General features: G+C 42.8%; 2 protein-coding genes across 4 annotated transcripts; both read left to right on the top strand.

The window, feature by feature from the left end:
• Positions 1–357: 357 nt before the first annotated feature.
• On the top strand, positions 358–97,273 carry sema4c (sema domain, immunoglobulin domain (Ig), transmembrane domain (TM) and short cytoplasmic domain, (semaphorin) 4C). Its single transcript, XM_084360630.1, has 17 exons — positions 358–938; positions 31,155–31,280; positions 49,527–49,735; positions 66,250–66,404; positions 71,557–71,619; positions 74,555–74,653; positions 74,991–75,087; positions 75,618–75,737; positions 77,682–77,833; positions 79,779–79,954; positions 84,050–84,194; positions 84,777–84,990; positions 89,190–89,305; positions 91,055–91,212; positions 92,117–92,208; positions 92,437–94,983; positions 96,572–97,273. The coding sequence occupies exons 3-16, from the start codon at positions 49,612–49,614 to the stop codon at positions 93,330–93,332; spliced, it is 2,607 nt and encodes an 868-aa protein (XP_084216756.1). The 5' UTR covers positions 358–938; positions 31,155–31,280; positions 49,527–49,611; the 3' UTR covers positions 93,333–94,983; positions 96,572–97,273.
• A 2,988-nt stretch (positions 97,274–100,261) lies between these two features.
• On the top strand, positions 100,262–114,971 carry cdca2 (cell division cycle associated 2). 3 transcript variants are annotated; one of them, XM_084361110.1, is made up of 15 exons: positions 100,262–100,561; positions 101,099–101,291; positions 101,439–101,575; positions 106,349–106,514; positions 106,878–107,029; positions 107,444–107,590; positions 108,580–108,712; positions 109,211–109,542; positions 109,752–109,803; positions 109,915–109,989; positions 110,406–110,524; positions 110,647–110,712; positions 110,954–111,025; positions 112,958–113,123; positions 113,293–114,971. In XM_084361110.1, the coding sequence occupies exons 1-15, from the start codon at positions 100,559–100,561 to the stop codon at positions 114,189–114,191; spliced, it is 2,712 nt and encodes a 903-aa protein (XP_084217236.1). In that variant the 5' UTR covers positions 100,262–100,558; the 3' UTR covers positions 114,192–114,971. The 3 variants fall into 3 exon arrangements, with proteins under 3 accessions (XP_084217236.1, XP_084217238.1, XP_084217237.1); XM_084361112.1 differs by having other exon boundaries at positions 110,957–111,025; XM_084361111.1 differs by having other exon boundaries at positions 100,263–100,561; positions 108,583–108,712.
• Positions 114,972–131,795: the final 16,824 nt, after the last annotated feature.

Here is a 131,795-nt window from a genome sequence, read left to right on the forward strand (position 1 = left end):
AGACCCTCCGGTCTAACAATGCTCTCTTTAACAGCCGGGGCCACCCTGCTCCACAGCCCCCCGCTATAAAGGGACCTCAGGTCAGACCCCAGGTTGGGAAGCACTTTGCAGAAACAAGGCTTCACTTTCCTCACAATGAAAACCGTCTTCATCAAGCAGCGTCTGGGCAGCTGGGGGGCCCCTCTGTGTCGGGGCCCTTGTTCGGAGAGGCTAATGGGCGGAGACCTGTTAGTTAGTGTGCCTTTTTTTTTTTTTTTTTTTTTTTCTTAAACCCTCCCAGGTCCCTGCTGTGATGCGTACTGCAGAAGTAGGCTGGGGGCGCACACACGCCGCAGCGCCACGCACCGCACACGCACACACACACATCATTTCCAGTGGAGACTGGCACAGAGACGCAGCGCCACGACCGCTCCGGTATGTCTGCTGGGTACGGACTGCTCAAACTTCTGCGCAGGGAGAGAGGCGGATAGATCCACCCGGCTCGTCCCAGATAGCGGATTAAATTCACGCTCTCTTCTGTTTCTTTCCTTTTTTTCCCCCCCTTCTGTTTTTTCTCCTCCTCCTCCTCCTCCTCCTCCTCTGGTTTCGTGTTACAAAGCCTTGGGAGGGAGTTGCGCGGAGAGCCAGTTCCTCTGTGTAGAAACTGAATGACAGGATCATATGGCTTGATTTCGCCTCACAGTCCAAACATTTTTTATTTAAAAAAAAAAATAAAAAATCGAGGCTGTAGGAAAAAGAGGGGAGAGGAACCGCGGGGCGAATTCATCCGAAACTGATGAGGATGTGGAATAATTTATAACTCCAATTCAACAACAAACCCGAGATAACGGAGAGAGAGAAGGAGAGAGGAGAGGGGGAGAAACGGATACTGGATCTGTCGTCAGACGGAGAGGAAAGCGCAGGACTGGGATCATCAGCACCATCAGCGGAATCGCAAGGTAAGTTTGGAGCCGTTATTTGTCGTGATGGTTGGCGGTGTGGACGCAAAGTAGACCGAGGGGGGAAGCAGGAGGTGGAGGTATAGATCCCGATCCCGAGGCTCCGGATCTCCAACTGTTGCCACGGAGCCCTCTTTTTCCTCGGAAATAGGACGCCTTCACACAATGCGCTGTCTAAACGGACCACTGAGGGGCTGTCGGGTTGTTTTCGGGGCTCAGTGTGCTGCAACTTTATCTCCATTTCGCGCAGCGTAAACACAGCGCACTGCGGTCAGGAGCAGTTGGAAGGGGATCAACTCCCCGGGTTTACCTACTGTATGGTGTGTGTGTGTGTGCGTGTGTGTGTGTGTGTGTGTGTGTGTGTGTGTGTGTGCGTGCGTGTGTGTGTGTGTGTACAGTATGCACCGCTGCACGATTCAAACTATACCCTGATGTATCATCCTCATCATATACCGTGTGTGTGCTGCTGTCATGCCAGTCATTACCACGCACCTCCTCTGAGGGCAAACATGCTCCTGATATCTTATTCTCCTGTCAGTCTGGAGGGTCTGTGCAGCTCTCAAATGAACTTTTAGGAGCCTTTTCTTCTTCCTCGGCGTTTTGTGTCATCTCTGGCATTAATATAATCCCCCTGTGATATTCCTAACTTAGTTTGTGACTTCCGAGCAGAGAGTTTCACAGCTCGCAGTGATGTGGTGGCACTCACATGCTGAAGATGCACATTTTCAGACCTCTGCTGTAGCATATACAGGGATTTTAAAGGCTCATCTCCACACAGCAGTTATAGGTGTCATATATGACAGACCTCAATGCCATAAAAGCAAAGAGTCCATTCAGTCGCTGCCTGTATTTCCCGCTTGCTCAGCTGACACTCAAAAAATTAAGCTCTTCTGGTGACAATAATCCACCGACTTGAGATATTACTTTGGAGTGCTTTCCCCCCATATTCCCCTTCCAGATTTTTTTTCCCCCCTTAATGAAGTAAGTATTAGCTCCAGTTGAGTGATTATTGTAATTACTGAGGGGGGCAGGCGTCCACGCCGGACAGTGAGCAAGGATTTGTGTAAAAAACGGTGGTGGTTTAGGAAGAGGGGAAGGAGGAGGAGGAGGAGGAGGAGAAGAAGAAGTGGGGGGTCTGCCTGGTTTTCTTGTCTTCTTCTTCTTCTTTTTTTTACAAGCTGCATGGTGCCACTGCCAGTTAACTAACAGACAGTACGAGGGGGGTGGAAGTGTGGCCCTTCAAAATAAAGACGGTGTAAGGTTTGCGGGGGAAGTTGGGAAGTAGAGTCGTGTTATTGCCTCGAGGGATGGAGGAGGAAGACTTTATATGAGCGTTATAGTGCTTGAGGTTAGTGAGATGATTTCTTTTTCATAAGGGGAGGTGATGTGTGTGTTTGCGTAACATTTACAAAGATTAATGGAAGTAATATACAGGTAAGGCTCGACGCTGGCATTGAGCCCCAAGTTGACATTTGCTGTGTAGAGATGCAGCGGAGGATAATCCCGCCAAAATACACTTTACTCACCTTTTAATTTGTGGAATCAGGTTCGCAGAGCTTTAAGAGTGAATATAATCCTGCACGTGAATGCACAGAGTAGATTAGACAAGACTGGAGCAGGCTATAAGGAGATGTGTCTGAAAACCGGTTCGGTCGCTGAGGCTTTTCCTCCAGACATCTGCATTATTCCCTCAAAAAGAGAGCTTTGAAAATCCAGTTTTATCCAGGGCAGTTGCAACAAAGACTCACACACACACACACACACACACACACACACACACACACACACACACACACACATGTATGCACACACACTGCAGCCCTCTGGCCCCAGATGTTAATGCCTCCATTGAGAGAGCCACAGGACTCCTGCCGACTTGATCTCTTCATTGTCGGACAGACAATGGACGCCACATCCTGACCGCCAGCCTCCTTCCCATCTTCCCCTCACACACTCCTTATGCTACCCACACACACACACACACACATGCAATTAAACAGCACGCAGTCATGCAGACAAAGGACCGCATGCATCACGCATATATACAGACAGGCATGCTTTTACAGTCAGGATGTGTTTTTTTGTTTGTTTTTTTATATATATTCTATTGTGGTGTTGAGTTGTTATCCACAGCATGTGTGTGTTAAGTGTCCTCTCTGGGTGATGTGTTGTACACTCGTCCCTGCTGTGCGTCCACTTCACAGAGAAAACAGAGCAGCAACTAATCATTACTTTCATGACATATTCATCTGCCATTGATCGATCCAAGAGTTTTGCTGTCAGAAAATAAAGAAAAGATACCCGTCAAAGTTTCCAAGAGCCAAACACGACGTCTTCAGATGTTTTGTTTCGTCCGACGCACACCCTCACACCCAGAGGTGTTCAGTGTGATCATATAAACACAGAAAAGCTGCAAATTCTTATATTTAAGAAGCAGGATAATGCTTTTTTTCTTTTGTTTTTTTTGTTTTTTTGCTATTTTGGTTTTGTTCCAGTCATCAAAATCACTGTTGATCCATTTTCCCATCAGTCACTTGACCCATAACTTTAGCTGCACTTGCGTATGCGCACATGTGACGTTTGTTTTGACACCAGCGGGCCGATGCATTGCATCATAGCCGTTACATCGTCACTGCGCCAGATGCCTCCTGTCTGCTGTGTGTGTTTGTGTGTGTTGAATTGTCATCTCTGTGTCACGTGCGTCACGTCAGTGCAAAGGATCCTGATGCCCACATGGTGAGCAGCTGAATGCACAGTAACCTCCCGTGATAACAGGATGATTTTATTTTCAAATAACAGAACACACGCGCGGATCATTCAGTCTGTTGTCATGCTGCTCATTCTAAGCTGCCGTGAGAGCGTATGGATCTGAATTCACTGACGATAATTGTATTTTCAATGGTGGTGGAGATCTTTTTTTCACATCCTCTGCTAAGCAACAGTTGATGCGCCAGCTTCCCACAGGAGGTTTTTCATTCCACCAACAATTTAAATCCTGTCTTTCTGGTCTTTTAAAACTCTGTTTCAGAGGCTGATTTGCTTTTGTTTCGTCTTTTTCAAACTGCTCCGTGTTTCCTGCTGAGCTAAAGGGAGTTTACATCTCCGGCCATGCCCTCAGTGCTCTGATGCTGCAAGAACGGAATCGGCCTGATTCATTTTTTGATGCCTCACGGTGTGTGTGTGCATGTGTGTGTGTTTGTCTTGAACAGAGATATGGTTCATGGGAGGCCAGATGCAAGGTCTGGAGAGGAGAAGCAGATGGGTCGTGTATATGTGTGTGTGTGTGTGTGTGTGTGTGTGTTGTAGGAGAACAACACACACACATGCGGGAGGCGGGGCCGGGCTGGACAGGCTGATGTTTAGAGAAGAAGGAAGGGAAGGGGCTTGTTTACAAGACCATGATGGTAAATGGGCTTTTGCAGGGTGCAGGGTCAAAGTGATACAAACCTTATGTTTTCATGCTTTCCCTGCATATGTGCCTGCTTTATTAACGCAATTAGTTCATTATAATGGACCCTATTAGCTATGGAGACATGGTAAAGTGTGTGTGCATGTGTGTGTGTTGAGAGGAGGTGTAATATGTGCACAGCTGTGGACCAAAAGTGACACAGTCACACCAGAACACAAGTCAGGCTCACAAAATCCCACTCACACACACTGACATGAAGGATTCTTACACACTGACATGATGAGACAACTCGTGGCGTCATTTCTGTTTTTAGTTCGTTATAATTCAGACCATTAAATTTGTTGCTTCTTCTAACGAGGATGTTGCTTCTTCTCCTTCCTCCCTGACGTCCTGCCATGTGTCCTTATTTCTCTTCGCCTTTCCTGACGAGGACGAATGTGAGGCTCTCTCTTTTTTATTTTTTTTTTTTGTTTTTCCACTGACCTTTCTCCCCTTCCACCATCTGCCATTTTGAAAAAAGTTTTATCGCTACTAGAGGAACAGTAGCCTGTAATTCTTTCTGTGCCCTAAAGCAATATTTCTTTGTGCTGTAAAAATCAAACAGGGAGGAAATCTGCGATGGCTCGGACAGATCAACACGCTGCGACAGAAGAAGTGGACAGAGCACCAGCAAACAGACACTTTGCACTGTGCACCTGCAATTAAGCAGTTTGATTTTGAAACTGTTGAGGCCGTGAGTTATTTAAATGAAGAAAAACCTGTATTTGGATGTAATCATGAACATAATGGGTCAAGAACATACATTAGAATATAAAAGTTAAGTGCAACCAGTGTTAAAAATCAGTCCAACCCTGAGCGGATACTTCTGTATCTTTTGGCCGATGGCGGCAGGGCTCTGCGTGGAATCGTCCCAATCATGACTCCGTCCTACATGTGGCTGCAGACAACATGTACTATACTGTCTGAGTGCACTGGCTGGACACTGGGTACAAGAGAACAACATAATACATTTATTCACAGGAAATAATACACATCATAGAGAGGGTTGAAATGTCACTGCTTTTTAAATCTCACATAGAGAAATAAAACTGTTTTTCTGCAGCTCCTGGAGCTGTCTCACCAACTTCGGCAATTTATTTTATTTTTCTGCAGCTGTGAGTAACGCCTCTACTGTTTTTTTGTTCTGTGGAACAATAGTGCACATCAACAGCTCACTCAGAAATCAAGTGTTTTCACGCACACGTAACATACTTTATAGATGTTCCTTAATGCTACGTGTGCATTCTGAAATGCGTGGCTGTGGGTTACCCATTCTCCTGTCTGTGTTATATTTAAGTGCAGCATTATTTTAAAGTCCCATATGTGCAGTGATGGTGTTTCCTCATTCGCTCGTGTGCCGAGCTCTTCCGGCTCTTCCTGACTCATTTGTTTACGAAAATGTTTCCAATGTCTTAAATGTCGTGCGGCCATAATTCATTGTTGTTAAAATCCTACAGAAGGCACGATTAATATAGAACACAAGCAGCGCATAAGCGGAAGCGCGCACACATTCTGCACAACCTCCGGCCCCCTCTCAGTGGCTTTAAGGCCTGTTGAGAAGTTTCCATCAGGCAGTGAAGATGGATCCAGAGGGTTTTGGCAGCGTCTGTGATTGCAGTCGTTCCGAGACGAGGAGCTTTTGCTCTTCTGCAACTTGGCCCTTCCCTTTGAGCTCTCTCTCTCTCTCTCTTTCTCTCTCTCTCTCTCTCTCGTCCTCTGTCTCTCGCCCAGTTACACTCGTGTATTTTTTTCTCCTCTTCCTCTTCCCTCTCACTCGTTTCGGGCTCAATTCGAGTAGCATAATGAGGTCAATTTCTGCATTGCCAAAGTGTAAGCACTTAACACTTACATAGCTCAACTTTAATTGAACAGACAAGTGCATATTCAGCCTATTGTGAATGAAAACTGTGCTTGCATAGAGGAAAGTACTATAATCCTATTGGTGGCTCTAATAGTAGTGCCAGCACTCTGAATGCTGCCATTATGGATCTGTCTCTCTTTTCCCTCAAATCATTTGAGTCAGATTGAATGAAGTCTTATTGGCATTGTTGTCAAAAATTTACATTATTACCAAAAAATGCAATACCCTCAGAATATAGAACGCGAGGCAGTAATAAATATTTGTCACTCTCTATGAATGATGCAGCTCCCCTTTGGGCCAATCAATAAATAAATAAGCCCTGGGGGAGGAAAAGTGTTTCCAGGAAAAGTCAGACTGGTGGAAAATTCAATATGGTGCATACTGACGCTCCTGGAGGCGAATCTGTCGAGCCGGTGTAGCTGGATGCACCAAATGCTTTAGCTCTCGCAGCGTGGATGTTTTGTTTATCGAAGCCTTTCATTCTGACCTGTAATTTCCCCCCTGTCGTCCTGATAAATGTAATTTTAAAGATGTCAGAATGTGGCGGTGAGAGGCATCGCCCAAATCTAATCAGCGTTGTCTGAAACAAACGAACAAACAGATGGAGAGTAATCCATAGCTCCCCGCCATGGCATAAATGTTTGTGTGCTTTTAGTTTTCTCTGCGCAACACACTATCTATCGGCTGCCTTTATATGTGATGTGCTCGGAGAGTTACTGGAGGCCTTTAGAAGAAGCTTGGTGGAGCTGCTCTGGGCGGCTCGGGTCGTCTGCATTATTTATCAGCGGTAGAATGGAGGTGGAGGAGAGCCCTGACCTGCTTGTTTGTTACCAGCTGACCACTATTGGCCATCTGCTGCCCGCCAGCTTCTCTCTCTCTCCCTCTCTCTCTCTCTCTCTCTCTCTCTCTCTCTGTCTATCATTACCCCTCTCTCTCTCACGATCTATCTCTATGATGCTCTGCTCTCTGTGTTTGCATCTGACTTTCTATCAATAACTGGGTTTCCATCCAAGTTTTTATGGAAAACAGGACACATAGAGTCAGAGAGGTTAAATGGATTTTTTGCTTACTTGTGATTGAGGAGGGTTCAGCGAAATCGGTGTCAGAAAAATTGATGACTAGGCAGTTTTTCAATAGGCTTTTAAGCACGCAGGCAATTGACATACAGTGGGTTTGATAGTGAGTAACTGAGAGGGTGCTAGCTTATGTCTTACTGCTGTCAATATTATATTTTGTTTTTTGTTTTTTTTAAAAAACAAAGAAATATAACATGAATAGAGCTTTGAAGGTGCTGGGAGGCCGACTTTGTTTCCCTGTCTTTTTCCTCCAGCTTGAAGACATTCTGCTAAGCTAAGCTAACGGGCGTTAAAAATGGGAGCGTTATTGATTTTTCCCTCCATCTCCTGGCACAAAAGCAAATAAGCGAATTGCGCAGAATGTCCAACTTGTGCTTTAATGAGCTGTCTGCAGCAACATGCTCTCTTCCTGCTGAATCATTAAAGCTCATGTCTACATGTATACAGCAGCATCCATCCATTTGAAGTAAGCTATCGCTGGCCATGCAGTATGTTGTTTTCATCTCCTAAACGAGTCAAAGACAAGAGAGAGAAATCTTCATCATATTTGATACGCGTCCAGTAATTTCCTCTTCAGATAGCAGCTGGACTGATCTCTCCTGCTTCATCCTATTTCCTGGGTCTGCCCGTCCTTGGCTGCCGTTGAAATTCTAAAGCTGGATCCGGGAGAGATAGTAATATATGCTCGGCCAAAAACCTTGTCAGCAAGCCAACTGTGTTTCGGGGGCACCGTGTAAGGTATTAAATATGTTTTCTGAGGCCCCCGACGAGCCTGTTCGTCGTCTGCTCGTTGTTTTGTTTGTTCCGACTCAGCAGATGTTTTCTGGCTCAGTTGTCCGCACTGTGTTCTGCGTACAGGGGACCGCCGGAATTGTTCTCTTTTTTGTTATTCTGGTTTTGGTGACACGTCAAAGCTGTTTGGAGCCAGTGTGAATGCGGAGGTTCCCATTGTTTACTGTCAGTCACAGCATTGCTGTGTGTGTGTGTACTTGTATGCATATTCAGCTCCTGCGTCTTATTGTTTTTATGCATTGATTCCTGCGCAGTGTATGCAAATGTGTGTGAGCTAGCAGGAAAAGATAAGAGTAAAAAAATACAGGCTCATGGAGTGGATGTCTGAGATTGTGTGTGTGTGAATAATGATGCAGATGAAGTGGGCAGTAAGAGGAAAGTAGGCCCCTGCCCTCCTCTTTCCCGTGTTAACCAGAGCATGGTGGTTTGTTTTTATGACAGCCTTTTTTTTGGCATTGTTCTGGTCCGATAGAGCTCGCCCTCCCTACCGTGGGACTGGCCGTTAGTGGGCAGGAAGTGCCGGGAGCGCGCAGCGTGAGAGCACACACACTCACACACATGCATACATGCATACTGTAATGCAGACTCCAGCCCCTCCCAAGCTATCGCCCCACACTCACACATAAAGTTTTGAGAGGACAATAAAAAGTTGCCCCGCGGCTCGCAGGCTGGTAAGCTGCAGCTTATCCAGGAAGGCGCTGCAGCCAGGCTAATGGCCTCTCTCCAGGGTAGGCACTACAGAGGGGCCCATCCAGGCTTATCAGCGGCAGGAGGGCCCCTACACGGTTGCTCTTTGAGAGCTGTGAGAGTAGCTTAGCATTCGTAGAGAGCTACCTCTGCTTATTTCCTGTTGTGCTTGTCTAATGTTATCTTGGCTGTACAGGAAAATCAAAGTTAGTCGTGACAGACTCCAAATGAAAACATAGATGTTTACCCAGTGTAGCACCTCCAATTGGAAATCAAAGTTAACTTGCAACTTTTAATGGAAGTCCAGGTCTTACCCGGGAGTCAATGCTAGTCTTTATTGTTTAAAAATCAATGTGAGAACAGTGTGGCTTTTACTTCTTTCTGGTACCACGGGGCCCTTTTGGCAAGTGCGCAGAGGATGGTGGACAAATGCTGTTTAAATATCTCCACAGCAGAGGTGCATTTTTTTCTTCTTTCATTGAGTAAAGTCAAAGTAAAGAGCCAGCATGATTCACAGGATATGACTGAAAGTGAGATAAGTGACTGACTAATCAGATTTGGCCTCATGGATGTTAGCATGACGGCTCCAGCATGACTGAGCCCGAGTCGCTGCTCCTTCTCCTTATCCGTAGAGGAGCAGGAAGTGGAAGAGTTTACACAGCAGCTGCAGACTCCACTGCAGCGAGGTAACCTGTGACTGCTGCTGTCGCTTCTTGTGAAGGATTTGCAAAACACAACCCTTTTTTGGCTGGATGGTAAAGTGATAAAGGCGGTACAGTACCGTGCCTAAATATCTTGAACATGTTTGTTTCTGTTGACGGTGCCACCTCCCCACCTACTCCTCTGCTTTGCATATTGCCCATGATAGACGAGATGAGATCCAACAAGAACAACACATACACTTCATAATCAATGTAATTGATCGACTTATACTGAAGGTGGATATACAGTATGATCCTGATATGAAGAGCAGCTTTGTACCAGGTGGAACCATGCTCTAATGGAGCCGTCTACTGGTGGCCATTGAGCAGATCCACTGGACGAGACGGGAGTTTACCCTTTAATCCCCATTTATCTTTTTAGTGTTTGCTTAATCTTGAGCAAATTATATATTTTTGATTATTGGACATGAGCTCAGGGGATGGTGTTAGAGTTAGAGGAGGGAATGCTGCTAAGCCAGTGACCACAGTTCAAGACTGTGTTTCAACATTTGCAAGTTTCCAGCTGAGTTTGTTGTGGAAAAAAATAAATATTTTTGCTGAGAAGTCAGAAGATCTCCAGCCGCGTTCATGGTGACCAAAGCAGGCATTTTAAGCAAAAACACGATCATATCTTGTGTTGTTTGTGCCTAAACCTCACCAGACCATAAGCACAGCATTGTCACAGCATTAAATAGAAAATTGAACCTGCAGAAACGTTAAGTTGCGACATGAAAAAGTGTCAACATTTATCCCGGCAATGGGCTGAAATATTACATCTTCCTGTATCATGGCGATACCATCAGTCCGTGCTGGATTTATAGTTGCGCTTTAAGTAGTGGTTTCTCCAACCAGAACTGATGCCAGTGGAGATTGTTGATCATGACAACATATAGACTAGCCATCTTTTCTTTTTCAGTAACAAAAAGCACCAAGACATCTCGATGGCAAACCTTCTCACCCTGATCAAATCAAACACAGCAGTTGAGCAGCAGTGATCTCTGATTCTGTAATGCGACAAGATGAAAAAGAAGTCCCGTGGATGTAACAACACTATAAGTATGTGCATAGAAGTAGATCAAATAATGGAAAGACGTTTATTCCTGTGGTGTATATAATTAAAGCATGGTACAGCTTGATCATGTATGATATTTCCCTGGTGTCAGGTCGGTGATATCAACCAGTGGAATCCAACACGGAACAATAACCATCTGTGGTATCTGCAGTGGGAATCCTGTTAATCCCCTGGATCAAGTATAAATATAGATTTATGGATTCATTTTCTCTGGGTCTGCTCCCACAGGCTTATTGAAACATCACTGTTGGCTTGGCAGTATTGGTTATTAGTGCTAGCTCTGGTTAGCACATTATTAGCCTCACCTCGAGTCTAGCATCTCCTTTGAGCACAGCTGTATCAGCAGCTGCAGCTATAATAGTCCTGTTGTTGAGGTGTTGGTCTGGCTTGTGTGCCGAGGAGGGGGTGAAAGAGAGAGACAGAGGCTGTGTTTGCCCCCTCACCCGCCCCTATCCTGCTGCAGACTCACCTTTGACCCCCGGCTGGCTGAACCCCCTCCCGTCCCATCCCGCTGCTCTTTTCCAGTCCACTGCTCTCTGCATGATGTCTGACTGTCTGAAGGGAGGGAGGGATGGAAAGAGAAGAAAAGAAAGAAATATGCTCAGTGGGATGAGGCAACAAAAATATAAAAGAAACGAGATAAAGGAGGAGAAAGAACACATATTGGGAGGAGTACAAGGGCTGTGGAGAGGGAAAAAATAGAGAAAAGTAAATGGGTTGCCAGGTTTGGTCCAGTCCTGGAGAGAGACAGAGATTTGAAAGCGAGAAAGAAGCCAGCTCGCGCAGACAACAGCCCTGAGAAACCAAGATAAGAGCCGACCAGCAGTCAACAATTACACCATCAATTTCCAGACTGGCTTTCACCTCCTTCTCTCACTGGCTCTTTCAATCTTTCTCATCTTTTGCTTCTTGGTCCTCGCTCTTATTCTGTTTCCTCCCCTTTATTCCCCACTGCTGTGCTCCCGATGTGTTTTTGTAATAGAGCTCTCCACGTGCAGCCTGTTACACGCACACACACACTGTATTGTGCTCTGACACATACACGCATGCACACAGTGGGGCCTTCCAGGAATGAAAAAAAAAAATACTCACCACTGCACTTTAAGTTTACTTGGTGATACCAGTTAATACTTGTAGTTATTCTTTTGCACCCTCTTCTGACGGGGTGGTCGCTAACGCTTTTAGCTTAGCTGCTACAGTGAAGATTTTGGCTTTAAATTATAAAAAAGGACATGCATCTGCAAGTACTGTTACTTTTCTAGCATTTTACACAACTGTCTTGTGAAAACCCTGAATCTTCAACATGTCCTGTTCCCACAGCCCTGCTTCCAGCTCTGTGACGGTGCACTTTCCATACAAAGTGCTTTTAAATTGTTTATGCTAGGGTTTTCCAGAATACCATATTTTGGGCTCGGTACTGCAGCTTCAGTAAGAATTTCCTGTGGATAAGAGCTTCGACGGAGGATGGGGACACACTATACTTTCCCCAAACTTGCAGTTAGTATTATTCACTCGTACTCTTTGTTATTACTGTAATTATGAGTCTAATGACAGATGTGGACAGAAGGGTAAGACGTCAGCCTCGTCTGTTACGTCCAGCAAAAGCGCTGTCTCCTTCCTCTTAAAAAAAAAGAAAATCAAAAATCCTGAGGTGGTTGAATACAGATTTGGACATTGATTACCATGGCAACAGTTGGAGCTTTTAAGCATTCAGGTCAACCCTAGTTTGTGCAATGAAATAATGAGAGAAAATTGTAAAGATTTGGGACAAAATCCTTAGTTCTGTGGAAAAAGCATTCAAGCTCAGGTGAAGCTTTTAAGCGTCAGAAGACCGACTTAGCCAAACAGATTTTCTCTTCGTTTCCTGCTGAGCTGAGCTGGAGGGATACATCCAGAGCAAATATACCATGTTGATTTGGCTAAACTCTGCCCGCTGAAGCCTCACATTAGCTTCAGCTGAAATCAAGAGCACTTTTTGGAAAAATGAGAGGAGCTGTTATAGCGACCAAGTGTGTTCTTTAAAGAGGAAACAGGAAGACAAATCAGTCTTTTAACGCAAATTCAGTTTATCGCAAAAATCCAAGATCACCACATTAGAAGACACATCGTTTGTCAAGGAGCAGAGACAGGTGTGGAAGGCCACGTGCATTTTCTCACACGCTCTCACCTATAGTAGCACATTCACACATGCACGCATTTGCACACCTTCGTATGCACACACACACACTTCTATCCTTTCTCGCTCTCACACACACAGGCCCGTGGCATATGGAACAGTTTATCTCGCAGTGTTATTTTTTTTTTTTTCTTACCTATTAGGGAGTCTTTTTTAGGAACACCAGGGAGGAGAGAAAGGCAAACTCTTTATTATGATTTTTTCGCCTGAGGTTAGACCAGCCGTGGAGAACAAACACACACACGCACGCACACACACACACACACACAGAGGCACATACACACACACAGAAAACTCTGAGCCACCCTCTGCCTCTACGCGTCAAAAAATCAATAACACGTCTCTTTAAAAAAGCCTGAAACCTAATGGAAAGAGACAGTGAGAGAGTGAGAGGGGGATGCTGATCAACCCCACCAACACACACACACACACACACACACACACACACACCCTACTCTCTTTCAGTCTTACTCACTTTCTCTGCTGATTGTGCTTTTTCTTCTCCTCTGTCTGTAGACAGATAGATAGATAGATAGATAGATAGATAGATAGATAGATAGATAGATAGATAGATAGACGGACAGACAGATGTGTTACAGTAAGGTAGGGAAAGCAAGAGTCGTGTCAAATTGAAGCGACTGAGTTAAATCGCTCTCCCTATTTAAAATTCATTGACCGTCCATCCTCCATCCCTCCGTCCCTCCATCCATCCCGTCCTCTCATATCTCTGCGGCTGAACAGCTCTGATTTGTGTACCAGGATTAAATTCCTCAAATTTGTCTTTCACTCCCTGTGGGAGAGGACCGTGCTTTTTAATTAATTGATTTTGAAATGAAGTTAGCTGCCGCGCGTGTGCGTGGGTGTGCGTCTGCGTGGTTAGCTGGGTGTGTGTGTGGTTGCGGCGGAGTGTGTCCTTCTCTCTTTCCCCGACGCTTAGCCGGGTGGCTGAGGGGTGTGGATGTGTGTTTTGCTGAGTGTGTGCCTGTGTTCCTATCTGTGCCTTTGTAATTATCTACAGTCGGAGGAGCTGAAGGAATGGATGTGGACGCTAAATCTACAAAATCTACAGTAAATCTGGAGTGTTAAAAAATGACAATATATGGTTAAAGAGGGGTTATGTGCCTTATGTGTTTAGTACAAGTTTAACAAAAGAGATATAAAATGTTAATTAGTGTGCTTTGGAGATTCTGCTGGGCGGGCTTTGTTGCATCAGCGCAGAGCCAGGCTAGCTGTTTGCCCGTGTTTCCAGTCTTTATGCGAAGCTAAGCTAATCAACCATTGGCTGTAGCCTTTTATTTAACATGCTGTTATGAGAGTACTATCGATCCATTCTTCTCACTGCCAGCAAGGAAGCAAATAGGTATATGTGCCAAAATGTCAAACTACTCATTTAAGAAACCTGAGAAGATGTGCAGGCCGACTGTATTTGCAAACTGTTCTGACTCCACTTGACAGCTCATAACTGATCCATTTATATTAACGTGTGTATCGTATAGTAGTAGTAAGAAGCTTAGTGTTGAAGTTATGCGACCGTGATGTAGTCCGTTTAATGTTAGCTTCTCACTTCTGGCGGTTTTAATTTACGCTTCAGAGATCATAAAAGTGATGTTCAAACGTGAGAATTAACTTGCTGAACAAAACGTGTAAGTATCATAAGCTTGTGTTTGTCACAGAGATTATTTCCTGCTATAATCCAAAATCCAATTGAAAAATACTTCATCCCTTGCAGCACTCTATATCACACATTTAAGTGTTGGCTAATGATGATTGTTACAAGTGTTGTGTTGTTCGCGAGCGCTTCGTTAAACATAAGTCGGGGTGAAAAAAACTGAAGTGAATCACTTCCTGAAACGATCCGTTCATCAGTCGGTTCAGTTGAGGGACACGCTCACTCACTGATTCATGTCATTTGTTCGCAGGAGGTGTGTTCAACATTAAACACTGGTCTTTGACCACAGTCCTGATCGATGACATTATGTAGACTAACACTGTATGTATAGGCTGACATTTAATAGTACTGTGCGTAGTGCTGCGTGCATGCAATATTAAACACACGCACATAATGTAGCTGTAAAGATCACTGACACTCATTTAACGGGGTGTTGTAGGCCATACAGACAAGCACTTCACCTGTTGTTCCACTCAGCTACATTTAAATATACAGTATGTAATGTATATAAATACAGATAAATGGCAGGTTTTAGGAAGTTACTTGAACTTCCTACCTGAGGACAGATCATTGCTTTCCACAAACCTGGACTTCTTCTGCAGTTGAGATCGGCCTTTATATTATTATTCATCGTATGAGTGAAATACGAGTAAGCTAAAGGGAGGCTGTCACCTAACAATGCATCAGCCTCATCTTGACAGACGCACCACACCCGGTTTTTATCTCAAACATGCAACAGTTGCAGGTTGTGCTGTAGGATTACTGATGAACAGATACAGACTTGACAAACAGAGCTGAGCCGCTGTGATAAATGGTAATCAGAGCCGACATGAAAAAGGCTTCCCTCGGCATAATTACATGCTTCTTCATCTTTTCACCAAACCACCTCACCTGTGCGACTCTTTTTTTCCCCCCCTGATCAAAACCGACCTGCTAAATAATGTAGAGTTTTTAACTGTGGCTGCTGTTGCTCATAAAAAGTCGTGTCAGTCTTCATTTGCTAGACCGCTCTCCTTTATCAAGTTTTAAACCTGCAGGAAAAGTGCATCCCGGCTGTGCATTTTGCGACGAGAAGTGCAGAAAATGTCTGAAACTGTAAAAGCGAGCACGTTAGCTAACTGTGAAAGTCGTCGTCAACACCTTGGTTTCACGGTACGACCTACCACTGCCTTCACATTGCGATGCATTTGTTCAAGGTGGAGCAAAGTATCAGGTGTGACTTTAAACATGTGAAATAACCATGAGCCTCAAAATGTAGACAGTGGAACAGATGACTGTAATTGCAATGTAATGTGGATCAGGAACCCCAACAACTGTTTTAGGAAGAAGCTATCATTAACCAAAGTGATTTAACATACCGGGTCAGGTGTGCTTGTTAGATGAAAGTGGGCTGGGGCTTATTTAGTGAGAAGACAGTTAGCAGCTGGATGATTCTCTCCGTCCCCAGCCTCTTCTGATTAAAATCCTCTCATAAAAAAATTATAGGTGGCCAAGTTGTAGCCACTTAATGTGAGGGATGGGTCAGGTAACTCTCTGTGTGTGTTCTCACTCCTTCATAATTATCAACCAGTGTCTCTGAGTGAGGGCGTGAGCGCTCTGCTGTGCTGTGCTCTCTTTGTTCATGTGTGAGCGCGTGTGTGGGATTTCTCTCTCTTTTTGCAGCTGCACGGACACTCGCTTTGTTCCACAGAGCTGCTGCGTCGTTGAACGTCTAACGTATTATGTGGCGCACAATGCCGTCCTCTCTGGAGCTGCGTTCAGCCACCGCAGCATGCTGCCTCAGCGCTCGTAGCCTGCGAGGAACGTGTCGCTCGTCAGCAGGCCGCGGTGTGCCTCGCAGCGCTGGTGGTGGATCTGCTGCATGCTGTCAGACTCACGCCGTCTGTCGCAGTTTGTGTGTGTGTGTGTGTGTGTGTGTGTGTGTGTGTGTGTGCGTGTGTTTCTTTGTGTCTGTGTGTGAGCCTTTTGCCTTTGTTTCTCTGAGTAGTCTGTGTGGCTGTTTTCTTTGTGTCTGCATGTTGTGAGTGCGTGCTAACCTTGTGCATCTTCATCTCTTTGTGTCTGAACGCGAGTGTGTAGTATGTGTGTATTTGTACCTGTGTGTGTGTTATTATCAGGTTGCGTCCTTGACTGTGTGTGTGTGTGTGTGTGTGTGTGAGGGTGTGCCTTTGTCTAAGTGCTTTGTGTCTGCATCTACTTTAGTCTTATTAATTATATATATATCTCCAAATTGCGCCTGAGTGTGTGCATGTGTGTGTGTTACCACCGTTGTATGACAGAGCTCCCGCTAGACTTTATTAACAACATTTACTAGAAACTCTGCTGGGTTTGTCTAGGAGATTAAGATGTGCGCGCACACACACACACGCACACGCCGACAAGACTGACTCACACAGGCACCAAGGGTTTGAGGGAAGAGGGAGTGTGTGTGTGTGTGTGTTTGTGTGTCTGCATGTGTGTATATGTGTGTGTGGGGGCGAGCTTTGCAAAATCAACAAAAACATGCGCCGCAGCGTTCCAACACATTCATACACACTTTGTTCTCACATATTCCTGTTCTGTCATACATACTGCGTCACATCTCCCACTCAAAACACCAAAAACACACACACACAGGCAGTTTGTGATTAGGATGAAGGCATCAGATGCTTGTAGTTATGATTTATGCATGTGTGTCTTCTCACCTGGGCTGCAGCACTCAGTATGATATCTTACACTTGCACACACACACACACACACACACACGCACACCAATCCCCAGGCACCTGAGAAAGTGCGCTAGTTTGCCAGGACATCAATGTGTATATCTGTCATTGTGTGTGGTGTGGTGTGTGTGTGTGTGTGTGTGTGTGCGTGTGTGCGTGTGTGTGTGTGTGTGTGTGTGTGTGTGTGTGTGTGTGTGTTTGTATGCTCAGTGGAGCAGTAGCAGCAGTTGGAGTGGGCCCATCGACTTATTGGAACGTGGGATTGGTCAATTCCTCATTATTCATTTAAATGGAGGGACTGCACAAGTACAAGCTTTTTAGACCTGAGAGGGAAAAAGAGGCAGAGAGAAACCTGAAAAGTTAATGCAATAGTGGTGGAAAAAAGGGACATCAGAAGATTGATATCATTTTTATTTTTATGCATTAAGTAAAGAGCTGTAGACTGGACACGGTTAGCCTAGCATTAAGCACAAAGACTAAGCATGGGACACAGCTAGCTTGGCTCTGTCCAAAGTAAAAAAACACCTTCCTATCTCTAAAGCTCAATAGTAAAAATATTGGATCTTATTTGTTAGAACAACCACAATGTACCAACATCAGTTTGTAGTTTTTTCAGGGAATTGCATTCTGGGGAATCAAACCATATCTGACCTGGACATGTGCAGATATAAAATAGCCAGATTAGCTGTTATCCTCTGCTTTTAGTCTTCATGCTAAGCTAGTCCGAAACATCCCGGCTCCAGCAGTGCACTTCAAACACTACACTTTCAAATCTCTATTCACTCTGAAAAAAAGGAAGCAAATAAGCATTACTTTCAACATATTAACTTTAATTTGTGATTACTTCCTGGTGTCTGGTCGAGCTGAAGGTCACTGCTCCCGGCTGTTTTTTTAATAGTTTGATAAAACATCGTACCTTAAGACAGAGTCAGGCTAGCTGTATCTGACAGCTTTCAGTCTTTGTGCTAAGCTAGGCTAAAAACATCCTGGCTCCAGCCGTGCACGTCAAACACTACACTTACAAACTTCTGTATTCACTCTGAGAAAGAAAGCTAATTGGCGTGTTTGTCCAACAATTTAACCTCTCCTTTATATGAATACTTTGAAATGTTGTTAAAAAACTGTGAAGTCTCAGCCCCGGGCTGTTTTTTTTTTAAATTCAAACTTAAGCGAGAGTCGGGCAAGTTGTTTCTGCCTGCTTTCACTCTTTATGCTAAACTATGCTTACTGTCTTTCAAGTTGTTGCTTCATATTCAGTGTACAATCATGACAGTGGTGTCAATCTTTTCATCAAAGTCTTTAAAAGAAAAGCTAAAAACTCCGTTTCCCAAAATGTAATTTTATTCCTTCACAGAAAAGTGACTGAATATAGAGTAGACAGTGTGAGGCAACTAAGTAGGCTGAAAATGAGAAGAAACAAGGAGCCGGAGAGAGACAGTCCAATAGACACAAAAAAAAAGTCAGAAAGTGCCAGACAGAGCTGAGGAAAAGAGAAAATGGAGTCTGAAATAAATGGAGAAAAACTCATATAGAGAGAATGGGAGCCGGAGAAGTGTCTGAGATGATGAAAGAGAATCAAAAGAAGTGAGATGGAGTGATGCAGACAAGAATAGGAAAGCGGCAAATACTGCAGATAAAAACGACAGAAGCAGAGTGTGTGATTGTTGTCGTCAGGAGCTCTCTGACTCCTGCTCGGTGACCACAGGCCTCCTCTGCACACAATTTATTGTCAGTCTTTATTTGATTTCTTTGTACTGCTGTCATTTTCCCCCTCCCAGTTTGCCACCCAGACACCCTGGCACTTTTGTTTTTCCATTGCAGTAACTAAATGGCCTACTTCTTTCCTCTAACCTTGACTTACTTAGTCTTTTGCACAGTTGTTGAGTAGTTTCTCAACAACTGTTGATCACGGCGCTGTGGTAGTTTGCAAAGATTGTACCTTTTACTATTTATCTCTGCGACCTTCACTTTTTTAAATTAGCCGACTTTGGAGCCAGTTTTCTTTTGAATGTCTCAGTGTGTGCCCTAATTGTCATATCATGCGATTAGAAAGGAATGATAGACATCTCTTTAATTTGGCACATCCTGCTTCAAGACCACTGTGTATTTGTATCTGCTCCTGGACGCCTAATAAGTCGGCCCACCGCTGCTTTTGGTTGTGTGCAGATGTGGCTTCAATCTAGCAGACTGAGGACATTTTTCCATCTCCAATTGACTGCTGTGCTTTTGATTCAAGGGCTGACAGCGTGTGTCAGCCACCAGTGAGCTTCGCATTTATTCAGAGGCAGGTTTGTTTATGTTGATATTATTCAAAATGGTCTGCAATTAGTGACGGTTGATGGAAAGTTGAGAAAGCTTCCCAGCGACAAAGCTGCGTGCCATGACAGTTTGTATGAATAAATTACGGGTTCTAAAAGCTGATCTTTATGTATTGGTTAGAATGATATCAAGCTGATTTTATTGAGGCTCCATCTGTGATTATGATGAAGGTGTAATGACTTTTCTCTGGAGCTTCTGGACCGTCAGCATGTAAAACCCTGCAGAAAACGAAACTGGTAACCCACCACAAAGAACTTGATTGTCCAGAGATTTCTTTCCAACAGTCACATTTCTAAATTCTGAGTATGTAGCCAAGGTGCAGACAATCTGACTCCATCTTCCATCAGTAGCCTCTCGCTTTCCCACTCCTACTGGAAAGAGCGAATTTATCCTCACTACATTACAATGCAAGCATTCTGCTCGCATCGAACGGCCTGCAACTGCATTTAACAGGTAGCATTACACTTTAACACGGTTTCTCACCGTCCATTACTGCACCATTGATTCCAGTTAGGCTCTCATTGGAGATTGATAAAGTGTAAGTGAGCCGAGGGTTTGAGTGGAGAGTTTCATCTCGTCTCCGCTCGCACTGACAGTTTAAAGCACATCGTGCAATTGGCTCCAGGCCCGCTGTGATCTCATGACGAGGTGATATAATCCGTGTTGGTCATGGTGTCTGGGCTGCCAGTTGTTTACCATTTAGCGAGCTGCAGAGCAGTGAGACGAATGTAAATGCCAAGCGTCTCCTCACTTCTATTTTTGAAGAATCATTGAATTTGCATCTATATAAACGCAGGAATATGCACAAGCGTAAGGTACAAGGGTAAATACAGTCTCCCTCAAGAGGACACTTCAGTTCTGTTCTCATGTGAGGATACAGCAGAAAAATGGGCCCTCGGTGTAGAAATAGTGTGCTGGGATGTCCCAGTGCTTCAGAGGTCTAAGCTTATAACTCATCCCAACAAAACAGTGAGCTCAAACCCAGCTGGCAACGTTTGTGTTTGTACCCTCACTGTCTTCGCCATCTCTCCGCTGCGTGGCATCCAAAAGGAGCACAAATACCATAAAACAGCTTCGCTGAGGTGGAAAAAGAAATTGCCTTTTAACCAAATGTTAAATGCAGCCTAACCAGAGCGAATGGTGAGATTCACCAGCTGTTCTGCATTTACTGAGCAAGAGGATCTGCTGAGGTCGTGTCACATGCTCCGTTCCTGACGGTGGCATGACTTGTAATTGTTCTTGTCACAGTATGTACTTCATGTAATATAACTCACTGCCTTTAACAGAAAAAACCTTGTCTCGTGGTGGGATTCATTAATGTGTTGATCATTCACACCCTTTGCTTCTCCCGCTATGGCAAAATGATACAACACACTAGTTATTAAACATACATTCACTTCATAAAGCTTTTATTTGTTTGTTCTACTGGAGCACTGCTGTAGTAAACACTCAGTGTTATGTAACTCATTCCCATGAAGAATGCTCTGGAACAAGCAGCATCATGGGAAGTAATGTGTCTTGTATTTTGGCAGCAGCTACAGCAGTTTGTTTGGAATAACTAGCAGAAGATGCCTCCTGTTTAGCATTATAATGACAGCCGCTGAGGCTTGTAAAGGAAAAGAGTGCCACCTACAGAAACACAAACTTTATCAGCAGAGCTTCCAAGTGAAGAAATATCATGTCGGCCAGTGATTAAACTAAACAGGATCCAACCAAGGGAGGGTTCAGACCTGCCTCCTCATTCCTCCCCGTCTCCTTTGAATGAGAACAGTGCATTGGCTCAGCAGGGGCCTGCAAAAAAAGATGAAGGCTTCAGACTAAAGAGGGATATTAACTTGAAGGAGGCACTCTTGATGTAAAGGTCGATTTTTGTTCAAAGACTTCACCTTTGCTCGGGAGTTTGAAAGCACGAGATCGGACGTGTTTTAATCAAGTCACAGACCCTCGCCGACAGGGACAGGTGACAAAATTTGCATCACATGGAAGCTCAGGTCCACGGGGAGGCGGAAAGTGTCATTTTGACTGCAGGGACAGGGTGTGGTGAAGGAATATATGGATATTATATTGTGATATAAGACTGTATATCGTGATATAGCATAACTGTTGTCTTTTCCTGGTTTTAAAGGCTGCATTACAGTAACGTGATGTCATTTTCTGAACTTAGTAGACTGCTTTACTTGTTGTCATACCTGCCTTTACACTCTTTGTCATTATATTTACATTATTGACAATTATTTCTCAAAAATACAAGTTGTCAGCCGGACAGTATTGTCACAGTATCACATGGATGCGGGAACAAGGGGCGCTGAGGGGGCTGTAGCATCCCCCTTTTAAGCCATATTGTCCAGCTCTAGAGTGAAGCTCGGACCAGCCGAAAGAGCACGGGACCACTGCCCCTTCAGATTTAAAGGATAAGGATGAGATAGTTCGAGCAGCTGATTAGGATGCTTCCTGGTCGCCTCCATCTGGAGGTGTCCTGGGCACGTCCAACTGTTGAGCCCACAGGGCAAACACAGAACACACTGAAGGGATTATTTATCCCATATGGCTTCACTTCAGGATCCTCCAGCAAGAACTGGACATAGCTAGGGAGAAGGACACCAGGGTTACCTTGCCTGGCCTGCTGCCATCATAATCTGGACCTGGAGAAGCAGTGGGGAGTGAAGTGATGGATGAATGGAAGCAATGCGCTGCGTGAGGATTGTAAAATCTCGTCTCAAAGTATTAGAAATGGTCGTGCTGTGTTTTGAGGTTTGATCAAACCTTCCTTGATCATATTTCATCCTTTCACCAGCACCTGTGGCGGAACACAAACAAACAAACCCCTGTATTGTTTCAACAGAGCCGGCGTCCCGCCTGCAAACAGTTGAAAATACACCTGTCCCGATGCTGTCACTCACAGTCCCTTGCTCAAGGGCACTTCAGCATGCCTAATGTTTGTTTTGCTGCAGTGATCCCAGGTCAGGCTAATGTTCCAGCATAAGCCCTGCAGAGCGCAGCTGCAGTCCCATCGCACAGAGCATCACACACACAAACATTAAGAGGCAATCATAAAGTGAATAAATCAAGTCCAACACACACACACACACACATGCAAACTAGCACATAAGCAGACGTGTTCTTAGCTTTTGAAATTTTAGCTTCCTTCCTCTACTTTTGTTCCTCCGACTTCCTCTCACACACACTCTCGCACACACACACACTCAGCACACACACCTTTCCTCCTCCCTCAGGCACGTCTTGTGCAGAGCCATCCCTCTCCTCTCCTGTCAGTGAGAACAAATGAGCCGGGGCATGTTTCTTAGTGTGTGTCTGTACGTGTGCGCAGGGCAAACTTCCTGTCTGTCCAGAGTTCCTCTCTTCTGCTTCCCCCCAAAAACACACAAACACACACACACACACACACACACACACCTGTTCTGCACTGTTACCCTCTGACAGATCACTGACATGCTGTCTCTAGGCCATGCTGCACTATGTGTGTGTGCGTGTGTGTGTATGTGTGTGGTTACAGACAACCCCCCTACTGTGTCTGTCTGGCAATTGCCATTTCTCAAGGAGCTAAAGAAGGGAGGGAGTGTGGAGTGAGGATGGAGGGAGTGCGAAGGCCTTGATGTGAGTGTGTTTGTTGTCAGAGGGTTTATTAATAAAGATGACCTCAGCCAGAGCTGCTCAGGGTGTGTGTGAGGTTTTTTTTTCTCTTTTTTCTCTCCCTTTGTGACTCCTCGATCAAGTCAAATTAATATTATTTTGAGAAGAAGAATTCCACCTTTATGTATCCACACATACATTTTAATGCCTTCTCCCGTCTTCTCTCTTTCTCCTTTGTCATTTTGTGGCAACAGTCTGAGGTTGTTGCACTATAATGCGTCTTTGCGTGCATGCAGACTCATCTGTGTGTGGGTGTGCGGGTGGGTGCAACAGGGATAATCCTTCTTGATATAACTCCTTTGTGTCTCAGCATCCGTGGATGTGATTATGTGCTTCATTATGTCGGTCTAAACAGGTTGAGTCCACCGCGTGCATGCGTGTGTGCAGACGTCAGTCACCTGCTGTGTGCGCTAGGCAGAACAGATGTCGTCACAAGAATAGAAAGATGAGTAATTTACTTCAAAGCGCCGGGCGTTTCTGCCCGCCGTCAGTCCGGCTCTCTGTTTTACTGCCACAACAAAGCACACAGTTGGCTCTATCTTGTGACCAGTAACATATTGAAAAGGACGTCACACCCGAGCACAAGTTTGCAAAAGAAAGTGAATGTTTGCTCACAAATAATACCAAAATTAACCAAAACTATGGGTGTCTGGAGACCTGGCCATAGGACTTTCTAAACCTCCCTAAACTAAGAAAAGGCTACATAACTAAACTAACAAAGAGAGCCCCGAAAACAGGACTAATTTCTAATTTAATAAGTTTGAGCAGTGCAAGCTTTTTCTGATGGCTCCCATGATATTCTGTATATAGTCCCATAGTTTTGTTGCTGTGTTGAGCTGTTGTGGCAGGACATCTTGGACAGCTTCTCCTGCATGAACTCGAGTTCAAACGTAGTTTTCTGTACTGTACTCCTTTGGAAGAGCAGACAGTATATGTTTGTAATTTAGGTGAACTGACCCTTTAAAGGCAGCGTCAGGATAAGCAAAGTCAGGTGAGGTTGATAAACTGTTTGTGGAGTCAGGTTGGGTTCAGGTAGACGTGGTCAGTAGCGGGAGGTGATCTCATTTGTTTAGCTGTCGAGCTCCCCTCTGTACCCGTCCCACGGGGTTGGAGCCTGAGCCTGAGTGGGACAGCCAGCCAAGCAATGGGCCCCCAGGGGTCTGGCAGTTACCATGGAGGGGGAGGGCGGCCCTCACTTTGCCCTCTGTCTGCCTCAGCACGATGAGCACAGAGGCCATTAGGGACAGGGTCCTCCTGCTGCCTGGGAGAGCCACATAATGAGATAATGCATGGAGCTCACGCTGTTACTGTCACCTACACACACACATGCACATGCAGGGGCAGATGCAAGTGTGCACATGTGCACAAGTGAAGCTCCACAAACACACAACACCCAATGGAAATGTGTCTGTGGTGCGCGTACGAACACACGCACTCACTCACAGGAGTAGGTGCATGAATTGATCCCCGCTCACACATATTACTCTTTAACCTTCCTCTCTATCAATAATCCTCCTCTCATGTAGGGTTCCCTGCCTGTTTGCTATTTCAGCTGCGGCTACGACCCTCAGCCAGTTACATTTTGTTGGACAGACGGCAGCAGCAGTGAGAGGAAAGCTAATGAAACAGGATATCCCTGCCTCTGGTTATTCCACAGGAGAGGAAGAAGAAAAATCACACTCCTGACCTTGAATGAGTCTTTTAAATCAGAGCATATGCAGAGAACGGCTGTATGTTTATTCGGTTTTTCTTTATTCGCTGGCTGGTGTCATTGTTCTACGGGGCCCACGCAAGACCTGAAATGCTGCGCACTCCCCCGTAATGGTTCAGGGTCTCCTTCAGGGAGAGAGTGAGTCATGCCAGTCAGTCTTCTCTGAAAAGTCCAATCATATATAAAGTCAAGACCGACGCTGTGAAATTATGAATAGAAAAATCAACCTTTTCAAGAACAAGTAATCAAGTAATAGATGCTTCTTTTTCTCATTGGCACTCAGGCATCTATGAAAATGAAGAGGTTTTTTTTCTAACAGTCCCGAAGGTCATCAAACACGAGTCAACCTTCATCTGAATACACAAAGAAACGTCTCTGTGTTTGTGTAGGTATTTCTTCACGGCAGACAATATAAGAAACTGAGATGGAGGCTAAAAGTGAAAGCAAAGATAAATGAGACTATGCTTTTATCCAACTCCAACAAGTGCATATCAGGATTCACACAGCCGCTCTCCAATATGCCGCAATTTATTCTCCATGTGTTTTGATCTCTGACAACCTTACATCCAACTTTTCTAAATATCTTTTGCAAAATACAATATAACAAAAGAGTACACACAACAACTACTGCAGGCTGACCCTAAAACAAGTGTTTTATATACAGGAAACTGCATCTCAGACTCTATTTACTGTATTCTATAGCAGTAATCATCACACAGCACTGATATACTGTATTACCGAGCATCCTTTGTGATAATATGTCAAGAAGTTATGTTGAACTCGCACTTGACTTTACGCATTTACATATTCCGCAGACACGGAGCAACATCAGCATTCATTTGACGAGACATGTTTTTGTCCACCCAACAAATGTAAATCTGTCCATCAAGAAAGATATTTCCTCTGAAAAATATCTGGCTCATAAGCTGCTAAATGCTGACTTGCTGTTTGGTAGTGTGCTGTGGATTAATCGAGAGTTTTTTGCTGAAAACTGCCAACTGAAAAAGGAGTTGATGAGACCTGTAAGAGTGAGGAAAACCTTACCCAATCAGCAGAATAAATGTTGGCAATGTACGCAGACCACTGATATGTTGACTTCACATTTCTTTGGTGCGTCTCTTTAGGTTCAATTATCAATTTTATGTTGCGATGACTTTATGGTCTTGTTAGTTTTAGGCACAAAAGCCACTTTGGATAAGATTTTGCGTTGTGTTGTGGATATATTGACAAATGTAAGCGTTTTCCTTCCTCAGTTTAGTTCACACACCAGGTGCTGCACAGTATTTCGTGTCCACCGAGGTGCCTGTGTGTTCTGGCACCGTGGGAATAATAATCACAGCTCCTCAGCTCAAACCAATATCTGTTGCCAAAAGCACCCAATGCAGGCTCCCCGCCTCACACAGGAAATGAGTGGATGATAGTGGAAAGGCCCCACTTCACTGAAAAAAATCCAAATCACAATCGCTTTATCTGTCGACACCAACAAATGCAGAGGGTTTTTTGTCACGGCACAGAGACAATAGGGCTTCAAACCTGCTTGTTCACGCTGCCAAAAACTTGGCCCATGTGTTCAGACCGACTGAAGCGCCGGAGGCTTTGATAGCATCTGTGCCGTGGGCCTCGGTAACAAAGTTCAGAGCTGGCAGTGCAGGTATTTTCCTCTGGTACTGGTAATGTTACCCACCTCAACAATAGTTGCAACCATTCTCTTTTTTTCTGACAAAGAGCTGTAGAGAAATGAAAGTCTTCGAAGGTCAATAAGCAACTCAGCAGCAAGTCTTTGTTCCCTTTTTGTAATTTTTGTCTTCTGAGAGTTGTAGAGCCCCAGTGTCTCTGTTTGAGAGGATGCTACATCCTTACAAGAGAAGCAATCTGCAGAAATGTGCATTTTTCACACTTTCCAACAAGGCACCTGTTATAGAGGTTTTATGAGATATAACGGCTTCATCGATGTTTAGTTAATAATTTACAAAAGCTTCATAGATCATTTCTAAGCCATTATTAATAGAGCACTCCAGCAATTAAAGGTGCAAAAATTGATTGGAAGGTACGGTATAAACTTATCAGACTCACAATGGACAGTTTGAAAAAAAGTTCGAAGTGGATACAGTAGAACGAGATACCTTAGACAGATACCTTATTTTTAATTTCATGCTTGTGCAACTCTTCTGTCGACTGGTCAGAGATTGGGCTGTGTTTTGCCAGTCGCCGCCAACGTAGCCTTAAGCTGTTAGCCTCATGCAGTGCTGAGGGGTGAGCTACAGAGCTTCTTTCCTCCATACACCCCTGATCTTTGACATTTTACAACATATCAGACTTCACACAGCTTCCTATGGAGACGCAAATGCTTGATACAACTTTTTTTCATATAGTACTACCACCAACAGCTGTAAACTTTGATTTGTGTATTTTGCTGGATCTGGATTTTTAGTGGTCCACACCACATTGTTATTATTCATAGATACCATCCACCTAAATATGCCTGATTGTCTCTATCAAAGTGATCTCTTAGTGTTGAAGACAGTGAGAAAAAATCATCCCAAGAGTTAATGGGGTCTGTTCTGGCCCGAGACCTTTCCTCAGATGTGTGGAAATCCGTTCACAGTAGTTTTTATGTTATCCTGCCGACAAACCAACCACCCAGCGGATGAAAACATACCCGCCTTGGCGGCGGTAATAAGTGTACAGAATAACGTTTTGTTAAAATGTCAACATTCATCTTCAAAGCCACATCTCTCACACCCCATAACAGCGATAGTAACAGTACAGACAGAATATTTCACATAAAGGGTGAAGCAAGAAGAAGACAAATGCTAAACCGGGTGCTGTGTATATCAGTCATTTCTATGTTACACTGAATAATCGATCCCTCAACTGAATATGGATTGACGACTCTCATGAGGGATCTCGGTGGGAATTGACTTTGTTTCGCCTCGGCTCTGATAATGGCCCCAGCAAATGGCAGCCACCTCTAATTTCACCTTGTAAATCAGAACTGTGATGGGCTGCACTTAGAGGGGTCAGAGTTCAAAACTAAATCACTCTGGACGACAAACACTGTACAGTCAGGCATTGCAGTTTAATGATTTTTTCTCCAACTCTTTTTGAACGGGGTGCGAGTGGTGTTGGGGGTGTGGCTGGAGTGCTGAGGGGGTTGGAAGTTGGCATTCATCTCTCAGATGGAGCTCTGACCTTGGCCAGATGTCCACCAAGATGGAGCGTGTGCCCGTTTATACGTGTGTCGTCAGCCAGGTTTTTCCGAGTGTGCTCGGCTCTAATAGGGACTGGCAGGCATTTTGTTGGGCTTTATTGCCACATGCCTCTTCCAATCCTGCTGCTGATTAGAGCTGCCATTACTGGCACACACACACACACACACACAGACATGTACGTGCACTCTTACAAGGCAGACCCACACACTTTGGCACGCGCTCAAAGCTCGGGCCCCTTGCATGTGATTAGCATCCCATTGCGTTTGTCTTGTGCAGCGATCAAACGGAGCACAAAGTTGTGCTCTTGTCGAGGCGCACTGGAGGAAGGGACGGGTTCATCGTCACTCCACTTTTATTCTGCTCATCAGGGTGCTGTCAGCTCAGACAATGTCAAATTTGGTGCAAAGCAATTAAAGGCCTGGGCTGTCACAATTGGGCCTGATAGGGACGGCTCAGGAGAGCACATCAGCACACACTCACGTGGGTATGCGACGCATCCACCCACATGCACGCACACACATACATTGACAATAAGCATGCAAGCGATTAGCTCAGAAAGTGCAGGTTTAAAGTGTTAGTCATTGCTGATTCACAAGCGGCTGGCTGGCTTCCACACAGCTACACACTGTGCTGCCTGTCAGACACACAGGCAGGCAGCAGCTGGAGGTGTGTGCGTGTGTGTTTGTGTGCGTGTGTGTGTATCTGTGTGTATGCAGGTGTTCCTGAAACCCTGCTTTTTAACCAGAGCCCTTTACGCCCCATCCACTCTGCTCCTCTTTGGCCTTGCGTGCGTATGTGTGTCAGTATTGTGGAAGCATACGTGTGTGTGGTTTGTGCATGCATATTCATGTGTGTGTGTGTGGAGCCTTGTAGGGTTTTGGCTGCAGGGTTCTCCTGGATGAAGCCAATGGAAAGCTGAGGTCTGGATGACTTACTTATTTAAGAAAAATCCACCAGAGATGGCCAGTATGCTGCTGTGCTGTCACATACTCGTGTGTGTGTGTGTGTATATGTGTGTGCGTGTGTGCGTCTGAGTTCATCCAGCCTCGTAGGTAACCCAGCCAGTGGCCTCAGTAGCAGCAGTGTATTTCATTTCGCGGAGATTTCTTTCCCTAACAGCCTTTAAAGTTATTCTGCTGCTGTTAAAGCTTCAGCAGACACGCCGTCGGTTCAGTCCCAGGTGGAGACACTCACCGAAGGGTTAAACGCTCTACCAGAAGCAGCGAACACACACATACACACTCACCCGGCTCTCATATGGTGAGTTACTCCTCATAGCCGTGAGGTTCCTCATTAAGTCCATATTCACTTTCCAGCACATTTAATTAAACTAACTGGATTTCAGAGGACCTGCCGTCAAATAGAGTTTCAGACTTTTACGTAACCCGCTTTTTATTTTCTCGCGACCATCAGAAGATGTTTCATCCCGTCTTGAGGTTTTTTTCCTTCCTAGAGGATAGCAAGTCAATAGCGGGTTTCATATTGTCACTGCCTGGTGGAAACCATGAGGATCAAATGCTCTTTCATGCATTGAGAAAAATGTGTCTTCTTCCTTTGGATAAATAAGCCATTTAAAAACCTATTGGGTTGTTTGAAAAATGTCTCAAAGAATAAAAAGAAAAAAAAATGGCTGTTTTTCACGGCTCATGAAAATAAACATTTTGGAGCTGCATGGTTTTCACTGGACTTTTTAAATACATACTTTATAAGAAGAATTTAAGTTAAACGGCATCATATTGTTTATATAAATTAACCAAAAGTCTGAGTTACAGAGATTTTTTTTGATAACTGTGTCAAGGTTCTGCACACAATGTGTTTTTTGTGTGTGTGTGTGTGTGTGTGTGTGTGTGTGTGTGTGTGTGTGTGTGTGTGTGTGTGTGTGTGTGTGTGTGTGTGTGTGTGTGTGCTCGATCAATAAAGTCTGATGAACATCGCAGCTTTGCAGTCAATATAGTGCAGTACAGTCTGCACGGAGTGTAGCTAAGTTTCCAGTGTCTGGTTTATTGACAGCCCTGAATGAACTATGATGGTGTCAGAGGTTTTGTAGCTGCCTTTGTATGCTCCCTCTGTGTAACACAAGCCAACCCATACGTTACTGACAACATCTGCCTGGCCCTCAGCGCTCTCACTGTGATTAGTGAGCTATTGATGTTGACATGAATCTTAGCCTCTATACACACACACACACACACACACACACACACTGGCTGAGACTTGGCAGTTCGTTATTTGATCTGCAGTGTGAACCCTGGGATCCAGTGAACGTGAGCCGTAAGGGTTCAGGTGTGTGTGGCTTTGCATGTCAGAGTGTGCGTTTCATGTATATGTACTAAGACACGGTCAGAACGGTGATCGAAAAGGTGAAAGTCAAGTTAATCCATGCACATTGTACACATGAATTCATGGCCCTGACCAATAACGAGCTGTCCCTCCTTATACAGTAGGACACGGAAAGCCAGTCAATCCAAAATGGAGGACACAAACATGCTTCATTTTTTTCAAACAGATGGATGAAAGAAACTTTGACAGAAACACTGAATATGAAGAGAAAAAAGAACGTAGTTTTTTTGAATGGCTACTTACAAATGTATTGTTGTTGTTTTGTTTGAGTGGGTTTGGTTTCATGTTTGTTTACCAGGTGCTCTCACGAGGCAACAGCAATTTATTAGCGGTCAAAAAAACTACATCTCCCATGAGTATAGCAAATTCCTGGCTGGCTTGCATGTCAGTAGTTAGCACGCTAGCTATAGTAGCTCACCAACTAGCTGTGTGAGCATAGTCCATAAGTTTCTTGAACTACATACTTCTGGTAGACCACATATGACTTTCACTGGTTTCCCTTCCTCTCTCTCTTTCTGTGTGTGTGTGTGTGTGTGTGTGTGTGTGTGTGTGTGTGTGTGGGTGTGTGTGTTTGTGTGTCTGTGTACATCTGAGTAGCACAGCTGTTTGTTTGTGTGTTTATGAGTACTTATGAGTGTGTGCTGAGTGCCAGGGTTTTCTCAGAGAGAGCCATGAAAGCGATTAAAGCAGCCAGTCTCACATGGACGTACATGCGCGCACACACACACAAACACACAAACTTCCAGCCCCCTCACTCATTACCCTCTCTTCTTCCTCTTCTCTTTGTCTCGTTTAGGCCAATGTGACCTTCATCGGAGTCGAGCGTCTCTATTCAACATTCACGAGGAAGCACGCAGAAAAACTGAAGGAGATTAAGAAGGGAGCGCACGGACGCACGAGGGAGGAGAAGAAAAGCAAGCAAGTAAGAAAGTAAAAACAGGACAAAGGCTGGAGAAGAAAAACACAGCGGCATCTTTTCTACCTCCTCTGGAACCTTTCCTCGGTAAACAGGACGACTGGCAGAGTAAATGAGGGAGGAAAACAGAGGAAAGAAAGCAGGAGGAACGGGGAGGGCTGGGGCATGTGAAATGAGCGAAAGCAAAAGAAATAAGAAAGTGAATATGAGGAGGAAGAGGAGAGCCACGCAGGGGGGAGGAGGGGGGAGGGGGGCAGTTGTCAGAAAAAAAGACGTGGAAATTACAGGTATTTTCAGGTGCTCCCAGAGAGAAATTATTCTGAAGCGAGACAAAGAGAAGAGGGCTGAGAGATAAGAAAAGAGCAAACAGAAGGGAAAAGGAAAAAAGAATGAAAAAGTTGGGCAGAATATTGGATTTCCGAGCATTTTTGTTAAGAAAGATGCTGAAGGTTGTGTGTGTGTGTGTGTGTGTGCAGGATGCTGACACCTTGTACTGACCGTGTGTGTGTGTGTGTGTGTGTGTGTGTGTGAGTGAAAGTGAGGAGTTCTGATTTCACTGCCAGGAAAAAGTGAATTTGACGGACCATGCACAAAATTAAAGGTTCAGGTGTGCCGAGGCTGTGTTTTGTGGTTTGTGTTTAATGCACTTGTTCATCATTTCCATTCTAATCAAGAGTTTTAGTGTAAATGCAGGTACAGGCCTGTGATTTAGACTAGTTTTAGTCTGTTTTGCTCGCTATCCAGCTGCCTAAAGATGACAGAAGCTGATAAAAATGTTGCTTTCAATAATTGTTGTGCGCTCATAATAAGCTTTGTAAGTAACAGTGAGTGTTTGACATCCTTCTTGCCTTGACTTTTGTCTGTCAGGCTGCATACAGGCAGTCAGGACTGCTAGGTGGACGCTTGACAGAGCTAAGTAGGCAACAGCAGCTACTGTACAGTTAGCAGCAGTTAGTGGCTACTCTGGTGATATGTTGCCCCCCTATTTGTTTGGAGTATGAACTAGACTGGCAAGTTCTTACATATTGCACCTTTAAGGTCCTTAAATACTTGTTTTTAGAAACTAAGAAACTAATTAAACAATTTAAATTAGTATTTCTGAACATTCAAGGCTGAGACACTGAGCTTTGACGTGCTAGAGTTAAGGGTTATAGTTCATAGCCGACGCTCCATTGTTGCTCCCTTTCCACTCCAACTAAACCCGTGCCCCTGCGATAGCATGACGCTGGATATCACCGTGTGCGATGTGTATGCATGAGAGTGTGTAGGTTAGTAGGTGGCCATCTCTTGTTTCAAGTGTGTGATGAAGAGCCCTCTCATTTACGGTCAGTTGTCTGTTTGATCGAGCGACTGGGAGCTCCGGCTGACTTTTGTAAATTGCCTCGGCTAAAAAAAATTTGTACCTAACTTCTTCTAAAGGATATAGCGACGCATGGGCAGAAGAGGGATGCACTTAAAAATACACACACACACACACACGCGTGCACGCATACCGTGACGACAACAAAGCCGCACGCTCACACACATAAACACATGAGGCGTGAAAAAACAGCCCCGGGCAACATTTCTCTATTCCTCAATCCATATTTCCTCCTCAAGTGTGTGTGTTCCTCTCTCACTGTCACAATGCACTTATCCCTCGTTCCCTCTAATAATTCAGGATTTCTCTCTCTCTCTCTCCCTCTCACACTCTCTCTCACAGTGTGTGTTTGTCTATGTGAGGATATTGGTTGCCGATCATAAATAGCTCTCTCTGACAGGGTGCCATCGCAGCCTCGGAGAGCCTGGGGAGCCAAAGGGGGGAGGAGAGGGGAGGCGACGGGGAAGGGGGAGGGGGTGCATGACAGTGAGAGGTGAGAGATGGAGAGATGTGATGGAGGGAGAAAGAGGAAGGAGAAGGAGAGAAAAATGCAAGAATGATTGAGGTGAAGGTCATGTACATCAAAGCAGCTTGACAGGTGTCAGGTATGAAGATATAAATGTGCTGCACTTATACGCACGCCTCCGTACGCAACCCATTGCAATGCAAGAAGTGTTGTGTTTATGCTCACTGAAGAAAACCTGCACATACAAGTAATACAAAACAAGCTACAGGCATGAATGCTGAAACAGCCGAGAAGACGACAGATAGGCCTTTATCACAAGTAACACAGCTCCCTGTCTTCTGCTCTACCACTGTTTTAATTTGCTATTTAATGCAAACTCAACATTTCCTCCGTGTTTCCCTGTTGTCCTGATAAATTCACCACTGTGTTCATTCACTTTTTTTTTTTTTTACAGTCGCTTCAATGATGTTTCACACATTGGCTGTATAAAATGTGGACGGAGCTTCCGGGTCGCCTAAAGCTCCTTAAACCTGCAGTCTTTCCAATAGCTAGCAGGTGGTTTCAAAAAGAAGACAGATTGTGTGTAAGCTTATGAGAATATGACCCTGCTTCTCACTTTATTCGTTGCCTCGGTAAACAGTTTCCTCATGAGTTTGTGGTGTCAGTGGCTAGTTCCAAGTCTTCTTCAACACCGCATGATATTCGTTTTGTAAATTATGGTCCCGTTTGGAGTTGACAAGTGGCCAGCGCGGCGAGTTGAGCGCCCTCGAGTAGAGATCTGGTCACGTGATTCGCAGAGACTTTCAGATAGTTCCAGAAAATCCTAAGCAGGCAATTAAAATCCATGAGTACAGAGAGACGGAAGTAAAATGTTTGGCAGTTTGTAGTTAATGCAATATTTATGGATTGATTGATTTACAGTACTGATGACACAACTCTCTACTCAAGGGTTCCGATTGGGTTATCAGTCAGATCCAATCAGGATATCCTCCCCAGCTCCACCCTCTCCTCCAAACAGGGTCACTTCTGGCTCCCAAAAAACCAAGACAGCGACAGATGTAATGCCAAACTCAAGGCTTCAAAACCAGTGGGTGATGTCACAGTGGGTTACACAATCCTTACAGTACCTCAGAGGGCATACAGGAAGTGTTTCCTGTGGGCTTCTAATGTTCTGCAGGAAGTGTTGAGTTTCACTGAGGAAGTCACTGCACCCAACCTAGAAATCGGTTCAGCACACAACTCTTTGTAAGAAAAAAACAGAGATTTAATACAAACAAAGAGGTGTTAGTATGAAAAACTGGTGCTAGTGTTTCACAGTGTTGACTTTCACTGACACTAGAATCGTTCTGAACAACAAAAAAAAAACTGCAAAGAGGAGTTTGAAATTGTTTTGTGAACGAGAACAACACTTCTGATTGCTGATTGCCGTAGACTGATGAGTATGGCACAACGTTGTACTGATGGAATTAGTGCGGTGCAGCATGTTGAAACGCTTTCAGGATTGCTTATCACACCAGCCGTTCTTTGAGTAATAGCTTTCCTTTGAGAACTACAATATGTTACCTTTGTGGCAGTGAACATGCAAGAGGCCTCTGCTGCCAGTTGGAGGTATATTGACACACAAGCAGGAGATGATGGTCGCCTGAGTGCCCTGGCACACACACACACACACACACACACACACACAGGTTCTGGTTTGATGAGGTGAGCGAGTGTGAACCTGCTGCATCTTGCATTCCTCCGTCCTCTCTCTCCTCGCAGCAGCACTCCTTGTCTCTCTATCGATCCCAGCTTATCTTCCCGTAAACCTGGACCTCTTTTCTCTCCTCCTCGCCCCGGCGCCTCCTCCCCTCCTCTCCTCCCTCCTCATTGCTATCGATCAGTCCGTGTGTTCAACAAAGTATAGAGCAGGCAGTGGTTAATGTAGAGCCGGGCTGGAGGAGCTCTGCTCGCGGTTTGCGTATCGCCTTTCCCTCCTAATGGGCCCAATCAGGCTCTAATAGACCCTGAGTTAGAGCTTGGAGGCCCACCACTCTCTCCTCACTCCTCTCACCTTTCACTCCTCCTCTCTTCTCCTCCACACATATCTGTCTGCGCTGTACGTCTGCCAGGTGCATTACTAGCTGATGACCGTTGATTCCCGCTAACTGATCCGATAGCTGTCGTTTGCAGATATTTTTTATACATTTATTCATCCGGGGAAGGATTTGCTTCTGCTGAGTATGCACACGCTTCTTCAGAAATGTCATGCTGTGCATTTTTTTACAGCAATGCACATTCATTCCTGGGAGCTGCCCAGTGCGACCACAGTCTGCTAATTTTGGCCACTGGGAAAAGCCCTAGAACCAAAAAGTCAAGTCTTTCATGTCTCCAGACTTTCTCTCAGTCACTGAACACATTGAAACTAGCAGGGTTAAGTGCCTTGCTCAAAGGCATTTTCATTGTTAGTAGTTGTTGAGTCAGGGGAAAGTGTCTCCGGCTGTTTTCCTTTACAGCTATTGCTTGCCTTCCAGATATTTGAAGGGCTTATGAATGATAAGTGAAGCACCAAAGGAGAAGAAAAAAAGTGCATAAACGCCAAAGGCAGCAGGGTCACTTCTCCGCCAATATATCAAAAATGACATATTTTATCCCCCTGTACTGTAACGACCAAAGAAAAAAAGAAAAAGAAAGCTGATGTTGTCCCCTCAATTTACAGTATTAAACCAACTACAAAACACTCTGAACTCCTCCTGCTTCCAGCACATCAGCGCTCAGTGGTCTTTAGCTTCAATATATGGTGCTGACCTCCTCCTCTGGCGTCAGTTTTGCACGTGAAAAGCTCCACGGTCAAGTTAGCACTAATACATTTTATGCAACATCTGGATAGACTTCCAAAATAGAGGCTCCGTGGTCAAGTTAGCTAAAATATGTAATATATAACATCCAGTTGCAGTTTCAAAATAAAGCGTGCAGACAAACGGCTCGTATTGTGTGACGCATTATGACTTTTGGAATGTTATCCACGTTGTCAAACTGTTGGCGAAAAATGAATAAATAAAAATGAGGGGGTTTGAAAAAACCCTTTTATTTAGACTGTTCTGTTTGTCATTTTATTGCAACATCATGGATCATTTTGCCTGTCTTGGTTACAAAAAACAGAAGAAGTCTCTTCTTGGTCTAACTTGACACAACCAGTAAACACATAAAGCAGCATAATAAATAGATACCAATAGTTTTAAGTGGTCACAAGCTAAAAGTTGGGAAACAATCATCTAAACTACTTCATTTGGAGACAAATCCAAAGGAGAACTCATCCAAATTGTCCGTGATAACTCCTCATCATCAGGAAACGCACACAACAACAGCTGTTGCATTTGGTCAAAGCTGAAGCAGGAAGTCTGTAATGCGTGTTTAGCCCATGTGTGTACTTAAGCTGTCACGCACATGCAAACTGTTTGCCTGTGTTCTTTCCTACCAAAAAGTTTGGTGAACCAACAGTTTGTTTACAAGATGTCTGATTGTCTGATTGCTGTTTCTTGCCTCATCAGACTTTTTATTAACAATAGGAACCAGGATAATCAGAGAGCAGCTCACGTCTAGTCTTTACTTCAACAACGATGCACATTTTATTTTGGGGAAGTGTCTCTGCTCGTGTAGTGCTCGGAGAAGATCTGAGCAAGCTTGACACGGACTGATCCCAAACTCACAAATCCCCCCGCAGAGCCGGAGATGTACAACATCTGATGAACATGAGCACATATTGAGAGAACCGTTCTAAATTCAGCTAAATCTAAATGCTAATACAGGAGGCGGCTGGGGAGGTTTGGAAGGAGCTAAATGTGCTGAGAGCAGGTAGTGGTGTAGCAGCAAGATTGCAGAGCTCAGTGTTAATGCATGCAGAGTTGATGTTTGTATGGGGCGTCTAGTGTTAGAGATAGGCTGTGGCCATATGTGTCTGGACGTTACGTGGAGGGATGTGACTCCGAAACACCTTGTAGCTACTGCAAGGCTCCACGGAAAGCTATAAAACGAGCCCACAGAGTCACTTTAACCCTCAAAATTTACACTACAGTCGCTCGTGTCTCTTTCACTCCAGTTTTTTTCTATCGACTGTCATTCTATTCATCCCGCCCGCCCTCCTCCCTCACCTGTCTGCCGCTGATGTGTGTAGGCTGTTTCTATAGGAGTCCAGCTAGGTGTAACCTTTCTGCCCTGTGGCACCTCACTGAGATCCAGAGCTCTGGGCTCTGCGTGAACTCCTGAACTCTTTACTCAAAGAAGACCGGAGCTCGGGAGAGGGGAGAGGACAGAGCGAGTGGGAGGGAAAGCGAAGGAGCGCTACCGGACAATTAGCCCCCCTAGGAGCATAGTGGGCGGCCTCCCCAAGACAGAATATACACTGCGAGTGTTTCAGAGACTGGCAGCCAGACGGAGAAACCAAAGCGAGAGGGAGATAGTGTGAGCGTGGGTGTGTGTGTACGTGTGTGTACGTGTGTGTGTGTGTCATAGCGTTTTGCATTCACACGCCCAGTGGTTGTTGTTCCGAAATGAGACAGTACGTCGGCTGCCCGCAGGCGTCAATACGATCATTTCTATTATTCAGAGCTGATTACAGCGCTAAATCGTACAGCAGTGAATACTTTTTAATGAGCTTTGAAATACAACAGAGAAAGTTTGTCAGCCTTTTTGTTTGTCTGAATCTGGCTGGCGGGTGAAAAGAGCATATTTGCCGGAGTGATTTTATTAGTGCGCTGGTGTGTGAGGAGCAGGTTGCAAGGAGTGTACGTGCATCTGTGCATGTGGCATCGCTTTTATGTTTTGTCTGCGGTGCATTCGCTTGGATGGTCCACATGAACGTATGGGTGTGCGATATTATTATCAGTATCCAAATGTGCCACAAAAAACAGTGTTAGTGTAAATGAGTTTGTGTTTGTCAGGCTTCTGTTCATTAGCAAGTCCATCGCCTTGAGCGGAGCTGATCGACCGGTGACTACATGGCGATCATGGGCTAGCACACTCTTATGTATGCGCATTGATGACAGGTCAGAGCGCTATCCCAGCATCCCCCCCTCCAGGCTTGCGCACGGGGGCAGCCAGGTCGAGGCAGGGCAGAGTGCACGTGGGTTTTACCATTTCTCCCTGCACTCATGCGTGCTCATCAGAAACAACATACGCCGCGCTGACAGCACAAGGTCAGCCGGAGAAAAAACAGAGAGGGAGCGCTGGATGGAGTGACGGAGAGAGGAGAACACAGATGGCGCGTCTGCTCGCACATCACTAACCTGGTTATTGTCGGCTTTGGGAAGAGATCTTGTTTCTTAAATCTCAAGTAACAATAAAACAGGTTTAAGCAATCAGGTTAGAGGCCTAAGAGGAAACAGGTTAACATGGCTTAGTTGTACATTTCTGACAGATACTACTGGTTGTTTTACTTTTATTTACTGGAGTGGTTTGGGGGTTATTTCTATAGGGGGGTGAGGGGAGGACGTCACAAAAAATAACTGATAAAAATGGAAGTGATGGAAATGCATTTGAATCAAAAAACGGGTTGATAAATTATTTTTAAATTATTATTTAGTGACGTCACAACTTTTTTAAATCAATGTATCACTTGATAAGTTATTTATCCATTTTTCAATTCATGTGCATTTCCATCATCTCCACCCCTCTTATAATGTGTCCTAACCCGTCAGGAGAGACTGACACATCATCTAATGATATGCAATCTTGTCAGTGTCATGTTCAGTTGACAAGGAAACTAGAAACAGGAAACGTTTTCTTTCTGTACGATAATTTCACATCACCCCGTCAAAAGGTCGATCTTATCCGTGCTTGTCTCCATCTGTGGTTCAGTAAGATGACATCTTCTTCATCCAACATACCAAACTTTGATTGACTCAGTTGTTTTTACCTTAACACTATGTTTATAAAGACGTTTCATCATAATATCATGATCAAAATAATATTTAATTTAATATTTTATGAGGGTGGACATGCACATGACCATGTCTGTTCATTTTATTGATGAGCAGAGGCTAATGCACTGAGTGGAATCAGATGCTGCAGTTATTGGGCCAACAAAATAAAAAAATATAATATGAATCTCACAAAAAATAAAAAATAAATGCTCACTAAATACACCAGATGTTAAATTCTTAATGATTTTGTATAACCTGAGAACACCTGGCAGAATGACGTCATTCTGTCAACACATGGGATCCTTGTACTACGGAAGCCCTCAGGGACAAAGGAAAAACACTGTATTATTTTTCACCTGTTCTTGAGTCATGAACAGGTGAGAAAACAACATAGATCAGACATAGAAAACAAATCAACACATTTTTGTTTTTGACTTGCCCTCAGGGCTCCAGTATAGAACCATTTAGCATCTTGAGAATACAGTTCAATAGGTGTTTGATTTTGGCCCGTGGTCCACCATTAAGTTTAATTTTTAACATCCAAAGGAAAAGGTTTGGGCAGCCCTGATCTATGAACAGTATGAACTCTTCACTCAAACTCAAAATTTCTTTGGAGTCGGTTTTCATCTCCTTGAGGAAGATAACGATGGCTGCAAAGGGATTTCACAGATTCAGTCAGATACACCTAAAATTTCTAGATATGGCTATCGCTAGAAACCTTTGCCTATTTACACAGCCAGCAGATGTGGAGCAACATTAGCATTTATTTGCCATTGTGTTCACTATCCACTCTCCTTTTTAGCTCTGCTTTAGTTTCCACTTTGTTGAAAATTGTCACATCTGTCAGCTATTGTTGAAGCTGAGAGTTCAATAGTCATGAATTATCTCCACTCCACAAATGCGTGTGTGTGTGAGTAAGATCTGCCTCCATTCAGGGTTCACCACCACAGACCAAGTGCACAGATGGTCCCGCTGTCCGATTAGCTGGACGTCGGTCTCTCAGGTTTCATCTCCCCTGCACCTCCTCTTCTATCACTTCCTCGGGTCTGAGCAGGTGTTTGGCCCGCAGTCAGAGTCCAAATCAGATCCATTTCATCTGTAATCAGCTGGAGCCTCTGGCACTGATGGAAGAGATCAGAGCTCCGATCAAAGAATTATAAGCCGACCACGCCTGGCCAGCCGACCGTGACACGGACAAGACGGCGAGGGGGAGGGGGGGTTGTGGGCGAGCGGGCAGCAGTTACAGCGGGGATGAAAGGAGAGAAGATGGAGATTTGAAGGCCTGCAGAATCTCCCAGGGGAGAGACATGAAAGATCAGGGTGCTCGGGGGAGGCAGCAGGGAGGCTAAGATGTTACACTCGCAAGCTCTCATGGGATTTTATTTTTTCTCCCTTTTTGACATTTCCATCATGTGGAAATAGGTTGTTTAAAGTCAAATGCTGTACTCGGTTCCGCTTCAGCTCGAGGTAATTAGGGTGGGAAGTGAATTCCAATCACAATGTGAAAAGAAAGTCAATGACATTAACTTGGTGCAGTTCAATTGCTCGGCGCCCCGCCGCCGGTTAGCCAATCGTTTACTGCCGCGCGAATATGGGAAATCGTGCGCTCAGGTGCGTGAAAATCGATGGGCGACTCACATATTGATGGTTACAGTTTTAAAGGGGCATTTCAAACACTTTTCGGAATGTGTTAACATGGTGTTGGATGTTTCAGAAGAAGCGCGCTCACAAATCTCTCCCATTCATCTTCTACATTCACACACCGCGTGCAGAGGATCAAACCCCTCTTTGATTATCGGCCTTTCATCTGTGCCAGCTCAAGAAGAACACACCGCTCCTCACACCCTCACACCCACACACACACACAGCCATAAACACACAGCTCTTTAATGTGAGCTGGTCAGTTTCACACCTATATTCACAGATATGCTAGTTAATGCTATCACTTAGATGCAGACTCGTTCGTGCATGATATTGCTTCAAACCATTCAGACCGCGCAGGCTCTCACACACAAACACACTCTCACACCTGCTTTAAAAGTCCACCTGTGTCTTTGTACAAAGACTCTCAGAAGCTGAGTATGGACGGTGTGTGTGTATGTGTGTATTTTCTTGTCAGCGGCGTGTCCATGTCTGCTCCATTAGCCCCACACTGTGAATAAAAGCAGTGCATCAGCTCTGTTGCCTTCATCCGTCTTGTCACTGTATAGGGAAAAAGCTTCTCACTTTAATGTCGAGCTGTGTTTTTCAGCCCTGTTGCATGCATGGCTCTGCAGCAGTGTACAGTATGAATAACTGAGAAGAAATAGCAAAAAAGTGCCGAAGTCCATGTTGACTCCTCTCACATCCCGCAAGTCATCAATTTTGCAGGGAGCGCTGTAACTTGATGCCCCTATTTCATAACCATTTTGCTCTGGACTTGAACCCAGAACCTTGAAATCTCTTCTTTGATGCATCGCCACAACTGGAGCCATTGAATATTTTTACATTTATATTCCAAGCCGTTAGCTAAAGCTGTCATACAGGGCAACTTACGGTGTCTGAGCTCTGATTTGAATCACCAAAATTTTTTTTTTTCCAGGGACCGCCCTGGTTTTAACGACTGATCTGTGATCAAAACGTTTCAAGTGTAAAAATTCATCTAAATTGGTGGAATTATCATATGATACATCTTCACGCAGGGCTCCCTTGTGGGTTCACAGACTCCCAGATATCGCTTTTGAACCCCCAGAATACATTTGAATCACAAAGATGAAAGAAGGTGAACTCTGGTCGCAAATTACCATTTGGCAGCGAATCTCTCTGTGTGGGAAAAGATCGTGTTTTGAGCAATTTATCTTTCGGAGCCGTCTCAAAAAGTAAAGTTCAAATAGGTGACCTGTGCCACCAATCAAACTGTTCCTTGTGTAAGACCCATTTTTCTTTTTCGGAGACATCTACTGCCAGTGCGACGGAGAGTCCACAGTTGTCACAGGTCGTAAAATACCATCAAGCTAAGCAGCATTTCTTGTTTTTTTTCTAAAACAAGTGAAAAGAAATCAGGCAGTGCAGTGAAATAATTTGAATCTGTCTCCAAGAAGCATGGACTTTTGTGTTTCTGTATTCTCGGGCAGTGTGCTGTTTTATTCTGTGTTGTTACAAGATACTGACACTCAGTTCTTGAAACAGGTTTATTTGTATGGGAACCAAGTTCATACCTGCCAACAATAACGCTGTGAAAAAGAGAAAGATTTTCTCAGGTATTGGAAAATGGCCTCTAGATAACCCTGCACCACAGTTAAATGTAATAAACACAAGGATGTGAAAGTAAAATGACTCTTAACTTAAAACGAATTTAAAAAAATATACAAACTCTACAAAGAAGTGATCAAAAATCAAAATCAGTGCCAGGAAGACCATCAGGAAGAAGAGGAAGAGAGAGGAGCAAATTATGCAGGACTACTGGGTGGAGGCGAGATGTGCAGGTGAAACTGGAGGCAAGTGTCAATAAAGGGGAAGGTCTCGCATAGCCGGGTCCAGATGTCCACTCCACTGAGTTGACTGAGTCTGAATATGAATGTGGACACAGTGCAACAAGTTGACATATCCGTCAGTTGAGTGAAATTTGGATTTCTTTGTCTTGGGATCTGTTTCATCCATTTTCAGCAGCAAACTGAGCTGAGTGGAGGGCTTGGGGACAAGCAGGAGGGGTCGCATTGGCAAGCATACTTCTGCCTCTGGGTTGGGTTGCCAGGTACCACGACCCACACAGAAACTGAAAAATGAATTTGTATCGATCTGAAATCAGGAGAGAAATTACAAATCGGCAGCATAGCAGGAGAAAGGGTTGAAAATAGACTCCCACAAACCTTGGTAGTGTTGGTATGCAGGGTTAAATCGTCTTTCCACACCGACAGAGTGTCTCACGTGTTTTACAAGCAAGAGGCTAAAACCATGCTAGCAGCTCTGTGAGGCTGTCCTGTGGGCTAAATGCTAACATCAGCGTGCTAACATGCTCATAATGACAACGCTAAGATGCATGTTAGCCTGAATTTCTCTTAAAAATGTCATAGCAATCAATCCAATAGTGTCGAGATATTTGAATAGTGATATATTCCAATAATAATCCATTCTAGCGTCTTGATTTGAATACATTAGTAACTTACAGTGTCCCCTAATGCTCTCGTGGTGTCAGAGGTTTTCCCTAATTTGTCAGGACAGACCTTCTTTTTAATTTTCCAATTAGTCCAATGTTGAAAACCAGCAGCCTCAGAAACACACGCACGTCCAACCCTCTGTGCGGCTGGTGCTGCTCCAGCTCCACCCTTTAATGATTTCAAAGTGAGGGGGAACGTGGCTTAAATGTCCCGGAGCCGCTCTAAAAACCTCCGTCCACGAGGTGTGAAATCGTTTGATCCAGTTTGTTCTATTAAGGTGAAACAGCCTGTGTGTGTGTGTAAGAGAGAGTTTGCACTTGTGCGTATTTGTGTGTTTTTTAAACGCCCCCCGGAGCACTAAAAAGTGGAGGGAGAGGGGAGGGGACAGGGGTTTTACAGGAAGGAAGGAAGGAAGGAAGGAAGAGAGCTGACGGTAGCCGCTGTGTTTGTTTTGCAGGGAGGCGAGAGGGGAGATGAAGGGTGGGAGCTGTCCTTTAGTCCATCCGTCCGTAAGTGTGTGTGCGTGTGTGTGTGTGTAGGGGCAGTCACGGGTTAATGGACATTAAGTCTGTCCCTGTGTGACGGTCGGAGTGGAGGGCGCTGTGTGATTCACCCTGGCTCTCTGTAACCCACAAAGGGGTCAGAGGTCAGGGTGAAAAGTCAAACAATGCCTGGAAGGCCTAGCAGTCAGCTGGGACTGCAACAGAGGTCAGTGTGTGCTGTGTGTATGTAGGTCGGAAAGGGCTGCCAGGAAGGGAGAAGTGGGGGAAATGAAGGGCAGGAAGAGGACAACGGAAAACACAGACACACAGCGGTGAAGAAAGGAGGACAGACGGATGGGGGCTGGAAACGTTCTTCGCTTCCCTTTTTTCCCCCGACATCCGCTCACTTCGAAGAAACGACCCCGCTCTGCTTCTCCCCACAGGGACTCGTCTTACCTCCAAGCACACGCTGACAAGAAACACACCCAAGCATACATTCAGGCACAACACACACACGCACACACATGCACATACAAGTCACACACCGGAGCTGAGCAAACCTAATCAGAACATGTGGCCTATTTCTCTGTATGTTTTAATGAGCTCTCCATTGTGGAGTGCTGACTGATATTATTAGGCTGCCGTGTCTCAGCTCATTAGCTAAACCAGGCTCAACAAAAACACCAGCAGCTAGAAGATGATTTGATACCGCCTGCAGAGTTATGTGACACCGCAGGACCTTAAAGAGGCCGTGGTGAGAGACGGAGCAGGCGAGTTAATTTGGTCAACCGGGGGGGGGAGAGCGCGGCTGAGTTTGGCGTCTTACGACACAACGAGGGATCATAAGACAGAAAGTAGGAGAAAAATACATCACAGGCCGACTCCAGCCGCCTCCCTCTGCGTTCATCAAGTTCCCCGCGGATGTGACTTGAAGATTCAGTGCGCGGTTTTAACAGCGGCGCGGTGTCAAGCGAAGAGAAGTCGTCGACAACAGTGATAGAAAACAAGACTGCAGCTAGCTAATTTGTGCTTAGTTGAGTTACTGCTCCGCGGCGAATGGCTTGATTTCCTACACTGGCGCCGTATGGAGTCTCTCTGCTACGTGCCGATAAAGCAGCTAAATGAGTCGAACTGAACTGACGACTGTCTTTGATGCTTTTTAAATGGTTTGTGCAGCGACATGCTGTCAAAGCTAGGACGACTGGTAGCAAGGTAATCTGCTAGCATGATTACTGCCAGCTAGCCTCTATTGGCTGTGTGAGCTTTATTAGTACAACGCTGTATTATAAAAAGGTGGTGAAATGTGGTTCATTTACTCAAGTATTGTACTTAAAGCCCCCCTCCAGTGAATTTTGCTATTTTTATGATATCTCATATTCCTCTCCGGCGATGTTTTTTGCCAAATAGCTTAATTTTGTGCTCAAAGTCACTTTATTCAAGCTGTTCTCTGTTTGAGGACCTTGACCGTTAGACAGGAAGAAGTGGCTGGAGGTGGGCTGTAAGTACGCTCCTGAAGTACCTGCATTTCACTTGACTGCTTCCATTTTAAGCTACAGTAGGTGAAGAGGAGATAGTTACGTAGCTATATTAAGATTTTATTTAAGCCAACAAAACATGTCTATCTTAAAATATGACACGTTTTTATCAAATAAATGGGAGATTTATACCACGCGTATGTATACGTGTCAAAATAAGAATGTAGTAAACATAAAGTGTAACACAGGTCATTCTGCTTAATGAGTGCTTTTGCCTTTTCATGCCATTTTTCAATATAGTGTTGCTACAGGGTAAGTATTAGATAATGAATAAAGAACGGCTCAGTGCCATTGTAAATTGTAAAACAAAAATAAACATGTTTTTACATATTAGATTCCCACTGGGTCCATTTTAAGATTTAAAAACTCAGATCTGCTGCCAGTGTGGTCCATAGGGCAGTGTTGGAAGCAGTTCACAGAAAGTTGACTTACTTATTATGTAAATAAGTGAATAAGTAAATTATCTGTGTAAAGTGATTACCTTAGCGTACATGTAGTATTAAACAGATAAGTAAATTATTACGTGCTTCCACAGCTACTACATGGACCACACCGGCAGTGGGTTTGACAGTTGTTTTCTGAGTTGTTGTTTTTTTATGTAAAAATGGAGTCATCTCAGTGGGAATTCAATATGTAAAATTATATGTGTTGTTGTTTTACTACAGTGGCATTGAGCCATTCTTTATTCATCATCTAATATTTCCCCAGCCACACATTGTGAACAGAGCTCGTCTTTTATTGTGTAAAAGACACTCACATTCAAGGATTCTGTGATTATATAACCGTGAAAAAGAAATTGAGAAGTAATTTAGGATATCAAAGCAATCTTTTCAATAGCAATAGAACCTGATCCTGTACTATTCATCCATCTGATGTTGTAGTGGTGCTATCAGCGGGTGAAATCTGATGCTGAAAGCAGCTATCTATAAAGGCACTGCCATTAACCCGTTGCTTTAGCTACAAATCCGGCTTTACAATACAAGTAGTCAAGCTTACAAGTAAACTGAAAAGTGGGCCACTGTCACGTGGCCCCTCCTTGCAGGTCACCTTTGTCCACACCGGCTTTTTCCTGTTACGGCCGAAGGGGGATGCAATTATCTGTCCGAGCATGCGCTGGGTGAAAAGGAAGCATTTTAATATCTCTGTCTCTTCCATACTGATGATAGTTTACTAGGGCTATGAAACACTGTTTCCTGGATTTGAAAATCAACATTGAGCACAACACTTTGGCAATGTTATTAGTGACAAAACAGTTCTGCTGTTGGATTGGGAGAGAGGACGATGGAATGAAAGAAAAGAGGCAGCAAACAGAAGAAAGAGGACGTGTAAACGACAGTGAGATGTACGGTCAAGATTTTAAAGCTATTTCTCAGGCAGAAGCCTTGAATCTCCGTCTCCTTCTCGTGTTTACGCGCTGGCTCGTCACTTAATCTGGCCTTCAGGATGCCCACTTCACTTGGTTACCTCTCAGCACAGAGATAGAAGTGTGAATGAGAAGAGAAGAGATAGGAGCCTTCTGCAACGTCTTCAGACAAGCTTCTTTTTCTCTCTCCATAACTCTCCCTCCTTTTCTCTCATCCTGTCGGCTCTTCATCCCTCGCTCCCTCCCTCGCTCCGTCCATCTCAATCTCAATCTCGGCTCACTCAAGCGTTGGCCGGCGAGGCCTCCAGCATCGATCCAATAAAGCTGGTAGTCAGCACTGCGAGGCTCGAGGAGCTTTCACCGAAACCCAGCGTTTAAGCACGCTCATTTAACAGCACGTAGCCATGATCTGATCTGGGGTGGAGGGTGGCGGGGGTATTTGATTTTTTCTTCTTTCAGCCTCTTCTTATTTTCCTCTCAAAAAGTAATCAATAACAGTCACATTGATTGGACGTGGGCACACAAACACACACACACATCTCCAAATCTCAATTACCTCCCCTGCCAATCTGCCAAATGCTTTTTGCCAGCTCTGGAGTTTAATATTCACGTGTGGGACTTCAAGATAAAATGTGTTTCATATACAGACGTATTTTCTGTCTTTGTGTCGGGTTAGTTTGACATTTTGTGCCTGTTTAAAAGTCATTGATTCCCCTCTACAATGAGGCGCCATTTCGCTTGCTGATATGCAACACTGTCTGTATGTGTGTGTGCGTCTTTGTATTTCAATTCTTATGAGGGTGTGTCATAAGAATACCAACGTTAAGAAAGACCCGTCTTTCAGTTCAGTAATTCATTAAGTATTAGGGTGATCAGACTTGGTTTAGATTGTGGTTCGTGGGAGATGCAGTGGGTGTAATAGGGGGTCAGTTCACCAAAAGTTACTTAGGGTTAGGGTCTTTGTTCACGTCCCCACTCCCTTGCAGATAGTTTTGTTGTTTTGTTGCTGACGTATCCGTCTCTGAGACTTCTGCTGACGTTTGAATAGGCTACAATAGGAAGTTAACAGTAATGTGCTTTTGGTAATCTCAGCATTTAAAAATGACCTTTGAATGTAACAGTAACTCTTTTACAGACAGTTTCTATAGGAACACCATACTGTGAAGCGCTTTTTCATCGGAAGTACTTTCTACCACAACACCAATGAGAAGAGGGGACAGAACGTTTTATCAATTATCCTTAAAGTCTTAGTACGATACGAACGAAGTGCTTCTCAGATCGTGTCAGAAACCGATTCTCAGTCGTATAATCAGGCAATTTTTCAAAAACAGACAATCAGATTATCACACACACTGTTCACAGCGACAGGCCAAAGACACATGAAGATCAGGGATCAGCTTTTTGCATGTGGTCATTTGAAATAGGTACGAACACTTTTGCCTTAAATGTGCAGTATGTCAGAACTGGCAACCTGTCGAATTCACGCAAAACAAATGGGGGAGCACATCAGAGTAAATAGTAATAGTTTTCAACTTAATTTCTTACATATTGCCCCTTTAACACGCTGTCAAATGACATGTTGTACAACCTGGTGTACTAAGGCCTTTAGCATCAGAGACAATTTATGGACGTTGCTGTTGAAACTTACAGCTGTAAGCTACACAAATGAAAGTTTTTGTGCCGCAGCATAGCCATAGCAGCAGAAATCCCAGAGACAGCTATCTCACTATACTTCGACAAATAAAACCATCTGCATGGCGAGACACCACTGGGGAGAATGTGTGGTTTTTAATTTATTTGACCAATAAATCAGTCAAGTTTTTCCAACAAATACGACCATCGCCTTGCAGTTTTGTAGAGGAACAGGCAGAATATGTAATTTCTCTCTTAGACTTGTTATCTCCCACTTGGCATCATTGATCGGAGAGCTTTGTCAGCACAGGTGGCTGCAATGAATCCACCGATGACAGCACTCCAACACTAAAAGAAAAAAAAAAGTTATTTTCACACTTAAACACTCTACTAATGAAAAAGACATGTATTGATCCAAGGCTGTCCCTGCTTGATTTACCCTTAATAAATGACATGTTTCATCTTGAATCGGAGTGGGTTTCACACACATACGCCACTAATTGTGTCACTGAGTTCATAAGAAATGACTCTATATCATAAAATGAGGGTTTAAGGGCTGGCAGGTACTCACATGCATACACAAACAAACTTGACAAAGTGTCATTGTGTGTGATAGTATTATTTTAATGTGAAATCCCCCTTCATCAGTCTCACCTGCAGCCCCGTAACAAGTCAATCATGCTGTGCTGTTATTGGCCTGTAATGCCGCTCTGTAGCCGCACACTTGACATGTTCATTAGGTATAAACCAATTCATTTACAACACAGTGCTATTGGATTGTCCTTGCCTCGACATTCATTTCCCAACACGTTGGCGTTTGATGCGTTGCCAGCGCCAATTAACTTTGATAACTCAGCCCCAGTTTAATATACTGCTGCTGAATTGGCTTGACAAGAGTGCGGCGATAAGCTGTTTCTGAGCTTTTTGAGTGGCGATAGTAGGATTATCGCTCAGAGTGAGGGAGGGACAGGGAGAACTTCCCTGCATAACCCCCCCTGGCCAAAAGTCATTAAAATGTTTGATTTGTTTTTGTTGGCAGACACACACACACACACACACACACACACACACACAGAGACACATACACTGATTGTAGCTATGTCCTTGTTGGCTTTAATGATTTGCATAACTCATTTCTGTTTTACATTATTGTGGATTTCGATGAACATGTTCAATTATACACTACATGTTTTCAAAGAGGGAGATTTATCTTTCGCTGCAGCTTGAACGTGTGAATCGTTTTGTGTGGCCTTTTTGAAAAATGTGCGAGTTGTAGATACTGTTGTGACAAAAATTGTTTCTGATAAACAACCGAGGCCAATAAGAGAAGTGAATTGCTGCTTCCAGCTGATGTGTTTTTTTTCTTTCCCCTCGGCAGGCAGCCAGGAGCCGAGCTGCTCTCTTGAGTCCCTCTCATCAGCTGATTGATCCCTCGATCCATCACTCAACGCCAGCTCCAACGAATGGGCGCTGACATCAGAGCCATGGGTGGGACCAAGGTCTTGCTCCTGGTGTTTCTGGTTGGATGGGAGAAGTCGCTGGGTCTCAACTGGAACCCAGTCCCACGCAAGACAGTTCGATACCAGGGTGAGTGAGAAATGTGATAACAGCTGATAGAGGAGTTCGGCCTCAGGGGGCTCTGAAACTTTCCAGTCAAATCCAGACTGGAAGAATTCCTGAAACACTTTCCAAGTTTTATCTTTTCTTTTCCTGTCAAAACATTATTGATTATCATCCTGAACTCAGAGGCACAGTACAATTATCCAATCAAATGTGATCTGGGGCAAATAGCTAACCCCACCCATCAATTAAAACTACATTTGTACCGTTAGCTCAGGTTGCTAGCAATGTTTTTTGCCAGCTGATATCCTCACACAAACCTCCCGTTATATTACTCTGCTAGCTACGTACAAGCAGGATAATTAGTTGACGTGGTTTATCTGAAAGATGTATTACACCATCGACTTCTATCTGAGTAACTGTCTCAAGCTATTCGTCTTTGAGGAAGTTTATAGCATACTCCGACAGAGCCGGGGAAATGGAGGAACATGATGAACACAACTGCTGTACAGCTTCCTCCATTTTTTGTCTGTCTGTTGTCTCAAAGATCATCACTATCAAGACATCTTGCTATTGGTCAACACGCAAGTTATTCATGACAGAGTTCACCACAGTTGATCTTGACACAAAACATTTGCACAGATTTACTTTTCTGGGACAAACTCCACTGAGGCTCGACCATAAGAAGGATTTTATGTGCTGACAGCTGTTGGTAGGATCTTCCAAGTTGGCCCTGAAGTGATTAATCTGGTCAGACATCTCATACAAAACCAATGATGGCGAATATGTGTCCCATTACAACAATCAGGGAGGATTTTCCATTATACCAGAGGTGGATGATTTCTGATTCTGTAAAGAGGCCGACATCCACCCTGTGTGAAACAATACATCAGTCTAATCCTAGCGCTCAACTGTATTTGCACTCTTTATCTCAGCCCTCCTCTGCAGCCAGGCCCAGTTTTCTTCCCTGAACAATGCCAATTGTTGCAAGCTGAGAAATAGTCTTTTTTAATCCCTCAAAGGGGAAGTGCTGCTTTCTCTCTCCTGGGGATTAGGAAAATACTATAAAGAGAGGGGAAAATATGGGAAAAAATATATTTTCTCACCTCTCTGTGCCACCTATTCCACCTTTCATCACATATCTACCTCTCCTTTCCCTTCTCCTCCTCCTCTTTCTTTTTTGTCTATTATCCGTCCCCTCCCCTTTTTTTTTGCTTTGTACGCTGCAGCTCATCGTATGAACCCGGAATGCTCTTATGGCGTTTTCACAAAGAGCTCCGATTTCAGCCGCTCTCGAGGAGAATGGCGCTCGGTGGCGGTTGCAGTGGTGGTGGAGTGTGGGGATATTTCAAAAGCGGCTTTCTCATGCTGCTATCTCGCAAACCACCCCTCCCCTTCTCCTTCTTTCCCATACAGCCCTCCTGCCTCCTCTTATCCCTCTGTGCTACAGTCGTCCCTGGTGTTGCGGTGGGATGTGAGGGGGACAAAAACAATCGATAGGGCGTCAATACTTTCTGGTGAAATGCTCCAGTGTGACAAAGCCGTCGTTTGGCTGAAAGCAGCCCAGATTTGCTGCACTTTGGCCAGAACAAACTTGTGGTAAAGACTCACCACACAGGGCAAACAGGGACAGCTGCAAACATGTGTTCTTATATGGAAGGAGCAGAAAGAAAATGCACTCCCAAAACAGTATCCCACTTTGAGTATTTTTCTGAAAAATAAATCTGCCTGCAGAGACAAGATAACTCCCTCGGCTCCCAGTGCCGCTGCACTTTTATGTAATGAAGCTCTTTGAAATGAAAGCCTTGTCATGAATCGTTGGAGAAGGCACGTCACGTCACTCGTGTCATACTTGGAGTGTGGCACTTGAGCGCAGGGAGATTCTCGACGCAAATTGATTTGCATTGGAAACAAGCGGGATTATCTTACCCGCTGACAGATTCCTCCACTCGGTTAAAGAAAAATGAGATTTTCAGGCTCAATACTGGGTTAAATGACTTATATGGATGGGTTCTCGCTACAGCGCTGAGGAGGAGATAGGAGAGATGGAATGGAAAAACAAAGCTGCAGAAAAGAGGTAGCGAGGGAGGGATTTGAGGGGAGAAAGGAGAGAGTGGGGGGGGTCGAGCTATATAATGGAAAGAAAGCAAAAGAGAGAGACAGGTAGAGAGACACAGAGAAAGGCTGGGGGAGAGAGGCCAGTCACTAACTGCCTTAAAAGGACAGAAAGTAGCTCTAGAGAGCGACATAGAGAAAGAAAAACACACACACACACACACACACACACACACACACACACTGCAGGACACTCACCCTGTGCTTCATTTTACACTGAGGCATCTCCCTGTACAGACACACAGCATCCATATTAACCTGTGTGTGTGTGTGTGTGTGTGTGTGTGTGTGTGTGTGTGTGTGTGTGTGTGTGTGTGTGTGTGTGTGTGTGTGTGTGTGAGCGAGTTGATGTTTGCATGCAGTGGGAGTTTGCAAGATAGAGACAAGAAGAAAGGCAATGAAAAACTAGAGTGAGAGAAAATGCGGGGGCACAGAGGGCGTGTGTGTGTTTATACCTGTTTGTGTAGAGAGAGTGTGTGTGTGTGTGTAGCTGTGTGTCTGTCTATCTAATCCCCCTTTGTTTATGTGTGTGTAAATGTGTGTACTGCTTAGGCTGGCAGTCTGAGGGATTTGGAGCTCTGGGCAGTGTGTGTGTGTGTGTGTGTGAGAGAGAGAGAGAGAGCGAGAGAGAGAGAGAGAGAGAGAGAGTTGGGTGGGTGGGTTCTGGTGGGGCAGCGATGGTTGAAGAGATAATATTTAGCCACACACACACACACACGCACACACACACACCAGCACCACCACCGTCGTCAGGCAATTACATGAGGCTTACATGAGGTTGCAAAAGAAGAAACACAAACATCCTCCGTGTGTGTGTGTGTGTGTGTGTGTGTGTGTGTGTGTGTGTGTGTGTGTGTGTGTGTGTGTGTGTGTGTGTGTCCTTCGCTATCAATCCACCTCTTCTTCTTCTGTCTTTTACTTTTTTTAAAAGTCACATGTTGACATTTTGAATTTTGGGCTCTTGTTATTCCTCACCAGCCGCTCGTCACATTTATAGAGGGGGGAAAAAATCATTGTTGGCTCCTAATGAGACACTTTATGTCCACACATTATGTATCGCCGCCGCTGAGCTGCTAATGAGTGCTGTAAATTTACATACTTTTCTTTTCTAATCACTGACACAGTGCATGTATCTTGATTTATTTGCACTTTTATGCGCTTTATATTTCACATTTGTGTGATATTGTGCAAATTTCCCATTGGTTTTTTCTGCTAAAAGTCTTCTCATCCATAAATATTTGAGTTAATGTGAAATGAAAAGGCTAATGTTGCTCCATTGTTGTCTTGTTGGCAACAAATCGCATGAAGAGGCCAAAACAGACAAATATATTTCAGTCTTGCTCTCAATACTTTTCATTTCCTATCCTGTCTGTGGCACTCAGCCCCAAGCCCATTGCGTCTTAGCCAAGTCTAAATCAGCTGGGCACCAGTAATAGTAGTAGTTTTTAGCAAATGTCACTCATTGAGGAGTAAATAGTGTGTGTGTTGAGGACTATTTTGAGATTTAGATTAATACACACTTGGGGTATTTATTGCATTTTGACAAGGCATGTGGGTTTTACTCAAAATAAACACCTTATAAATACCTTTTTTAACTCCTAATGAAGGAGCATGTTACCCAGGGCTCATTGAAGCTTTTTTACACTAGTCTTTGGACAACAGTGGAGGTCTGTGGTGCAGACAAATAAGATGTATCAGGCTTCACTGACTCAACAGGAACTACTCATTGGTAGGATGAAGACGTGGGGCAAAGTCATTGTTCTGAATCTCATAAGTAGCGTAAGTCTCAATTCAAGTTCAAGTCCTGAACTTTGTGTTTCAAGTTGTTTAGAATTCAGAGGAGCAGCAGCATTAGCCTAACTTGATAGCTGACCTCCCATCCAGCTCATATGTTACAATGTTTATTCCTGTTTATTGACGTTAAAAGACAGCATTGAGGCAACCTAATCTAGAATTCAGAAATGTACCACACTGCCTGTTCAAAGTTGCAATGTTTGCAAAGTTAACATTCAAATAACCTATGCTAGCTCTTAGCTAACATTAGCTGAGGTATAGCTAATGTTGGCTAAGAGCTTATAGCCAAAGAAAAATTAAGGCTAGCCTCAACCACAACCGGCTGTTTTGACCCACATGTTTGGCATGTTGCTGTCCTTATTCAAGGACAGCAACATGCTGTTCCTCTTTATCTGAATATGATAACCAACGGCTTTTTTCTGTCTGTTGGTATGTCCCGCAAAGACAACATTCCCTCCTGCTTGTGCAATGTGATTAGCTGCTGTTGGTTGATTCAAAGGATGCCTAGATTAAGAGTTTTTCTAACATACTTTGTCATATTTGGGCTTGGGGAGGATTTTGAGTCAGAAGACTAAAGTCCGGGGGAAGTCCAGAGCTAAAAGTTTGTGCTTTGCAGCCGATGCTGCTTAATATACAATGAGTGCATGTAACTTTAACAGTGGCCAGTTTGAGTTGTGAATAGTAAAATGTGGTTTAACAGTATCATCTGTAGAATATAGTCATAGAAGTCAGCAAACTGGCTCAGTCATGTCAGTCAGACTATAATTTCAACTTCCGTATGATGAATATCATGTTATATCTCCTTTCAAAAGCCAACATATGTCTCAAGTCTCTCTCTCTCTGTCTCTCTCTCTCTCTCTCTCTCTGAGAATTTTTCTTTTTTTTTTCTTTTCATAGAATTTGTTGACAATTTCAAAAATATAGAAAGTCACCAGCCCACTCCTTTAAACTAGTTTAAGTTTTCTTCCTTGCTTTCTCCCTTTCACCTGTGCCTCTTCCATCGGTCACTGTGTCTGAACTGCTTTGTCCATGTCCTTTCCTTCTGAATTGGCCACACCTAATTGGAGCACCCATTATGTTATTTTAAGCCGCATTCATGCCCTTAAACTCTACTGACCACAGAAAATCCTCCAGCTGATAACACCACCGTCCTCTCCTGCTCCTTTCTGTCTTTTTCTTTTTCCTTTTCTCTTCTTTTTTCTCACACATCTACACATACACTCCTTAACCCAGCCCAGTGACAGAGGCCAGTAAGCCGAAACTATGACAAAACACAGCAGCTGTGGTTACACAAAGAAGGGAAGAAAGAAAGAAAAGAAAGAGGGAGGTGAAGAGAGGGGAAATAGAGCCCTTAGAAACTTGATATTTGGTTTGAAAATCTAGCCCGCTTTGATGCTGCAAATGAGCCCTGCATCAAGAGAAGCCAAAGCAAATGCGTGCATCTTGATTTAGAAGGACGGCAGAATGAGAGACGTAGCAGAGAAAAAACATACCGAGCAGAGGGAGAGTGAAAAGGGCCAGGCCTCTGACCTCTAGAAACCTCTCTCCCTCGCTTTCTCTCTTTTTTCCCCTCCTTTCTGCCTCTCCGCCATATCTCCCTGAACCCTCCAATTACAGTAATGAGTGGTTGAGTGCGAGGCAGAGGAGGAGGCAGAGAGAGGCTGTGCGTGACTGGGAGGATAGATGGAGGGAGAAGGAGGGAGGGACGGAGGAAAGAGATTCATCACTGCTTTTTATCTGCTATGAGTGTCACTCATCTCCTGACCCTGCGCTGATTGGTCAGTGAAGATTAACAGCTGCGACCAGATGTCAGGACCCGAAGTGCTCTCTGTTGTCATACTGACTTTGTGAGGGCTGACGTGTGGGCAAGTGGGCATGTGGATTAAAATGAAAATGCCACTCGAAGGCTGCTCTTATCCAAAGCACCTTCTTGTGGGAGAGTGCAGTGGTTGAACTGAGAGACTGGTTTACCATCACTGACAGTACATTCGACATCACTGCTGCCCATTCTTCTCTTATCCCTGAAACAAAAGAGATCATTTCACACAGACGAAGGAAGTTATCATGTGAGTGTCTGACATTTCACATGATAAATTCAGAGGCACATGTGTGAAAACAACAATTGTATACGTAAAATCACTTTTTAATTTGCATGTGATGTCAGCTGATCTGTGGTTTATCACATGTGTAACAGCATTTTACTTCAGGTAAATACTTTGCCTAAAATGTTTTATACATAATAATGCATTTCAAATTGGTTATTCTGTCTCCTGTAATGTAATTAATGTGTACACAATGACTCAACATGATAGAAGGACTTTGCATTCAGTGTGACACTTTACACTGAATTAATGAAATAGAATTAGAATAGAATGAGATGGAAGATTTATATGTAATTAATGTACTTAACATAAATGTTTTAGGCACATTATTTTCTCCTCCTCCCTATGCAGACTCTGTCGCTCTTTATGCCGTCACCTGACTTCCTCCTTTGCTGCTATGATGATTATTATGGCCACTGGAGGTCGGCACCTGACATTAAAAGTAATTATGTGTCTTAATAAGCAGCTTGTACAGTCAATTTAAAAGGTACATGTAGTGCTTCTGATGAGGAAAGGCTGGTTTGATTCAGTGCTGCAAGAAAAGTCAAGTAGCTGTTGAGGTCATTTAACATTTACTGGCTCGAGGATCTCAAATGTGAGGATAATTTGGTTGTAAATTGAACATATTTGGGTTGTCGAATGTAGTGAACTGGAGAGTTTGTGATAGCCGTTGTTGTGCATTTTTCAATGTCATTTTATAGAGTAAATTATTGTATAATTTAATCTAGTTCTTGATTTGATGTCATCAGAAGTGTTCTGCCTTGACATGTGGGTTTGAGTTTAGCATTTGTTATTAACAGAAAACACTAAAAGTACGTTGTGTGAATGAACCACTACAACATATCCATGTGATACTCCTGCACAGACCATTTATGGAGAAAGGAAGTAGCTCTCTGAGCTTTGTGAATGGACTGGACCACATGTTGTACCTCACATAGCTGTGTTTGCCTCCGCAGATTGTTTGAGCAGCGAATGGGTCTACTTCACTCTGACTTTTTGACAGACTTCCATACACACATCCAAAGTGAGGAGGAGTGTGAGGATGTTATTAAGATTGGTTTCAATGGCTTTTCATTGGAACTAGATTTCCCGGTCTTGTGAATCATCAAATACTTGTAATTGTAGTCATATAAAACATTCAGTGAGTCAAATGCCAAACTGTAGCAGTGCCATGCTGCACCCGTTGAGCCTCACAGGCTCCCCTCTATCTCCCTTTGTGGGCGTCTGTGTGTCATCACCACAAAGTTGTCGAGAGAGGCCTAACTCTCTCCAGCTGCTGTACCAGTCATACATGCTGAACCATGACGCTGGAATGGAAAAAAACCCTCAACCAGCTCTTGATTTGTTCTGCTTGTTGTGGATTGCAATGGCGACCCCCCACCGAGCTTGGCTGTGTTAAACCCCCCCCCCACCCCTGCTTTCATCTGCTGCCTTCACCCCCCTTCGAGAACCCTGGGCTCACTTGATCCGCTGTTGTGTTAATCCACTTTTACCACTTCCTCTCCTCCCAGCCTCCCATCCCTTCATCTCATCGTCCAAATTCTGTCGAGTTCAATCGCGCTTTTGCTCAGACTGTTTTTTTGGGGGGGAAAACAATGATGGTAAATCAGCAGAGGAGATGCAAATGAACCATAAGCAACAAAAAAAAAGGGCTTACACGTTTAAGCCACGCTGAGACAAATAATTATTCGGCTTAAAAACATGTACTTTTATGATGTATTCATCAATGTGCATGCCATTATTCTTTGTTTCATGTGGATTCAGTCACATACAAGCACAATCTAATATTCCTATGAGTCTATTAGTTTGCAGTAACATATAATCTATGATAAAGTAAACAATTGACAAAAGACTTTTTTGTCGATCTAGCTAGTAAAAGCACGAATATCTCCCTCCTCCATGCTCTCATTCTGTCGTACACCTGACTCTCCTGTGAACTTGTCGTCTGTTCAACAGACAAATCCTGAGCATCCACGGGGGAGTGTGTGTGGCTTTGTGTGCGCTGTATTGTTTTTTTTCCTTCAAAGAGGGGTACCTGCTCAGATGAAGGTCTGACGACGCTCTGTGCGCGCTCGTGTATATCTGCCTGTTTGTGTGGGCGCTGCGCAGCGTCTCTCCCTCCTCTGTGTCTGTCTGTCTCTGCCTCTCATTCGGTGTTTGTCGCTGCTTCAAAGCTCTCCCCAAAATAGGCCTTTAATCATAGTTTGGTGTGTGAGTGGCTCGGCGGTTAGAAGCTATAAGCAGAGGCTGGATGTATTTATAGCAGACAGGGAGAGGGAGGCTGCGTGGAGCTCCGCTGGAAGGCTGATGGAGGCAGATTACAGAGGCGAGGGCCCCGGATCGAGACCTTTCCAGCCGGCCGTGAAAGCAACAGGCGCTCCCCCCCCCCCCCCCCTTCTTCTCCACCGCGCATGGGAGTTCTGTTTGGTCTGGCTTCGAGCTGATGGGCTGGGCTGGGCTGGACGTTACAGCAGTGACATGACCCTGACATGCCCTACAATGAGGCGTGCACACGCGTACATGAAGCACAGACAAAGGCACATAGGGACAGTTTCCATGGAGTCGCGCTACTTAATGTCACCATGAAGCAAACAGCTTTTCAGTAATAACAAAAGGCTTAACAATAAAGTGGCATAATGGTGTTGGTGCATATTTCCACATTACTGTTTACCACTTTCCAAAGAATCACATCCTCCTCGTTTCACTTCATTTCAGTACTCTATGAAAATATCTCGTTCTGCCTTGAAACTAGCTGATAATGACTAATCCATCAAACTAAACATTTTGTTTTGTCCTTTGTGTTGAATTCCAAGAAGCAAAACACATTCAACACGCGAGCGTCGGCTGCCGAGCTGCCACCTTTTATTGTGAGAAACGAAACAAATTCACATTATGCTTTTCATTAACGCTGTGCTTGTATTATAGTTTGTGCCACTGAATCATCCTCTCAATAATGTTTTGTCTGAAGCTGGATTATCGCTGCAGGCTACTGCAGTTGTAATGTGCTCAGGGACCGAGTGAAAACTCTCCCTGGTGGTGCACTCAAGGACACGCCGCCACCCGACACTCAAACAGTCAGCCTGCGAAACACCAAATGCACAAGACGTACAACAAGTATAAACTAAAAAATCAATGCGAGACGGCTAATGTGAAATTGGTAGTTTCAGGCGGTAGCTATAGCAGCTCTCAAGTCTCAGATGTTGCAGCTTCCTGTCATGAGCCAAATAGGAAGTTGTTTCAAATAGTCCTTTTCACAATGACTCCATTTCATGCTACCTTTTACCTCAACACCATCCATCTCAGAGGGAGACGTTGTACTTTTTTTACTGCTCTACATTTATCCAACAGCCATAACCACCACTTGACGAAGATTATACATACAAAGGAGGTGAATGAAATTAATTCTGACACTAATTTAAAGTTTTTTCTTTACCCTCAAAAATCTGGAACAATATTTGGACTCTCCCATATTTATTTTGTTTTTCCTGCCCTATTCTAGCAGTCACCATCAAGTGCCATACATCATTTGATTCAGGAGAACATTAAGTTTCAGTCCAGCTCATTTAAAGTCCATATTTTATATTTGCTTTGTCTGAGAATGGATTAATTTGTGCCCTTTAAAAGTGTTTTTTGATACTGTGAGCTCAGACAAGACCTCAGGAAGTTTATTTTTTCATAATTACTATTAATTTAAAAGATGTTTTAGACTTCCTTGTGAATTTGTGTCTACGTCTGACCTTTCCTAAGCAAGTTACAGCCTTTTACTATAATAATACAAATCAGTGCTGTTGAATATCTGCATAATCACGTTCACTACGGAGACCCTGATCGCCACTGAAAAGCTGATAAACTCTGCTTTACATGAGAGTTAAAGCAGAAGGAAAGCATAAGTGGTTCAAAAGTTATTAAACATGTAGAATAGCTATTTTAGCCAGTGGCAGCTGTCGAGGTCTTTAAGGGTTAAAGCAATATAAGATTATTTATTTTCATCAGTTGAGAGTTAGATGAGAAGATTGACCGCTCTTGAGTTTGTGCACTAAATATGAAGCTACTGTCTGCAGCCTGTTAGCTTAGCTGTCCCAAAACATGTTGTTTTTACACTGTAGTTTTTGTGCAGATTAAACAGAGTAGATATTACATGTTAATCAGCGAGCTTTAGAGGTGCTGGTAAGCAGATTTTGTTATTCTCCACCTGCTACTAGTCTGTACTGAGTACCTAAAAACTGAATAATCATGAAGTTATAGGTTCTCTGTGATGTTTTCTCAGGAATGTTTCACTTCTGAAAATATTTGCAGATTCCTTCGAAGCAGTTACAGGTTCTCTGTGATATCTTCTTGAACACATTTCACTTCTACAAATATTTGCAGAAGTGAATTCTCTTCCAATGAATTCTCATTCTCTGGAAACCATCACAGAGAACTTGCCTGGAAAGAGTTTTAAAACATATGATGTGCTTTGTGAAATGGTCAGAGGGATTTGTCAAGTAGCCATAAGTCTAGCTAATGAGCTAAAATGAGCAAATGTGCAGCTCCGGCACAATCACGTATTCAAACTGATGCACATTAATCAGTTTACTGTCACTTATTATGATGCATTCCCAGTATTCACTCCAAAATTATACATAAAAAATGGCTGTAAACCTGTTTTTGTTTTCTTAAAGTTTTCTTCTCCCCATCATCTCTGTCTTTAAATGTCATGTATTGTATAATCCACCCACACACGCAGATCTAAAAGGCTGTCATACTGTCTTTGTCTATTTTTATTACCCCTCCTATCACAGTCTAACACCCATCTAACGACAAACACACAGAGCCAATGAAGAGGTCTTGTAGTGCAGTGATCTCTGATCACCTCTGTTTCCACTGGTACTGACCTCGGTCAGGCCCTCTGAGTTGTTTATCTTTTGTACTCTCCCTCTGTACCCTGCCGTTCTATTTTTGCCCTCATGTTTGTATTTCTGCCGTCATCTGTTGGACTCATTATGCCTCCCCTCATCCCTGCCCTCCATTTTTAATTTGCACTCTTTTATTTATATTCCCCCTTTTCTTCTGTTCTCTGCAAACTGTTGTCTCCAAGCATCAAAGGCCTTGTAATTTAACTCAAACCGCCTTTTACACACACACTCAACAGGTCCTTAAAGTGAAGGAAAACTCTCAGAGCAATCCAAACAAATCCACCTGAAAGCTCCAAACACTTTTCAAATGTCTTAAATACAGTAAGCAAACAGTGGCATTGACATATACACAGCACAAAGGTAGTTTCCTCGTGCTTTGGAATTTGTGGATCTTAACATGTTGTTGTTGTTGTTGTTGTTTCAGCTCAATCGTTATCAGAACAGCAGATTCCCTCTTTTTTCTCCCCAGCTATAAAAGCATCAAAAAAAGTCCTAAACTTTCAGATGCTGTTTGCATAAATTTGAACTCGCATAATAAAACACACACACATTGAACCACAGGTGTGCGTGTGTGGTGTGTGTGTTTGTGCATACAGCCATCACACAGCAGGTAGCCTCAGGGCTGCCACAGTGTGGTTGCAGATGGTAAGTGCGTCTGCCCGTATCGCCTCTTAATGACAGAGCCGCTGATCACTTCAAACAAGCCACTCGGAGCAAAACTTTCCCTCTGTTGGTGGAGAGACGTTCAAGTCACTGAGCAGGTACCCTGGAGAAACATTCAGGACTCTGCCAGTGCGAGTGCAAGTGTGTGTGTGTGTGTGTGTGTGTGTCTGTGTGTGTCTGTTTGTTTGTGCTGATGCAGTGTGTCTTTTACACATAAACTTTGAACACATAAACACACCGAGAATATACAGACGTGCACTGATTTGCGTGTTCAGCCACCACGTACCTCAACACTAGTGCGAGCTTGTGTGTGTGTGTGTGTGTGTGTGTGTGTGTGTGTGTGTGTGTGTGTGTGTTTGTGTAACTCTGTAGAAGTGTGTCAGCTCTGGAGCTTTTTTGCCTGGCTGTGTGGAACACAGCAGATGTGCTCAGTTCTCCCCTGAGGATGCCAACTCTCTCTCTCTCCCTCTCTCTCTCGCTCTCCCCCTCTCTCTCTCTCTCTCCCCCTCTCTCTCTCTCTCCCTCCCTTCAGTCACTCTCATCAGGCTCCCTCATCCGTACATACCCTCCGATGTTTATACACCGCTGCTCTTCAGATAATAAGCTGACTTCAGTACTTACCCTCCTTCCTTCCTTTGGTTACTCATTCCCTCCCCTCTTCTATTCCTCTCCTTGCATCTTGCTGTGCTCTGCCTCTGACAGCATGTCACCTCTCAGGCTTTTTTTTAACCGTGACTTTTGACTGGCCGTGTTTTCTATAACGTCGGCCGCATGTTTACAGTTTGACACACATCCACACACACATTGGAGCGTGTCGGCCGCAACAAGTCGAGGGTTTGCTTTGATGGTCGAAATGCTTTTTTAGCACTAATCTAGAGTCAACAAACAACAACAACAGTGGGTATCCTTATGCATGAATATAGGAAAATGTGAAGTAGATGAATAAATACTTGTGAATTATATCAGCTTTTCCTACTACTGCCAGGTTGTTCTCTTCAAAAAAATAAAACAAAACATATATTCAGGGCTAACAAGATATATTTGCTTCATGCGACTGCTGGTGGACTAAAAACCAGTCGCACCTGTACCATATTCATCATTTGTAAGTTCAACACCACTATATTTTTAACAAGGCCTCAGGGAAAGTTTGTAGCTGTGTTCGTGGCAATAAAGACAGTATATTTGGGGCGGGAAGTCGGGACATCTCCAGCTGCGTGTGGCGACAAAAAGACTGATATTTTTGACATGAAGTCGGGACATCTCCAGCTGTGTTGTGGTGACAAAACCAGCTGTTCTTACAGTCTACTCACAATGGGGCTGGTGGTGCAGTTTAAGGCTCGGCTCGCTTAATGTTCGTAAAAGCCTACTTTTGTACACACCGTAGAATAAAAGATTGTGAGAAGAGAAAAATAGAAACATAAATGAAATATAACAACTTTGGGGAGCCTTTCAAAAATGTCACGGGATGCAGAATAATTATGCTAATGGTCCTTGTTTACCTTGATTCTGGCACCCCCGTTCGTCTAAATTTGCCACTTCATTAGTGTTTTGCACTCGGTTGAAAGCAATAATATTTTTTTCTTTAGAAATGAAATCACTTGGTCTGCAGCAGGTATGAAAAGAAATAATCATGTATTTGAAGTAACAAAACACCTGAGCTTATGGTTTCACATTTAGTGAGTTAGTAGATGATCAGCTTTTGCTCTCACGGCGTCAGATGGGCACATTTTGGTGTCACGTGGCAGTAAGTGTTGTCGTTGGTCGCAAATATGAAGTTGTGCTGTTAGGAGTCTCTTACTGAATGATACGCGTGAGATAAAAGCTGATTTGTATGCGACCTTGCTTGTAAATTGTATGAATAATATGAATAAAAGGCTGATTTTAAAAAATCAGATGGGATAAAATAACATCTAAAACTGTGGAGGGTCCTTTCACTAGCCCATGCTGAGCTTAAGACCACACCACACTGTCTTTATCAGCAGATGAAGGTGTCTGTGATGCCACCTTACCTTCAATTATTCTCAGCACTTTCAGGACTTTTCATTCGTGTTAAAAGTCAAGCTTATATTCTTGTTTTCTCTCTCCACCTTTGGTGCTTTTGATGTGATTTCCCTCAGTCGACAGGAACTTAACTGTCTGTGAAGGTGAAAAGCGTCGCTACATGTGCAGCAGGTATAGAAAAGGATCACCTCGTGTCTGTCAAGAGCAAAACATGACCTTAAAAACAGTTCAGTGACACCAAGGGCGTCCTATCACTTAAACAGTGACTGCATCAAGCTTTAAGTAACAAGCCCTCACTTTTCTAACCCTCCTGTCTTTCGTTTCACTCCCACACACATTCATCCAGTACATCCTGCTCCATGTATATAAGTCTATTTAGTCCCAACTAGGCCACAGCGTCACATGAGCAGTTAGTCACACCATAAATCACACTAGTTCCTGCTGTTCCCTCCCTGGATTTCAGCTGCTATTTTCAGTCGGGAAAAACGGTGAAAGGAGTGGAAATATTCATGCTGTGGAAAACAAAAAAGGGAATATTCCTATTTAATTTATGCGATCGCCTTACGTGTGGCGCGGGCTGTCGACGCCTCGCGTCTTCTGCAGACGTTCTATCAGCCCAGATAAAGTGGGTGAGCGAGGAGGAGAGGGAGAACAAGGTGACACTACAAGCAACAAGAGTGTGGATAATGAAAACTAAACACCATCCTTTCTCTCATTCCTCCTGTCTCTGTCTTGCTTTCTCATCTTCTCTGCACCACTAGTTTGTCTGTATGCTAGTCAGGGGATTTGAGCAGTGTGTGTGTGTGTGAAGGAGAGAGAGAGAGAGAGAGAGAGCGGGCGAACAGTAAAAAACAGTGGGTGCATCTTTTTAAAATTTTGATGAAAAAAGTGGGCTCTGGTTTTGCAGCAAACCCACCAGATGGGAGCGTGGAGGGAACATTTTGTGATTTTTCTCATAATCCTTGTCAGATTGTTTGTGTCGGTCCACGAGCAGCAAAATGAGAAGCGATCCAAAAATATGTGCAGTCCTTAAACAAATGAGACAGTCCCTGGACGAAACGCATCGATTCAGCTATTTGATCAACGACTGCCTTTACAAGGAGGCTAATATGCCATTAATACTCTGAGTGATAGCCTAATCAGAGGAAAAGGCCTTGTTTAGGACGTGTATTAAAATGCGATTCGCATGGATGTTCAGCCCGGATAATGAACAATCTAATCACACCTGCAGATTTACTCCCATTATAAGCAAGTTTAAGCTCTGCATTCGGCCCACGTTGTCACTCGCGTCTCATTTTTCATTCGCGATAATGCCTCTCGGTCCAACTCTAAATCCCTGCATTGTTGTGTGTATATAGGTGCCCTCTCTGTCTAGCCTAGATTAAGCTGCGGCTCTTAATGCTGCTCTGCTGAGTGTATCAGGCTTTTAACAATCTTTAGTCTAAAAGGCAAAACACAATTTAGGTTGTTTTCCAAAACAAGATTAGCCGCTTTTCTCAATTTGAAAATTACCCTTCCTAATGGTATTTGTATTGAACATGTGTATGAATACAAACCTCCTGGCATCTGGCTCGATAACAAACTCACTTTTAAAACTTGCATTAAAGCGGCGGCTGATTGAAGCTGTTGGAGGTTAGTTTCTTTTATAGATGAAAAGATTGTGATTCTGCAGATTGTGCAGACGGGCACCCATTTCTATCAGTCCTAGGGTGGTATCATCTGTATTCATCACTACCACCACTACTTTAAAAGCTCTCAACGCTGCTTTCACTCCGCTGTTGGATTCATAGCTGCTGGCTGTAATGGGTGCTGCACTCTTCATCAGAACGAGGGCTGGGAGAGCAAAAAGGAATCACTGCTTCTTGTTTGTTTGCACAGCTTTTCTAAATAGACGACCACCTTATCTCTCTTCTGACATGCAGATCTGGAACTTATCAGACTCGCCCTGAAGACTTAGAGTAAATACAGAGCTTGTGAAGCTGAGTTTCATCCTGCAGGAATCCTGCTGATCTTGAAGCTTGATACTGCGGTTGGTTTCTGCAAACTTATTAGGACCTGATGAGTTCTAACTCTTAGAGCTGGGTTATTTTTCTTTTCATTACTTCAGTTGCCTTCACGTTTTTGTTATTTTCCCCATCTTTGTTCACTTGAAGTGTTGGACTGTTGTTTCTCAGTGTGTATAAATTGAGGGTTATTGTGTGGTACTTTCCTCAAGTAGTCGAGGACATAGCGGAGGTGTAAATGGTTTCAAATTGAATCTTGTATCCACTTAAATGGAATGAGAGGGCGGATGGTTGAATAGCTGCTGGATTGGGAGACACTAACAAGCTAACAGCCATTTTTGCAAGCGAAACCATGAATTTAAAAACGGAAAAATTGCGAGCCATAAAACCAAAACAAGAGCTAAAAGACGCTAAAATGCTGTAAAGAGTTGAGGGGATCTCAAGAACTGTGGCAATTTTATGTTGGGTTTGTATCTCTGAGCAACATCTTTCACACTACACAGCCTTTTCTTATTATGAATTTTTTGAGGATTAAAAGCAGGTAGGAACCAGGTAATGGATTGCAGAAACCTTGACGAGCACATTAGCTGAGGGTTCAAAGCGGGTTATCTGGCTGCAGGGTTAAAATGTGGCAGAGCTCTCAGAGAATGTGACTCCGTGTGGTGGCATCTGAAAGTTGCGTGAGACAACACACACACAGCTCCTCGTGAAAAGCAAAGGTGAGGGTGAGATGCCGCATGCACAGCACCGGCAGAACGCATGACATCAAGCTATAGCTGGCGGAGTGGGCGAGGCTCGGTGGTGTGAAAAAGCTGAGACATCAACAATTCAACAAGGAAGGTGTGAAATGTTCTTCGCGGGTTTTATTAAGTCATCTGTCAGCAGATCAGCTGACAGGAAAGATGAACTATTTTTGCAGTTTTTTTATTGTCGGTGATGTAACGATGCAGCTGTGTGTGTTTCTCCAGATGTGCTGGACAGCATGGCGAGGTTCAGCGTCCAGGGAGTCTTCAACTACAGCATGCTGACGCTGTCCGACCACGAGAGGGTTTTGTACGTAGGCGCGCGGGAGGCGCTGTTCGCCCTGGACCCCAACGACATCAGCAAACAGCTACGGCCACAGGTAACGCACACGTCAACACGCACGAAGACACACACAAACTCACACACTCTTCAAAGGCGGACTTAAGGGGATTAAAATGAAGTTCAATATTGCGAAGGAAGGTTTTCAAGAAAAATAATTATATTCACAACACTGACTGACGAACAGTCGGTGGAAACACCCACACATTCTGAAAGGCTTTGGTAAAAATGTAAGAAATTAAATGATAACACATGAGATTTAATATCACAGAGCTTCATGATGGACAGTTCAAGAACAAAGAGCTCCATCTCCTCCACACGGACCGATTGCGCACTGAGCACTGCAGAGATAAACACACATTTCAAATGCTTTAATTTAAACACACAGCATTCAATTATGATATTAACTGTGATATAATTATTAGAGAAACGCTTAAATATTACAGAGGTTCCGCTTGGATAAGCAGGAAAGGAGAGAAAACTGAAAGAAGAATCTCTGCCTCTGCAACTCTTCCTCGCTGCCTATTAACTTTCAGACGGACTTATTTTATTCTTTTTTGCTCATTTCGGACTCAAGGACATTTGAGAAGACACACACACACACACACAGAGAGAGAGAGAGAGAGAGAGAGAGAGAGAGAGAGAGAGAGAGAGAGAGAGAGAAATGCTGGCGGATAATCAAAGAACCAAATAATGCCATAATAAAGTCGACTGAGTCATACAAGTTGTTTAGTATTTTATTGGTCTGGCCCGTACTTCTGTTATTAAATCTTTGGCTGTTGTAGAAGCTAATAATGTTTGAACCTTCAAGCAATTTAATACCTTCTCTAAATATATTAAATTGTCCTCCTTGAAGGGTCAGAAGCATAATAAAATGTATTAATTGCTGCTGTCAGCTAAGAGACCTCCAGAAAACAACCTTGCTTTTGCTTTGACCCAAGAGCAGTTTTTGGGTTTAATAGAGTGTTTTTGGAGCGGGTTAAACCACAAACCAAAGCGTTATGACATTTTTCTTTTTTTCCAACCATAGTAAACCGTGTAGGGCTGCATGGAGTCTGGTGGCTGTTGTATTTAGCCATCAGTGTTTTAAGTTGCTAACTCTCCACACAAAACTAAAAAACATTTCTGCTTTTTAACCAGGAAGAAGGGAAAAGTCTAAAGCTTTGTTTCTATTCCCACTCAATTTGAATTGTTTTACTAAATATTATTAATTGATGTATGATTGTGTATCACATTTAAATACGCCATGAACATCACTTAAAGTTGCTAGAGATATAACAAGATGATAACACTTCTGAATGACTTTGCCATAAAGAATCTTCTTATAATTTAATTTAGGAAAGGCATTTTTACGTCATCAGTTTTTATATATTCTGGACTCAGTTCAAATGTTTTCTCTCATTTTTCAAAGGTATTACTTTATTCGGAGGTTATTTGCTGTTGCTAAAAGCCTCCAATGGTTACAGTGTGAGTCAGCTGCCAGATATTAAGATCATAATATGTGGGGCTGTTGGCTTCAGCATTTCACTTCTATCAGCACAAAACACTGTGAGTATGTGGGAGTCTTCGGGAAACTCTCACACACAGTCTTTGGCCACGTATCTCAGAATTTATGATGCACTTATTAGATCATGTTTTTACTGTCCTTGTTTTAATTTGGGTGTCTTGTTTTTCCGCCTCACACTCTGGGGCAAACCTGTGTTAAAAGGACCCTATAAATACCCTTGACTTGACCTGACACACACTTGCACAAACAGAGACGCGGAAAGCCTCAGAGGCTCAATCTGGTTTTGCTTTGCTCCCTCAATAATTGGTCCATATTGCAATCAATACAATTACAGCAGTCCAATGAATGTGTAGCGAGCAGCCCGCGGCGGTTTGGGGATTGTTATCTGATTTACCGCCGTAATGAGCAGTTATTAGATGCGCGCACACACATACACACACACGCCGTCACGCGCAACACAGGCACAAGCTGTTTGAGTGAGGGTTATGAGTCTTACAGTAATGATAAGACCACCTGTTGTCAGCCCCCGGTGTGCAATGTAGAGGGAAGGAGCCAACACAGAGAAATGACTGCACGAGGGCGAGGGAATGGTCCGTCCCCTCTGTCGCCATCTGCCCATCACTCTCTCACCCCTCCTCCCCTTTCCTTCCTTTAGCTGCTCCTTCTTTTTTTTTCCTCCACTCGCTGTCTCTCTTCATTACTTCCATATCTGTCTGTCTTTATCCCGGAATAGTTTCTGGGGATATTCTTCTCAGGATTTTGGCTTTTTCTATGACACGCAGCTCCCATTCGTCTCTGAAGTGCTTCCTTCTACATTATTTAGTTATTCTCTCTCCATAAAACTAAACTGATACAGTTTTGGCTAAATTTGCAACAGTAATGCACCGTCTCACCTTGCTCCAGCATTTTAAAAATGTGGCAAATGTTGTTGAAATGACGCGTATTTAAGCATCCTCACTCTACAAATGTGTTTTCAGAACCATCAGTGTACTCTTACTCTCAGACTTTCAGCCAGCACTTTGAGTTACTGGAGAGCCAGGGGTCTTTTTTTATTCATTAGCTAATGGCCAAAGCTAATGTGGACTGCATTATTTGCATGTTCAAGTTAAAACATCAGACATTAGCATGTGCTTTTCAGAATAATAAAAAGAAAGTGGCTGGCTAATAGCACTGAGCTCCTTCCCAAAATTAATGTTCCCACTTCATTTTTAAAGGTTGAGACCTTTCCGCTGACTATGTGAGGTACTTATTAACCAAACTTACCTTCAAACATTTGCCACATTAAGACTCTACAGTATGTTTAAAGACTCTAATGTGAAGAGAGTGGAAATGTGTGTCTGAGAGCTGCTGCTGCTTATTATTAGTGCCATGAGTTAATGCGATGGAGGACTTTTATTTTGGCAGATGTGTCTTTGTAGGCCATTAGTCATTAACGCAGAGAGCTTCTATGACCTGTCAACTTACCACTGCCGGATATTTTTTGTACAATACCAGATGGTGACACTTATAAATGGTAAATTTATAGTTAAACTAAGTTAATAATGTAATTCCAGTTTTTTAAACCTGGGCCTTATATTTACATGTTTTGGTTTGTAAATGATTCATATTACCAAAAAGCTTGGCGGCTGGCAGCCACAACACGGCTGCACCGGTTGCAATGTAATCCTTTTGGGGCAACTCCACCTGTAAAAAATTTCGTGCTTGTTTTTGCCGCTCACTCGAGAGATTGCAGAGTGAGACTTCGCCTTGAATGAGATTTGTTTTTCTGGTTACAAAAAGGATCTAATTGTGTAACAAAACGGCCTATCTCTGTAGGAATTATTTCTGTAAATAATTCTGTAAGACGCTTAAAATAACAGCCCTTATGCCTGTCAGTGGCAAAAACAAGCACACTGAGTGGATGTAACATTGATGCTAGAGTTGCCCCCAAAGGATTACTTTCAATGCATTGCAGCCGTATCGCAGCTGCCGGCTGAGGCGATCTACTTGAAGTATGGATTATTTACACACCAAAAGAGGTAGATACAAGGCCCAGGTTTAAAATAATGTAATTCCCATTTCCCAAAGCGTTTCATTCAGTGAAATAACTATTAAATTGTTTAATTAACTTGTAATTTACCATTTATGAATTGTTACGTACCTGATCAGTTAGGAGCAAATGAGGATTGAATTTCTTTGATTTACTCTAACTATTACTAATGAGATTCCCTTCGGACCCAATTAGTAGTAACAATAAACTAATGGTGTTGCTTCATTTTATCTTGTCTTTCTTTAAAAACCAAGTACAAATCTTACAGGTGATATTTCACAGCCATTCAGTTATAAAATCGTATCCATTATAACTCCATCAGCGCTGCAGCAGCCATGGAAGGAATTAAATGTGGCCACTCTGTGAAGTGTTTGGAGGAGCGAGGTGAAACATTTTCCTGTACCTTGCCAGTGAAATAATATGATATTAGATAAGAAATATTCTTTTCCGAAAATTCTAACTTAGAAAAAAAAAAGAAGACTTGACGTGCACTTGACTATATTAAGATAAAAAAGTCCGTATTGTGAGTCTAGTTTGTGCAGTGTGTCTGAGTGCAGTTTTGGACTATAACCTATTGTTTGATTGCTGTTGGTTTAACTCCAGTCAAGTAAATCTGAGTTTAATACTGAATTTACACTAGCTCTCTGCCTGTAATGGCCAGTGTAATTACATCTAATCGTGCGGAAACCTCTCAGTAAACACAGTTCATATTTCAGACCTCTGTCTACGCAGCAGAGTTCAGCCATGTGTCATGCAGTCATTTAAAAAAAGCAGCTACTGTAAATAATACTAAACAGCGAGGGTCATCAGTTAAAGGAAGCGAGGAGATAAAATGTGGGAGAATGTGTACGTTTCTTTTTCAGTCGCTCGCCCCTACGTGTTGCAGCAGAATCGCGCCTTTTGGAGGACAAAAGCTTGTCAGTGGTGTAGTACAATTGCATTATGGTGCACTTTCCTGACAGTCGGTCTTTGATCCTTTAAACAATGGTATAATCATTAAGGAATTTTGCTGCAGTAAGGACCTCACAACGTCCTACCTACCACTAACAGTGCATTTGATGGGGCCAAGTCAGCACTGCCAGGGAGTGAAGCCGGCTCTCTGCGGTGGTGCTTCGTCCCTGCACCCCCTGAGCAGCTCAATCTATGGGCTGTTTTAACTTAACTGTGTCTTTAGCTCATGCTGAACTATTATCACTTTGTACAGTGTTCTCGAAACCACTTTGTACCTATTTGATGGATAAAAAAGACGACACACCTTTGCTCAGTATGTAATTTTTGTAGTTCAGTCATAGGAAACTTTCGTTTTTCAGCACCAAAATGTGCTCGTATAATGTACATTTTGTCATTCTGTGGTTGTTGCCATAGTTACAGCAGCTAGTGGTCATAAGTGCAGAGTCTACACGCTGAGTTCAACAAACTGGTAACAAGGAAAGCGTGATTTTTTTTCTGCCATGATGTGCACCCTATTAGAAAGAAATGAGTTGGGGACATGTACTCATTTATTCACAGTGTGGATATTTTTATGGTCTACGCCAAGAAATGAAAATGGTGTATTGATACATTCTAGTAGGATGTATTACTTATGGGCCAAAGGGAGACAACATCATTCTCGGAGACGACGTGTTGCCCACATTAAATCTGTTTTCTTTTCTGCAGATTGACTGGCCGGCTCCGCAGGATAAGAAGAGGGAGTGTGTTGCCAAGGGGAAGAACAACCAGGTAACACGGATTCTAGCTGACACAGTGTCAGAGTTGTTGGAGTTACCTGCCGGGCTCAATAGCAGCGTGGCAGTATTTTTTTAAGACAGTAGTTTATGAGAGCAGCATTAATCACTTCACTTTGCTCAATTACATTTTGTCAAGTCGGTGCGGGGTTTCAAACTGGAAACCTTCCAGTCATTACATTAGCTCACAGTGCATCTCCCAGACAGGGTGAGGATCAGCAACTTTTAAGGTGGGTCGATTCAGGAAGTGTGTTGTCTCGAGCTCCTGCTCCAGATAGAAACTCATAAGACACAAGCTGAGGCTTTATCGGTTTGATAATAGGCTACTAATTACAATGCATTAAAGTCAAAGATTAAAAAAAAGAAAAAGAAATACAAACACTGTTGCTAATATGTAATTACCTTGTATCAACACAAGTGTGGCTCCATGTCATTGTTTAGAAACGTCTTTTTCTTCTGTTAGGCTTCGGAAGGATGCAAAGTGGTTTTGCTAATGAACAGTTAATTATCATTCAGTAAGCAACATAAAATGTTAACGTTTTAATTCGGGGAATACAAGTACATTTGGTGAAATTGGCTTTTTTTTTTTTTAAATGAAACCTAATATGGTTTTCCTTTTTTTCCCCTCTCCTAGAGGTGTTTTATAAATATACTTTTTGCATGTAAAAGATCTGGCTATGTCAAAGTTAATAGGTCAAAGTCCGCACCAAGAGAATTTCCTGTCATCAGTAGCCTCGCCTTTAATTCTGTGTCTTTGTGACATCACACTACCTCACAAAGTCACGCATTTGCATAATGTATGCCTAGCAGCTAGGTTTTCATGTAGGAATTGACTTACAGCACAGTTGCTCTGTTGTTGTTAGTGGTGCTGGGTCAGGGTGTTTGAGCAGACCAATCAGAGGAGACTACTGTAGGCATTCGGGAAGGGGGGCCTTAAAGAGACAGGAGCTAAAACAGAGGGGGAATACAGAGCTGCAGCACTGGATAGTAGAGGATTAGAGGGTTAATACCACTCTCATGTCTGTCTTTTAGTATTGTGCTTATTGTACAGACTGTAAACAGGAGGTCACACCTAGCCTGGCTCTGTCCAACAGAGTGTAAGAACAAGTCGTGGCTTGGGACAATGACTTCCTGGAACATCACAACCAAGAGTCCAGATAGTCACTACCCCCAGCCAAGAAGTAGTCCAGGGCAGAGCCCCTGTAACACTTTGTGACAGGCTAGCTGTGCCTAGCCCTCCGTCTCCAGTCTTTATGCTAGGCTGACGACTGCTGGCAGTTGCTCATTTAACAGAGAGACAACAGAGAGAGCGCTATCAAGGTTCTCATCTAAATCTCAGCAAGAAAATCTGTTAATGATGTAGCACAGCCGGAGAGGCATTCTTCAATCAGATAAAAGAAACAATTAGCAAATCTCATAATGACGTTCCATATGTTCTGATCTCATTGATCGCCAGTGTTTATGAACATCCAGTTTGTTCCCTTCAGTTTTGGCAAGTTTATAAACACAGACTGGCCCCAGATTCACACTTCAGTCTCAGTAAGAGCATCACGTACACTTGCAAGCAGTCTCGTTTAATATTTTATAGAAACACACAGCTGTTGGAAATGAAGCTAAAACTTCTGTCATTGCTCAACACTAACTTTTAGTGTGGTTTAAGGCGAGAAGTTCACTGGAGTTCAGTAGTGGAGTTGATGGCGAAGAAAAAACATGTTGGTAAATTAGGGTAACAGGAGCTTTAAAAACACTCTGGTGTTTTCAAGGAGTTATAAAAACTTAATGCGTAGTCAAGATTCACCTTCTGAAAACTGATGTGTTTTTCTCTGCTGTTCTGTAAATACAGCGTGAAGGCCTGTGATCAGGATAGTTGAGCAGAACACATATAGTTATTTATATATAACAGGCATTGGCTTACTATCCAACAATACCCATATGGTGTTTACACTGCCTGTCATTACATTTAATGATTAGTCCTTTTATGTAACGTTGTAGTTGGGGCTTGTAAGAGACCGTCTGCCAGACAGATCTCATCCTGATTATCCTCACTGATTGCAGGAGCTGTAAAAATGAATTTTTACAGAACTCATTTTGCCTGTATCACAGCAGAAAGATACAGATATTGTTTTGCTCCAGCAACGGCAACATCAACTGGATGCGCTGAATTATTCATTCCACTAGCATCATGTGTGAGCATCTGTTTCCAATTCCATTCAAAGAGCTTTATTGTTCATCACAGAGCAGACATTAAAGGCCACTTGTCATAAAACGCTGCATATATTATACTGTTAATTACACACATATTCTTGGAATGGAAACAATCTGTCGCTTTTTTCGTTCGGTTTAAAGGTTAATCAGATAATGTAGTTGCATTGCTACATCATCTATTAAGTGTTGTTCTCAATAGGACACAATTTGACTGACATCACACACAATTCAGAGTACAGTGTAGTTCTTGTAGGCTGCCTATGTTCAGTGTCTTCATCTGTAAGTACAAGAAAACTGGCACCTTTAAAGGGCTTTTCTCTTGCTGACTAGCCGACTTATTTACATGTATTTTAAACGTTATGTAGTTTTGAAGAAGGAATTCAAACCCAGAACACTGTCTGAAGCTAGAAAGGTGGCAGGGTCTGCCACATATAAAAAAAGTAAAACAGTGTGTGTTGTCCTTCGGCAAAAGAAATCCTTGGATGAAGATCTTTCTCTTCTGATTAAAATTTCTTCCCCAAAACCTCATAGTGCACCTTTGAAAAAATATGATCATCTTATCCGTCAAGGTTCTGGAGGTATTTCAGGTGAATTAAACTGTTATACTGAACATTAGAGTACAACTAAATCCCAGAGGATGTGTGAGCACACGCTGAAAGTGCTCATGTTGAAAAAGGCTTCAGCACCGATTGAACCTCTAACAATTCCTCCGCTCTCCTTCACAGACCGAGTGCTTCAACTACATCCGTTTCCTGCAGAGCTACAACCACACGCACCTCTACACCTGCGGCACGTACGCCTTCCAGCCCAAATGCACTTTAGTGGTAAGCATGCGTGTGTGTTCGTGTGTGCTTTCTTTCAGTAGTTATTGTGAGCCAGCTCTGACAGGTGTCGACTTGAGATTGTCCGTCTGACCTCGAGCTACGACAAAGTAAAAATAAATGCAATGGAAAAAAAAAAACGTATCTCACTGTGTTAGCTGAATGTGTGAATTCTAGTGTGTGTGCGTATATGTGATGCTGATGCGATAGGACAGCATGGTGAGGGGCGAAGCCATGGTTCTTGTAATGGACAGACAGAGCTTGCAGCTGTGTCATGTAGGTCATAATACACACTGACCACGAACCCACTGTGTTTCTCATTTTGTGTGTGTGCTTGCAGAACGCGGACTTTTTCACCCTCGACACTATGGCACTGGAAGATGGGAAGGGTAAATGCCCATATGACCCTGCCAAGGGGCATACTGGCCTGATAGTGGGTGAGTAAGTGTGTGTGATAGTGTGAGTACATACTGTATATAGCTGTATTTGTAATGTACAAAAATACAAGTTTTAAAATACAGTGTGTGCAAACCAATGTAATGTTCATTTAAGGATCATTTTAAACAGAAAATCCACGATTATCCATTAACATTCATATTAACAACAAACACACAGTCAGCTGCTGTTCTTCCATCTCAGTGGTTTGAATATTAAAGTGAGCAGCACCATGTTTTTACAGCTCCAACCTAAGCATAAAATGTCCATCAAATCTCCACCGACCGCTCCCGCTGCATTTCCCATCTGTTTTGTAGCCATGCGATTGCACCGAGAGTCCAGAAGACCAATTCAAAGTTTGCACGCTGCATTCACTTGAGTATGAGCAGCTTCGGCGGGCCTACAGGCACCCATTCTCTCATTCTGTTTTGTGTCTCCCCGCTGAACCGCTGACCTTTCTCCTCATTGTGAGCCCAGGCAATTGTGGCAGAAAAACAGAATTCAACTAAAGCTTGCATTTTTGTTGGTGCAGATAAGGAGCTGTACTCGGCAACGCTCAACAACTTTCTGGGTACGGAGCCAGTCATTCTGAGAAACCTGGGCATGCAGCACTACAGCATGAAGAGCGAATACTTGCCCGCCTGGCTCAATGGTAAGTGAAAAAGAGGCGCAAGAAAGGCAAAGAGGAGGAAAAGTGCAAGCTTAAAGAGGCAGGAAGGAAAGAGAAGGGGAAGGAAGGGATAGATTTTTTTTTTCCCATAATTTTCATCAACACTCGTGTTTGTATTTGACCAAGTTTTGTGCGAAAAATTCCACAAATTAACAATGTTTCGCATCATGTGGAAATGAGTGGCAGAAAAGGCTTTAAGGACAGTGAATCTGAATGACCCTAATTGCAAAGTGTACGATGAAATTGAGTGACGACGAAAAGAAACGGAACAGAAGAAAAAAGTAGGTACTAAAATAAGTAAATAAAAGTCTAGAGGTTATAGGCTATAATAGTTTACATATAACATCGCAGGGTGAGAAAAGGCACAATAACAAATAGAAAAAAGATATGTAGGCCTAAAACATAGGAGCTTTAGCTAGCGAGTAGCTTTAGCTAGCTCCTTCCTAGCTACACTGCTTGTAGCCTAGTCGCTATAGTGTTTGGACTTGTAGCTTACGACTAGCTTGCTAGTTACGAGTAGTAAGTAGTATTTAGCTAGTTGCTACTCATGCTAACATTTTTAGCTTACATTCAAGCAGATAAACATGCTTTTTGGTGTATTTCTTACACTTTTACTCTGTGTGTTGCTTTGTAAAGGCAATACAAAAAGGCTACAAACAGTACAAAGATACCTACCAGCTATCACAATGACTAGAAGTTCATGCAAACCACAGGGTGCTTGGGAAGTATTAAACAGGCTGCCAGTTGTAAACCTCTATCTTTAAATAATACTGAGAAGAAAAGTTAAAATTATGGACAAATACCATTTCATCCATACTTGTACAAAATGAATCTGATGTATTATTCTACATCGGTTCGGATTCCAGATTTCTTTCCAAGACACTGCGAGACCGGCAAATTAAATGTATTCAAATAAAATAAATCACATCAGAGGGTGATAACGCAGGCTTCTTTTTAACAGACTTTCATAAAGAAAGAGCCAGAAACATGCGAAAGAACAAGAGAAAGAGAAATGAGTTGCAGGAAATGAAGCGCGGGACTCGGCTACAGCGAAGGATCGTTATCTTTCGGGGGAGAGGGGAGTGAGTCACTTGGAGAGAAATGAAGGGGAGAGAAGAGGATGAAGTCACAGCAAGAAAATGGGCGATGAAAGAAGAGACATTAGGATAGGCGATGAAAAGATAGGGGGAGAGGTGAGGGGAATGGGGAATGTAGGGGGAGGAAGGAGGAACATACAGATGAGGCTTAGGCTTGGACCGATGTGTCCGTTTATTATTCATGCTGATACAGAGCTTTTATTAAAAACTAGACCAATGAGGCCAGCCTCACCTTAATTTAAGCAGCTTCCGACCAACCTCAAAACAATTAATTGGACTGTGTTTCAGTATAGAGTTCTTGTGTACCGTGAAGGCTTAAAATGCTGCTCCGGTAGGTTTTTACACTGAAAAGAACAGTACATCAGGGGAGACGTTGTATTTTATTTGCATAAAAATGGTTGAATTTAAAGCCTCCAGCAGCATGAGTCAAGAAACGTAGATATCTGCCAAAAAAAAAAAAAAAAATATCATGCAAAACCTAATGAGGACTGAATGTAGAGGGATTCTGAGAAAGACAGGAAGGACGGGAGGAAGTGAGAAATACAAAATGAGCCGCTAATAGTGAAGACTCGAGAGACAGAGAGCGAGAAATGACTGGAGGAGAGATGAGGCGAAAGACAGAGTGATGATAGAAAATAGAGAGGTGAGAAGGGGCGAGAGGGAATGAGATGGAGGTGTCAAGCTTGTGTGTCTATATGTGTGTGTGTGTGTCCAAAACGCACCTGCAGGCTGAGGCTGTCTTTTTGTTGGGTTGTGATGTATGTCTTTACTGTCGTGTGTAAATACAGATTCTGATACCACTCTTCTGCTTGTGAATGTGTGTGTGCAGAGCCGGACTTTGTGGGCTCGGCCCTGGTGAGGGAGAGCAGCGGCAGTAAAGACGGGGACGACGACAAGATCTACTTCTTCTTCAGTGAGCGAGCGTTGGAGCTGGACTGTGACACCGAGCTCACCGTGGCCAGGGTGGCCCGCGTCTGCAAGGTAATAGCTTCAGTTGGTCGTCAGAGCAGATTCAATTAGGAACCTGTTTGTGTGATGAATGTGTGGAAGTTTATTCAAAACTGAAAGGAAAAAGAAAAAGAGTGCACAGGGACTGATTTGTAAGCCCCAAAATAAGTTACAACTCCAGAATCATAGTTTCATGCGAGCTCGGCTTGAAATCATCTGTGTTCTGTTTTCTCCAGCTGTTTTGGCAGCTGTTTCTGAGCATTTAATAATGTGAGACAGCAGTTGCTAACAGTTTTGGGCTCACAGACTTCAACAGGAGATGCCAGTATAAGGAGGCAACCAGTAGAGCTGTTTTACAGCTATAAAACGTATGTAGAGTAAATAAATATATCTATAAAGCTGATAAATCGCACTGAGTTAGCTATGGCATAGATAACAGTCGGTTCCAACGATGCTGGCTCTGCTTTAAGGTGGATTTTCATGCGAGGGAGGGAAGCTGCCAAAACTGGGACACAGGAAGTACTGCTGTTCACTTCAACTTAGGCAGAATTTCTCATTTCTTTGTCTGTGAATCTCCAGCCTGGTATCTTGACCTGAGGACACATGACAGTTAACATTTTGTCAAAACTGAGCGTCCGTACTGTAAGCATTCGTCCAATTGTGAGACAAATGTAAACTAAACTGCACTGTTCTGTCCACATACAGAAAAACATTGTGTGAAAACTAAGCAGCAATGCTTTAAAATAAATGGTTTCAATTTTTAGCACAATAAAGCAGAAAGAAAAAGCTCCTCCTGTCCTGTGCTGTGCTGTAATGTGACCACAACAACACCAGCAAATGAATCCAGCTCAACACCAGTTTACTAACAATGTATTATGTGAAGACAATCACACTGACATAGACTTATTTGGTAATTAATGCGTTCATTTGCCTAATTAATGACCTCATTAGGGTAACTGATTAGGTTTGATATACCACAGTGATTATGGCCAGACGTCAGAGGTGCTTCTGGTTGTGAGGAGAGGCGCTAAATGAGACTTTACACTACAGTTCCTCTTTTACGTGCGATTTCAGTGACCTTAACACAACGGAGGTTTTGTGTAATGTTTCAAATGCAACCGGAGCTACATCTCAAACTACAAAACAGAGACAGATTGTTAACAGTCTGAGGAGATGTGTGTAATTAGGTGTACAATATATTATGCGCTGTTTTATGGGAAGTGCCCTTTAATGTCTGCACCGTGATGAACAATAAAGCTCTTTGAATGAAATTAGAAACAGATGCTCACACATGATGTGTAGTGGAGCAGTGAATAATTTAGTGCGTTCTGCTGATACTACTATTGCAGCCGAGGAACAACGCGTGCATCTCGCTGCTGTAATATGAGCATTTGCATTTTTTTAATTCCTTTTTTTACAGCACCTGCAATCACGAAGGATAATAAGAATGAAATGATGCGTCTCTTTTGAGCCCACAGAATGCTCTATAAAGGGGCTCTTCATCAATCTATATAATGCAATGTTTATTTTATGTTTGAATACTGTTATAATTTGGCGTTTCAGCTGTGCCCTTGAACGTATCAGGGTCTAAATGCTACTGAATAGGTTTTTTCAAGGTGACAGCAGTTCAGCCAGACACATCTCAGTGTGTTTACAGGTTAATGTATGCACCGGGTTTTGAATGCATGGAATAAACTGTCCATAATGAGTCTAACAGTGTTATAGGACTGCGATGCTGTATCGGTTTTCAAAATGATGAAACTCATTCACTGAAGGAAGTTTATCAGATTACATGCAGCTTCCTCTGGAGCCACAAAAGGCTTTATGCACTGTATCACATGTGCACTTGTACTCCGCATGACCTGTAAACACACTTTAATGTGTAAAATTGGTGGCGTTACCCTTTAAACATCAAAAGAATTGATATATAATCAACCCATATCAGCCATTGATAAGACCCTGATGTGTCCTCTCTCAGGGGGATCTGGGTGGCACCAGGACCCTGCAGAAGAAGTGGACCACCTTCCAGAAAGCCCGGCTGGAGTGCTCCCTACCCGAGCGCCACGTCTCCTTCAACAACCTGAGGGCCGTCTTCACGCTGCCGGGCCAGGACTGGCGGGGAACCACCTTCTACGGCATCTTCCACGCCCAGTGGTGAGTCACTGTGAACATGTGTAAAGGAGACTTCTGACACGGCTCGGTTTCACTCCATCCTCGGATAAATTAGAGTTAATAATGACATGTGCCATGTGCTGTCAGGGCAGGACACTACATCACTTTGGCAACATGTCAGATACTGATTTTTATTAAATCATGGGTCAGCCAGTCACGCTGATATGATGGCTCTAATTATGCACTTCATGTGATTAGGTATTTACGGTATAATTATGCGTTCAATAAAACTGACAGTGATGAGAGTTATTTTTAAGTGGATACAACTCAAGTGTGCTCGAATATGTTTGATGGGTGATTTAATGTCACACGGACTCTAACTTGTTCAAGATGATAGCGAAACCATTAGCTGAACAGAGTCAGATTGATTCAATTTGGTCCCCTGCTTCAAAGCAAAGGACACATGTTCATCTGAGTACTGAGCTTTGTACAAAGATTTATTTTCTAAAAAATATTGGGTTAAAAATCGACCCAGCATGTGGTAGTGTTATGGTAGTAATTCTACCCAGTATCCATGGGTAGAAAACAGCCCAACAGAAGTGAAAAGTAATGTAAAAATATAATTGACACTCTGTGAATTTATGCTGAGTAAACTTAACCCAATATTGCGTTGGTGCTATATTGACCCATGCTGGCTCGGGTTTGAGACACTACAGGTGACCCCAGGGTATTGCATCACGAATTTTCTTGAATTTTATGTTAGAATAACGTGGTTACATTTACAGAACAGAACAGAAATCTTAAATAAAGCCATGTCAAAATTCTTGTTTCATTTTGTTGACATCTTAGAATCAGACTTTTTCTCAGAGGGTATTTTGGATATCTATTCAAATCAATGAGAAAACAGGCCTTCTGTCAACAGCCAGGAAAAAAACAGTTGCCATGTTTTTCAGAATAAAATGTTCTATAAATCAGGCCATGAATGATACATGAACAAACTCCTCTGTGGAAACCTTCAGAATATAGATGGGAATAAAAGTGGAAAGTTTGGTGTAGTCTGAAGATTTCTGGCAGAGTCTGAGAAATAAACTCATTTTGAGAAAACAGCGTTTCAAGATGTGTTCCAAGAAAGTCCCTTGCTGATTACTTACATTGAGATAACGATTTTTTTACATATGAAAATGAGGCATTACCTAAATAAACCTTAGAATATTAATCTAAACCTTGGATTGAAGCCAGGTTTAAAATTCCTGTTTTCATTTTGTTGACATAGTCAAGTATTTTGGGGGGGCTTTTTTATGGCTTTATTGATAGGACAGCTCAGAGATGACAGGAAACGGGATGAGAGAGAGAGGCCGACACGCAGCAAAGGGCCGCAGGTCGGACTCGAACCCTGAAAAAAATGAACTGTCGACATGTTTTGAGTAAAATGTTCAATAAACCAGGCTTTGAATGTTAAGAATATAGATAGGAATAACATTGATTGTGCTGCTGAAGTGAAGATATCTTTCTCAGAGTGCAAGAAAAACCTCACCGACAAGACAGAGACAAACAGCTTTAAAAGACATGTGGTGTAAAATTCTATACACTCTTAGATACAAAATTGTGAATACGGTAAAAAAAATGTAACTATTAGATCTCTGAAACTTCCGTAGCTAATTACTTTCATTAAGATCTTTATGTTTTCTGATATTTTATATTTAAATAAACAAATGCTTCGATCTAAATAAATATGTGCCAATTTGCAAACATTTCCAGACACAACAGACATCTGAACTAAACACCTAAATGTATATGTTGGGTCCTGTTATGGAAGCAAAATAGCCCCAAATCTTATAATCGACAATTGATTGAAAAATGTTTTCACCTACAGCATCTCCCTTTAAGCCAGTCTCACCAGTCTAGACCAATTATTTGGTTGAATTTAATCTTTAATATTACTCATTAGTTGTTGTAACTTCAGACTTGGGTGTCATGTCCATTCATTTCTTCTTGGCAGCAGAAATTCATCACACCATTGGTCACTTAAAGGCCTTCGGTAAATAACATCTCTTGAACATTTGTGAGACTGATCAACAAAATAGACTGTTCGTGTTTTTGACTCTTTCTAGCTTGATAAACTGAATGTATGATGCAATAAACTTATTTTTTTTCTTTTTTAATAACTACAGAGAAAACTTATTTTAAATGTGATAATTAAACTACAAGTGGGTATTTAAAAGGATGTCGACAATAGTAACTTAGTTTTGATGTTGTTTTATTAGTGGCATGAAGGCCGGCATGTGTTGGACCACTACATAGCCCAACTGTAATGTGTTAATGAGTTACTTATCAACAAAGACAGAGGAGTGAGGGCAGGAGGTTTTCTTTGGGAGGAAAGTTGGAGCCTCTCTCCATCTGAGGGTAATGCCCTTTGATGTGAGTCTTTTGTGTTCTTCAGTGAGATACCATATCGCAAAGTGAACCAGCTTTGAACTTCAAGCTTTGTTTCTTCATTCAGAGTTCCTTCTGCTGCTGGAAAAAGAAAGGCTTAATCCTTTTTCTCTGTGTGACTCGCCGGGGATTCCTTAAAGCCCCCTGGCTTTGATAGAGATAACATTAAGATAATTGGACATTATGTAAATGATGACTCGGAGTTCAAGGCATAATCTCGGTGAATAGGGTAGCTTTTTAACTTGCTAAGACATCAGTGCTGTCCTTTGGTGTTGACGTTCACCTTATAAAAGCCGTGGCACTGCTGCCATTAACAATGCTGTTCCAGACTGGAAGAGCACTCAGTTAATGGACACAAGCTTTTCTTCCCAGTTTACTGCAGCAGTACACACTCTTTTTAAAGATGCATTTGGAGCTGTGTATCTTCATGATTGTCAGAACAAATAACAGCATTTAGACCCAGTTGGGTCGTCTCTAGCGATTCAGTGACTTTGGAAGGAGGAGGTTCGTTTCCCAAATGGATTTGTCATTTATGAATATTAAGAACAAATGTCATCCCAGTATCCCTCGCAAAAGTGCAGGCTAACTTTGTGAGAGCCCCAATTTTAAAATGGCAACCAGCAACCAACTTCAGTGGAGGTTATTTCTTCAGTAGTACATTTTTCAAAGTCTTCATAGAGCCTTCACATTAGGCTCTAATGAAAACTCATAGTTGAGTTTGAATGTTAGGTCCTCATTGATCATAAAGGTCAAAAAGGTCAACAATTGTGGTTGATGAGAACCAAACCTTCACTCTGGTCACAGAATTACTGGAGATGACCCAACAAAATGTTGATAAAGGTGTTGGTTGGAACAGAACATTAGCGTACATTTGTACATGTACATCAAAATCTACATATTAAACCTTAGTTAGTGAACTAATGGGCCGCTACTCTTCATCTGAATCTGTTGATTCTCCACGCTCATTACTCTCATCTGATCAGTCATGAAGCGTGAGCTGCTGGGGCAAGAGGGGGGTGGTGGTGCTGCACCCAAGCTTTGCTCCTTCATGATATCATGTCATCCTGCTGTGGAACCAGTCAGGAGTTTTTAATTTTTTCGGATGAAAAGTGTAGTTTATTTATGACTATATGTCTTATATCGATATGTCAGTGACTCGGTTGGAGAGCTAAATAATGTTTTCATTCCACTGACTGAGCATGGAAATCAAATATATTTGTAAGATGAGAAGTACAAGTATGAATTAATGTGTCTGGGTCATGCATCAATGCCTAATTTCAGCCCTTCTTGGGGTTTAAATTTGGTTGGAAGATCCCACAACACCCCCGACCTTACCATTGAATGAAATGCATTTCCTGAGTCGCAGCACCAACTGATTGATTTCAGTGTGGCCTATCAAGGCAGTGTATTACATGTACATCAATTTGTGCATCACTTTGCTTCGCCACAGAAAGAGTGGAGATGTATCAACACACATAATCATTTTAGTGAAGGACAGTTTGAGCTGTAGAGTTATTATTTACCAATACTGAACTGTGATTATGACTGAATTGTTTAAAAGCTCCTTGACTGTTTGCCTTTTGTAAACTTTAAGATCATATTCCAAATTTAACAAAGTCAAAGTCACATTTCCACAACATGATGACAGGCAATCCGTCTCTCAGTTTTTACTGCCACACATTACTAATTGTCGCCATGTTTCAGGGGTGACGTGGATGTCTCGGCAGTGTGCCAGTACCCAATCAGTGAAGTGAAGAAAGTGTTTGAAGGATCCTACAAAGAGTACAGGGAGGCATCCCAAAGATGGGGACGCTACACCGGCCCCGTCCCCGTCCCACGGCCTGGATCGGTAAGAAACTTGTTTCAAGCCCTGTACTGACACATACAGTTTGATAAATGGTGTTTCGTAAAGGCAAATATTTCCAGACAACTTCAGGGAGACAGAAATTAATATTATTTCAGTTTGGTGACTTCGTGCACCTGTTTTTTGGTCAACTTCTGCATCACAAAAGGAAATATGAGTGGGAAGAGGAGGGGTAATGAGAGAGCAAGAGGGGGAAGTAGAAATGGGTGGCGTGGTGTACTGTAGCGAGGGGGAAAGAGCAAAAGCTGGCATGACACAAAAAGCTAAGAACGTAATGATCCAGGACGAAAGCAAAGGAAGCAGAGGAAGGGGTGTGATGCAGGCGGAGGTGAGAGTCAGAGTGAAAGAAAGATGGAGAATAGGAGAGAAGGGGAAGGAGAGAGGGAGGGTGAGCAGTCATCTCCAAGCCAACCAGCCATGCCAACCTGTGCCAGCTGCAGCTAAGAAGTTTCCTCCTCTTCCTCCTTCTCCCTCTTGGCCCTCTCACTCTTCCCTTCATCCTTTCCTCCATTCCTTTCCGTCCTCCGTTTCCCTCCCCTGTCTCTCCGCCCTCTGTCTGTGCTGCAGTGTATAACTAACTCTGACAGGGAGAACGGCTACAACAGCTCTCTGCAGCTGCCTGACGCCACGCTGAACTTTGCCAAGAAGCACCCGCTGATGGACGACAAAGCTCTTGCTCGCCCCCTGCTGCTCACCAAGGGTGTCAACTTCACGAGGCTGGCGGTGGATCGGGTGAACGCCCTGGACCAGCGATCGTACAACATGCTCTTCATCGGCACAGGTACGAACTACATGAGTGCTCCGCAAAAATGGTCATTATTGAAAAACTACAAAAAAAAGGTCTGAAAAGTACGTTTACAGTAAGATACACAAAAATGCCAGTAGTCAATAAGGAAGGAGTGAGGACTGAATCAGGAGCTACTTGATAATCAATGAATATGAATGAATAATTCCTAAATAACTGCGATTCAAAGACTAGATAGTAGATAATGATGAGTTACTACAGAATCGACATACTGACCACTTTCTTCATGTGTTGTTTAGTTGAGATGACTCATTAATTACTAATTAAGTAATCATTAGCTACTCTTTGTGCAACAACAAATTAAGTGAAACTTGATACTTGTAACTACTAAGCATTATGTGTCACTTTACTTGAAGGTGAACGAAAAGAGTAACCAATGATTAAGTAATTAGTAATTAATGAGTTTTCAGTAGTTTGTATCAATCAGCAGCTGGTTCGTAGTCACTCAGGAACAACTCATGAAGACAGTGGTTAGTAAGTTGACTCACAGATATTCACGAACCGATCATTACCTAATGATTAATTAATATAGTATCTCCCATTATGTTCTGTAGTAACATATAGCTATTCAGCTATTCAGGAATTACTCATCAATGATTCATTAATTACCAAGTCGTTCCTGATTCATTCTTCATTCATTCCTTATTAACTCCTCACATTTTTGTGTACTTTACTGTAAAGTGTTACCACAATAATAAAAAATACTTTTCAGGTGCTACCTTATTTAAGCTTTAAACCAGTTACCATCCATTGTACACATTCATATTAATTCAGCCTTTCCATATCTTGCATGTTTTATCAGTAATCGCATCACAAGTGTAATGCTCTTTTCAGACCTTCTCACACTTTTTGTATGTATGTGCACTGCATCAAGTGCGCCAAGTGACAGTTTTCACAATGCACACACTTTGACTATTACTGGTGCTTCAAGTCTGACTGAAATTTCCATTGCTTTCAAACAGTTTAACTGATATTTTACTTGCTTTTGTCTCTTATGCTTCAACTGACAGTTCGACTGTTTTCAGTGTTTACATTTCAACTTGCGTGTACATACCAACTCGTGCTTTAGCTTAACAGTGTAGATGCTTTGAGAGTCAAGTTCAACTGATTTTAATTGCTTGAAGCTCTCAACTTCAAGTTCAGCAGTGTCAGCACTTGCAATGTTCAAAGTCAGCGAGCACACTTAATTAATCCTTTATGATAATAATAATTTAGCATTTTCTGGTAGGTTTTTGGGTCAAATTGACACCACACTCATCAGCTTTAAAAGTGTTAATGGACTTTCATCATTACCTTTATGACACAGTGCCGATAAGTAAATTATCCCTTACAAGCTAAGCTATTGATTATTTAAGATTGCATTATAAAGTATACGGTACGTGTTATTCTGTAGTACAGTGTTCTCAATACAGCAGTGAAAACACATCCTAGGTACACAGTCTTTCTTCGTATCCCCCTGTTCCCCACTGTGGGAGAGTGTGTGTTGGTGTCTGTGTGTGTGTTGAGGGAAGTATTTGTTGAAGAGATGAGAGCTCGCAGGCCGTGGCAGCAGTCAGGGACAGGTACTGGCATTAGGTATGGTGGCACAAAACAACATGCCATCTGGCCTGACTTCAGCTGGGTTTCAATTAAGCGCTTGATTTGCATGCCGAGATCCATCTTCATGCATCAAAGGAAATGTCTACGTTCGGCGACTTAATTAATATCTCCAGTCAGTAGCTATCGGGCCCGTATGCAGGTGTCCTGTTCTGGCACAAATCTGAAGTCAGCCGGCCTTCCCAGAGCCTTAATCTTGAATAACACAGATCTGACAGTGGATTCCAGGGAATGCGAATTTGAATGCAGCCCATCTCATGAATGAAGAGGGACCCGTCTACTTACCATTCAGATCACTGCAGCGGCGGAGTGACTGTGGCAGCTGACAGTGTGACAACAGCGAACCCAGGGCTTCTCTGCTGGCAAGCAGGGGGAGGCCAGCCCGGACACACACATGGACACAACGACACACACGTGCTCACACACATGAGTAACACTCACAAACTGATATATGCAGACACACAGAGCGATACGCACGCTCACACTCGCCGAGCCAAGTGCAGTCATCCCCGCTTGTCGTGCTTCACAGCACAAACTCAACAGGGCCCTTGGCAGACGTGCGCTCATAGTGCCAATTGGGCTGCGGGCTTGATTAGCTGCAGCATAGCGACAGCTGATGTGAAAAGAGAGAGAGGGGGCGCTTGTCGAGACTGTTTTTCAGAAGAAAAAAAACGGCTACAGGATTGAGGGATTAGCCGACACCGGTCCCTGACGCCGCGAGAAGCGAGTGTGATGATATGCCTGCTGCTTGCTGTGTATGTGTTTGTGTGTCTGTCTCTGTGTGTGTGTGTGTGTGTGTGTGTGTGTGTGTGTGTGTGTGTGTGTGTGTGTGTGTGTGTGTGTGTGTGTGTTTGTGTGTGTGTGTACATGTATTTCCATCTATCAAGCCTCCAGTTAGCTACCGGGTTAGCTTTTCATATTATCCGTGACAGTCTCTTAATCAAGAGGACCACACAAGAAAGCTCGTGTCAGCACGCAACACTGTTCCATCCATACGCACACACACACACACATCAAGGTCACCCCACCAGCTGTGCCTGAAACACCTTTCATCACAGGGGATCTAAACTTGTTCACAATGCCCTACATGAAAGGAGCAGAGGATCTCCTCTTCCTCCTCCTCCAGCATCAGCTCCCCACACACCGCTCGAAAACCTCTTCAAATGTCTCTGATAATATTACCAATACCGGAGGTGTTATAAGGCCAGGAACAGCATCTGGACTCTTTTAAATTCACCTTCAGATAGTTACTCGCTGTGCTGGACCCGACTCAGCAATGCAGCTGTATTTTCTGGCAGCAGGAGAGGTTGTTTTCTGTTTCATTTTCTGTCGTTCTGAGTTGCAGAGTAGCATGAAATTTTGGTGCAGCTGGCGTTAAAGTTTCACAAATTGAAGTTGATGAAAGTTGCAGACAACCTGATGACTCTGTAGCTACAGTGTGTGAATGTGCTGTATCATTTATCATCTTACTTTTGCTGTGGAGAGCACATCCTTCTTGACCTTTCTCAACCTTTTTCACAGCAGACTTTTTCAACATAACAGGAAGCACAGGTGTAATTAATAACAATAATTTAGGCCGCAGTCTGCTCCAGTTCCAGGGACTGTGTTTGCAGGCTGGTTCTCCCCAAATATCATTGAGGTTATTAGTTTCACCTGTGCTTTTTCTGCCATGACACGTCTGAATTAAGCATCGAATCCTAACGGAGCCATTGCCTTAGGTTCATTTCTGCAGAATGCAGTCAACAGAGCAGCTGGGAAAGTCAAAAAAACAAAAAAGAAAGACAAATACAAAAGAACTAAATTATGTTCAAACCAATGAAGAGCTGTGAACACAAGGAGCAAAACATGACTTCGGGACATAGAATGCAGGACTGACATGGAAAACTGAACAGGAACATCGTAGACGCATGACGAAAACAGACCAGCTGACAAGGAGTAAGAGAAAAACAGGTGTGAATAGACAGGGACTGTCATGAGAGAGAACTGCAAAATAAAACAGGAAATAACTAAACCAAAAACTCAAACCAAAACACACAGTCAGTACATTTATTTTGTGAACAGCTGCTAAAGAATGCGTTCGCATGCCTACATGAGGATTTTCAGCTTGCGTTTCAATATTTAAATCAACTGTCTCGGCATCAAAGGAGAGTGTTTGTATATTATGATCTCTCAGCATTAATATTTGAATGAACGTCTATGCAGTCGCAGGTGTGAGTCTGTGAGTGTTTGAGCGCGTCATCAATATTAAAGTAAAATACTGCGCCGTCACAGGTGTTTGTTTACACATCATTAATATTTAATTGACTGATATGCAGTCACAGGTGCGTGGGTAAATGTGTGATGTCACATCTTTATTATTCAAATGAACTGGTGTGGAGTCACAGGTGTGTGCGTGTGAATATTTTAACGTCATATCAATGGTATTTAAATGAGCTGGTCTGCTGTCAAGGTGTGTGTGAAGCTATCTGATATTTTTTATGCATGCAGGAGACAAAGAAAGTCTATTACACTGAAATTAACTTTAAGTTTGAGTAGAAGTGAGCTGAGCTGAATCTTCTTTCCTCTGTTGTGCTCTACAGCGGAGGGCTGGCTGCAAAGGGTGGTGATTCTGGGCTCGGAGGCCCACGTGATAGAGGAGATCCAGCTGTTTGAGACAGGCCAGCCAGTGGACAGCCTGACCATCTCCCACTCCAAGGTAAGGAAAGGGGAATAGGATGTCTCTCAGCTATTTCAAAGAATTGGTTTTCCGAGGGGAATTGTATTCTCAGCCTGTGGAAACAGTTTTATAATGTCTTCAGCGGCTCTGGAGGAGTTTTGTTAAGTCTGAGAAAGTATCTTTCGATGGTGTCGCCAAGGTTAGCTTGAATCTTTTTTTGGAGATCAGACACTTTTAATGGAAAGTCCACATTACAAATTGGGGGCATGGAGTTTTTTAAAAAGTCTAATGAAAAGCATCCTGGTTTTTTTGGAGCTAGATAAAAACAAGTAACAAAACATGACGATATGAGCCTTTGGTTCATTTATGTTGACCATCTCAAAAGGCAAAAATAGTAATAACTTCTCAGCTGTCTGTGAGGGCGCTCCATCGCAGAGGGGTTAAGATGCCGACCATGAACTACAACATTCCTGTTTCAAGAGAAAAATGAAAAAGAGAGCTTGAGAGATTTAAATGCACAGCTGGCCAAAGTCGCATAGTCAGTTTCAGAAACTGTCAGATGCACCCCTGCCAGTCCTGAGGTCTGAAAAGTCTGTGTAAGGGGGTATAAATCAGTACTGTACTCATTTAAGACACATGACTTCCATTAGTTCTAAATGGAGACTAAAATTTTCAAGACAGATACGACTGTCTCTAAATGTATTAAATTCATGAAGGCATTTCAGTTGATTAATCGCTGTCTGGATACTAGACTGAGAACAGGTAAACAGACCTGACTCAATACTACAAATTGAGGCAGAGGGCATTTTAATAAGGAGAAAGTAGCTCCTCTTCTTTTTATTTGATCATTTGAGTTTAAGCTTCCAGCTGCTCCCGCAGTGTAGTAGAGTCTAACCATGTGCATACTGTCGTCATGGACTGCTAGCTATAGTGTTTTCTGTCTTTAAGAGAGATGAGAAATCTTAATGGTCTCTCAGGGGAAAAGCTGTTCAAACTTTCTTTGTTGTGTTGGTGATCTCCTGCCTGGCCAGCACATCTATTGAGGTTCTGTACTTCATCTGATCACATCCCTCGAAACTGTAGGTCTGGTTCCATTAGCTTGCTTTTCTGTTGCATCACTTGTTCATTGGTATTCAGAGACGGCAGCAGGACTTTGTCTATTGCTGACACTTACAATCATAGATCCATTGACAGCAGACAGACAGTCAGCACGGTGCCATTGGCCCGGTGCCACTCAGCAGATGTTTTTATCAACTCTGCCCTTTTTCAGATCAAGTGTCGCCTCATGAATCCAAAAGCGTCCTCACAATAACAGTAATTACAATCCTTCACCGCAGCAGGGAATTGAACCTCTGCCCCTGTTGTTTTCTCAATCTCCTGGCCTGTCAGCTGAGCCTGTGTGTTGACTCCAGCCGTGTCCCCATGGCTCTACAATGGCATGTCCCCCAATCGATGCATTTCTGACGGGGCGTTCCGAGCCCTAAAACCCACTGCTTATCTCATTAATGCTGGCTTAGCCGCGACCAGACATTTTATAACAGCTTTTGCGAAAAGAGCGCAACCCAGATTGGATTGGACGAGGGTCGGGGGGGTGAATGTTATTGTAATTGAGAGTGATTATCCCATTATCTCCTCTAACTCCTAACTGAGTCACTCTCCCTGTCTCCCTCTGTTTATCTTCCTTCTTGTTTTTCATCTCTCTCTGGTTTCTGTCTCTGGGTGACGACTGGACCTGTTCTTTGTCTTCCTCTTTCTCTCTCTTCTTCATCTCTCTTTGTTTCTTTGCAGAAGTACGTCTACATCGGCTCTCGCTTAGAGGTTCTCCAGCTGCCCTTGGCCAACTGCAGCCGCTATCAGTCTCTGCAAGACTGTCTGCTCGCCCGGGACCCCTACTGCGCCTGGGACGGCGAGGGCCGGGCTTGTGTCCGCATCGACCTCCACCGCGGGTGAGAGGAGTACCTATGTGCACCCATGCATTCATACTAGACACTACATAGACACTGATATTGCTTTTTTAAGTCTTGGCATTGATATTTTAAAAGAAGCTGCAGACCGCATATATTGGAAAAGTCTCTGAGACACTATTAAGATATTATGCACTCCTTAAGCTCTATATTGACACCCATACTAATCAAAGTCTTTTGGCTGGATATAAGCAGCTCCTCAGGAGTGAAGTGCAGGTTTTACAGACTTTCACTCTGCAGCTGTTGCATAACATCCTCCTGCTTTGCATGCTGTGATTTCACTGGTTATCCTTGTGAAACAAGTCAGAGGGCACCCTGAACTTTTACAGCATCTATGTTATAATTAAAGACCAGCCTTATATTATACTAAAGTACAAATGTCTATTTAAGACATTTACGGGTTATTTGTAGCTAAATTGTTGAAATGCTGAAGTCTACATTTATTTTAAAGGCGCACAATTTTTTTTTATTCCTATACAAATAAACAAATCTTTGTTTTAATGGCTGAATAAACTGACCTTAAAGGACAACACAATTTCATACTTTGTTTATATTTGGCGGACCTTTCCACCTTTCTAGCTTCAAACAGTGTTCTGGGGATGTTGTTTTCCTCTGAGAGCAGCTTGTTTATTCAGTTATGAAAACAATAATTGTATTTTTACCATATTTATTTTGTAAATATTAAAATTCTGAATTCTCCAAAACTACATAGTGCTTTTTTAATAAGATCTCTATAGCTGCTGGTTACTTTGAGTATCATTACTATTACACAACAGATTGCACACACACATTGGATCCATTGTTGTTTGTGGTACTCTGTGTCCCTCAGTTCTAGTGAGAGGCCATTATTAATGTTCCGCTCTGCTCTCTGCCCTTTCCCCTCCAGCTCCACCTCCTCCCTGTCACAGGACCTCATGCTGGAAAGGTTCAGCCGGGGAAAAGCCAAGTTCGATAAGCCCGTCTCCATCCCCAACCCTGGTGAGTATGTGCCCACACCTCAGTAGTGGCCCCTTGTGGGGATTGAGTGTAACCGCAGGAGTAAGTCCAAGAGAATGGACTTGGAGCTGGACTGAGTGAATACATTTGCACTGACTTGAATAAATTGAATTAAGTGGAGCGCTGGCTGCTGTAGAAAATGAATTGGAAGTATTATGGATGATTCTATAGCCCCCTCTCTTTTCTACTCCTCCTCCTCTTCCTCTGCAGAGCACTCCCGTCTGAGAAATGTCACAGTAGTGGTGGGCTCTGACATGGTGCTGCCATGCCAACTCGTCTCCAACCTGGCTCAACCCTGCTGGTTTCTCAACGACCGTGAGCTCCAGCTGGGTGACCCTGAAGCAGGAGGGCCGCGCTTCGACCGGACCCTCAAGGCCCTCGTTGTTCCTGAAGCGGGCCAGATGCAAGCTGGACGCTACATCTGCTACTCTGAGGAGCAGGGGGTCAAGTTTCAGACAGAGCGCTACCAGGTGGCCGTAGTAGCCAGCGCTCCAGTGTTCATGGAGGCCCGGGCTCCGGACAGCAGCATGGGGCTCTTCTGGGTGCTGGTCATCACCCTCGGAGCGGCGTGCCTGCTCCTCCTCGTGGCAGCTCTTTACCTTCGCAGGAGGCTCAAGCTAGCGCTGGGCAAGGGAGCCGATATGAAGCCTCTTGAGAGCACTCTGGTCTACCCCATCACCCTGCCCAAGGAGCCGCCCACGTTTGTGCCCAGCAAGATGCCCACAGACGAGGACCGTTTCTGGGAGACAGGCGCCAACTACTACTACTCGGACGGCTCGCTGAAGATCGTTCCCGGTCACGCCCTGGGGCCCAGCAGTGTCAGCAGCACGGCGTCGCCCAGCGCCATTCCCGGTCAGCCCATCCACTCCCCCAGTCGTCTCAGCCTCACCAACATCCGAGGCTCCGGTAGCAATGGCTACATCCGCCTCAACCTGAGCACAGCAGGGGAGGAGAGGGCTAGCGGGGCTGGCGCTGGGGGCGGCGGGCTCGGAGGCCTGGGCATGAGCGGGAACGACTACTCCAGCCCCTTCAAGGAAGAGCTGAGACGCACCCTGCAGCAGAGGAGCGTGCTGCCTGATGCCAACCCAGAGGAGTCGTCCGTCTAGGCCTGTCCTCCTCAGTCTCCATTCCCTGAGTTGGAAAAACAAAACAACCAACCTACCTCCCTCCTTTTGAGGATGCCTGCTCTCTCTCTTACAGTGACACGCTGTCACTTCCCCATGCTCTCTCTCTCTCTCTCGCGCTCTGCCAATGCCTGTTTGGCTCACTGTAGACATTTATAGCACACAGCATGTCAAATACACACACTCATACAACATGTTCGCCAACATGCACTTCTATTATTATTGTGTTTTGGGCAACATGCAGTCATGATTGTGGCTTCTTCTTCCTCCACTGTGCAATTGCCACTTGTGTAAATTGTGTATTTAAAAAGGCTGAACGCAGAGGAGAAACCACCTCAAGCATGGAAGTGAAACAAAGGGCGTTACATGTTTTCGGAAGGGCACATTTCTTTTACGTTGAGTGGACCAAGCGAGGCTTTTAGCCCTCGCGCTGAAACCAGTTGACGAACGGCAAACGCAACTGACTGGAAATACGAACTCTCTGTCCTTGTGTTCCTTTGAGACTTTTTTTCAGCTTACTGCACTTAAAAACTGGAAGCGCGTCTTCCCTTTTTGTATTTGTGAGCCAAGAGTGTGAGAGCAGTATAAAAAGACTAATTAATCTCGAAGCAAGACGACAATCACATCCCCGTAGCAGGAGCTGTACGTGGGACCGAGAGGAGAGGAGAGAGAGCGAGAGACAAAGAGAGAGGAAATTAAATGGAAAATGAAGTGAATTGGAGTGAAAGACGCAAGGGGGTTTTTTGAATGAAGGACAATCTCTCAAGACTTTCTCTGCTCAATTGGTATTTTTTTTCCCCCCATGTTGTATTTACCCCGGAGAAAGTCCTTGATCCCTTCCACTTTAATTTGTTGTGATGGTTGGTTTGAATTAAGACATTTTCTTGTTGTTCTTTTTCTATGTCTTACGGACTACAGCAGTGTTCAAACAGTTATCAAGTGACTAACGGCTCTCCTCTGTGAATGAAAATGCGAGGGCAAGCGCTTACATTCCTCGCTCGGCCCTGCACGGTGACCTTCAAACGCACCTTCAAGTCCAATATACTACAAGTGCACTCCAAACGACATTTATTAGAGTCGGAGTGTGTAACAGATGCGTGTTTTGTTTAAGCTCTTTTGGATGTTTGTTCTTCTCTTCAGAAAGAGAAGGCTATTTGCATTCAGCTCTGAGCGGCGGAACAATAACTGCACACTCAATTCCAAATTGAAGCTGACGTGAAGACATTAGGCACGGAGAATGTAGTTGAACCCTAACTGTTGCGACCGCTGTGGATGTCTCAATAAGTGCTTTATATCTTACGTGTTTGGTGAGGGTGGTAACTTGCACTGCCAAGAAGGAAACTACCCCTCCCACACACACACTCTTACACACTCGCAGTCCTCTGAATGCCAACCATCCTGGACTGCAGTGTGTTTCTAACGCCCCATGGAACCCCTCATTCTTACCGACGCCCAGAGACTGACCCAGGGCTACTGTGGACTTAAACAGAGGAAGAGCACTGTAAAACACACCATCATTAAAAGAAGACACACACACAGTGTAGATGGATGAATGGACCGACAGACAGACTGAATGCCGCCGTGCTGACAAACTGCTGGCTCCAGGCGGGAAGCAGCCATGAACCAGAGAAAGGTATTGTTCCACTTAATTAAAATCAAGCAAACAGATTTAAGCAAAGTCCTAGCCTGTAACGATTTCCAATTTGCTTTTTGGCTGCTCAGTGTAGTGTTAAGAATTATTCCGTTTATTTATCTGGCTTATCTGGCCGTCTCTAAACCTCAACTTATCACTCAAAGGAATAATTCAGTGTTTAGGCTAATTTGCTTATTTGCTTTCTTGCTGAGAATTAGATGAGATCGATACAGCTCTCACGTCTGTCTGTTAAATATGATGCTGCAGCCACGAGACACTTAAACACTAAACTAGCATAAAAACTGAAAGCAGGGGAAAACGAAGGTAAAGAAGCCAAATAACTCTCATATCTTGTCGGTTTTAATAAAAAACACAAATTGTGAATCTGGCAAAGTCAATGTTCCCTGGCAAGAATTCTCTGGCATGTACGCCCCACATCCATTGGCTTAATCCCAAGGGGGGACAGGGAAGACATGACCCCCACATCATAGAAAAAATATTATTTATCCCCTCAAATAGGCCCATATCATACCACACATTAACATAGAGCACATTTCTAATCATCACCAGTCTTCATTTCTGCTACACTGATTAATGGGTCGCTCTTATGTTAGTTAGCAGTTAGCTGATGTCTGCTAGCTATCCACAGTAACATCAGCCAGTGTTTGCAGCTGTTTGAATTTGATTCGATGAGAGGAGCTGGCAGTACAATGTAGGTTTCTGTAGCTGGCAGCGGTAGTGTTTATTAGCAAAGCTACAGCACTCTTTTTACATATGAATTGTTACTTATCTATAACAGTATATTGACAAATGGCTTAAAAAATGAAATGCTAATGTAGCCTGGTTTATGAATCTGAACGCTTTATCCTAAAGTCGACGTTAGCATTTAGCTCAAGCACTTCTGTGCCTAAGTGCAGCCTCACAGAGCCAAGAGAGCGTGGATGTAAAAACATAGCCTTATTACATCATTATGTTCTGCACCATTTAATCAGTCTCCTTTTCATCAAAAGCTTGTCCTTGTGGACACTTTTATTAAAGTCGGGGGAGGGACAGGTGCATCAGAAGTTTCATGGCAAAAGATAAGAAAAAGGATCCGCACTGCCTAAAGCCTGTGACTAGAACATTTTATTAAAGAACAAGTGTTTCAATCTGACAATGATCAAAATAAGTTGACCTAAGGAAGACCTCCATCAGACTGAAACTTCTGTTCAGAAAAAATGCTTCAGACAGTATATGGGACTTTTTCATACCAATCCTCTAGTCAAAACTGACAGATATAACTACATACTACTTTTACATTTACTAAAAAAGTCTCATATACCCTTATTAATTACCTAATCTATTTCTCTAGTCAGACAGAATGATTCAGCAGGGTTTATTGAAGTGCCAGACTAAAATATCTAAATCACCGACAGGCCGATCTGCCCGAAATGTGATGTGTTCCATGATCATGTAATGATGTCCTAAAAAAATATAACCTACTTTCTGATCTAATTTCAAGGAAACTTTGAAATACAGCGAGCACTACATATGTTTGCTTTTACTAACGTTGCGTTATTTTGTCCTCTTTCTGTGCTTTGTCCATCAGGGTTGGCTTTTGTTTTTTTGGGACGTGTCTGTCGGGACCAGAGGAGCACAGCAAGAAGGAAGGGGAGGACAAAAATACCTTGTTTTTCCCCCACTGTGTACAGAGTGCTGAGAGAGATGTAGAATATCAAAACGATCCCAAGGTTGAAGAGGTACTCAGCCATCAGCACTCCATCCTAGTGTTGCATGATCCTCTGCAAGTGGACTGTCCATCTTTGATATGATCATCCTTGTACAAGTGCATCATTTTGATCGGTCATTTTTGGACTTTTACAGACACTGATGTTGTGGAACTCTAATGCTCTCTTTGGAAAAAAATAAAACAAAAATATGTCTGATTTTATGGTTCAAGGGTTGTACAGGAATTCATGGCTGCGTTTCAACATGTTTACTTTTTCTGTGCCTCTTCACCTTTTGGATAAGCCAAAGTAGACTGCAGTTGCTTTTGTTCTTGTTGAAATGCTTAAATTAATTTTGTTTGATTCCAGATCAATATTTAAGTCTCAGCAGTCCGTCCACTTTGCTACACTGAGCTGATGCCTGCAACCTTTCTGCATATTTTATCTGCAGCTAAATTTTCCCTCAAGCAAAACATGAAAATGGCTTGCGGCTGATGGACTTCCTGTTTGCTTCCTGTTTATATGTCAGTAGTGATCTGCTGGGCTCAATTCTTTATCCCCTACCTTCATGAAAGGCTGAAAAATGTACCAAAATTGTATACATAATTTAATGTATTAGCCCCTTAAAACCAAATAAGTATCTGCGATTCAAAGCAGATCAGTAACGGAATGTGTCCACTTGATATTATTAGATCCCCTGAAGCAGTTGGCTAAAACATTTTAGCTCTTTACACTGGTACTCAGTTATGTCTTAATATATTTGCCTCTTACAATTTGGCTTTTTTTTAACACAACATGTTGCTAAAAAAATAAAATAAAGGAAAACAAGTCTAAACCTTGAAAAAAATGCATGTGTAATGTACTTTATGTGCATTTTTTCAGTTCTTCTGCATTTGTTTGCTAATAATATTTTCTCTCACACAAGGCTTTAAGTTCTGCTGTTTGTTTTTTTCCCGCATTTTTTGGATTATTCTATTATCACTAGGATTTTGTTTTTGCCCCATTTTTGCTCGTCTGTTATTGATCTTTTGTTTGTTTTTAAAATATGTTAAGTAACTTATTTCACTTGTACAAACATGTTGATATTTATTATCATTGTACATATGTCCTTATTTTTTATATGTGTATATATACACAAATAAAAATAGAGATATACTTGAGGTGTGTGAGTTCGTTTGTCCACAAATATTACACATTATTGATTTTCTGTTTATTCGGAAGTAATACACAGCCTGTGAAAACAGCTGTGTAATGTTTTCTGTAGCTCTGGAGGTGCTTTTGTTAAGTCAGAGACAATAACCCTGATGATGTCATCAGGGTTAGCGTTTTTCAGTCTGAGCTTTGAGACTACAAATTGACTGTAAAACCAAAAGATCCAAATACCAACTGGGGGGAGTAGGGTGTGTGCTTACCAAGGCACAGAGGGTCTCACAAAAAAAAGATACAGTGTTGCATTATGGGAAATGTAGGAACCAGTGTTTAGGACCTAAAGTCAGGATATCTCAGCTTCTTCAATTTTGACCATTCAGTTTTTATATCTGTCTCTTGAGATTCCCCAAATGTTCCTTCCACAGGACGTGACACGTAGGTAATTATTAAACAGTGTTTCTAGATTCGAAGTGATTTAAGCCAGGTGTGTATATGCATGGATCAGAGGCCCAGCAGTTTAACCTCCCATCTGTATGCACACTCATCCCCTACGCAGATGCGCCGATGATGACAGTTGGGTAATCTGCAAACTTCAGGAGTTTAACAGACGGATCTCCTGAGGTGCAGACATTAATGCGGCATAGAGCAGTCGGGAGAGCACAAGGCTCTGGAGGACACCAGTGCTGATTGTGCCGGTGCTAGATGAGATTCTCCCCGGCCCCAACTGCTACCTCCAGTCTGATAAGAAGCTTGTGATCTACTGACAGGTGGAGAATGGGCAAAATGAGATGGATGAATTAAGATCAACCAATTGAATACAATCCCTATGTCTTATATGAAAAAATAAATTCTGATAAAATCCACTTTTCCAAACTCAACCTTTAGACAAGTGGTGTCAATGAGTTGAGTACAATTCTTCAGAAAGTAGAGAAGAGACATCATAAATCACAAGATGAAATTGTAGCAATAGTAGAAGATGATTAAAAAATAATAAAAGTGGAGTCAAACAAAACTTTGTAGTCTAGTCTTTTGGTTTCCAAAACTCCATGCATCATTGTGTTGGCCCTTCTACTTTCTCAAAATAAGCCTTACAGTTTTTCTAATCGTAAACGTCTCCTTTTGGACAGGCTCTCACAGGGTTATTTCACCAGCGAATGTCTGGAGTTTTTTCATTCCCTCAGCCTGAGCCGCACAACAACAACAGTCAAGCTTCCATCGATTGCACAGCCTTGCCTGGTGTCAACAGAAGAAGCCACATGCTTCATGTGGTCGACAGTCCCGGCTGTGGAAAGAGGCTCACAGTTGCATCTGATCTCAGTGTACTCAGCTGTGCCACAGCCTCTGAAACTCACAAAAGGAGGAACACCATGTGTGTTTGCAACTGGTGTGTGTGTATGGGTAGGGATTACTGAGATTTTCAGGAGTACACACCTGTTTGGGCTCATTGATTTTCAGCCACACGGATATATGCAAAACCATTGTAAACCACATGGAAATATGGTGATTTAACGTTGAATACATTATTGATGGCTTCTCTTGAAGTGCAGTTCATTTTGGTTTATGCAGGTGGTTGCTTGGCTTAGAACTGAACATCAAAGCTCATTTACTTTACCACAGCTCACTATTAAAAGCCACACAAAGAAAGGCCATAAATTGACACAACGTACCATTTGCCTGTAGAGGCCTAAATCCCACATCTCTGTTATGTATAAGTATAATACAGTATGTCTCACTATATGACCTTCAAATGCTGATAGCTACCTGTCTGGCTGACAGATTGGGGGAATTTTAACTTTGAGCATCAGGTCAGCTATGAACCAACAGACTGAGAGAGGGATGCACTCCAGCTCCAGCTGTTTGGTTACAAAACAGCCAACAGATGGGGCCCGACAGTCAGGGGAGCAAGTTCTGGTCCAGCTGGATTGCTGGGGGATTTATTTTGTATTTCTTCTTAATTTTGGCCGCAAACATCAAAATGATTGATTTTGCTTGCTTTTTGTGCATCCAGGCTACAGATCAGTGTTTGCTTAATATCAATAAATTGGGAATTGGATTTTATCACAAGGACACATCAATAAATTGGTCAATGCCAGATTTTTTTCATGCTGAGAAATGAGGTTGCTGATGTTGTTGTTGAAATTGAGTGTTTTTCTTTATTTGTTGGCTTGTTTTTGTGGATTTTAGACCACAGTCCATCCACAAACCTGCTTCTTTAATGTCATGTTGATTATAAAACCTAATCTAGATCTATCTATCTATCTATCCTGGTTTGACTTTTGCAGGTCACGTGACATACTGTCTGGCATTTCTATTGGCCAATTCATATTAAACGAGTTCCGGTCCCTTTCAAGCCCTTAGAAATACGGAAGTTAGTTCCTCCGAACGATACATTTCCCCAATTATTATTGACATTTTTTAACAACGCGCTTCATTTTTCGTCACACTCTTCATTTATAAACAAGACGTTATTGAACACAGTGCGTTTTGAAGTTGTTTGAGTGTGTGTTGTTTACGAGCGTTGCTGACGTATCGCGGAGGGATCGTTACTCGGCCGCTGGCTCTGGCGTGGAGCGTAATTTGAATCGCTCTCGAGCTCTCTAATCATATGAATTGTATATTAGGGAAACGTATTGAGAAATTAGTGGACTTTCTTATGACGCATTAGCCTATATGTGTTTTATATAGACAGCCTACAGTCCTGTCTTTTACCTTAAATTTACATGGTAAGTATTTAACTCGCTGTCACTCTATCTTAAACACTGCCGTTCGCTAACGTCCCGTGTGAGCAGGGCTCCATGAGTAGCTAACTAGCTAGTGTTAGCGTTCAACACCAACAATTAGCTTTTGTTTCTGTTGTTTTTAGAGCTATTCGGCGATTCTGTAGTTGTTTAGCTGATACCCAACCATTCAGTTTATCATTCGTTCAATAATCGCATTCATTATGAAGCCGACCTGCAAGTTAACGCTAACCTAGCTTCGGGCAGTTTGTTTCATGTTACCAGGGGGTGTTTGGCTAACTATATTAGCATCCTGTCAATATCTGGGAAACACTAACGTACTTTTTGTAACCGTGTGGAGTTTGGCATGAAATGTTGATCCAAAGTGTTGAATTCATATCATTGTTCGCTGTCATGGCCTGCGAGCATATGACTGACCCCTCTCTGTTGTCATCCATCTTTCCTCCAGTAACGACTGTTGGTACATGTTCTTGTGGTTCAGCTGCTCTTGAATCATAAGATGTGTTCATGTTTTATATGCAGATGGCTACCGTGGAGAGGGAGACAAGTAGTACTGAGGGAGATCAGAAGGAGAAACTGTTGTCCCCCTCAGAAGAGGACTCTCCACCTGTTTTAAAAGACACTTCATCTCACCTGAACTTCTCTGAGCTCACACCATGTCAGTTTGGCATCTCTGTCCAGAGTTTTACCCCAGCATCATTGTCAAAAAGCAAAGGTGAGAGGACTGATCCTTTTTTGATGCTAACCTGCTGTTACAGAAAGGCTATATATATATACTGGAATGGTTGTTATAAACTATACAATATAAACAATCCAGAAAGAGATGAGTTACTGAAGGCACATTCTCTCCATCTTGCTCAAGAAAAGTCTCGTCTAGCACAATTAAAAGCAAGGCGGAGGTCCAACATTGGTGTCCGGGGCTCCCCAGAGACAAACTCCCTCATCTGCTTCATGGCACGACAGAAGATGAAGACTCCACCAACCAGCAAAACTCCAGAGGTGAGATGCTCATCAGTACCCTTTTCACACTGGTCAAAAAGCCAAAAACACTAATAACATCTGGCTTTTGTCCTTAATGTGAATGCATGCATTGAATCTGCATTCACTCTTGCATGAAAAATGATTTTGTAGTAGTTACGGGTGTTAATCAGCTCCAGCTCCAATCAGTTGTGATGGACACACAACACCTGGGTTGACACCCTATTTTTCGGCCCTTGTCAGGCGTGATGCTATGACGTGTGTTGAAGTTAAGAACACTGGCTTGTTAATAATTTGTACTTTTTGTTTGAACAGGAGACTGAAATGAAAGATATTTTAAAAACTACTGTTGTTAGGTGCGTCCGTATCTTGCCAGTGGCCTGACTGGTACTGCGCATCTGCAACTCTTAGCAACTTCTGTTATCAGCTCCAGAAAAAATGTCTGATTGAGGATGTTACTGATTAATACTTTTGATAACATGTTTAATTTCTTCTGGATGTATTCTATTGGTTATCTGATCTGTTGGTTATCTGATCTGCTGCTTCCTCTTGTCCAGTGGGTTTGTGATGATAGACAAGACACACAAAGAAAAACAAAACAGAAAGGCAAACTAGTCTCCTGGCAATGTGAAAGGAGTCAAATGCCTATTTTTTGTGGGTTTACCCGCATTTAAAAAACCTGTACAGTATATACATGCTAATTTTGGTGCAAAAGTGTTACATGATGAGAAAGACTTGCACCCCTGTCACCTCATATTGGATTGTGAGGCATTGTTTTACACTCTGGATACTCTATGTGATTGTAAACTTTCTGTTTTTCTTTATCAGTCGCATGCAAGGACTGTCACTGCCACAACTACATATAGTTGTACACAAATGGCAATGTTTCACATCTGCAGTCCATATTCATTTATGTGCACTCTTATACAGAACTTGCTTTAATCTAACAAGAACTATTTGCAGGCCAATTTACTTCACCAGATGATATTAGATGAGTTGGTTCTTGCACCAAATTCACCCATATTACATTCAAGAGACTGATTTTTTAAAAACCTTTTTAAACGTAATTTATTTTACTTTAACAAAAAAGAAAATGTTATTTTCCGTCTTGTAAACAGAAGTCATTCTAAATAATGTTGTGGGACAACACATTATTTTCAGTAAAATTATCATCGATATCCTCCTGACCTGAGGGCAGACAGGCTATAGGACTTGCTTGTGTCCATATACAGACCTTACAAACAGCACTGAGCAATTGTTTGAAGCCATTATCAGCCTAGGAAGCACACCAAGGCAGTGTTAATATCAACAGGAGCTTTATGCATCAATCTTACTTTAATGCTGCAAATAAACAGAGCAGAACAGAAAATAATGGGGCTCCCGTTGTGACAGTGAAAGTTGAATGACAGAATGACTTCTGGCAAATGCTGTTAAATAAAGCAATATTATGTATGAGGATTGCTGTGGCGCTAAAAATTCGAGCTTGGCAGCTCGCCACATGCGAATGAATGTAGCAGAAACACAGCAGGAAAACGCACAATCTGACATAACGTCTGTGTAGATCATTTAGCCAGTGTTATATACAGCATATTATCATATAAGGAGATTAATCATAAGAAACCAATTGAAGCTTATAAGTATAAACCCACCATCAAACCATGCAAGGTAGAGGTCGACCAATACATTGATGTGAAAAGAAAAAGACAGGCTTGTATGAGAAAATCTAGTTGCACATTTATTTTGCCGCTTTATTTGTCCTGACTAGTTTAAAACAGCCTTTGTGTTGGTGGAGACATCTTCAGTTGAATTGAATTTTTATCACATACAGTCATTGTGGAAATAGAAATATTACAGTTAATCATGAATATTTCCATCACTCAATGAAAAGAATGTCTATTGCCCTCAAGGATGACCCAAATATATTGACTGCAATATAACAAGCCTTGACAGAATTAATGTGGAGAGAAAGGTCAAGCTATGTGCAAGTGTAATAATACTTAAACCCTTGTTTCACCTGCCATGTTGAGTACATGAACATATACTGCCTGGCCAAAAACCATCTGGATTTAACTAAGCAAATAGCTAAGAGCCTTCCATTGGATAATTACTGCAGTGATTAATATGTTTCAGCTGGCACCAATTTATTTAACCCTTACTGATGCTTCTCATTTCTTAAACAATGTCTGAAGATATATCCTGTGATTGTGGAAAAGATGTTTCTGTGTTTCAGAAGGGTCAAATTATTGGCCAGCATCAAGCAAAGCAAATGACTAAGGAGATTGCTGAAACTACTAAAATTGGATTAAGAACCGTTCAACGCATTGTTAAAACCTGGAAGGATAGTGGTGAAGCTCATCAAGAAATGTGGTCAGAAAATAATCTTGAATGATTGTGATTGGAGATGACTTAAACGTTTGGTGCAATCAAATCATAAAAAAAATCAGCAGTAGAAGTCACAGCTATATTTAATAGTGACAGTGAGAGCATTTCCGCATGCACAATGTGAAGAGAACTCGAGGCATTGGGACTAAACAGCTGTTTACCCTTAAGAAAACAACTTATCAGTGAGGCTAATCAGGGAAAAAAGGATTCAATATGCTCAGGAGCATATAGACTGGACTCTGGAGCAATGGAAAAAGTTCATGTGGTCTGATGAGTCCAGATTTACCCTGTTCCAGAATGATGGGTGCATCAGGGTAAGAAGATAGGCGGATGAAGTGATGAAACCATCATGCCTAGTCCCTACGGTACAAAGCCTGTGGGGGCAGTGTTATGATCTGGGGTTGATTCAGTTGGTCAGGTTCAACAACATTATGTACCCAAAAAATGAGGTCAGCTCACTACCTGAATATACTTAATGACCAGGTTTTTCCATCAATGGATATTTTCTTCTCTGATGGCATGACAGTGCCACAATTCATCGGGCTCAAATTGTGAAAGACTGGTTCAGGGAGCATGAGACATAATTTTCACACATGGATTGGCCACCAGAGTCCAGACCTTAACCCCATTAAGAATCTTTGGGATGTGCTGGAGAAGACTTAACGCAGCGGCCCGACTCTCCCATTATCAATACAAGATCTTGGCCAAACATTAATGCAACTCTACATGGAAATAAATGTTGTGACATTGCATAGGTTTATCAGAATGATGCCAAGGCAAATGCATGCAGTTATCAAAGCTTAAGGCGATCCAACAAAACATTAGTGTGTGACTTTTTTTTGTGTTTGGCTGGGCAGTGTATTACACTGCATTACTGTTTTTTATAACATTATAAAGTTAGCTCATAGAGAACTCACTAAAGTAATACCTCACCCAATATTTAATTATCAAAGACTCACACCATGTAGGCATGAAAGCTTGTTATTAAAAGTTATTAACAGAAAACATGTTGGTCACTGTGTACTCTAATATAACCAGTCTCCATGGCGTTTAAAGTATGATAACATTTACTGACACCTCTGTACAGTAATCCACTTCCCCGCTGTCCTTCCTTATTTTCAGTATGTCCCCAAACCAAAATGTGCTTCACTCATTTGAAACATCTTTGAATTGGACTAACAATAGACGACCTCTGAGTCTAATTTACTATCAGTTTCTGGTGCTTTTTAAAGGTCTGTATCCATTAATATTGTTGAAGGACAGGAGGTGGGCACTAAAAGTTGGGGGTCTTCAATTTTTCACAGGCCAAGGACTCCTTAGCTGATAGAGACGGAGCAGGAACCCCTTACCACATTCTCTTGCATTTAACTGGGCGTACAATAACGTGTAGGTTGACCTATAGTGCCATGTCAGCAGCAGTTGTAGCATGGCTAATGTTTGGTGCGTTAGCCTTAGCCTCTGCAATTTCCCAGGTGGTTTCTGAGGCTGAGCGCATGTCACAAGTCTCTTGCTTGATAAGTTACAAAACAATCCATTGTGGTTCACAAGAATTTCTGTATACTTGGGATGATTAATAAAACATAACTGGACAATATGTTACAACAATACATAGTAAGATGACTGGTTCGCCATTATGGATGGGTGTTGCACTGTGATTTAATATATGGTTAAGTTAGCTTGCTCACATTACTAAACGAGGATTCATGGATAGACTATCAACTTATGTTGTTTAAATAAAATGTTTTGGGGTTTTTGTTGTTGTTGTTGTTTTTACAAATTCATCATTCCTAATAGTATTTTGGATTCATATTTGTGTGTGTTTCCAGACACATACAATTTTTGAAAAACAGACATTCAAAATCTTATCAAACAATAATTTGACGGACCCCCTGCAGTAACTTTGAGGACCCCACAGGGGTCGCGGACCCCCTGTTGAAGACCCAGGGCTTAAGCCAATGAGTCTGCAAATGAAAAGTATATGTTGGCAAAACTATGCATATTTAGAACTTTTGAGGATATAATGGGCCGAAGGAAAGTGGTTTAAGAAGTTTCATTGGACTTGTACTTTTCCACTGGGAACACTACCAGTTTTCAAGTCAGCAGGTGGTGATTTTACTGCTATAGGAATACATTCATGGTCAAATTCTGCTTGAAAGAAAGTATTCTTCTACTCTTGTGTGAATGTTAATGACAGAATATTCCCCTGCTTGAGACTTACCATGACTTGCCTGTTAGATGATGCACAGCTCAGAAAACATAATCTTCCTGGGCTGTGTGTGTGTGCGTGTGGAAGCAGCATGTGACAAATGCGCTGCCTCTCAGTAATACCACTTCAGTAATTTCAGAAGTCTATGAGCTGTCATGCTGCATCACTGAGCAGATATGTTTGTTTTTTGCCATCTCAACTCTCAGCTTGTCAGAAGTAGCCCCTTCCTTCCCCGGGTGGCCTCCACACTGAAGCAGAAGATGGCCTCCTTCCAGAACCTGATGGATGTAGAAGAGAGTGAGGTCTGTGATCCGATGCCAAGGCAGGACAGCAAGACTGGAGGATGCATCAAGACAAGAGATTATCTGTCTGGTGAGGCTGCCTCATTGCCACAGGATTAATAGTTTCATTTCTCAATGAGGATCTATGCCATCAGGATTTCTTTATGATGTCTGGGGGCACTGTTCAAAAGTAATGGATTAATGCACAGCACAGTATAAGCCTGACTCTGACATCGTCTGACACAACAGCACTAATTTCTTCTCAGCTTGGTCAGCTTCTTAAACTGGCGAGTTTCGCAGCTGTTTGTTGCTAATGTGAGACTTTATCACCATTGCTTTGATCAAGCTGTTTTCCAAGCGGCGTTTTTTATGTTTATCCAATTTGGGATTTTTTTATTTTTTTTTATTTCGCTGATATGTCCCCAAGTCCCATTTGTTGTTGTATGTTTATCAGATGGGAACAGCTGTGATGGAGGGAAGGAGAACCACCCACCACTGATGACACCCACACCCAGCAAGAGGAGGCGCCTAGGCCCCCTAGAACCCTGCGAGTTGGAGATTAGAGAGACCAGCGCTCCTATCCTCCACCTCAGTTTGGAGCAGGAGGTAAACTCACTCTGTCCATGTACTTACTTTACTGCCATAAATAATTTAACTAAAAGCTTTTACCTCTCGGTTCTTGGCTTCCATTGAATCTGCTGATTATTTTTAACTCCTCTATGAATGGGAGATCTCGGTGCTACACAGCATCCTAAAAGAGGAAAACAAGCACTCTCAAGTAAGCTTAGTTTGATTTAAGTGCTTGGTATTGAGCTTTATTTATTTATCACTGCATCTTTTGGTTTTTAAACTCGTACAACACTTGTATCTAGTAGAGTGTAATGTCAAGTTTTATGTCTTTGTGTTATTCTGAGCTCTAAAACTGCAAATCTATATTTTCTGTATCCACAGTAGCAGTGTTGTAGCTGTGATGCTGTGAACAGAATGAAAGCAGTTTGAATTCCTTAATCATTTCCACAGGAGGATGAAGAACCAGTGACGCTGGCTGTGGCAGAACGACTGCTGCCATTCAGTGAGGCTGTGGAAGAGGCCCAAGCTGTGCTTATATCCCCACTCCCTCATGTTGACCTTGAGCTCCAAGCCTGTTCCCCTGCTAAGAACCGACAGGTTAGGTCTAAATCCAGACTGCAACACACACACATGCAGACAAAAGTTAGGAATGAATCACAGAGAAACTGATGACATTTTTAGTGACGCTTCGATGACACACAGCTTCCCACTGTGTTAATGCCATTTGAGTAACTGAATGACCAAAAAACATCTAAAAACTGGTGCATAATTGACAACACAACATGATTCAGAAAGAATTCATGCAGAAATTTTAAAACTGTCGAAGTAAATTGAAGGGATGTAACATTTAGTAACCAGGCACACAATGTCCTGAATAAAATATGTAATTTAATGGCCTTTTGTCCACGGGCTCAGTATAGAACACTTTGGTAGCAGCATGGTGATGATCAGTTATTGTATATGCTTCAACTGCAGCCACACAGCAGGTGATAACAAGGCAGACTGTCTGATCACACAGAGCACTGGCGAGAACACACCATTTTAAGAAATGTCACAGTGTCTGTGTTAAGTATTTTATATGGTATGAGGCATTTTTTCTACTCTTGCCTTCTCGTTTTTACTTTCATCTAAGATAAAGCAGCCTCAGTTTTCTGATCTGTGTTCCTACAGCTTTATCAAAACTGTATATATGGAGGTATTTGTTGTGCTAAGCTTCTGCTAACCCAACGTTTTCTATCCCTGCCTCACATTAACATCACTTCTTTTATTAACTTACAGCTATAAGAAATGTAGCCTTTGTCACTTAAGTCAATGCTGACTGTTGCTGCTCAAAATAATTGCATTTTTTCAGTGGATCAATTTTAAATGTTGCAAGAAAAGAAATGTAAAGAACACCTAAGGTGAGCTGACTAGATGAATTGATTAAAATCATTTCACACTGAAGATTCTTCCAGATTCTATGTACAAAAATTGATGCTTGTATCAGATACATTTCAGTAACATTCACTTTTACTCAACAACCTGCACTGTAAAACTCCTTGAACTGCAGTCCAACAGAAAGGGAGCTCTCATGTATTCTCACTCAGCAGGACAGTGTCTTTGAACTCCAAAGCCCCGGCAAACCACCACCTGATGCTCCTGCAGCGGCTTCACCAGCTCGGCCCACATCCTTCTTCTGCATCCCCTCTCTGCCTTCTCTGCTGGAGATGAAGCCCACAGGTAAACACACAGTGCTCTCAGTGACCATGCAAGAGTAACCGGCCTTTTATCTTGGATTAGCCCTGCCTTTGAGGCTCGGTGTATGTACTGAGCTTGATGCAGTTCATCCAGGCTACATACCAGGAGAGTGTCTGGGTTGATTTTTGTAGAGAGGAAATTCACATTAACTAACATGTTTTGAGTATTCTGTGTTGAAAAACACTGTTTTTGCTTGAAGAGGAGTGTAAATGGTTTACATGAAATGCCAGTTTAAATATCAAATAATAGACTAAAATTGGATGACAGTTGTGCATTATGGGGACCAGCACCCATTTTAGGGATTGGTAAACTTGGTTGTCCGAATATTGGTACCACATTAATAAACACCAAGACCCATGTCAACAATCTAAGAGATTATAGCAAAGTAGCCTTACTTTCTGCCTCTTCATACAGTGTGTAATTAGGGCAACAAAAGGTCAGTGCTTTATTTATGCATTCAAGGTTTTACTATCTTCGCAGGAGAGGATGACTCCACAGGGACATCCAAGGTTAAGAACAAGAAAAAGAGCGTGCGCTTCGGCGTTCCGCTCTCTCCTGAGTTCTTTGATAAGAACCTGCCCCCCAGCACCCCGTTACAGAAGGGGGGCACACCGGCCCGAGCACCCACACCAGGTGAGAGCTTAAAGCTGCGCTCATTGCTGAAGACACCGCAGAGGAGTGAATCCCAAACACCACAAGCCCAGCCAGACCTCAACAGTCCCACTGTGTTTGGTGCCTCGCCTACACTTGCAATGCCTCGCAACCGCAGGATGCAGTCTGTGGGAGAAGACAATGAGGAGAAGGATGGAAAGGTAGACAAGATGGCAGATAATGTTTCTGTAATGTTAGCATGGTGTTCATACAGGGCTTTACCTGTCTATTTTGTTTTGCTTGTGGTCAGTTTTTTTCTCTTACTTGTAAATTATAGCTGGGAAAAATTCAAAAGAGTTTTGATGTTAATATTATTTACAAAAACCAGGATATGACCCACCATTTGTTCTCCTTTATTTTCTGGTCATAGATTGTTTTCCCTTCAATGGAGGATATTGACTCTGCTGTGACATGTGATACAGGTTGGTTATTACATGTACAGTTTTTTTGCAATGAGAGTAATAACTTACTATCGTAAGAAGAGTGCAGTCTGTTCGTATGATGACAGCTCTTTGCATTTGTTGCATTTTCAGAATGCACATGGGACACCGAGCCGTTGAATTTAAACACCGCTTTCCATGAGGAGTCTCTTTCTCAGAGTTTGACAGGTGAACTGCTGTCATACGTCTCCATTTTCTCCTTTCATTGTCACTTAACTTTATGTCTGCACCTCTCATGTTCACTGCTGTCTCCTGACACATACTACTGTGTCAAGCTATAAGACAAAACGGATGAAAGAAAGGATGTTTCAGTCTGGTGTGTGTGTCTCAGCTCAGGCTTCTCATTTCAAATCAGCTTAAGAAACTAAGCTAGTTGCCATTCTACTACAGGAAAGGTACAATATTAGGGAGACTAAATTGATAAACATGTTAAACCAGTGTGTGCAAATATCTAAGATGGTAGAGGGCCTTAATCATTTGGATTCAGCTGTCCCACTGTCGAGTGAAATGTAGTCTCTGTTCATCACCCTACACTCAAACATTAGTATTTTCAACTGTAGCTCTAACTCCAACCCTTTCCTCAGAGTCTGACACTAAACCCAGCATAACCTCCCAGATGGATGCCCGAAATGAGTTGACATCTTTGCCAGAGCAGGAAAAGCAACTTGAAGCTCCAGCCCAAACTAGAAACCGAAGAAAAAAGGTGCGTCTGTGTCTGTTACTAACATAGCTTTATTTATTTTATCTTGACTTCTTTTCAGTAATTCCCATACTGTGAAATTTCTATTTCAGACACCTAAAACCTTTTTTAAATCTCCTCTATAGCGGCCAAGACCAGAGCTTGAATCCAGCAGCGAGTCTCCAGCTCGCTCCAGCAGTCGAAAGAGAAAGGTCTGCTATTACCACAAACTGCTTTCAGCTTGATCTCACTTGTACAAATCTCCATTAACCAGACAAGATTGTCTCTTTTTATAATTTAGGGGTCATAACATGCTCCCATCTAATCTACTGTTTAATTCCACTGGATCTAAACTTAATCACATCAGAGTATATCCACTTTATGTGTGTGAGAGAGTGTTGCAGAGAGACGGTCTATATAACGTATCCTCACGCCAACTCTGTGTTCCCCCAGCAGCCAGAGGAGAGCGAACCTGTGAAGAGGTCGACACGCTCTGCTGCCAAGTCGGCCTCTGGGAAGATAAAGGTGAGCTGGCTGAGTCGGCTCGTTTGATTTCTCTTTACACCACTTCACTGAAGTATCTGCAGACATGGAGCTTATAGCTGCACAGTGTAACTACCAGTTACTTTGGCTGAAAACGCTTGATGTACAGTATGTTTATATGCCACCACAGATTTATCATCCTCAATACAGGATTATAAGTAATGGGAATTCCATTATTAAATCAATTAATACATAATGTGGTGCTAAGTTGTGCGTGAGTGGGAAATCAGCGCTGCTGTCACAGATGATGGTACAGAGCAGTTAGACAAGGCTGAAAGATAATTTGCTTTTTTACTTGGTTATTAAGACTCGTATGGTCATGTTTTTTTGTTATTGTCAACAAATCTCACTGAAAGACCCAAACCAACAATTAATTAATCTCAACACCTTTGACTGCCTACCCTGCCTGTGGCTCTCAGCCTTTCCTCCCTACATGCAGTTGAAAAATAAATACCAAATATAAGCTTTTATTTTTAGAAAAAATAATTTAACTCGCAAGTATTGTGCTTTCAATAAACATGAACTCTGACATATACATACATACATACATACAGTATTTGACAGTATTTCTGCCATGCAGTGCATGTTTCACAAGTACAGCCAAAAAACTGACAGTCAAAAAACAAAAATGTAGCATCATTTTGAGGCGCTGCTGCATTTTGAGCCGCTGCATCTTCATGCACGGCCTTTGCTTTAGGTAAATAATGAATTATTAAATAAACCAATTTCAGTGACTGATTTGTTGCACTAGTGAGTATGTCCAGCAGCAGGACGGTGTATGTGGAATCACCTCAAAATAAACTACAGTACCCATGTTCATAATACAGGAGCATGTCACACAGTACATCAGCTCATTAATGCATTTGAATAGTCTCTTAGACAACAATGGAGCTCTCTGGCACAGATGAAGAGGAACAGGCTGTGGATACACACACAATACTTGTTTGTAGGATTTCTTTTTTCCTTTTTTAGTGTTTTCATTATATTTGATAACAATGAGAGAAATATAGAATATCAGCAGCCTGATCCTTTTAAACCATTCAGACAAGATTAATTAATAAAAGGGATAATCCAGAGTAATACAGCTGGTGAGTCACAAGAGCTCTGCTTCTCTCTAACTGCACTGCACACATTGTTCTGGATGGAAGTTTATCCAGTGCTTCAGTACAGCAGGTTCTGTGTCGTTGGCAAAACATTCCCCTGTGCATCAGACAAGTTGGTTAAAGGCAGTCTGCAGTCTGGATAGCTGTAGCTCTTCCTTACTATAGCTCATACTGCAACAGTCCATTTACTGTGCTTGTAGTATTTGGCTCCATCAACAGCTTAGAAGTTGTAGTCAAATTAGGTAAGCCAAATAGCTTTCAGTTCTATCATTTCACGCTGCAGGATGTGGGCTGATGAAATGTAATTAAATCAGTGAGTAAATACTCCACTGATCCACTGTACAGCACAAGGTGTCACTCAAGTGGGACCTTAGTTATCAGAAGTTAAAACGAAATTGAATTAATACCACCTCAAACATGAAACGGTACATGCCAAAGGGTTTATCTTGATGCATAATATATTCGATCACTGTGTTAGTCAAGGGGAGTAAGTGACATTTTCTCCAATAGTGTGTGCAATGTAAAATTATCTGAGCTCCTGTAGAGAAGATGCTTTAACTATAAAATGTATGATTAAAGTAATGTTTTGTTTGTGATAACTGTGCTGTTAAGTTTGTATTTCACAGTAAATGTTATTATTATTAAGTAATCCCCAGTTGTAGAATCAATCAGTGCAGTATCGATTTACATGTAGAAGAAATAATCACTCTGCATCATCTCAAGTGGGTTTTTTTACCAGCTAACAACAAAATTCAGTCGACACTGATACATCTGTATAAATCTTTGTAACGATGCAGATTTCTCTCCACAGATGACCTCCTCAGCAAGACGTCAGTGGAGCAAGGACGTAGACCGCTCCCTGTACAGCTCTCGGGCGTATGCCTCAAAGAACCCCACCTTAAGTCCCATCACAGAGAGGTTGTCCTTGATCAGCCAGTCTCCAGCAACACAGCAGACTCCCTCCACAAGCTGCACAGGTAAAACATATAGGCAATTACCAACATTATCTTATAGTAATAGGTCATTGTGGATTTTTGCTTTTGTGATATTGAGTGAGGGGAAAAAACTGCGTAATCCCTGATTCCTGAAAAGTTCAAACTTGATAGGGTTGGTTCACTCCCGTTATGTACTCATTTCTCCCAACAGCCCCATATCATGAGAACCACTTGAACCCTGAGATGATTAACGACAGTCAAGCAACAGCTGACCCCACTGTGATAGACGCCTCAAAAAGTTCTTCTGAAGATTCCATCTCATCTCCCAACTCGAGTAAAGATAGCACCGCAGGGAAGAGCAGGAGGCTGTCTGGCCCGAGGCTCGGAGGGAGAGGACTGAGGAAGAGGAAGGTCAGTGTTGCTGAACTGCAGACTGGAGGAGAGATGGAGGAGCACCGTGAAGACCAATCCACTACAAACTTGGAGGTATACAGGGAAACCCTGCTGACCCACACTGTACCTGAACAGGGAGGGGCTGACACTGAACTTAATGCCCAGACTTCTGCAGCTACACACTGCACAGACTCGGAGGGAAAATTAGAATGTAATGGCAGTGTGGATGCACCCTCCTCAGACTGCCCACCTTCAGGTGAGGAGTCCGACAATGCAGAGCCAGCACAGGGAATACCCAACAGGAGGAGCTCTGCAAACAGCTCACATCTACAGGAGCAGAGGAACCAGGCAGAGGAGCACCAAACAAGCCATGAAGCGGAGGAGAAGCCTGCAGCTGGCCAGCAGGAGAACACCATCAGGTCAAGCTCTGATAATCAAGAAGAGGATGGAGCAGCCAGTTTAGACCTGGCCCCCTGGCAGGCTGACTTTAATTTTGAGGATGTGTTCAAACCTGTGGCCACTAGAGGGCAGCGCTCTGTACGGCGCAGCCTGAGGAACCAGAGCAATGCAGAGCACAGTGCAGGTCTCGCCTGGCTGCCTTGGACCTCCCCAGACTCCAGTAAAGAGGCCCGCAGGAAGACCAGAGGGAGACGACTCAGCGCTGCTCCTCCTGTCCAACCTTCACTCCCTGAGGAGACACTAGATGAGGCCTCATGAGACTTTTAAATAAATGAACTGAGATGAAAGGGCGATATCTGATACATCCATTCCACCTTTATACAGACCTGCCCTGTTTTCTTGAAATTAAACAGAGACTTTACAAAGAACAGGCTGATTGTTTTTATAAGAGCTAAAACATCGATGCTTTTGTTCCCTGTGAATTATTAGAGCTGACCGGTAATTTGTAGCCAGTTTCCCTCCACTAACCAAAGCCAGTCAATACACTGAGAGCCAAATCATCTCTGCTGACCACCTCTTGATCAATATCCAACCACTCAGCTGGTAATCACAGTGCATCTTCAGTCTCACTCTCCAAAGTCACTGGATCGTGCATCTCCAAGTCAATAATCCACTCTTTATGGATAGATGAAGATGGCCGTATTGCATTCACCATCTGTCAGGCGAGGCTGAGGCGGGTGAAACAATAGAATAGTAATTGAGGGAGAAAATGTGACTTACCGATAGAAGTCTAATTAATAGACTCGAACAGTTCTGTTTATTTATGGATGTTGGAATGGTTTTGTTTTTAATTTTGGGTCTTTTTTTCCCCCAAACTGAACTGTCTGGAAGCGGTTCCTGCCTTTTTATTATCTGAACTTTTAATGGATGATTTCAATATACTGTCACTGATTAATAGTAATAGCCAGATTGAAACTGTCTTCTACATTGCATCAAATTAATAATAAGTAATGTGTTCTCTGTGAGTTCCCTGAAATGTCCAAATGTACCCTGCTAGACTCCAATTCTGATTAAATGCTTTGGTTGCATGTAAAGACACCTCATTAGATTAAATTGTGTTCATTTAACCACATGATTTAGACTCATTTGCAAGGAATTCATCCAGATAATAAAACAGCCGCTATCTCCTCCAATGTGACGTTCCAGCTGTGTGGTCAGTTCACGTCCAAGTGCAGCTGCTTTTCCTTTTGCATGAACCAGGACCTTCTGCCATAACTGAACACATCGCTGCGATAAATTACTATTCTGATCTACGCTTTGAACACAGCCAAATGTGTGGAAGTAAATTGACCTCTAACCTCAGATTCCACCACTAACAGATTCAAATCAGCTGCTCTTTACCGGCTCCATTCATCTGTCAGAGAGGACCGGATGGAGCAGTTACAAATTGAGTTTCAAATTCAGTTCACATAGGAATATTGGCTCCCAGAATGATGCATGACTGTAATCTATCCATCACTGGGTAATTGACTCTCTCCTTTTACATCAAGTCAGAGTCACTTGGCTGAAGGACACCAGAGGTTTCTCGGTCTGAGCGCGTGCCAAGGACTCTTCTGTATTCCCACTAGAAGACAAATGGATAGAATCATATAGCCGCTAATGCACTTCTGGAGTACGCAGTGGGGCTACTGTGCCATCTGGTGGTGGAGCTGAAGAGCTGCAGTCACCAGTTACTCATCTGTCAACTTGATCAAGTGTGAGGAGATGAAAGCAGTCACAGGAACTGATGTTATCATCAGCACAGGAAATAATGTGCTAGATGCACATTCGTAAATGTCAAAGGGGGTTTTGTTGGGTGCTGCTGCTGAACGAGAATCACTTCTGCCTTGTGTGTGCCTGTGTGTTATTATTCAAAGCATCATGTGCTCGTGTTATGACCGGCTGATTTTAAAACTTGTAACTGGGAGCATCTTTGTGAATAGGCTGTTTTATTGTGTGAGCGCACAGCCAAACTGCTGCTCCTCTATACCAGAGGGTGTGGGGTGTGTTTTGTGTCAGAGAGAGAGCGGGAGAGTGTGAGTGTGTCTGTGTGTGAGTGTGAGGGGTGTGAAGCCGAAGCCCCTGTCCCTGGCAGACGGGCATAGTGAAGACGGCTTAACACAAGAACAATGGGGTCCTTTGACCAAAACGACGCCCCCAAGACATGTGGCCTCCTGTCACCGTGGCAACCCCCCATGGGACAGGGAGCGGGCTGACAGCTGGAGAGGAGGACTTACAAAAATGGAGTCCATTTCTTTCCACTGAAGCTCCCCTGCTCTATATCTTTTCTCTCTTCCTCTGCTTGAGAGCCTTATGAATGTGGGTTACGTCTCATTTTACAGCTTCATGTGTTTGACCTTATGAGCCTGACTCCAGCCCAACCAACTCCTCCAGACAGGAAAAGGAAAAAAAAAAAAACGAGTTGGAGGGACCACAGTAAATCAAGTCTTTATGGGCTCTTGCTGCTGTCAGTAACGAGAGAGCATTGATCTCATTGACAAATATGGGGCTGAGCCACGAGATTTCACACTCACTGTACACTTGATTTTACGCCTCATTTTAAAACGGATGAGCACTTTCTGTACAGACACAAAGAGGCATAATCAGTTATTTGTACTTCCAGATTTAGAGACTTTCGTGTTTCAATTAGTTAATTAGTAGCTGAATGGCATTAAGTTGTCCCGCTGCCTCGGTCCTTTTCTGCTCTCAGTGCTGTGAGCCCCCTATTATTGATGCTCAGAGGCGCGCTCTCTAAGCCCTGCACATTTCTCCTATGGAGCTAAAGACAGCAGGAGGAGGGCAACAAACAAAGGCAGGACAACAACAAGAGACCCTCCAGCTACTCTCAGCTTGGTTTTCTGTCACAGTGTGTGTGCATGCTACAGCTGCGGCCGGCTCAGACCTGCTTCAAACAGCTGCCTCTACGTGCAGCACACAGACCTCAGACAGCAAGGTGTTCAATGGATTTTAGTGTTTAGTTCGAAAAGTGCTACATAGTTTATTGGGGACGTCCATCATGTATGCAGCGAGCACATCCACGCTGTCAATGCAACTGCTGTACTGGAACCACTTTAGCCATTAATCATTTTGTATTAGACAAGAGCCTGACTGTCTCATCACAAGCAGTCTTGTGATTTACGGATTGGTTTTCTAGCAATATAAAGCATAGATCTAAACTCCTTGCTTTGGTTTTTCAACTTCTTAAATGCCCGATGGGCAGGATTTAGGGAGGATCTATTGGCAGAGATGGAATATAATATTTATAACTATGTTTTCATTAGTGTATCATCACCTGAAGCTAAAAACCGTGTTAGAATGTTTAATGTTGGGGTTGGAGGAAAACCTTAGAATGAGTTTTTTATGTTTACAGAGGCAACAGGTCCTCTTCCTCTTCCTCGGGCTCCACCATATGTTTTCAGTAGGAAAGAATGGATTAAACATACACTGGCTTTAGAAGATGGCCCTTTGCACTTTCAGCAGCAACTGTAGTGGAGGATGAGATGAGGGGTGTTGAGTTAGTTGCTATCTGCAACTACATCACTAGATGCCGCTAACAGCCGGGCGACAGAAGGTCTTGTTTTGTATTCCAGTGCTCATGTAAATACGTAAGAGCACGGCTCACACGTCTCATGCCAGGCTGCAGCAGCACGCCATCTAGAGATTCAGGGTCTTTCCTATTTCACTCTGTCATGTCCGCAGTTCTCGGCAAAAATATATCTAAAAAACGATCTGTGCCAGTCGTGTCAATATCACACCAGTCACCTTCACTACTGTTTCCATGTCTGTATCTGTAGAATGTCACAGACTTGAAAAGAATACACACAGCAGGTGAAGGGCAGTATTTTTCCGGTGCACTCTCTTTTTCTTTCTCTCGTTCTTCCTCTCCCTCTTCATTCATCATCATCTTCATTGATCATATCCAAGGCAAACTCCATGTAGAACTATAGTGCTGGCAGCAGCAGTAACATAGTCGTCACATGCCACTCGCACAGGACATGTGGCCTACACACTGGACCTTTTAGATTATTAAGCTTTCAAATCAAAAATCAAATCAGTCTTATTTATATAGCCCAAAATAGAAATCACATTGCCTCAGTGGGCTTTACAATATGTACAGTGAACGACATCCTCTGTCCTTAGACCCGCAATCCGAGGATTGATAGAATCGAGAGAATTGAGTGGATCTATATTTAAAGCTTCACGGCATTTTCATTAGTCTCCATTAAAGTACATAAAAGCCTCCAGTGTCTCCAGAGGCGCTTCTTGAAGTCTGATTAAGTAATGTCATCTGAGTCTTTGTCAGTTACAAGTTCCACAATGTAAAAAAATAATCTGGGGGTTGGAGTCAGAGGCAAGTTTAGCAGACCACTCATCTAAGCTGAAGGATAGCATAACACATCCGAAACCTCAGTCATGTAGCATTGTGGCTAATGTAAGTATCTGATTTTGACGAGGAATAAGGATGCATATACACTGGTTCAGCTGCATCAGTTCTGATTCTTTGTTTTCCTCCTTTAAGTCAGTCATGTAGCTGCATGAGTTCTGATAAAAGCAAACTGCTCAGATTAAAAGGAAACCCAACAAGTGTCTCAGAGCAACGTGTCGTTTCATATCGAGCCTGCAGAACAGCTTCAGTGCTCTTTGTCAGACCGTAGATTATTCCAATCTGTGGAGCTCTACTGGAGGAGTGAACGTCCTCTCCTCCAAAAGATTCTCCTGCGTTTGTATCAGGTGACATTTTCTTGAGAAATTGCCTTTATTGTGCTATAAATAAGAAGAGTGCTCCAGGAGTGAAAGCAACTTCATGTTGGTTTACCATGTCTGCAAGAGCTTTTTTAAAGTGCTGTCAGGCCTGTCACTGTCTCCAGGTTTCTGCTTTATCTGGGAACGCATGCAGAGTGAGGCCAGAGGAGGAAAAAGGAGACAACTGGTAACATCCTGTTTGTGTCAGGAAGAACAGGATTTATGGTAAATAGGCCTTTTTTTCACACAGGCACTAACAACACTGTTGGTATTCTGGGTAACAGCGTTGCAGATGAATGAGGCCATCAGTCATTATCACTTCAGTCTCGGTTGTTAATAAAATGATGTGCAGTGTTTCAATGCCACATGATTAACTGGTCAATGATATATATTTTAAAACGGCATTGTGTAGCTGTGGAGAAGAAATTCAAACTAGTGATAGTTACTGAGATAATAACACAAACTTTGTAAAGAGATTGTTTATTTAGGTTGTTTAGACATTAAAAAAATCAATCAATGAATGACCAAAACTACATAGTGCACCTTTAAATTGATACAGTTTGGAAGGCACACTTCTCATCTGGAGTTCGAGTTATGATCTAAACTTTATGGGGGTCTCTAAATGAACTAACATTAGGGGCAGAGATAAATAAATAAGTAATAAGCGAGAGAGAAAGAGGGAGAGAGGCTTGTCAACGCCTCCACCACATCCTATAGAAGCCCATTTCCACCAGTGAAAGACAAAAAAGATGAAAACGAGGCTTGATGAAAAAATATTTGCATTGTTTCCATAATTATGAGATTAAAAAGTCAAAATTATCTAATGATTATTCTGAAATTTTCGTTTTTTAATCCCATAATTATGTTTTACCATGGGAATATATATTTCTTTTAATCAAGGCAGTTTAACTGGCAGAAATGGGGCTTCCATAACATCCTCCTCTGACTGTGTGGTGGTCAGGATTTGTTCATTAGGAAAACATGTTTCTTTCATCTTATTTGTATCAATAACAATTAAAACTAATTAAAAATGTTTTATTTGTGATCACCATTACGGCTGCTAATGATGTATTACTGTAATGAGTCCCTCAGATGTATTATTTTAATGCTGGCTCCCACATAACTCGAACCCTGCGTTCATCAAAAGGTGTATTAAACAAGAAAACAGTGATAACGTATTGCATCTGGAGATATGTGGAGTGAGGTCGTGTCCAAAAAACACAGAAGGACTGAGGGCAAACAGCACCGTCAGTAGGAAGCATGGTGGTGAGAGCTGCCCTCTAACATACCTGTACAAATCTCCAAAACATCTGGGCATGTCCAAACTGGATTTACTCAAGACTGATACAGTGTGGGTCTTTTGTCTTCTGTCTTCAGATGAGGAAAAGTAACGTCTGCTTCAATCCTAACTTTTCTGAGATGTTTAGTCATACTGAGAAAATGGACAGAGATTTGATAAATGTTTAATGTCGGTGTTGGAGGAAACTTTGGAGGAAAAGTTCAGCGGTGCCAAGATGATTTTTCCCTCCGCTGGAAGCAGGACTGCAGATGTTTCGCTAAAAAAAAATCAACTTTGCTGCTTAAAAAATCTCATATCTCTCTGTTTCTAACACAAAAACACCCATAAAATCAAGACAAACCTACTTCTGAGTCATTTAACATCATAATTGCAGACGGTTTAATGAGAAGGAGATACCATTTAATGTCTTGTGTTTCCAGTTGTTTGCAAGAGCCTTTTTAAAGATGCATAAACACTTAACAGTTCAAACGTGGGATATTTAATGTTGTATTTCATGTTGTAGAACAAAACATGAAAATCTCTTAAGCTTGCTGTTTGAGATATTTAACCAAAAACATATATTGCTACAAAAAAAATCAACTTTGCTGGATAAAGTCATGAATGCATGATGAAAAAAACTCTTTTATTGCTGTGTTTCTTAAACAAAACACCCATAAAATCAAGAAAAACCTACTTTTGAGCCATTTAACATCATAATTGCAGACACTACAACGAAGCGGAGAAATGATTTAATGCCTTATTTTACCAGTTCATTACATATTTTCTCTTAAAAGCAAGCAGCTGTGTGTCCACGCAATTGCTTGTATACCTGGTCAGATTTTATATTTTGTGTCCGCAATTTTATCATCAATCATTTTATATCCACAGAGACGCATTGAAACTGCACTGATCCTCCATCCTCACACCAAGGACGTCCTGCTGCGTCTGAATCTGTTCTGTTCATATGAGTTTCCTCCACATTCCAGAAACATGCGTTCCCTCTGGGCGTGGATGTGAGCTGCCTGTTGTGTAACAGTGTGGTGGACTGCTGACCTGTCCGGGGTGCTTTCCTGTGGCATGCTGGGAAACGTTTCAAGCCCCCTGCCTGTACTTTGTAGAAGCGGAAAAAGAGCAAAGCACTATACACTGCAGGCCTGAATCCTAAACGCTCAATGATATCGCAATCTTGTCCGTCTGAGACGTGCTAGTTCTGGGCGGAGGAGTCAACTGAGCCAACATCATTGACATTTTTTCTCCAGAGAAAGGAGGCAGCCTGCCATGGCAACTGGAAGACGAGACTGTTTCTTGAAGAAATCCCTGAAGACAAGCTCTATCTTCAACTCTGTGTTCAACTGTGTGAGCATCGAGCTGAAGGGCACTGAAGGCAGTTACTACTTGTTCTGCAAAGGGGCCTTAGAGATTCAGCTAAAGAAGTGCTATAAACTCAGCTCTGGGAAGCAAAAAATATGTCCAAAGGCCAGGTTTTTAAAAAAAGGATATACATCCATGGTACATGGAATAAATAGTAGCAAAAACACAATACGAAACTATCACTCTGAATATATACAGTACACTACATACAGTATATACGGTAACTGAGCGTACAAACAAAGAGTTCTGCAGGGATGACCTGCATCACCCTGCTTGTCTTGACAAAAAGCCTATGGGACTTTTGAATTGGATTTTGGATTAATGCAGAAAATATTCTCTGTGGCAAACACAAGTTTATGATACTTTACACATTTTGTTCAGCAAGATAATCTCCACAAGCGTAAATGAAACTAGAGGCGGACAAGTGAGTAGAAGAGTCTCTTGGCGTAATGAGGTCAGCAGCTAGAAAATGTTGGTCCGCACATATTGATCACAGTCTTGGATTGATTGCCATGACATTTTGTACAGACACTCAGAATCCCCAGAGGATGAATCCTGATGACTTTGGTGATCGCCTGACAATCAGCACCATCACGAGGTCTACATTTATGGTTCTCGTCAAATAATGAAGCTCTGGGTTTCCCAACTTGTCCAAAACTGACACTTTGGGATTGTGAGGACGGGTCGGCCGCGTCATTATTTGATGAGTTGTGAATGTGACTCAAAAATCAACTTTTCTTACAAATGGCACCTTTAAAGAGACAGGAGCTAAAACAGAGCATACAGAGCTGCAGCAGTGGACAGTATGAGGAGACTGATGGATTTTTTCAGCATTAACGCATTGTAAACCTATTCTAGTAGTGGCCCAAAATGAAACTGAATGTGAAAATGAGCATAATGTGTCTTCTTTAATTTGTCACACATCTGTAGTTATAGTGTAGACAGCAGAGTGACAGCTCAGTAGCTTTCGCCGAAGATGCTGTGATGAAAACCAGAAACTTTCATGTAGTATGAAGATGGTTTCAAGACACATTTTTACACACTGTGGCATGGAATGATGTTTTTTATGGACAGATTTTTAATTTTAAAATAACCAGAACACAAAGTGCGTGCCAAAAGCAACCAGAGTCAGTATTCTACTGAGTACAATCAAGGTATTGTGAATTTCCGACATCCATGAACACATTTTGGCAGCATCCAGGATGTTGCGATAAAAAGCCAGTCATGGTTTAAGCATGACTGTGTAACTATTTGCTCTCAACTCAGTGTTTTCTGTGTATTAATCTACCCACTAAAGCCCTCACAGAGCCGGAGGTGACCTGATCAAGATCTGCAGAGGCTGGCTGGCTGCTCTGTGAGAAATGGGCCAGGCTGACATGTGTCAGCCGTGATAAATGAGCAGGTGTTTGGGTCGGTGTTAAGTAAATGGAGTCATTATTGATGACCTCAGAGCTCCCAGTGTGTTGCCAGTTATCAGTGATGGTTTCCAGGCCCCCGCTGCACTAAAAGGGGATGTTGTGATTCTGCGGGTCAGAGAAGGACTCACAGCCTCGGGGCCAGGCTGTAGTGTCTGCCACGGTGGGGTTAAGTTGAGATACTTGGACTGATGACCTCTAAGAGGGAAGTTCACTGGCACTGACGCTCTGTGGTCTCCTCTGTGGGGCCTGGTTGTTACTCGCTCCTGTCATGATCCTCACAGCTCAAAGTTACATTCATGATTGTACATCACTTTTTTCCTATATATACACACAATATCAAAATTATAAAATTCAACAGACAGGTCGATATTATCTGCGTTTTTGTGGGAGATAAATATTGTGCAGCTTTGGCTGCTGAGTCTGTCACTTCCTGCCACATCAAGAGAGAAAACCAGTAGAGAACAAACATTGTCTTCTTACCGCCACCACTTCCTCTTGCTATGTTCTTTTATTGTAATTATTTCTGGTGCGTATGTTTGTATATGCATACATACGTTACATGTACATATATAATGAAATAAGATGTATACAGTTTGTATATTCTATTTAATTCTATTAACTAATTGTGTTATTCGCACAATTGTTTTTGATAGTTTCCTTCTTTATTTTTTTTATAATTGCAATTTTGCTTTGACACATAAAATATCATGTGAGGCTGTACATAGACACTCTAGCCAAATACTATAGGTCGAAGTTATGAATCACTGCTGATTCAAGTAATACATTCAGGGTTTTGTTCAAACTGTCACATTCAGATCAGTACAAGCACGGTTTTTAAGGTTAATCACTTAGTAGCTAATTATTTGTGATGATTGTTTCTCTGACTTTCACAGAAAAATGTACAGTATGTAATTGCTGCCACTAGGGGTCTCTCAATCATATCCAAATAAAAGACGATGCAGCGTGGGATCATGAGACTTGTTGTCTTCATTGTTGAACGGCCACCATTGCTGATGAAAATCTATCTGAAATTAAAAATGTTCACCGATGAGGTGATGTAATATGGTAGTCGTTTCATTTATTTAATTACATCGTCACGTGATCCACTGGGGCCCAAAAAGATTTTTTGCCCATAAGCTTACAATGTGAAAGAAGTGTCCGTAAAATGGTGGATACATATTTTGGAGCATCACAACCCCCACGAAATGACTCGTTTCATTGTCATAACTGGAGTCATTCAGTCCAATAAAATATGGAAAGTCTAGAAGAGCCGCACGATTAAATTATTTTATCCTCATTCAAGTTAGCCGGGCGCTAAACCGCACGGTAGCCGGCTCGGTCAGCGAAAGTCTCAAGTGTGCACGCTTTATGGACCCAGAACACGGAAGATCCAGGTATTTTCATAGCCGGGAAGTCGAGCTTTTTTGGTTTCAAAACACCACTGAGCAGACTTTAATGAACGAGGCTCAACCTTCAACACTGTGTCCAGATTTAATGTCACGTCCTTGGTTGTGCTCATGATGTCAAAATGTGAAATTATCAATTATCTTATCGATATCAGCCATGAGAAGCAGGTAATTATCGTTTATCTTGTTGGCGGGGGGGAAACAAATCTATATTGTGCATCCCTGATTTAAAATGCTAACATGTACTGGCCCGGTGTGTTGCTGGGTTGTCCAATTGACTATATTAAAGTGTAAACTATGTCACAGGTGTAAGGCAAACTAAACAAGGCAAATAATCAGTATGAATAAAAATCAATTATTTATCCCTCTGTAAGATTTATTGTCAGCCAAGAAGGGGTTTGAAATGTATTCAGCATAATAAAAGGCGTAACCTTCCACTCCATCCCAGTATCTGTCTGTTTCCGGGCAGGAAACGTGTGTGTGGAAACCCTGGATGGATGAGCCATGATATCATCATCGCTCTCCGCAGCAGCTTCTGTTGTCTCTCTCCATATGAAAAACACAGCGAGCCCTCTGTCACTGTCACCTGGGCTAGATACTGTTATCCTATAGGACTGAAGGTATTTATCACCTTCACTGTGATATGTATGCATGTCACTGTGTTACACGTCTCTCCGGATAATCTGTGATTTTAATTTACATCAATGTGATTACATAACACGCTCCATCTGCTGCCTTTTGCTAGCGCAGGGGGGAGACAAACATGCATATCTTTACACAGACAAGAACTTAATTATTCAATTAGGGACCATATTGAATGAATACCTGATTCACCACAGTTTACATAATAACAACACAGATCATTACTGCCTCTGTAATGCAATTTAGGACGACCGTGGAGGGCTCATCATTCATGGGAATGTACACTTTTTTGCCCCCATTACCCTGCCGTAATCTGAAAGTGGCATCATTAATATAAATGACGGCAAACTGAATGGCTTTTAATATATATTGCATGGCTCATATTGATGAAATCAAGGAATCACATCATTTGCGTTCACTCGTCCATTAAGCGACATCCCTTTTCACATAAATCTCAATCCTGACTCTTAATGGAATTGATTAAAAAGGGCTTCATGTTCTCCTTCTGGTGTGAGAAAAGCTTGTTGTGTAAGTGAACACTTGGTTTTTAAAAAAAAAAAAAAAAAAAGGAGGGGTAGCCTGTAGTTGGGAGGGATGGAGGTGGGGGAGAAGTAGACAAAGCCTGCTGAGCTCCAGAGGTTAAGTCCCCCCCACCACCACCAGGCCCACAGGAATGTGTGTGTGAGAGAGTCCTGGAGGCAGCATTGTTGTCTGTGGTGCATCCTGCTCTGCAAACACTGCAGAGCTGCCATACTCCAAGACTCTGAGGCTTGGACTTGGGAAGGAGCCTGTAATGTGGGAGGTCTGGATACCAAACAGCCAAACAAGGCATCATGTGATATAGTTGCTGTTTGTTGTGTGAAGGCGGATAAAACCTCTGTGGAGCAGTTGTTCAGTCATAAATTAACTTTTTCACTCTCATGAAAAAGCACTTTGATGCTGGTTAAGCAGGGTGAACACAGCAGACCTGCAGAACTAATACAAACTAATAGGCATCACAGTCTTTTAATTATCTGCTTTCCCAGTTTTACTGTTTACACTTTCACTGTATCAGGCACAGCATTTTGATTCTGTGTACACTCCCGTCTTTCTTCTTCACTGTCTAGACTTGTCTGGTTTGCTAGTGTGGGTTTTTTTTTATTTTGTTTTTTGTTTTTTTGCCTATAGCTGCTGGCGGTTATGCCTTGGACCGAACTGAGCTGCCAGGCTGCCATAAACAGCAGTGGATGATAGAGCCAAGCAATGGCTCTGGTTACTGAAAAGTAAATATCACTTTTCATAATGTAAAGGGAAAGGTTTGACATTTTGCAAAATAAATAGTGAATAGCTAATAATATAGATAAATGTAACTCTCATGTTTTTGCATTAAATGTGAAGCTAAAGCCCTGATAAAGTTTGCTTAGCTTAGCATTAAAACTGGAAACAAGGGTAATAAAATCAACCTTCCATCATCTCAAAAACTCACTAATTGACAACATGTTAAATCTTGTTTGTCTGATTGATACAATAACTTGTAGTGTAAAAGTGTAAAAATGACAATTTTTGGTTATACAGGGGGTTATGTGCTGGACTAATTCCCGGACTAAAGATTAAAAAACAAGATATAATGTGTTACTATGTGAGCTGAAGAGGTGTTGGTGTATTACCTTTTTTTGTTACATTTGACCAGGCCTATGCTAGCTGTATCCCACTGTTTCCAGTCTGTGTGCTAACATAAGCTTAGCTAACTAGCCGATGACATTACCTTCATACTCAGCATATAGACATGAGAGTGGCATCAATCTGCTCATCCAACTTTAGCAAGAAAGTGAATAAGAGTATTTCCCAAAATGTTGAACTTTTCCTTTAACAAACTACAGTTTTTAGGTTTAAATGATGTCCCACACGATTGGTACCATGCTTTCAAGAAGAGCTAAAGTGGCTGATAGTTCCATCAGCAACAGGGTGCCAAAAAGGGTCTATTTTTGGTCCATTTCTACATACATTACACATAAATAACATTATTCTTCGTAATAAGTACTGTTATTACTAATTATTACTGTTACTAATACTGTTTTTTATGCAGACAATGTTATTCTATACGCCCCTACAACCCAGCCCCTTCTAATCTTCATCTTCATCGTCTGTACTTTGTTTCTCAAAATTTCGAACTCGTCCTTTAAGCTGTCAGTCTTAATGCAGAAATACCTTCAGGTAATATGTCCCCTATAACTGGAATGAACTGCAACTGTCCTCAGGCTAGATTTGAAGGTAGTACTATCTGATTTTTATGACTCTTCTGATGTTTTTTTGCTTGATTGTTTTTTATCTGACTATATAAATGTTGTTCTCGTATGTTGACAATGAAAGTGTCATGGTCTCAGGTCTCTCTTGAAATCTTGATCTCAATTACACGACCTGATTAAACAAAGCTTCTTCTGAACCATGCTTTTGAAATTAAGAAGACTAAGGAATAGATGTGTCAGAGGTTTTCCCACTTCAGCACTATTGATTACTGTGACTGGTTCCTCCTCTCCTGTACTTAATAGTGTTAAAGTCAGAGCTATTTGTGTGTGTTAATGGCCTTGTCAGAGGCTCCTGCTTGAAATGTACTTACACTTAAAACGACTGTTAACCACAGCAGGACAATTGATTTGTCAAACAGAGTAGTTGTAGACATTTTCCTCCCTGTCTCTCGACCACTACAAGTGTACTCTTCGGCACTCTTAAACACTTCTGGGTTCGACTGAAGGAGGTGGTGTTTTTCAGGAAGATTTCAGACAGGAGGAGACGGAGGGAGAGCAAGAGGTGTCTGGCTTGACTTTCAGCTCAGCGCCGACAAGCTGCACTTCACCTTCCAGCTGCTCCCCGTCCCTTTGGATTCAAGGCAGGGGAGGGAGCAGGGGCCACAGGGAGGGAGGGCGGTTGGGTGGGTGGGAGGAGGGGTTTGGATGGAGGTGGGGGTCACTGGACGGGTGGGGGCACGCTCTTGGGCGGACAGGCCCTGGAAATTTCCGTTGTATGTTTCAGCTCTTTTCAGGATGGGAGGGGTTTGGAGTTGGAGTTGGAGTTTGGGTTGGGGGGGAGTGGTTGGGTTGGGGTTTGGGGACTTGGCAGCCAGCCAGCCACAGCAGGAAGCTTGCTAGTTTCACACGGACAAAAAAAGCAGCCCTGGACAGTGCCTGGCTATCTGAGCGCAGCACTCCAATCATCACCCAAAAAAACAGGAACTCAGAAATGAGGTCTGCACGGGTGGTGGCACATATTGACTGCTACTTACTAACAGCTGCACTCAATATTCATATTTCCTTATTTTATGTTGACGAAGTAAAAGGTATCAGCCAGAGGATGCATTTCCCGTGTTTCCTTTCAGCTGAGTCACTTCCAGACTTCCATTTGATAATGTCTTATTCTTCACTTGTCATCACTTTACCTGACATTTCCACGGCACAGAAGTAGCCAAGGAGTCAGTATGGGTTGATAATAATTAGTCATGTGTCAGGTGGCTTTGGAAAATGTCCCCTCAGCTGGACTCAATATGTAAACATCCTCATTTACTGAACCTACACAGGCAATCAATCAGATCCTATTTTAAGTACATTTCACAATAGGGGAACTGACATGTAACTGCAAGGGGATCTAAAATAAAAAAACAAGAGCAAGACCTATTCATAGGCAGTATGGAAAGTGGCCAACTCACAAATAAAAAAATTGGTTACATAAAACAGCAGCAACAACAACAAAACAAGCATGGTAATTGTAGCACGCAATGTTGTTTTTTTTTTAAACTGAATGGGATGCTGTAAGTTTATTTGGCTTGGCGATGGTCCAGTTTTTAAAGCGGAGGCAGGAAGAAGCGGAGCAGAGCGAGAGCCATCAGGCCCGACAGCCGGCCTGGAGAGCAGGAGGTGCTGCTGTGCATCAGGTGGACAGGATGTGTGTTAATGTGTGTGTGTGTCGGATAGGGGAGGCTTGCAGGGGGCAGGTGGACACTGGTGCAGCTTGCTGGGGGGCTCAGGGCCCCTAGCAGGTGGATGCTCGGAGAATGGAAATTAAAAAAGGAGGGATTAAGGGGATGAAAGGAAGCAAAGGATTACTTGTCTCCTTTTCTCCACCAAAGATGGAAGACAAGCCGAGGGTCTCATACCAAAACACCCATTTGAGGATGTGGGCAAAGTTTATTACCCGAAGCAACACATTTTAAGCATATAGATGATCATAAACTGTTCATATGTGAAATAAACATTTTAAAATAGGAACTGACATTTTTCTTTGTGCAGTGTAGCAGTGAAAATGTCCATTAGCCAAATATGTTACATGTTACTTAAACATAAATTGACATATGGGTCACAGATAACTAATATTTTTTATTAACGATCATATTTGATACATTTTAAAATCTTGAACCTGAGAGTTATTAACATTTTTGCTCAAAAATACTGACTTAGAACAGACATTTCAGTAGTGCACATACCTCCACCAAGGCCCAACAGTCCACTTTTATACTCATTTCACTCATCCTGGATCTGTCCCTTTATCCAGATCAGCACCAAAAGTTAATGGGGTCTATTCTGGGCTGGGACCCATCCTCCATCCAGATTTCCTGGAAATCCATTCAGTAGTTTTTATTAAATTCTGCACACAAACCAACCAACCAACCAACCAACCAACAAACAGACACGGGTGAAAACATAACCTCTTTGGCGGAGGTAAATATGCTTTTTCCTTCTCTCCATGAGAGTTTGAGAACATTCATAACACTTACATACTTATCTGTTAAATGTGGAGCTGCAGCCAGTAGCTGGTTAGCTTAGCTTAGCATAAAGCTTGGAAACAGGGAAACTGCTAGGATGGCTTTATCAGAGAGTAGCAAAATCCACCTACCAGCACCTCTAAGGCTCACTAATTAGCATGTTATGTTACAAATTTAAGTCACAATTTCAGTAACAAGTTGAGGTTTTATGTGAGGTTACGTGTGGCACTATTTTGTGGCCGGGAGCAGTGATTTCCTGGAGTCTCCAGTAGGACTTCAGGAAGTCATTGCTCCTGTACAGATCAAACATACATGTGTTAATTGGTTAGCTGGAGGTGCTGGTAGGCAGATTTCGATAACTTTGAACAGTGACAGGCTAGATTTTTCATGTTTCCAGTTTTATTGGTTTTATGCTAAGCTATGCTAACCAGCTGCTGGCTGGAATGAGAGTGTATCAGTGTTCTCATGCAACTTTCAGAAAGAAGGCAAATAATAACATCTCCAAACTGGGAAACTATTCCTTTGAACAATTTATCAAAAAACAGAATTGTTGCCTATTAATTTGACAGTCAAGTAATTAACTAACCAACTCATCATTTCAGTTCTTCCTTATTTGAAAATAATTTTAAGCAGCACGAGTGACTTTCATAATGTGCACAAGCATTGTGAGTTGTCCCATAACAATTTGTAACATCTTATAAAGGTGAGTTAACATCAATAAAGATGTCTGTAAATTGAGATTAAGCTAATTAACCCTCCTTTAAATCCCTGCCCTCAACCTCCTAATTACCAAACAGCACTCATTTGGAATAAGTGAAAGTCGTCTACTGACGCCTCTGAATGAAAATCAATATAATCTTATCTCAGTTAAAGTGAAAAGCCCCCCCTCCTCCCTGCTCCTGCGCCACACAGGTTAGTTTGTTTCTGCTGTTGTGTATTGGTGAACATGGCCTCTGCAGTGGATTATGGCACACAACATTATTTATTCATGGCAGTGAACGATAGATGTGGTGCAAGCTTCTCTTGAGTATTGTCCATCTGTTAGCCGGCCTACTGTACACACTAATGTAATATGCGAGTCCTCGGGAGGCGTACTAATAGCCGTTCATGTGTTAACGCTTCACACTATTTATCTGTGTAATAACACTACCGTTAATTATAATTAGTGCCTTGTCATTGGAATGTGATTTATCCGTCCCTGAAGAAGTGCAAGACAAACAGAGAGTAAAGTGTGACCTTACCGGTTTTATTTGATCACCACTGGGCTGACAGCAGTTCACCTCTCAGAAGACACCTCTAACATGGGAAAAACCTGAGGTCTAATTGCTCCCTATAAGACACTTTATAATGCGTCTCTGAGGACTGCTGTACACATCATTTTACACAAAGCTGCAGATAATTTAATTTCCACCCAGGGAGCTTTCAGCATTAGGCTGTAATAGAAAAGGAAGATTGCTGCCAGATTTCCGACACAAGTGCCTCTGTATCACCATGATCATGAAATTGAAGCAGCAGAATCAGTTTTCCTCTATTGATTGTGTTTCTTCTGAATACCAAGAAGGTTGTGCTTATGTTGCTCAAACTCCCCCAAGGTAAATTCAGATATTATATGGAGTAACATGTGATACTTCATCAATCCTTGTGCAGAACTCTTTGTGCTTAAAGGTCCTGTTTGTCAGAAAAGCTCATTTTTGAGTCTCATTCCCAACTCCTCAAATACTGACGCACTGGGATGGTGGCAGACCCAAAGCGTCAGTTTTTGAGGAGTTGGGAATGAGACTCACAAATGAACTTTTCTTACAAATAGTAGCTTTTAATCTTCTCACTTTTTACATAGTAGCTTTTAATCTTTCTCCAGTATTTATTAGGCCTATAAGTGTCCAGTGTGGATTTTTAATCGTGCACACTGAAGATTCAAATGCACTGAGAGTGAAACCTTTGCATTATGTTGCTTCCATCTGTCACCAGATGCTGTGATTCATGTTGCAACACCCTCCCTTCTCCCAAACATAAATTATAAGGAAAAAGGTGTTAGTCTCAGCTGTCACTTAATGAAATGCAACAAAGTGGATCGGCTGCAGACAGTTTACATAATAATTTTCTTTGGTGGTGAGATAATACTCTGCTTCACAGTCTGACGAGCGGTGCATCAGTGAACTACTCTGCATAGACAGATAATAACACGCTTTATCATGTAGTGTAATACTCCAGATAGCTACAAGGCAACATCTGATCATCTCCGGGGAGTGGAGGATCTGTGTGGCTGGCTTCCCATCTTCAGCTTAAAAAACA

This window comes from Pagrus pagrus (genome assembly GCF_965226575.1).
Source record: "Pagrus pagrus genome assembly, chromosome: 8".
NCBI lineage: Eukaryota > Metazoa > Chordata > Actinopteri > Spariformes > Sparidae > Pagrus > Pagrus pagrus.

Excerpts from the sequence above, each read along its gene's own strand:
- sema4c (XM_084360630.1), top strand. The coding sequence starts at position 49,612 with ATGGGCGCTGACATCAGAGCCATGGGTGGGACCAAGGTCTTGCTCCTG. Across the intron at positions 75,088-75,617 it reads GCATACTGGCCTGATAGTGG|ATAAGGAGCTGTACTCGGCA; the intron begins GTGAGTAAGTGT and ends TTGTTGGTGCAG. Across the intron at positions 92,209-92,436 it reads CGTCTCCATCCCCAACCCTG|AGCACTCCCGTCTGAGAAAT; the intron begins GTGAGTATGTGC and ends CTTCCTCTGCAG.
- cdca2 (XM_084361110.1), top strand. Across the intron at positions 107,030-107,443 it reads ACCTCAGTTTGGAGCAGGAG|GAGGATGAAGAACCAGTGAC; the intron begins GTAAACTCACTC and ends TCATTTCCACAG. Across the intron at positions 108,713-109,210 it reads GCTGGAGATGAAGCCCACAG|GAGAGGATGACTCCACAGGG; the intron begins GTAAACACACAG and ends CTATCTTCGCAG.